The sequence below is a fragment of the Cetorhinus maximus genome, chromosome 18 (genome assembly GCF_964194155.1).
Source record: "Cetorhinus maximus chromosome 18, sCetMax3.hap1.1, whole genome shotgun sequence".
Lineage (NCBI taxonomy): Eukaryota > Metazoa > Chordata > Chondrichthyes > Lamniformes > Cetorhinidae > Cetorhinus > Cetorhinus maximus.
In genome coordinates this window covers 86,172,799-86,278,310 of record NC_135896.1, presented here as the reverse complement: position 1 = coordinate 86,278,310, position 105,512 = coordinate 86,172,799, and the positions used below count along the sequence as shown (strand labels likewise).

Here is a 105,512-nt window from a genome sequence, read left to right as displayed (position 1 = left end):
CCTTCCTTCCCTCATAAGGTCAAAAGTGGGGATGTTCGCTGATGATTGTACAATGTTCAGCACCATCCTCAGATACTGAAGCAGTCCATGTCCAAATGCAGCAAGACCTGGACAACATCCATGCTTGGGCTGACAAGTGGCAAGAAACATTTGCGTCACACAAGTACCAGGCAATGACCATCTCCAACAAGAGCGAATCTAACCATTGCCCCTTGATGTTCAATGGCATGAGGTTCGATTGAGGCATTCAAGAGGGCATTGGATGATTATTTAAATAAACAAGGTGCAGGGTTATGGGGAAAAGGCAGGAGGTTGGCACTAAGTTAAAATGCTCAGAGAGCCGGTGCAGACACGATGGGCTGAATGGCCTCCTTCTGCATTGTAACAATCCTAAGATACCATCGCTGGATCCCCCACTATCAACGTCCTGGGGGTTACCATTAACAAGAAATTGAACTGCACTAGCCTTATAAATACTGTGGCTACAGAGCAGGTCAGAGGCTAGGAATCCTGCAGCAAGTAACTCACCTCCTGACTCCCCAAAGCCTGTGCACCATCTATAGGCACAAGTCAGGAATGTGATGGAATACTCTCCGCTTGCCTGGATGAGTGCAGCTCCATCAACACTCAAGAAGCTTGACACCATCCAGGACAAAGCAGCCCAATTGATTGGCACCCCATCCGCAAATATTCACTCCCTCCAGCACCGACGCACAGTGGCAGCAGTGTGTACCATCTATAAGATGCACTGCAGGAGCTCACCGAGCCTCCTTAGACAGCACCGTCCAAAACCACCATTGCTATCACCTAGAAGGACAAGGGCAGCAGACACATGGGAACACCACCACCTGGAAGTTCCCCTCCAAAGTACTTACCATCCTGACTTGGAAATATATCACTGTTCCTTCACTGTCACTGGGTCAAGATCCTTGAATTCCCTCCCTACCATCACTATGGGTGTACCTACTCCACATGGACTGCAGCGCTTCAAGAAGGCAGCTCACCACCACCACCTTCTCAAGGGCAATTCGGGATGGGCAATAAATGCTGGCCCACATCCCATGAATGAATTAAAGAAAAATCTATTTCCAAGCAGAGTTAGGGGAGTTCTCATGGAAGCCCTGGCCAATATTTATCCCTCAACCAACATCACTAAAACAGATGATGCGGTCATTCTCTTTTTGCTGTTTTGTGGGACTGCTGTGTTTACTGTATGGTAACAGTGGCTACAAAAGTCCTTCACTGGTTGTACAGCACTTTGGGATACCCTGACATTGTGAAAAACTGTATAAAGGCAAGTTTTTCTTTTCAGCGACTGTCATTCAAGATGGCTTATGTATAGCAAGCTCTTAAAAACAGATAACCTCTGTTACAGTTCTGGAGAAGAGTCACATTGCGCTCCAAACGTTAACTCTTTCTCTCTCCACAGATGCTGCCAGACCTGCTGGGTTTTTCCAGCATTTTGTTTCTATTTCAGATTTCCAGCATCCACAATATTTTGTTTTTATTTTAATCTGTTTGGCACATTGGTTTGAAGGGTAATTATCAGCCAGAGCTCCCCTGCTCAAGTGGGGGTTGGAACATATAACCTTCTGAATCAGAGGCAAGAACCCTGCCCACTGAACCAGGAATGCCACCTACAGTATGCTGTCACAGATTAGATAGGTGGTATATAGCCCAACATAGGTTGCACCAAGCTTGTGAAAGGAGTGGGCTTGATGAGCCAATTGGCGTTATCTCCTTTCCTTTGTTTTCTTAGCATCAGATGCTCCTTTTAGGTTTCACTAAAAGTAAACTCTCTTGTACACTGCAGTTTTGGGTTGGTATGCACCTTTACTTTGGTCTGTGTATTTACAAATTACCACAATTCCCTGTTCTAAAATGTTCAGAGTGGAAATGGACCTCAGGAAAAATATGTTGCAGCCCTAACATTAGGATCCTTTCATGACTAACTTGCAATCTGCTGCGTAGCCAAAAAAAACAGGACATTTTCCCTCGAAAAACGCAGCCCAGTTTATTTCTTAGCAGCCTCCGGAGTCTTGAATTTAAAGGGGCAGTCCACTTTAGCTCTGTTTAAACTCAGTTTAAAGGTACAGCCCATTTTAGTTTCACACACGATGAATTTGCAAGCACGGTCCACTTTAGGTTGGTTTACATTAAATTTGAAGACAAAGTTCTCTTACGATTTGTGCATACAGAACTTAAAGGCAAGGTCAATTTTAGTTTTATGTAAACTGAAATTTAAGGACATGTCCCCTTTTGATTTGTGTAAAATGAATTTAAAAATGCTGGGTAAATTTTCTCACCAGTTGCAACTTACTGGCAATGCATCACAAGTGTAAAAAAAATACATTTTGCAAGGAAATCTTCTGTAGCTCAGGCTACTATATAAATTGATTTTTCTTGGACGATCCTGCTTACACACAACCAGACTTGCTTTCCCAGAGGATCACCAAATCTAGGTATTCCTAACCCTTTACCCAGAGGCATTCCCTGTGGGAATATTCTTGGCAGCCATTATCATGGAAGAGGAGGAACAGACAGGGTGGAGGAATGGAGACTTAGACAGCAATTATCAGCCTACGGGCAGGATTTTCCCATCGGCGAGCAGGGGGCGGGGCCCACTCGCTGACGCATAAAATGATGCGCGGTGACGTCGGGGGGAACTCCTGACGTCACCGCGCCCCATTTAAATTTTTAGGTAGGCGGGGGTGCAGCAGAATCAGCTGTGCGCTCGCCGACCGGTCAATGGCCAATTGAGGCCATTGACAGAGTCATTAAAGTAATCAATGGACCTGCCCATTCAACTTTAAGGTTGGCGGGCAGGCCAGGAGCCCTGGCGGGAATTAGAAAAAGCATGAAACCTCATCCACAGGCTAAGTGATGCCTCACGGAGATGAGTGCGCTCTTTTGTGTGCATGCGTGAAAGAGCGCACTCTCAAGCTTAGGGACTGCCCCCTGCCCACACAGGGAGCGTACAGCGCTTCCCAATTGGGGGCACTGATCGGAGATGCGCCTGTGCACGCCTGCACTTCAACTTCGCCCCCTGTGTCTCGGTGGTAGCACTCTTACTTCCGAGTCAAAAAATTGCAGATGCACATCCAACTCCAGAGACCTGAGCACGTAATCCAGGCTGGCACTCCCAATGCAGTGCTGAGAGAGTGTTGTGTTGTCCAAGGTTCTGATAAGACGTTACACTGATGCCCTTCTGACGACTCTCTCAAGAGTGTTTTAATTCGCTGTTCATTCACTAAACAAAGGAGGAATCTGGAGCCAGTCTTTCCTTAAAGTAGGTTTATTCACATAACACAGGTATGGACTCCCTTTTACTCCCCAGGTGTAAGCCGGTTCTTAATATACTTAAGGGTAATGCCCTAACCTTTCCCCAATTAGTAACAGTTGCTCTCAATGCTAGAGCATACACCTCATTGTGACAAGATTGCAGCATTAACAAGGAGGGTATAAAAGATCCCATGGACTTATTTAAAGAAGGGAAAGGAAATTCTCCCCAGTTTTCTGGCCAATATTTATCCCTCAACCCCACCATCATTATCAGGTCATTATCATATTGTTGTTGGTGGGATCTGGCTGTGCTCAGATTGGCTGCTGTGGTTCCCAAATTTACAACCATGACTGTGCTTTTGAATGTCCTGAGGTTGTGAAAAGTGCTATATAAATGCAAATTCATTCTTGCAGTATTCCCATAATGCTGCTTGGGGTAAAAGGTGGAAATAGAACTAGTGGAGCAAGTAGACATGGCAATTTCCTATTGTCACCTCACAAGAAGATATCCTGCAGTACATCTCCTTAACTAAAGGGATGTGAGGCTTTCTGTCATCTCCAATCCAGTCTAATCCCTGTGTTGTTCAACGTCCTCCTCTCCTGAGGTATTTATCTCCCAGCTATGGTCATACATTGTTATTTATTTCCATTCTTGGATCATTAAAATGGCATTTAGGGAAATCAGCCACTAGTAGGTTAGAGAGGGTTGACCAGCTTTTGCCACCCAGCAGGTCCACTAAAAATGCACATATGTGAATGTGAGCTGAGGACAGGATCGAACTCTCACCAGTGAGTCATAACCATGAATAATGACCATTTGGCTGAGGGATGAGTAGTGATTATTGTGGCAAAGAGTTGTCACCTTTAGGGAAGAGGGAGAAACCGACTCTCTCTCATCAGCCCCATCCAAGGACCTGAGTTTCTTTTAGTATCCTCGTGACTGCCTTTCAAGGCAATGTTCTCCCTGAGGCTTCACTCCAACGTATGGAATTGTCCTTTTTATCCTATAAGAGTTGTTCTGTTTTTGGGAGGTGGTGTGTAGCTGCCTGGTAGTTTCATGCCAGGACTCATAAGCTTTCTGGAGTTCAATGAATTTTCTGTGCTCTGACAGTGCCTAACCTCTCCAGTTGTTCCTGCTTCTCTCCAGTGTGGTCAACCTCTCTCCAATGAAAAAAATTGGCCTCCTTCTCTTTTAAAGTGTTGTGATCCTGTTTTCTACAAAGTCACATGCAGTGAACCTGAATTCCCAAGGGTTGCAATTAAAACAATTCTTGAAGCATTGGTTGATAGCAAAGCTTAATTTATTGGAGGTGATTGATTAAAATATAGTGTTACAATCCTGTTAGAGTTTAGAGCAGAACTCCAAACACCCAGTAGTCGACAGAACTATGCCACAAGATTTCACATTTTTAAGCAAAAACAAACGTTATTGTATATATATAAAAAATTAAACAAAGCAAGTGCTACTAACTTAGCATTATAGTTTATAAAGACTTGTGCTAAAAACTCAGTTTTACTTTTTACTTGCCCCCTCAACCCCCCAAAGAGTTTCCTTTTCTTATGATATTTTGAAGGTTCATTTACGAAATCTTGAAGGTTCATTCACTTTCCCTGAAACCAACCCAAAAGGTATGCCACAACCCTCTGTAATTTACTTTAATTCTCCTTAGTATTCCAGCTCTTTATCAAGATACAAATTATGGGGATCCTTCCATTAGTTTTTAGTCCCTTTTTTCTTTTCAGATGTCATGACTGTGGACACTTCAGCTCCTTGTCTAAATGCTTCCCAGGCTCACTGGCACCATTATAAAGCTAGGAGCAAGCTCCCTGCTGTATATTATCTTACATTTCAAGCTCTGACCTCTTAAGTCAACAAGACCCCAACCTTTTGCTTAATTACCTTAGGTTTGTTTATCATTAACTTCCATTGAAAAATTCTAATTCCCAAACCAAAAGTTAGATTCTTGAAACTAAAAGTTATATTTTAAAACACATGAATTATGACCTAGATAGTTGCAACAATAGAAGCACAGTAAACAGTAATTAGACAAGACATAGGCCTGAATCTTCTGGTCAGCCCGGCACTCCTACGCATAAGATGATGCACGGTGATGTTGGGCGTGTGTCCCGACGTCACCGCGTGTCATTCCGATCTTCAGTTCGGCGGGCGCACACTGGAGTCGGCTGCACGCCTGCCGAACTGTCAAAGGCCTGTTAAGGCCATTTATCAATTAATTGAGCTGATTATCTGGGCTGCCCATCTAGCCTTAAGGTTGGCGGGCAGGCGAAGATCCCAGGCGGCCTTTGCATTTTTCATGAAACCTCATCCACGGGCGGGATGAGGTTTCATGAAGGCTTTATAAATTTAATAAATTTTTTTATTGAAATACATAAATATATCCCAGCTCATGTTACACTATCACATGAGGGGACATGTCTGAATAATTATTTTTTTTCTTTTTCGCAATGCTTTATACTTAAATTAATCTCCCTGAGGCAGCTCCGTGTTTCAGGGAGATTTCAGGAGAAAGAGCGCAGGCCCCGACTCTCCCTCCTCCTCAACCCCCCGCACAGATAGCGCTGAGCGCTTCCGGGTGCATGTCACGCTCGCCAGGCCTTTATTGGCCTGCCCATGTAAAATGGCGATGCGAAGCCAATCGCGGGCAGTGATCGGCTGGGCGCCCGCGTGCGCCCACTCCTGCCCAGCTCTCCTGACGGGGAGAAAATTCTCCCCATAGGAACAGGAGGAGGCTACTCAACCTCTTGAGTTCGTTCCAGTAATCCATAGATCATGGCTGACCTGCACCTCAGCTCCATTTACCAACCTTTGCCCCATATCTCTTGATGCCTTACCCAAACTAAACGCTATTGAACCTGATGTTGAAAGCTCAAACTATCCCCCAGCCTCCACAGCTATTCGGGGGGAGAGAGTTGCATTTTCCCATTATCCATTGTATGAAAAGTTGCTTCCTGATTTAATTGTTGAATAGCCTGATATGTGCCCAAAACTGAACACAGGTTGATATTTATTTTATTACAGGAAGCCAAAAGTTTCAATGTCTGTACTGGTGAAGAAGTTCAGTACTGCACAAGGTTGATATAATATGATTAAAGGAACAGAAACAATATGATCATTATATTTACAAAGATGGATGCATTTCGATTCCCAAAGAAACCCCAGACATCTTTCGAGCATTTTATATATAAAGTTATATTATTGGCCCAGATCTTCTGGTCTCCGGATAGTTGGAGACCGAACATTCCCCCCAAGATATGCCATGGGACCCCTTGGAAATCCCAACGCAATGACTCCGTGGGAATTGTCCGGGAAGTTTGAACTTCCAATGGGCAATTCCCCAGCTCCCCGCAATGCTCCAAAAAAGTCTCCAGCACTGAGTTAGAGTTGGAGACTTTTGACAGTTCCCACTTAGATCTACCTGCAGAGTTACCAGGGAAATGTTAGTCAGATTAAAACCTAGACTAAAACTTGGGTAACTGCAGAACTGAACCCCACCCCCAATCACTCACACTGACCCACCCCCCTCCTCAATTCCCCCTTGACCTCCTGTCTCAACCCCAACCTGACCTGATTAGCCCATCACCCAACTTCCACACAACCCTGCAAATCTCCTGTGACCCAGTCTGACTAGCCCACCACCCACCACCCAACTCTGCCCCCCCAATCCTCTGACTCTCTCCACAACCTGATCTCACCACCCCACCCACTTACCACCCTGCCCCCTTACCCATTTGCCTTACCCACCCTACTCTCTTGCACACCCTACCCCTTTACCCACTGACCTTCTCTCCATAGCTTTACAAAAAAGCTTTGGAACATTTAACCTCTTTACTCACCAGTATACGGTAGTTGGTGCCGTAAAAGGGGAGTGTGGCTTCTGCGCGGATTCTCTCCGCTGCTCCCTCCGAGGTTTCCTGCGCTGAGTGAGTTTTGCAGGATCCTCCATTGGAAGATTGCTCTGAGAAATCTGAGGAAGGTAGGTCTGTATTTTTTTGTTTTTTCAGGGTCAGAAATAGGGGTTCTGATCCTGAATGAAAGATTGGGGCCTACTTCGCGTAAACACCATCACCTCCAAGCCCTTTGCAAGCCGCACAACATTCCGGCTTGAATGCTAATTGCCATCCCTTCAAAATCTTGGAGCTTCTGGGATCTGCTGGGCTACAGCAGTTCAAGAAGGCAACTCACCGTCCCCTTTCTCGAGGGTTGTTAGAGATGGGCAAAAAATGCTGGCCTTGCCAGTGAGGCCCACGCCACAAGAAGGAATTGCACAATCCAAAAAAAAAGACCTGTGCTCAGTTTTAAGAAGGTGAAGGACCACACACCAAACCAGATAATGTGTTTCACTGTTAGGTTACAGGGAATTTACTGGTCTGTTGGCTCCTTTCCCTGCCCCATGTACCAAGAGGTCCTGTTTGGTAATAAGTTGCAGCTAATTGGGGTTGAGGTTTGCAAAGTTACATGATCTATAATGATAAACGGGATCCGAATTAGAGATGGTTTGAGTTCACATTGTTGCTTTGAGTGCAATATTAAGCAAATGCCAATAATCAAGGGCTTAACAGAAGTTTGCAAGATCCCCTTAACATGCTTGGGAAGCTATAGCTGCAGATGTTAATGGGAGAGATTCTCTCTTCTCAGCAGTACCCAGGAGAAAAAAAAAAGTAAATACAGGGAAGTAAGAATACTGGTCCAAACTGATCTTATATACCTTAAAATGGAACACCAGTAAAGACGGAGAAATAAGAGTACTGGTCTGCACTGTTTTGTCCTTCTGGGTATAAAATATTAACCAGATTAGTGGAATAGAGGAAAAGCAGGGAGGCTATGTTAAACTTGTATAGAGCCTTGGTTAGATCACACTAGGAATACTGTACACAGGTCTCGTCTCTATATTATAAAATGGATATAGAGGCACTTGAGAATCTGCAAGAGATTTACATATATAGTTCCCTCTCAGTTCTGGTGGTATTATCAGGATAACTGAACAGGCTGGGGCTCTTTCTGCTAGAAAAGAGAACACAGACAGATGACCTGATAGATGTCTTTAAAATTATGAAGGGGTTTGATGGGGTAGACATTATAGAGAAAATGATTCAACTTGTGGGGAAATCCAAAATGAGGGGTGGTATTTAATGGAGGCAACAGGGATCTCGTCTGCCGGCTAGAGAGCTGGCGAGAGCCCTTGGTCACCTCATTTAGTTGAATTAAGTGCCACTCAAGCACTTAACTAGGTAGCAGCAGGCTTTCCCGCGATCAAGGACCCCAGGGGTAGAAATCCCGCCCGCCGAGAGCTGCCAGTCAATCAGAGGCCAGCAATTGTATTGAACAGCAGCGCCATTGGGAAGGTGGTGGCTGCTTCTGGTAGGACACACACCCCAGGCCTAAGATCATCACTGGTTCCAGGCCACAGGTGAGTGATGGCGGGGTGGTGGGGGTATCAGCAACCAGGGCAGAGTGGTTGCTCGCAGCAGGCCCCCCCTGGGTGCCTCGATCAGGCACTCAGTGCCTTAGAATGAGCCCTGCCACCCCCGGAGCCCGGAAACAGCCTTGAGAGGGCTTATCATGGTCCTTGCATGGCAAGTTCACTGCCTGACACAGCGGTGACGGGATGAGGCCCTTAAGTGGGGATTAATTGCCATACCATTGAGTCGCCATGGACTTAATTGGGGTGGAGGCAGGAAGGCAGCGAGGTGCCCATCTGCCATCCACCAATCCGATTAAATGCCTCCCACCACAAAACTTACCACAGGGGAGGACACAAGATTCAGTCCTAGAGGAATACATATAAGATACTCACAAAAAAAAAACAATAAAAAGTTCAGGAGAAACAACTATACTCATAGGATGGTGAGAATGTGGTACTTGGCACCACGTGGAGTGGTAGCAGTGAATAGCATAGATGCATTTAAGGAGAAGCTGGTTAAACATGTGACAGAGAAGGAAGAGAAGAATATGTAGATGGAATCAGATGATGATGGGTGGGAAGAAGTTTGTGTAGAACCTCAACACCGGCTCAGGGTGAAATGGGCCGAAAGGTCTCTTTTTGAGCTGTATGTTCTGAATAAAATGCCTCCTAGCTATTCATGGTGATGGGCAAAATAATGTATGTCCAGCTCACATTAGCAGCTTTGGACACCCAGTCAGTCTAGAATTAAATGGCAATCAGGGTTATTCGCTGATGCAAGGTTTTTTAATATTAGGGTTTTAGATGGAGGATCTTAGAGTTTATTCGTTTTCTGTCTATCATTGTCAGATTGCTGTGTTCCTTGATTTATATTTGTTGAATTGCCAATGTGTTATTCCCAAAGTGATGAAACTGTTTCTCTTTGGGTCACTGCTGTCTGCACTCTTTCATTGCCAAGAGGCCTAAGCTCTGGAATTCCCTTCCCAAACCTCTACAACTCTCTCATCATTGATGACTTTGACCAAGCTTTTGGTCACCCTTCCTAATACCTCTTTATATGGCTTGGTGTCAACTTTTGTCTGATAATTGCTCCTGTGATGTGACTTGGGATATTTTGCTATGTTGAGGGCTGTGTATAAATGTAAGTTGTTTTTGTACAGAGTTCCTGCCAGAATTGACTCATGTTAACTCATCAAAAATTAGCTTGAGAACTCGCTTGCCAGCTGATCTGTTTGCATAACCCGAGATGAACAGCTGGAATGGCCACCTATCTGTCTGCGTCTTCTGAGTGAGTGCGCCTGACATATTTTAAGCTTACGTGAGAATTCAAAAACTGTAAGAGATCGGAATTTCCTTGTGTGTCTTGACAGTAGCTCCGTGGCCCAGGCAAAAATGTGCCAGCTTTTTAATGTTCCGCTAATGGCAAATTCAGAGAAAGCACAACTCGAATTACTGAAGCACCAGCTTGTGCTGGTCATGGCTCAGTGGGTAACACTCTTGCCTCAGATTTGGAAGGTTGTGATTTCAAGTCCCACTCCAGAGACTTGAGTGTAAAATCCCAGTTGACCCTGCAATGCTTTTTGTGGAAGCTTGCTGTGCGCAAATTGACGGTCACATTTCCTAGATTATGACACTGGCTAACTTCAATAGTACCAAATTGGCTGTAAAGTACTTTGAGGTGCCCTGAGGTTGTGAAAGGTGCTATAGAAATGCAAGTTCTTTTCTTTTTTTTCTTCACACTACATGTTTAATCCAATGATCCATCATCCACCCTACTTTCTTTTCTTAATCCTTGAATGTGTCACTCAAACTTTGACAGAAAAATCCTGACCTATTGCAATAGAAACCTCCTGCTTTATTTGACCCACTTATTTATTTTGCCCACTGGTGAGATTTACAGGTACCATGTCCTGTGCTCTGGCTAAGGGTGGGAAGGGCAGGTAACTGGGCCCTGACACTTATCTTCTGGCTAATTATAGAAGGTGGTCAATAGAGGCCAGGGAACCAAAGAGATGTGTAAGAACCTACTATAAATTGCCTTGGCTGCTGTAGTCTGCCCCCTAAATATGATATAATATCTTATCTAACCTGGTGTCAGGAAGAGATATTAATGTAGATAATGTTATTGGAAATTATTTTTTTAAAATACAGGCTCAGTCTGTGTGTGTGTGTTAATTGGATTAAAGCCAGTAGTCTGGATGCTTTAGTTCATAGAAAGAAATAGGTTTGAATGGTAATTAGATAAACATGGGGGCAATTTGCATTTTTAAATAGAGCATTCAATGAGTGGGAGTGAAATCTTGCACCTAGCTAGGAGACACCAAGCAATGTTTATATTACTAATGAAATTGGTACTATGAAAGGGTTCAAAGGGCCTGGTGATACAATGAAAATTTATATTCAAAGAGAAAGGCTGGGTATAACAGAAAACAGTTTTGTGTGTGCAGGTCAGAGGCATAAGATCAAAGCCTGTAACCCTACAACTGTCTGCAAAGGAAGCAAATTGAAAGAAACCTTATTTTAAATTCATAAGGTGAAAATGCTTTGCCTGGTGTATGGTTAAGTCTATTGGTTATTGTTGGAGTGGAGATTAATTTGGGAATTTGTTTAAAAAGTTACAATAGTAGTAATTTGTAGCCATGTGCATGTATTTAATTTGTTATAACTTAATAAATGTTTCATTTAGTTTGTCATAAAAACCTCGCGAGAAATGGTGGTCTTATTCCTGAATTTAGAGCTGCATCTCAAAACATACCAATTGGAAATATAGGTTATGATAGTTGTTTAAAGTTTCCCTCTGGGATTTTAAATAACTCAGCCTTTACAAACTACTGTGTCATAACAACTGAGGCAAAATCTTCCGACTGTCGGGCGGGCAGAGCAGGAGCAGCCGTGGGTGGGTGCAGACCCGATTGGCGCCCATGATCGGGACCGCGCCACCATTTTGCGCGAGTGGGCCAATAAAGGCCTGCCCAGCACATTTCTGACTCCCGTGAATAGTGGGAGCATGCGGGCTGCGGTGGGCGTGCACAGACCGCCAGGTCCAATGGCGACCCAGCAGTCTGTTTAAAGGAAGGCCTGGCAGCCTCCTGTAGGCTGCTCACAATGGCCACTACCAGGTCACACCACAGGGGTTCGGCTGAACTGGGCAGGCTGGAGGGAAGGGCAGAGGAGCAGGGCAGGCTGCAGGGTCTGCCACAGGAGCAGGGCAGGCTGCGGGGTAGGCCAGCGGGGGGCCAATGTGCTCCTCGCTTTTCTGATGACTGTCTTGCTGCCCTCCTCGAGGAGGTGGCAGAATGGCGGGAGGTGTTGGTCCCTCAGGATGGGAAGAGGAGGCCCCCCCCACATGACCAAACGTGCCCTGGAGGAGGTGGCGGAGGTGGTGAGCTCCCGCGACATGGTGCGGTGCACCTGGATCCAGTACTGTAAGCACTTCAATGATTTGTTGCGTTCTGGAAGGTTGAGTACCATGTTGGCATTGGACATTTAACCCAGCAGGTACCTTAGCTTTTGAGGGCCCCCCCCGCCAAAGTCTTACCATCACGACAGCATTGAATCATGTTGGGCATTTGTCCTACGCTGGGTGGGCAAGCAGATAGTGACCATGCTTACATCAGCCTGAGTGGTTCATGAGGAGATGAGTTCTCCCCCGCACCATGTGTTGCTCTTAGTCACACATGACTTGTCTGGTGCCAACCTGCAGGAGATGCAGCTCAGCGCATACTCAGGACTCTAGCACATGTCCTATTCAGGGTGATGAGATTGTGGAAGGGGAGCCTCAAGGTCTCGTGGCCAAAAGCCATCTGCTGCCCTTGACGCTGCACCTAGTTGTGCCTCCATGCTATGGGAGCTAAGACCGTGTGTTTCCTAAAGTGATGGATGCAGAATGTGTCCAAGGGGCCATTGGGGGGCGGGGGTTGGGAGCAGGCGCACTATCTTTGTGTGGCTGATTAGCAGTAGCGGGGAGAGGAGGCACTGGAGGCCTGATGTGTGCCACTGTGGTTGAGGTGCGGCATGGGCGCGCAGAGTCCATGTGCGATTATCCACAATGAATGGTCTTCTCTGTCTTTCAGGAGAAGAATGCTCAGAATGCCTGTGAGCATGTGAGGACTGGAGGCAGCCAGGCCCAGCTCATGATGTTAAGCTGATACGAGCAGGAGGCCCTGGAGCTTGAGAGGTGCCATGCGCCCAGGTCAATTGGTGTTGGTGAGGTGTGGTGGAATGGCCAGGTATCTGAGGCCAACAGTGACATCTGCTATGTCCTCCCAACATCCATCTGATGATTGTTTAATTTGTTATTGTTGCAACATTGCTCGGTCACAGACTGATAGAGTCAGAGGTGTGGATCATAGACAAAGGTCCCTGGGCCCTTCGAAGATGCGCGTGTCAAGCACCTTCCAAAGTTGCCTTATCCCATTTCCCACCACTATCCCCATGGTCCTGTATGCCATGTCATGGCAACTGCACATCCAAATACTTATTACATGTTAGGAGGGTTCCTGTGTCCCCACCACCCTTTCGGGCAGTGCGCTCCACATTCCCAGCAAAGAGTGTGTGCAAAAACTGGTCATCACATCACCTGTCAACCTCATGCCCCTTACCTTAAATCAACGCCACCAGGTTACTCATCCCTCCGCCAACGGGAAATGTTCCTTTCTGTCGACCCTATCTATGCCCCTCATAATGTTATAAACTTCAATAATGTCACCCCTCAATCTCCTCTGCTCCAGGGGAAATAACCCCAGTCTATGCTATCTCTCCTCATGAGTCAAACTCTCCAGCCCAGCCAGCATCCTGGTCAGCGACCTCTGCACTCTCTCCACTCCAATCACATCCCTCCCATGAAGCGCATTTCACAACTGCACGCACAACTATAGCTGTGGCCTAGGCAGCATTTTCTGCACTTGGAACATGATCTCCCTGTTCCTATATTGTATTCCTCGGCTAATAAAGGCAAGTAAGGTATTTACCTTCTTCAACAACTTATGTACCTGTCCTGCTACCTTAACGGGCCTGTCGACATGCACAGCAAGGTCCCTCTGATCCTCCTTACATTCCACAGTCCTACCATTCCTCGTGTATTCCTGTGCCTTGTTTCTCCTGCCCAAGTGCATCACCTCACACTTATCCACATAACATTCCATTTGGCATTCCTTAGGCCACCTGACCAGCCCATCTGTGTCCGCTTGTAATGTAAGGGTATCCTCCTGACTATTTGCCACCCCACCAATATTTGTGTCCATAGGCTCTGAAAGGTTGAGCGCATAATGAGCCTGGGGGAAAGGGATGAAGTGTGTCACTGTATGGACGCTAACTGACCCACTGTCTTTGTTGTTAATTTCAGCATCATCAGAGGCTGTCCGCCAGGAGGAATTCCAGATGCCCCCTCTCACACCTGAGGGCCCTCAACTGTTACCTGCGTCACACCATTTCTGCCAGGCAGGCACCAGCGCAGAGACTAGCACCTCGGTGAGCATTGCAACATCGGCTAGTGTCCCAGGGCACAGTGGAGAGGGCACTTCACAACTGCTGGAGGAGCTGGCAGAGACAGAGAGTGCTGATGGCGCCAGCAGTCGGAGGACTGCAGGGGGCCAGGCACATGCTCAGCCGGTGCCTGATGATGTGTCTCTGGAGTGGTCCGTGATGCAGCAGCTGCAGGAAATGCGGCCGGGTGTGTGGGAGCATCTGGGGGAGATACATGAGACTATGCTTCACTTGGTGTCCGTGGAGGAGGAGTCCGCGTGGAGCATCAGTGATGCAATGAGCCTCATGGCAGAGCGTCATGCTTCCTCCATGGAGAGAGTGGCGATTCTCGTGGAGAGGGGTCTCCAGGAGAACAAGCAGGTTCTCCTGGGGTTATGCTCGGACCTGCAAGCTCTCACAGCGCCAGTGGCCACAGCTGGTCAGTGCCAGTGTGGGAGATGGTCTGGGCTTCAAGCTTCCCAGCTCATTGCCCATCCATCCACGGTGAGCAGGGAGGTCCGGGGCGACCTCACCTCGGCGCAGCAGCTGCCTGTCGTCTCTGCAGGCTCCTCTCACGGCGCTCCGGATGAGGGCACCAACTCCTCCGCCCTTCTCCCAGTGACCGCTTCATCGGGTGAGGCTGCGACAACTGGGGAGATGCCAGCTGTGGAACTGGCAGATCCCTCCCAGGCGGGGCCCGCACAGGCTCCACGGGCCAGAGGACGGCCGCCAAGGTCATCGAGGCCAACAGGACAGCAGAGTCAGCAGCCTGTCTCAGATACCACACCCAGCAATGGGGCGGCACCAAGACGTAGCACCCGCAAACAAAAGCATAAGGCACCTTAGGCACACCATGGGTTTCTCACTGGTGCTTTTGTGTTGGCCCTAGATTAGGGGTTTATTATTGTTTCTGCTTGATTAACGTTTTGTTTTGACTTTGTGAGAACTTCTGATGGAGAAAATTAAAACCAGATGTGTTACCATGGCTGAGGGTGGCTCCATTGTTCTGCATTTATATGTTTAACGTACATGTCATGAGTGAGTGGACATTCAAGTTTATGCCCAAGTGCAGCTGATGACCTGGCAGATTTAGCACTTAAATGGCAAGTATGGAAGCGCCAGGCAAGGCTGGTCTTCCTGATCCATTTGTGTGGAGCTAGCTGAAGGTTCATTGGATTAAAGTCTCCTGGGTGTCCCTGCCTCCTTGGTGTAGTCCCGGGTCAGTGTTTAGCCCCTCAGTATGCCCCTGTGCCTCCTCATCCTCAGAATCAGTGCTGGACTCATCGTGTGCAGCCGCATCCACTGCATCAATGCCTTCATCGTCCACTGCGTCCCCCCTTTCCAGCGCAAGATTGTGGAGAGCGCAGCATACAACCACTATCACAGAGACACGATCTGGGAGGTACCGGAGTGCGCCCCCCGAGCGGTCCAGGTATCGCAAATGCATCTTGAGAAGACCGATGCCTCTCTCCACCACAGCCCTTGTGGTGCCGTGGCTCCTATTGTACCTCTGCTCAGCTTCTGTTCTTGGATGGTGGAGAGGCGTCATGAGCCACCTTCTGAGGGGATAGACCTTGTCACTCAACAGCCATCCATCCAGCCGGGCTGGAGCACTGAAGAGCCCTGGCACCTGGGAGTGTCTGAGGATGTAGGCATCGTGGGAGCTGCCTGGGTACCTTGCACAGACTTGTAGAATCAGCATCCTGTGATCACACACCATCTGCACATTCATGGAGTGTAAGCCCTTCCTGTTGACGAAGGCACCGGGCTCACCTGCTGGCGCCTTGATGGCCACATGTGTACAGTCTATAGCACCCTGGACGCGGGGGAAGCCAGCAATCGCTGCAAAGCCTCTGGCTCACTGTGTCTGGCTCGCCTGGTCCCAGTGGAAGTGGATGAAGATCAATGCCCATCTGAACAGAGCGTCTGTAACCTGCTTGACACAACTGTGGACAGCTGATTGGGAGACACCGCAAAGATCACCCACCGAGCCCTGGAAGGAACCAGGGGCATAGAAGTTGAGGGCAATTGTGACCTTCAGAGTCACTGGCATGGGGTGTCCGCCCACACAGTTAGGAGAGATCTCAGGGCCAATCATCTGACAGATATAGTTGACTGTCTCCCTTGACAGTCGGAGCCTCATTCGGCACTGCACCTCAGACATATTGAGGTTAATGCTTCGCTGCCTGTAAACCCTGGCAGCAGGATAGTGGCATCTTTTGTGGCCCCTTCCACCTTGGACTACCTCTTGGTCCTGCGCCCCTTGTGCCTGTGCCTAGCCTCCCAAAGGTGGCTCCCCTGGAGGCTGATTGGGCACTCCTGGCCTCCTCCTTGTTCTAGCCCTACCTTCCTCCTCAGAGGAGCTGCCTCCAGTGGACATGTCAGAACCCATACCCAGGCTAAATGGAGGCCTCTGGAAAGCTGCAGGCCCGATAAAGATTCCTGACTGCAGACTGCTGAGCTGAAGCTTCAAAGTACAGAGAAAGCTGCTGGAATTCATTCTGAACTACTGCAGATCACACAGGCAAGTTTAAAAAACTTTCTGCAATAAATACTCACAGGGCAGATTGACAAACCCACTGAGCCCTCTTATCCCGCCCGTGGATGAGTTTGATTAAAAGGTCTCTTACCCGCCTGCCCGTTCTGCCCGTACGCTGACCCGAAGATTGCACAGGCGGCTGAAAATCGGTGTCGATTGATGATTTAAGGGCCTTAACGAGCCCGTTAATTAATGGTGGGTGTGCATCGTACTTCATCGCGCGCCCGCCCAGCGAAATATCATGATGGCGCCCGGTGACGTCTGGACGCTTGCCCAACATCACCATGCGTCATTTTATGCGTGGACATGCGGGGCCCGTCCCCTCCCCCCGCACATCAAGCAGATGGGTTGGGCCAATATGGTGGTCAACACCTAATCCAGAACTTCACACATGGTACATCACAGAGCCAGATTGCGAGCTGTTCCATAGACCTGTGTCAACAAGAATAGACTATAGGGCTAGGCTATTAAATGGTGCCATAAATCTGCATTATACGTCTGTGCCATGGAGCTGCAGAGAAAGGACTGGGATTAAATGACTATAACACAGGACTGTGCGCGGTCTCTCTAGTTAACTTAAATTTGCCAGTGACTACCAGCAGCTTCAAGAGAACAGAGGAACAAGAGCAGGTCATTCAGCCCCTGAAACTTGGTCTGCCATTCAATTAGATCATGGCTGGTTTGCATCTCAACTCCATTTACCTGGCTTGGTTCCATGATCCTTAACAGCTTTGCCGGACAGGAATTTCAACTTACCCAGCCTCAACATTTTTGATGGAGTGATTTTTGAAGTGGGGAGTTCCAGATTTCCACTACCCTTTGTGGGAAGAAATGCTTCCTGACATCACCCCTGAACAGCCTGGCTCTGATTTTAAGTCTATGGCCCCTTGATCTGGACTCTGACACCAGAGGAAATAGTTTCTCTCTATCTACTCTATCAAATCCTTTAATGATCTTCGCATTGTCCAATCGGCAACATTCATCCCCAGGTATCAAAGAGGGTCTCTCTTGTTTTGCTGCCCCAGCACACAGTGCATGGATCTTTAGGCCAATCTAGTTTTTTAATTCTTTCATGGGATGTGAACATCACTGGCAAGGCCAGTATTTGTTTCTCATCCTTAATTGCCCTCGAGAAGGTGCTGGTGAGACGGTGCAGCCCATGTGGTGTAGGTGCTGCTGGGAAGGGAGTTTCAGGGCTTTGACCCAGCGACAGTGAAGGAACAGTGATATAGTTCAAAGTCAGGGTGATGGGTGACTTGGAGGGGAACTTGCAGGTGGTGATGTTTCCAGGCACCTATCCCTCTAGGCGGTAAAGGTCGCAGGTTTGGAAAATGCTGTCGAAGGAGCTTTGGTGACTTACTGCAGTGCACCTTTGTAGATGGTACATACTGCTGCCACTGTGTGTCCGTGGTGGAGGGAGTGAATGTTTAAAGTGGTGGATGGGATGCCAATTAAGTGGGCTGCTTTGTCCTGAATGATGTTGAGCTTCTTGAGTGTTGTTGGAGCCACACTCATCCAGGCAATTGGAGAGTATTCCATCACACTTCTGATTTGTGCCTTGAAGATGGTGGACAGGCTTTGGGGAGTCAGGAGGTGAGTACTTCACTGAAGAATTCCTAGCCTCTGAACTGCTTCTGTAGCCACAGTATTTATATGGCTGGGTCCAGTTCGGTTTCTGGTCAAAGGTAACCCCCAGATGTTGATAGAGAGGGATTCAAAAATGGCAATGTCATTGAATGTCAAGGGGAGATAGTTAGATTCTCTCTTGTTGGAGATGGTCATTGCCTGGCACTTAGGTGGTGCAAATGTTATTTGCTACTAATCAACCCAAGCTTGAATGTTGTCTTGGTTTTGCTGCACATGGACACAACCTGCTTCAGTACCTGAGGAGTCATGAATGATCCTGAATACTCCAGTTGGGTTTATACAACAATTTTACATCTTCGTGATCACTGTTAATGATGCCAGCTTTTTATTTGTAGGTTTTTATTAAAACTGAACTTAAGTTACAGTGGTGGAATTTGAACTTACATTCGGCCTCTGAATGACTAGGCCAGTAACATAACCACAGGCCCCTAACATCGCCCTTCATTTCAGCTGTAAGAGTGTAACACAAATTTTTGTTGAGCACTGCTTGTTTTTACAATAATTTTTATGAATGAAACGCAATGTTTGTGAAGACACAAGAGGCTGGATTGAACAGATTGAGACGTGATAATCGTATGGGGTGGTGAGTCTGGAGGTCTCTTCAGTGAAGCTTACAGCAGCCTACAGATGGAGGGTGGAATTATCCCAGATTTGCACTAAGTGCAGTAGCGGACGGGTAAAATTACTTTAAAATGATGTGCGATGGTGGGTTTGAACGCCGTATTGTTCCAATCCCGCCACATGATTTATGCATTCCCAGGAATCACGCCGTTTCACGCGGGCTCCGATTCGCCTGCCACGCTGTCACCTCGTCGCTCTATCATGCCGGGCACCACATATAAAATACAGCCGCACTCAGTGCTTCCAGCCCAGGACTGCAGCAGAGAAGACATGGCCCTGAAAGGCAAGAAGACTGCAGCGCTTGAGCACCCTTTGGCCGCCATGGAGGCCACTGTGATGTCCTCTACCCCAGCTCTAGCCGCAGGAGGGGTAGCTACATTGCCACTCCGGCTTGGTAGGTGATGGCAGCGGTGATCAGTGCCAAGGTTGCACAGAAGAGGTTGGCCATCCAACGCAGAAAGAGGATGAATGATCTCATCTGTGCAGCCAGGGTAAGGCAACCATCTCATCACTCTAAACTCACACACTCAAACCCATCACACATTCACTGGCATCTCACTCACTGCCAGCTCAAGGGACATCAGCACCCATTCTCACAAATATACCCTCACATCTCCATCTGGCCTCATCTCCTCTGGCGGCTGCCTCCTCAGCCCTCACCATCTTGAGGCCACTTGCACAGATCAACATGTGCTTCCCACTCACACCCTGGGTTACCCTCCTTCCCCAGTACAGCTCTCATCCTGCAGCCTCTTCCCTTGCCTGAGGCCACTTCCCCCCCTTCGCAAGCAAGACCTTGCCCTGCAGCCATTGAAAAGCCACCCATGTATGTCCGATCTGGTAGGTAGAGACCTACCCGTAAGTCGCCCTAAAAGTGATGTGGTGCTGTCTGTGAAGCCCGGCACTGATGACTGTGAGTGCTGACTGAAGCAAGGTAGGCAAACAAACCTTGAAGTCCCGATCAGAGTGCAGCCCACCAAGTGAAACACGTCGGCATGTTTTCCCGCCAACATGGACGGACGATCCAGCGGATGGGGGGAATGATTCCGGAAGACTGGCCTTATAATGATATGCTGATGTATTACAATGAGGTTCCCAACACCCGATGGTGCGGATTGCGGCCCGCCACTGGTGGGTGGAGTGGACTATCACAAACTAATTTCATGCTGTCATGAAATGGATCGAGCCATATTGTCCGCTCACGCCACCAAATACGTCCAACGCCGGAGGGCATGGAAAATCCGGAGTCTATTAAATGACTGAGTTGCGCCTCATTATTTCTCATTTGCTAAAGGCTCACCCCCAATATTGGCAATTCTGATCCAGTGTTGCAAAGAATACTGAAAAGCGGCAATGACACATGAGGTTCATAGAGCGGGGATGTCCAAACTAACGTTCCCAAAACCTGGGAACTCAGTTGTATTGCTTGTTGGTTCTGCTTGAATTTTGTGAGACTGGAGTTATAGAAAGGGCCCCATATAGCCTCACTAGTGGATAAATCCTAAATCACAACACCCTAGAAGGTGTCAAAGATTCGAGATCGATACAATGGAATGGAGCTTGGATTGAACATTGTTTTTAAGGCGGCCTTTAAGGCTCCATGGCACGTCCTTGTGAAAGCCAGAGCAACCAAACACTTAGACAACAAAAGTGGCACGCCAACCTCTTACCAGTCGCGATACCAATTAAGTTGTGCATGTCAAGAGGTGCCCTCCCCTCTCAGTCCTCCAAGCAACTTTCTGCAGCCTGGGAGGAGTTTACATACAAACACCTGAATTAGGAGCAGGAGAATACATATATATATAGTATATATATTAATGACTTAGATGAGGGAAGTGAATGTACTATCACCAAGTTTGTGGATGACACAAAAACAGATGGGAAGGTAGGTGGTGAGGAAGACACAAAGAGTCCACAGATGGATATAGACAGATTGAGTGAGTGGGCAAAAATGTGGCAGATGGAATATAATGTGGGAAAATGTGAGGTTATGTATTTTGGCAGGAAGAATAGAGGAGCTGAATATTATTTAAATGGAGAAAGACTGCAGAAAGCTGCAGCACAGAGGGATTTGGGAGTCCTCGTGCATGAATCCCAAAAAGCTTGCATACAAGTTCAGCAGGTAATAGGGAAGGCAAATGGAATGTTGGCCTTTATTTCAAAGGGAATGGAATATAAAAATAGGGAAGTCTTGCTAAAACTATACAAGGCACTAGTTAGACCACACCTAGAATACTGTGAACAGTTTTGGTCCCCTTACCCAAGGAAAGATATACTGGCATTGAAGGCAGTCCAGAGAAGGTTCACTAGGTTGATCCTGGGTATGGAGGGGTTTTCTTATGAGGAGAGGTTGAGTAGTTTGGCCCTGTATTTATTGTTGTAATGTATGATTCGCAGCAGCCAATTTGCAAACAGCAATGTCCCACAAACAACAATGTGATAAATGACCAGATAATGACAGTGCAAAGCTGGGGCCATTCTACCCTAAGTGCGCTAGGGGGGGGAATAGACTATTTTTATTGTTGCGGCATCACCAAATGCAGTCTGCTCCAGATAGGGGTCGAACCAGAATGACGAGGTGCATGGCTGAAGCACCAAACTGGGCAGGAAGGGGTTAAAAGTGGCGCTACTGTTCTGCCCTCTTTCCTGAAAGGAGAGGACTTGGCTTCGTTCCTGCATCATGTGACCTTTTGGATTTTATCAAAAGCCTCATTAACTCAGCTGCTATTGTAGATTTTCAGACATAAACTCTAGGTTTGTTGAGCCACGAGGCGCTGAGGTTATACCCGTACCTGCTGGTTCCAGGCACAGTGTTGACGAACACCAGGGGAATGCAGTCAAACTAAGAACAAGCCTTTCACTGGGGTAAGGTAGGGGGAGAAATAGCTCTGACTGAACTTAATTCCAGTTCCCCCTCACCACGGCCCCACCCCCCCCACCCCACCCCCCACCCCACCCCCACCCCCATTGCACACATTCATGAAACACAGGGACCTTTCTGCTTCTTAGTTGTGTCTGAGTCATTCCTTTGATTCCTGTGCAGTGGAAAAGATGTAGTGATCCAACCAGTGAATATGTCACCGGCAATTCAATGGGATTAATGATCCAACAAGTGAACAAGTCATGTTTGGTCATGGTGACTTGAGATGCCCAGTAATAATCCTTTCAGTCAGGGCAGGGTGCTGGAGACACTCTTTGGTAAATAACAAAGGGTTTGCCTTTATATAGTGCTTTTCATGCCCTCAGGATATTCCTTTACAGCCAGTAAAGTAGTTTTTGAAGTGTATTCACTGTTGTAATGTATGAGACGCAGCAGCCAATTTGCAAACAGCAATGTCCCACAAACAACAATGTGATAAATGACCAGATAATGACAGTGCAAACCTGGGACCATTCTACCCAGAGTGCGCTAGGGGGGGAATAGACTACTTTTCCCACCGTCCGCAATGGTGGGTTTTCGTGCCTTATCATCCCGATCCCACCTCATTAATAATGCATTCCTGGGAAACAGACCATTTTGATGGTGGGCAGGCTGCCGTTTGCCCACCGCGCCATCACCTCGTTGCTTCATCACGCCGGGCACCATATTTAAAGCGCAGCCACGTGCACACCTCTTAGAGCTTCCAGCCCAGGACTGCTACACAGGAGATACCACCCCGAAAGGCAAGAAGGCTTCAGCCCCTCTGTTTAGTGACGCATCCTTCAAGCGCCTTTTGGATACTGTGAGGGGTCCGTTGTGATGTCCTCCATCCCCGATCTGGCCACAGGGTGGGCAGCAATGTCACCAAATCCGGCTTGGGAGATGGTAGCAGCGATGGTCAATGCCAACACCCTGCAAAAGAGGACAGAAAGAGGATGAATGATCTTCTCTGTTCCACCAGGGTAAATCACTCTTCTCATCACTCTCAACTCATACATTCACAAGCCCATCACACACCCACAGGGCCCTCACTCACTGCCAGCTCAAGCAACATCACCATTCACTCTCTCACACACACCTTCATTGTCCTCATCCCGTCCAAGGGACCACTCACCACCCACACATGCCAGGCATACTTATCATCTGGCCTGGCAGGCAACCCACTTACACTCTCCCCAACTGCATTCATACAGGACAAGCTTGCACCAAACAAGAGGGACAGATCACAGACTGGTGGAGGAATGCCTGACATCAAGGTCCTCACTGACTTTGAAAACAGAGCCATCCAGCTGGCCGATGAGGATCTGGACCATTCCTGTGCTGACGGTGAGGTCGGTGGTGCTCTACCAAGTGAGGATCCAGCAGTGCAACATCCATCAGACAACCATGCTGTGAGTCATTTCCTCTGTTTCGCAGTCCCCTGCCATGCACTAATTATCTCTCCTCGCTTTCACAGGCACATCTGGGAAACAGCTGGAGTCCACGACCCAGGGCCTCCAATCAAGCTCCGAAGAGGAATCTGAAAGCACCCTCCCTGAAGTCCTGTCACAGCGCTCACCCACACCCTCCACCTGCGCAGAGACACACACCATGGTGGGACCTAGCTTTAGATTAGCCTCAGGATCACAATCTGGTGAGCACATCACACTGTCTGATCCACAGCAGGAGGTGGCAGGGACTTCCCAGGTCTCCGGCACTCAGAGGACTGCTGGAGACCAGAACTTTGCTGAGTTTGAGTCAGATGATGAGCCTCTGGACCAGGTCATGTCTCAGCTTCCCCTTCTCCTCAAGGAGTCAGCCAGGGGCCGTTGGACGCCCATAGGGAGGAGGATCAGCAGCTCGACACCGCGGGGCCATCCACCCAGCTGACTCCGGAAGTGTCCGGCCCATCTGAGTCCCCTCTTCCTATGGCCATAGCAGCTCCAGCTCCACAGGCCAAGGAGGGTGCCACAACCACACAGCAGGACCCCGAAAGTAGGCCAGAGCCCTCCAGGTCTCGGTCCTCCAGAGGAATCCCGAGGTTATCACAGACCAGTCAGCAGGCTGTCTCCACCTCAGCTCGAGTGTTTATCACTTGTACATAATGTTCACTATTGTAAATAAACTCCGAGAATATCTCCCTGGCTCTGGCTCCTTGTTCTGATGAGCAACGTTCATGTCACTCAGATGTGAAACCTTGGTTCCTGCACAAGATAAGGGCAGGTGTGTTCGTCCAGGATCTCTTCCCTGTGTTTTGTGCAGCCTTCAGACCAAAGTGATGGTCCGGCCTCACACTCACTGGACATATTACTGATGCCTGCACCTCAGCGGTGCTGGTCATTGCTGCCAGAATGTCGTGGGCAGGCGTGACAGAGTTCCATCATTCTCTCCGTGTGCTCTCAGCAACTTTGAGGTGGGGCTGGCCCCCATCTCTTCAGCATCTGTGGCCAGTGACTCTGTGCTCCTGAAGGGCTCAGGTGCTGAAGGCTGACAAAGAATCAGGTGCTTTTAAAGTTTCATGGCTGCATGTCTATGATATGACCTGATCACAGAGCACAAGCGAGCTGCCCTCAGCCAGACAGGAGTCAGACATTCTCAGAGGCTATGTGAAGATCTATGGTGTGTTCCCCCTGCATGTCATCATCATCCTCCTGCAATTGAGCAACTATTAGGGCCTCCATTGCATCTCTATGACAGGAGCCTTACCACAGAGGGTATGTGCGCTGCCATAGCCAGACTGGACGCAAACATCCACAGATGCGATGTGAGGGTCTATGGCATCTTCTCGCTGCATGTCTGTATCATCCTCCACAAATCTAGCCACTATGAGGGCCTCCCAACATGCCTGCCTCGTCTGGCCAGTGCGAGGGCCTCATCGCTTTCATTGTTGCCTTCGAGAACCTCCTCACCCTCATCCTATCAACATCCTCCTCATTGGAGGAGACCTCCAGCTCCTCCATCTCCTCCTCAGCCAGCTCTTCTCCCCGTTGCAGAGCCAGGTTGTAAAGGGCGCAGCAGACAACAATGATGTGTGACACCCTCTGCGGACTGTATTGCTGGGCTCCACCAGACCGGTCCAGGCACTGGAACCTCATTTTCAGCATCCCGATGGTCTGCTCCACCAAGTTGCGAGCTGCAGCATAAGCCTCATTATAGCGTCGCTCTGCTGCAGTCTGAGGCCGCCGCACAGGTGTCATCAGCCACGGCCTCTGAGGAACCATCCCTGCAGCCTCTGTGGACCCTGGAAGAAGTCAGGGATCTTGTGGACACTCCCTGGAAATTGTGTGCACACCTGCAAGATGCATTCGTGGTGGTTGCACACCAGCTGAACACTCAGCAGGTGGAAGCTCTTGCGGTTGACATAGTTGACTGCTTGTTGCCACGGAGATCTGAGTGCTACGTGAATGCAGTCGATCGCACCCTGCACCTGTGGGAAACCCGAGATCTGGACAAATCCCAGTGCTCTTACATCCTGGCTTTCCTAGTCCCAGGCAAAATGCACAAAGTTGTGTGCCCTCGCAAATGTGGCATCCATGACCTCATGGATGCATTTGTGGGTGGAGGCTTGTGATATCCCACAGAGGCCACCTGTGGAGCCCTGAAAGGAGCCACTGGCATAGAAATTGAGCGCTGCGGTCACATGCACAGCCACTGGCAGTGGATGCCCTCCATGTCCCCGTGGCGCCAAATCCTGCAGTAGCTGGCAGACATGACTGACCAGTTCCCTAGACATGCACAGTCTTCGGTGACACTGGTTCTCGGTCACCTGCAGGAATGAAAGGCGGCGTCTATAGACCCTGGGTCTAGCTAGGCACCGACCAGCAACAGCTCACTGTGGCTCTTCAGCGGCGTGTGCGGGAACCCCATCCGTCCCTTCTTCCTGGGGGTGCTGCTCCTCCCTCTCCCGAGCCATGCGCCTGTGTCATTCTCTTCCCCTTCGTCTCCGCTCTCTGTACACCACGAGGCATACAGCTAGGTCACCAGGCTCCATGCTCCTGATGTACTCCAGCTGGATGAAAGAGAGATACGGGTGGGTTCGCAGAGTGCTGGCCACCATTTGGATGGTCAGAGTTTAGTGCGCTGCATGGCTGCCTGAAACCCTACCACCTCTGCCCCACTCCACCTGACTGATTAGCGGCAGCTTTGCCCATTGGACTGCATGCTGTGCTCCCAGCTCGAGTGCAGGCACTCTCCTAACCTGCACTGCAAGGCTGTGCTGTTAGCTTGAGCCATGGGGAAGACTGGTCCAAACCAGAATGATGACATTGCAAGGGACTGTGAGTGCCTCCACCAATGACTGCTCCTCGGCTAGCTTTAAGAAGGAGATTGTACAATGTGCCCAGTCATCCAACTGTTTTGCAGTCCATTAAAATATTTATTAGTTTGCAGTCTGTACCCGAGGGGTGAAAAGCTCTGGAGCATTTGGTGGCACTTTCATGCTTCTGCTTTGCTTGACTGGGCTGATAAGCTAGAGGCCCGACTCCACACATGTCAATATGGCTGCGCCTGAACTGTCTCAGCTGTGGAGGAATAGTCACTTTACACAAGGTTTCCCTAATGCGTGGCCGCTTCCCTCCCCGCCCCGCCAGCATGTGTTGTGCACTACCATCAACCGCAGTGCAGCCCCTGCCTCTCCCCCAAGTCACCTCGACTGCAGTGCAGCCTTTGTACCCAAAGTCGCCTCCACCTGGAAGTCCAATAGGCAACCCTGGTGAGCGTTGCACAACCTTACTATGTGCTCACCTCTGAGTTCCCCTCAAAGTGCAGCCCGCCAAGTGCATGCCTTATACATGCTGTTATGAATCACGGTGGCGTGATCGCCCGGACGATCCAGTGTGGGGATGATTCCGGTGGGCTGGGCTTATAATGATATGCAGATGTATTACAATGTCATTCCCGAAACCCAATGCGGGAAATGCGGCCCACCATTGACTATTGACAGGCCGAGCGGACAATTGTAAACTGGTTTCATGATGTTGTGAAACTGATGTTTGGCCTTCTCGCCATATTGTCCGCTCACACCACTAAACATGCCCGACTCCAGCGGGCACAGAAAATTCCTCCTTTAGTGATGTTGATTTCTTCAAACAGCGCCGTGGATATTTTACATCCAACTGAGAGAGCAGACAGGACTTCGGTTTTACATTTCATCCAAAAGGTGGCACCTCCAACAGTGCAGCTCTCCAACAGCATGACATTGGGTGTGTCAGCCAAAATTTCATGCTCAAGTCTCTGGAATCCGCTGAAGACCACAACCTTGTGGCTTAGAGGCAAGAGTGCTAGCACTGAGCCACAGCTGGTACATACAGTGTAGAGTCAAGTCTTTGGTACTTCAGGTATGTATTTCATATTGTGAACATTTTAAGTGTGTAGAAATCCAACACAAAAAGCAATGCCATTTGACAGTGAACATTGGCACCTCGAATCTTTGAGGGCTTTCTCTGATCTCAGAATCATAGAATTGTTACAGCACAGGAGGAGGCCATTCAGCTCACTGTGTCTGTATCTGCTCTCCAAATGAGCAATGCACCTAGTGCCTTTCTCTCACCTTCTCTCTGTAACCCTGCACATTCTTCCTTTTCAGATAATAAACCAATTCTGTCTTGAATGCCTCAATTGAACCTGCCTCCACCACACTCTTAGGCAGTGCATTCCAGATCCTAACCACTCGCTACATGACTTTTCTTCTCATGTCTCCATTGCTTCTTTTGTCAATTACCTTAAATCTGTGCCCCCTCCTTCTTGATCCTTCCACCAATGGGAACAGTTTTTCTCTATCTACTCTGTCCAGATCCCTCATGGTTTTGAATACCTCTATCAAATCTCCTCTCAGCCTTCTCTTCTGCAAGGAAAACAGTCCCAACTTCTCCAATCTATCTATGTAACTTGAAGTTCCTCATTCCTGGAACCATCCTCGTGAATCTTTTCTGCAACCTTTCTAATGCCTTCACATCTTCACTAAAGTGTGGTGACCAGAATTGGACTCAGTGCTCCAGTTGAGGCCAAGCCAGTGTTTTATACACATTTAACATAACCTTCTTGCTCTTGTACTCTATGCCCCTATTAATAAAGCCTGGAATACTATATGCTTCATTAGCTGCTCTCTCAACCTGCCACCTCCAATGGTTGATGCCTTAACCTTGGTGGATAACCCAGAGATATGGTGTTAAGAAGACCATTTATGCTGCTTACGTAGGGTTGCTGCCTTAACTACTATGAGGAGAATTCTGTGGATATTTTACATTCAGATGCACAAAAGTACTTAACTGAAAATTGCCTTCTCAACAGAAACGTATGTCATGGGTTTACTCACTAACCCCTCATTATTCCTCCTCTTCTGCTGAAATCTTGAAGGTACTACCTCTAAAGACACTGAAAGCCCAAGGAACGAAGCTTTACAAATCACTGGTGTATTGTGCCCCAATTGCGGGTGTCACTCTTTAGGTAGCATGTCAAGGACCTGAAGAGGGTTCAGAGGAGCTTTATGAGAATGGTACCAGGGACCTCAGCTTTGGAAGGGCCGGAGAAGATGGGGTTGTTCTCCTCAGAGCAGAGAAGACTAGGAGAGATTTAACAGAGGTACCCAAAATTTTGAGGGCTTTTGATATAGTAAACAAGAAGAAACTGCTTCCACTGGCAGGAGAGCTGATAACCAGAGCTCACAAATTTAAGATAATTGGCAAAAGAGCCAGGGGAAAAAATGAGGAGAAATTCTTTCATGTAGTGAGTTGTTCTTGTCTAGAATGCACTGCTTGAAAAGGTGGTGGAAGCAGATTCAATAATAACTTTCGAAAGGGAATTGGATAGATATTTGGAAAGGAGACATTTGCAGGGCCATAGGAAATGAGCAGAGGACTTGGGCATTCAGAAGGCACTTGCAAAGAGCCGGCAAATGCATGATGGGCCAAATGGCCACTTTCTGTTCTGTAACATTCTTTGATTCAAGCTTTCATTGCGATTTGGGAGAAGAATTTAATATGTGTGTATTAAGAGTTTTTACTGTAACGTCAACAACTGCAAACCCTGCCCCACAGTAAGATAGAGTTGCAGTGATGGACAGGTGCACCGTAGCCCTATGACAGCAATGACAAGAGGGATTACGTTCTCTAATAAGCAGCTTTCACTGGGAGAGAGGGACCTGCAGAAATCCCAGATGAAAGTGAATCAAGCAAAATGGGATTAGGTTTCAAACCATGCACTTTACTATTCAAGCACCAGGTGCTCCCTCAATCCTATCATGTAAAGCCAATGCATGAACCCACTTATTTTAAAATAAAATGGTGTAACAGAGAGAAGTTTGGTATGACTGTGTTAACTCCTTGTTCAATAATAGCGGCAAAAAGTGTTCCAAGCCTCTCTGTGTCGTTCTGTCTCTTTGTGCCTTTGGTATGCTTTCCTTGTGTTTTTTATCTCTCTGTGTTTGCTTGTGACACTCAAAATGGGTACACATGTGTGTCACTCTTTCTGCATGTCTGAGCACAAACCTCTTGTTGACCCCTGCACTGTCTTTGCTATGTCATGCTGCCTGTCCAACATCCAGTACTGGGTGAGCAGAAATTTCCTCAAACTAAATTTTGGGAAGACCAAAGCCATTGTTTTTGGTTCCTGCCCATCATGAAGAGGTATTAATGTCTATAATGTTACTGGAAATTATTTTTAAAATAGAGTTCTAGTGGGATCTATGTGTGTGTCTGTGTTTGTCTTCATTGGATTAAAACCAGCTAGTCTGGGTGCTTTGATGTATAGTAGTTTTGAGATGTTAATTAGATAAACATAAGGAGGATAGAAGGTAAAGTGTAAATTTGCATTTGTTGAATAAAGCATTCAGGAGTGGAAGCAAAATCTTGCACCTAGCTTGGAGATGCCAAGCAATGTGTTTATTTTTTTCAGCTTAATAAAATCGGTGGAATTAGAGGATATTATTGTTAGGAGCCGTAACGTTAAAAGCCTGGTGATACAAAGGAAAATTTACATTCAAAGGAAAAGATATATAAACAGAAAGCAGTTTGTGTGTGTAAGTCAGAGGCATGTAAGATCTAACCAGCCTGTAAGCCTACAACTGTGTCTGCAAAGGAACCAAATTGTAAGGAACCTCATTTTGAATTTGTAAAGTCAAATGTGCTTTGCCTGGTATCTGTTTAAAGTCTATGTGTTACTGTTGCCTTGGTGAAGATTTACCTGGGAGTGATTAATTTGGGGATTTGTTTTTAAGTTATTATGGTAGTAATTTGCAGACATGTGTATGTGTTTAATTTGTTGTTAAATTACTAAATGTTTAATTTAGTTTTATATAAAAAATATCTTGAGGCTTGGTGGTCTTATTCGTGAATTCAGAGCTGCATCTCAAACATACCAATTGAAAATATAGGTTATGACAGTTGTTCAAGTTTCCCTCTAGGATTTAAACAACTCAGCCCTTACCAAATGCTGTGTCATAACACCGCCCCAAACTCCATTCCCGAGCCACTGACTCCATCCACTCTCTGGCCGCTGTCTGGGGCTCAGCCAGATATTCACAACATTGATACTTCACTTGTCCCCAAGATGAGCTTCCCACAACATATCCTCTCCATCACCAAGACTGCCCATTTCCATCTCTGTAATATCATCTGTAACTTCCCCCTGCCCGACAATCCTCTGAGATCTCTGCAATCCTCTAATTCTAGCCTCTTATGCATTCTTGATTTCCTTCTCCATCCCCCATACCCCTGCACCCCAGCCCCCTAACCCCCCCAATGCCTTCAGCTGTCCTGGTCCTAAGCCCTGGAATTCCATCCCTTAACCTCTCCACCTCTCATATTCCATAAAACCTCTTTGTCTGAACTTCTGGTCAGCTATCCCAGTTTCTCTACCTGTGGCTTGAGGTTAAATTTTGTCTGATGATAATTTGAATACATTAAAGGTGCTATACAAATGCAAGTTGTGTGTATTGTGCCCTCTACATTTGTCACTCAATCTGCTGGATGTTTCACATCGCAAAAAGGTTTACTTCAAACCTTCAGTACCTAACCCCCAAGTGCCTGTATTTTTTTAACATTTAAAGGTAACATAATTGTGTTTGAATAGATGCCAGTAGCATTTTTGCCTGCAGTAGCCATAACTGAATTATTGCCACTGCAAAATCATCCTCTGAATTTTCATCTAGAAAATGTCGTTGTTAAATGATAAAACCACAAGAGCAGTGACAGAGAAAAGAAGAGGCCAATACCACTGCAGTGGCGTAGTGTTATTGGCGCTGGACTAGTATTCTAGAGACCCAGGGTAATTCTCTGGGTACTTGGGTTTGAATCTCACCACAGCAGATGGTGAAATTTGAATTCAATAAAAAATCTGGAATCTAATGATGACTATGGAGCCATTGTTGATATTCCTAAAAACCCATCTGGTTCACTTATGTCTCCTGGGAAGGAAATCTGTTGTCCTTATCTGGTCTGTCCCACATGTAACTCCAGACCCACAGCACAGCAATGTGGTTGACTCTTAACTGCCTTCTGAAATGACCCACTCAGTTCAGGGGCAATTATGAATGGGCAATAAATGCTGGTGCAGCCAGCCACGCCCACATCCCATGAATGAATTTTAAAAACTATTGGTATTACAAGGATGCATTTATTCCACACATGGACAGACAGGCATGCATGAACACAGTCTTACACCCATGCACACACACCCATATGTGAATGCACACTCAGACACACATACACATATGCACATGCAGATATACTCACCCACACCAACACCCGTGCATGCTCGCACACAAATGCACACACACAGAAGTGTACACATGCAACTACATTCTGTGGCATTTTGATTTTTACTGTCTTCCTATAATAGTTTAAACATACAGTGATCAACTATTCACTGACATCAGATGTCAGCGCTCCCAAGTGGCTGATTACAATTACTTCCATAAATATACAATTCCATTTCAGTGAAGCTCTTAAACATAAAAGCATAAAGTGTATGACCTTATCAACTGTATCCTATTTCTTGATGGGAGGTGCTGAACTATTTTCATTTACCTCTTATGAAAAACTCTAGAATATTTAGCAATCAATATCAGACATAACTAATAGTTGGCTACCCGAGCTTCTTTGCTCCACATTTAGTGCCTAAACTTATAGCCAGCTCAGCGCTAAGCTGTGGAATTACGTTTCTCAACTCCTCCACATGTGTTACATCGCTCCTAAAGTTACCTCTTTGACCAAACTTTTAGACACCTATCCTAATGTTCTCATGTGTGACTCAGCGCCAAGTTTGATTTGCTGACACTCCTGTGAAGCTGTGGGGCATTTTATTATGTTAAAGGCGCTGTTTTTTAAATTCATTCATGGGACTTGGGCTAGGCCAGCATTTATTGCCCATCTCTAAGGTGGACGGTGGAGGTGAGCTGCCTTCTGGAACCTCTGCAGTCTGTGTGGTGTAGGTACATCCACAGTGTTGCCCAGTGCCTAGGCCAATGCTGGGTTGTCCGTCCAGTTTCATTCCTTTTTGGCGATTTGATACGACTGAATGGCTTGCTAGGCCATTTCAGAGGGCATTTAAGAGTCAACCACATTGCTGTGGGTCTGGAATCACATGTAGACCAGACCAAGTAAGGAGATTTCCTTCCTTAAAGGACATTAGTGAACGGCAATCGACAATGGTCGTCAGTAGATTTTTAATTCCAGATTCCTTATTGAATTTAAATTCCACCATCTGCTGTGGTGGGATTCAAGCCCAGATCTCCAGAGCATTACCCTGGGTTTCTGGGTTACTTATTAAGTGACAATACCATTACTCCAGTGCCTCCCCCTTATAAATGAGAGTTCCTGTTGCTGATGTTACCATGTTGCATTATCTCACAGCCACCATGTTATATAATTAATTATCTTGATTGATCCGCATAACTCCGCAGTCCTATCGATTAAATACTTACAGCAGAAATCTATTCTATATATCGACTATCCTGTATTTCCTTACATTACAACACTGACTAAATTTTGAAAGTGGTGGTATTGGTTGTAAATTGCTATGAGGTGTCATAAGGATGTGAAAGGCAATATATAAATGCTTTTTTTCTTTGTTCTTTCTTTCTGTGGGGGAGCAATTTGTTCTAATCACAAGACTTTTTGAAGCTTATTAATTTTGTGTGTCTATCCCTTTGCTTTATGTTAACAGCCTGAATTAAGTCATGTACTTATATTTGAATTATCCATTTCTCTCAGTCATTTAAGATCTTGCACCATTTATTCTTTAAAGAATATTGATACAGTTCTGTGAGTCTCTCTGCATTATTTAGTGCCCCATACCCACATCTACTACAAATTGTCTTAATGCCCTCATTTTGCAAATAATAATTTCAATTTGTATTCTTAGCCTGTTCATCACCCTACCTTACATTTCCATTTACTGGTTAGATTGAATCCTATCTCAATTAGACAGTTTACCACATGGGATGATTGATAATCCCCAAGTCTACACTCTGAGCAGGTACTGAATGTGGAAAGATGCAGATTTCAGATTGCAACAGAAGCACTGTACAAAAAGACTGTCATCAGCCTATTGGCAAAAGAAATAGGGTGAGGGAGATGAGGAGAATTTCTTTTTTGCAGTGAATTGTTATGATCTTGAATGCACTGCCTGAAAGAGCAGGGGGAAGCAGATTCAACAATAGCTTTCCAACAAGACTTGGATATTTACTTGAAAGGGAACATTCACATGGTTGTGATTTATTGACTAGCTCTTTCAAAGAGCTGGCACATGCCCGATGGGCTGAATGACCACCTTCTATGTTGTAAGGGTTTATGATTCACTGATTCGTGACAGCTACCAAATCTCTTGCTCTTCCACCTTTGCTAATGGGCAACCTCTTCAATTCAATGCCTTTGGGACAGGACATACTCAGGGTGGTGAGGGAGTGTGGGTCATTAGAAGAAAGGCATGATTCTGTGAGTGTGACTATGTCAGGCTGTTGCTTGCCTAGACTGTGGGACAGGGCTCCCAATTTTGGCACAAGTCTCCAGATGTTACTGAGGGGAATGTGATAGATTGTAGTTTTCTACATTAGAATCAATCCCTCCTTCAGGTTTTCATTGAATGTATCAATTCCTTTTGACATTGGGCCTGAACTACCTCAGAATAGCAATCAGAGTCGGATTGCCACTCTGCTCCTAGTTTCTTACCCGAAATTCTTCTCAATCCTGCCTTGCCCAGCCTTCTGACTCAGGCGGGCCGAGATCCAAGTAGTGCAGTATGTCCCTGGACCATAGTGTTCAGTGCAGCTATGTTGGGTGCAAGAAGGCCATGTCCCCTTTTTAATCACACAAGCTGCCAGAAACCAGGTATGTTAAAGGTCCCGCCAAGTTTAAAGGTCCTTGACAAGCCAGGCAGAAGGTAAGTGGGTAGGATTTGGGGGTGTGGGGTGAGGGTGGGGTCGGGCCTCGGGGTTGGAGGGTGTCGGGTCAGGTCTCGGGGTGGTTTGTTGGGTTGGGTTAGGTCTCTGTGGGGGGGGGGCAATGGTTGTGGGGGTTGTCGGGCCTCGGGATGGTATTGGGGCGGGTTGGGGCGGGCCTTGGCAGTGGGGGAGGTGTCAAGTCGGGTCAGGTCAAGCCTCGGGGTGGGGGCTGTTTGTGTCGGGTCAAGTCAGGTTGGGCCTTGGGTGCGGGTGGGTACTGGGTCGGGCATCTGGGGGAGGTGTCAGGCCTTGGTGGGGGTGGTGAACTGCCAGACCTCGGGGGTAAAAGGTTGGCCCTCGGCAGGGGGCGGGTGGGATGGGGGGTGTTGGGTCGGGTTGGGTCTGGGGTTTGGGGGTGAGAGTTGGGCCTGGCTGGGGGGTGGGTGGTGGGTGGGGGTGAAGGGGTGAGGGTCAGGCGTGAGAGGGGGGAGGGGGTGAGAGTCAGGCCTGGCTGGGAGGAGGGGATGAGAATTGGGCCTGGAGAGGGGGGAGGGGGTGAGATTTGGGTCTGCCAGGGTTGTGGGGGGGATGAGTCCCTGTGTGAGTGGGGGAATTCTGTGGATTAGGGAGTCCCTTGGGGGTGGGGAGAGTCCCCTGCGGGGGTAGTTAAGCGGGGGAGGCGGGGGGGGGAATGTTGGTGGGAGGAGACCCCTGAAGGGTCAGAGGGTGGGGGTCGATGTGGGTCTGTATAATAGTTACCCAGAAGTTAGAAGATATTTTAATTCTTCTAACTTTTTCTGGGTAACTATTGATGTAACCCAATCAGAACCATTGAAGTTTGCGATTTAAATCACATTTTCGGATGGTTTTGAGTGCAGGGCAATTGTCCAGAGGAAATTTGCACTTTCAGGCAATTGCCGTCCAAACCCTTACCTGGGAACCTCCGAAGGGAATTCTCCAGGCGCATCTTTGGAGTACCCCCAATACAACACCCTGGAGCTCAGAGGTTATGAGTCATTGTCTCTTCGTCACATGGCGTGTAACATTAGAACAAGTGCTTTCTTCACCATGTGACAAAAGAAATAACCTGCATTTATATCATCTCTTACACAACCTCTGCACAACCTAAAGCGCTTTACAGCCAATAAATTGCTTTTGAAGTGTAGTTACTGTTGCTATGTGGGAAGCGCAGCAGCCAATTTGCCAACAGCACGGTTCCACAAACAACAGCGTGACAATCTTCTGTTTTAATGATGTTGGTTGAGGGATAATTATTGGCCAGGACAGTTGGAGAACTCTCCCAGATCTACATCCATTTGAGCAAAGAGATGGGTTTAGCATCTCATCCGAGAAAAAGCATCTTTGCAAGTACAACGCTGAAGTGTCAGTCCGGGTTGGGTGGTCAGTTTTGTGAAACTCGAGCCTACAACCTTCTGACTCAGAGGTAAGAGAGCTCCATGTAAGCCACCTGTCCAAATGATACCAGCAGCAGTGAACTCAGGACACATTATGAAGCGTCACTGGTCAGATAAAGTTTTATCTGTTTATTGTTGCCTCTTTTCTATTGTGAAACTAGATTTCAATCCAGTTAGCTAATTTGCTGTGCATTCGATGAGCCTCAATCTCCCCACTTTATGATTATTGAGGAAGCTCCTAGTTTAATTCCCAAATAAATTGGTTCCTGACTGTGGGCCTCAGGTGAGGTCAGCAGTTTTCTTAAGTTGAAGGCCTAACACCTCCCTGGACAGTACATTACCCCTTGCCCTCTAATGGGATCGCTGTTCAAGAGATTCTGTGATTTGTCATAAAGTACAGGGAGTAACAAGAAAACATAAGCTCCTCCACAAGCTTTGCCACACCTATACCTTGCCGAAATTTGGATTCACATATATGTAAAGGCATGAACTGTATACTGACTAAATACAGGAAAGGTTAAGGCTGGGTGTAATGTGAATCTTTAGCAGCATGATAAATCTTAATTACTGCCAGAGAACCTCTCTAGCACTGAGTATTGACTTTACCTGTGTGCATTCTCATTCCATCAGATCTTAATTATTGTTGAAGATTTTTTTAAAAAGTAAATAATTTTTAACTTTTTCTATCTGTCTCTTTTATCTCTCTCCTTTCCCATTTTTCTTCCTCTTGTTTTATTTCACTTTCTGTACATAAATTTACATTGAATTAAGTATTAGAATTTATCATTGTTTAGACTCCGTGGTCGGAATTTTCCAGCCCCTCCCTCCACACGGCGGGTTTCCCCGTGGTGGGGCCAATCTCTGTTCACACCGGCGGGACTGGAAGATTCTGCCAGCGTGAAGGGCCAGAAAATTCCGGCCTGCCTGTCTCAATGAAGATTCTTCAATCCGATCGGTTAAAGTGGATTGCTGTTGACTGCCCTGCTCACCCACAGTACAGATTTCCTGCAGAGAGTGCAGTACTGAAAAGGATCTGGAGTAATAGAAAGCTGCTGCTCAAAGGCCCGTGAAAAGCACACACAACGAGTGCCATTTCTTCACCGATGACCATAAGATCCAGGCCATCAATGTTACTGGGTCAAAATCTGAAAACTCCCTACTATATTTTTTAAAATTTGTTTGTGGGATGTGGGCGCCACTGGCTAGGCCAGCATTAATTGCCCATCCTTAATTCCTCTTGTTCAGAGGGCAATTTTAAGAGTCAACCATATGTGGGTCTGGAGTCACATGTGAGGACAGCAGATTTCCTTCCCTAAAGGGTGTTAGTGAACCAGATAGGTTTTTGCAACAATCGATAAGGGTTTCATGGTCATCATTAGACTTTTAATTCCAGATCTTTATTGAATTCAAATTCCACCAATTTGAACCCTAGACCCCAGAGCATTACCCTGGCTCTCTGGATTAACAGTCCCATGACAATACCACCACCTCCCCCTGGCTCTCCACTATATTCAATATACAATACTATATACAATACTCCCAAGCGTTGTGGGAGCACCTTCACTGCACAGACTCCACCGTCACCTTCTCAAGGCTCATTTAGAGATGGGCAATAAGTGTTGGTCTGAGGTACACACAGAGAGCAGGCAGATCTCCATCTCAACCTCCTCAGAATCTGAGATGGAGCCAAAATTGGCAGAGCAGTGACAGGAACAAGCAAGCTGAGTTCGGTGGAATGTAAAACCACACCCTGCGAGGCACGCATTAAGATCTGACCCAGTGTCCCGGGCATCTTACTGGGAATGAAGTATCAGCCGTGACACCTGCATGTTTACACGCAGCCAAGTGCGCGGTGCAGAGTGCATCACAGAGACTGTGCACACCAGCGCTGGATGTGGTGAACGGAGCAGCCGATGTGACTGTCCCTGGATGCAGTGTGCAGCAGTCCCTGACTGTGGCGGGGTTGCATTCTCTGCTCCCTTTGCCTGCTTGTGCCTCTCTCTCTCTCTCTCTCTCAGGCTCTCCAAACCCCTGCTGCAGCGCCTCAGTACAAGGAGTCACCGGTCTCAGACGGCAACAAGTGAAGAGAGTACCGGACTTTCTCCCCTGGTTAACCCTCCAGCCCAGATGAAAGGGGCGGCTGTGCTACCGGTCCTGCTAGCCAGCCTGGTGCTGGCAGCTGCCACCGGAGAAGCAGATGCCTCGACGGGGAAAGGGACCCTCAACTGGGATCTGAAAGGTAGGAGAGTAGGGGGGAGTGTAGAGCTTCTCTTTTAAGTCCCTGCCAATTGCACAAGTATGTGTATTTGTATCTGATTTAAAAATGGCCCCAATTATTCACGGCGTCTTCCTACTCTCAAGGGGGGCTTGTAGTAAATAGTAAGTCGAGTTTTCTTCTAATAAAAACTTTAGACAAAAGTTTGCAGGTGGCAAAAGCTTTCATCTGACCTCCTCCTCAGCAGAATGCCTTAAGCCTCTTCTGACCGCTTGTGCAAAGGGTGACTAAATTTACAAGCAGACCTTGCAAAGGGGGTCAAATTGCACCCAGGAGTGACCAAAGATTGTTTTCATTTTACAATGAATAAGTGAAATATTCCTGTTGGTGCCCAGTGTCAGAATTGGACCTTTGAGACACATTCAGTTGTTGCCATGGAGATCTTCAGCCCAGGCCCCAGCATTTGCATTTTAACACTTTTCTCACTTTCCCCTTGCAGAGTTGTCGCCCAAAGAACGCTTTGCCATCCTGGCCCATCACAACCGTCTCAGGAGCAAAGTTCAGCCCCCTGCGGCTAACATGCAGAAAATGGTGAGCCAACTTATTGTTCTCTGAGCTGCAAGTGCACTCGGTCTGCAGCTCCTTATACTCTCGGCTTAACCGTAAATTGTTGGCAGAACGTTATTTGCTGGGGGCAGTGCCACACCCGAGATCAACACAAGTCGGCATGGGGAGGAACGGTTACAGGTAATAGGGCATGGCACGGAGATACACAGAAAGTAATAGAGGGCAGTTAGTGAGGTGCACAGAGAGTAATAGAGGGCAGTTAGTGAGGTGCACAGAGAGTAATAGAGGGCAGTTAGTGAGGTGTACAAAGAGTAATAGAGGGCAGTCAAGGAGGTACACAGAGAGTAATAGAGGGCAGTTAGTGAGGTGCACAGAGAGTAATAGAGGGCAGTTAGGTGCACAGAGAGTAATAGAGGGCAATCAGTGAGGTGCACAGAGAGTAACAGAGGGCAGTTAGTGAGGTGCACAAAGAGTAATAGAAGGCCATCAGTGAGATACAGAGGGTAACAGAGGGCAGTTAGGTGCACAGAGATCAACAGAGGGCAGTTAGTGAGGTGCACAGAGAGTAATGCAGGGCAGTTAGTGAGGTGCACAGAGGGTAATAGAGGGTAGTTAGTGAGGTGCACAGAGAGTAATAGAGAGCAGTCAGTGAGGTGCACAGCGAGTAATAGAGGGCAGTTAGTGAGGTGCACAGAGAGTAATAGAGGGCAGTCAGCGAGGTGCACAGAGAGTAATAGAGGGCAGTTAGTGAGGTGCACAGCGAGTAATAGAGGGCAGTCAGTGAGGTGCACAGGGAGTAATAGAGGGCAGTCAGTGAGGTGCACAGAGAGTAATAGAGGGCAATCAGCGAGGTGCATGGAGAGTAATAGAGGGCAGCTAGTGAGGTGCACAGAGAGTAATAGAGGGCAGTCAGTGAGGTGCACAGAGAGTAATAGAGGGCAGTCAGTGAGGTGCACAGAGAGTAATAGAGAGCAGTCAGTGAGGTGCACAGCGAATAATAGAGGGCAGTCAGTGAGGTGCACAGAGAGTAATAGAGGGCAGCTAGCGAGGTACACAGAGAGTAATAGAGGGCAGTCAGCGAGGTGCACAAGGAGTAATAGAGGACAGTCAGGGAGGTGCGCAGAGAGTAATAGAGGGTAGTTAGTGGGGTAAACAGAGAATAACAAAGGGCAGTTAGTGAGGTGCACAGAGAGTAATAGAGGGCAGTCAACGAGGTGCACAGAGAGTACTAGAGGGCAGTCAGTGAGGTGCACAGTGAGTAATAGAGGGCCGTCAATGAGGTGCACAGAGTAATAGAGGGCAGTTAGTGAGGTGCACAGAGAGTAATAGAGGGCAATCAGTGAGGTGCACAGAGAGTAACAGAGGGCAGTTAGTGAGGTGCACAGAGAGTAATAGAGGGCTATCAGTGAGATTCAAAGGGTAACAGAGGGCAGTTAGGTGCACAGAGAGCAACAGAGGGCAGTTAGTGAGGTGCAGAGAGGGTAATAGAGGATGGTTAGTGAGGTGCACAGAGAGTAATAGAGGGCAGTTAGCAAGGTACACAGAGAGTAATAGAGGGCAGTCAGCAAGGTGCACAGAGAGTAATAGAGGGCAATCAGTGAGGTGCACAGAGAGCAACAGAGGGCAGTTAGTGAGGTGCACAGAGAGTAATGGAGGGCAGTTAGTGAGGTGCACAGAGGGTAATAGAGGGTAGTTAGTGAGGTGCACAGAGAGTAATGGAGGGCAGTTAGTGAGGTGCACAGAGAGTAATGGAGGGCAGTTAGTGAGGTGCACAGAGAGTAATGGAGGGCAGTTAGTGAGGTGCACAGAGGGTAATAGAGGGTAGTTAGTGAGGTGCACAGAGAGTAATGGAGGGCAGTTAGTGAGGTGCACAGAGAGTAATGGAGGGCAGTTAGTGAGGTGCACAGAGGGTAATAGAGGGTAGTTAGTAAGGCTCACAGAGAGTAATAGAGGGCAGTCAGTGAAGTGCACAGAGAGTAATAGAGGGCAGCCACTGATATAGGTATTAGCTGGCAGCCAATGAGATACAGAGTGTAACAGTGGGAAGTCAGTGAGATCTAGAGAGTAATAGAGGGCAGTCAGCGAGTGTGATCAAACAGTGTTCATTCCATTAAAGTAGAGGACCTGATGGATTAACTGGGATGTTGGTTGTAACACCCTCTGTTTATCTGAGAGTCACCTGATAATTAATTGGCAGTGAGTGACACAGGAAAAGTGGAGAAGAGGCAATTAAATAGAAAGTTTAACAGGGTACAATGTGAATATACAGTGTAAGATGGCCAAACAGTGAGATATGCTTTATATCAGATACAGACTGTGAGATATAGAGCCCAACAGGAACAGACAGTGAGATATACAGGCTAACAGGGACAGGCAGTGAGATATTCAGGATAACAGGGACAGGCAGTGAGATGGCCAGTATAACAGGAACTAGCTGGCAATGAGATATACAGCATAACAGGAACAGACAAAGAAATATATAGAGTCTAACAGGGACAGGTAGTGAGATAGTATACAGAGTATCAGGGACAGGCAGTGAGATAAACAATGTAACAGGAACAGGCAATGAGATAATATACAGGTTAATAGGGGCAGGCAGTGACATATACAGTGTTACCAGAACAACCATTGAGATAAACAGTGTAAGAGAGACTGACTGTAAATTTCATTGAGTGTAACAGGGTCTCAATTGAACAGGAGGCACAGTCATCCTTCAACCTCAGGAACTTTTGAAGCCTTGAATTGAATTGAATTAGTCGTGGTAAGGATGATGATGGGCAAGGCCGGTCGTGGGAGGAGTAATTTCCAATCATTGTTTGTACTGCATTCAGTGCAAGAGTGTGAACTTTACTCCTTTCAAACACCAGTTGTCTGTAATTTGGGTGGTGAAGGGGCTGGTGGAGTTCAGCTCTTGTGGGAGAAAAGGCCCATTTAAGTCAATCCCCAGAATAATGGGTCTGTCTGTAATTTATCTCTGAAGCTCTCAATCTGAATGTAATATTTGATATGATACAGTGTTATCAGATCACTCTGTGGTGTGCTATCTGTTCGGTTTACATTGCATTAGCTGTTCGAGGCTATGCTCATCACATAACCAGTTTCACCATACCGGGCAGTTAACATGAGCCAGAATTTACTGCCAAGGTACTGGTGAGGCCAGTGGCATGCATATTTAAGCACAAATTGCACAGCAACTTCAGGTAAGGGCACCTGTGCACCTCCACTTTTAACTCCCTGAGAACAGCATCACCCTGTCTTGCTCCCCAATCAAATGCATTGAATGGCATGAACACATACTGCGAGGGCTACAGGTTAAATTCACCACAGAAACTTGTACATTTCAGTTCAGGCACCCTTTTTAACGGTTTGATGATTACCAAAACACCTCTCTGGCACTGAAAATTATTCCATTCCTTCAGCCTTTAAATCTAATTTCTTTAACTTCTGCTTTCCGTCTCTTTCATCTCTCTCTCTCTATATCTCTCTCATAATCCAGTCTTTCTTTCCCTCTCTTTATTTTGCTTTCTGTGCCAGATCTGACATTAAATTCATTATTCCAAATAATGCTTCCTGGTTCTGACTGTGCTGGTTGAGGGGACCTCAGTTGCTTGCTCTGTCCACGTGTGTCCCATTAGCCAAATAAAGGATCCTGCGCTGACTCCCATTTACAGCAATTTAAGCCAAGAATTTGAAGGGGGTTAGTTACACCTCTGAAGCTAATTAAAGTCAGGATTTAGCGCAAGCGTGAATTAACATTGAAACCTTGAAGTTGTGGTCTATCATTTGGTGCTGCCCCGCAGGCTGCACTTTCAAACACTCCCCCAGAGCCACCAATCCGTGAAATCCGTTGATGGGGCGATCGTTCAATCAGGTGTAACTGGGTGTTCAGCAGTGACCTGAGTAATAACTACTGCTGACCAACAGCTCTGGCCTTGAAAAATTAATTTTATATTTTGTGGAGTGTTGTTGTGCCTCCATTACGATTAATTGCTGGATTTTTAAAAAACTATTTTTTTTTAAAAGGCCTTTTCCCCTACATTTCACCTTTTACCTTCACCCCCATGCCCCAATCTTTAATTCGTCCTATGTAAAATCTGTAAAAACTAATTTGCTTTTAGTGCTTTTCATTTCCTGGTTGGCTGTCTGTGGGAATTCTTTAAAGTGATTGGCTGCTTGGACAGCTTGATGATTTCGTTGCGGAATCCCCACTAAAGAAGGCTACAGTCAGTTGCAAGGCGGAAGAGTTAACGTTCTCGCCACAGAGACTGATGGATCTCTCAGCGAAGCTTTAATCGAAGTCAATGGTGAGTGGCCTTGTTTTACCGTTGGCCACAGAACCCAGGTCTTACAGTGCAATGTTTCGTGGAAATTAAATGGGCAAGGGCAGGTGTAAAAAAACAGCGAGTGTAATTTGTTCGTGAGCTGCAGTAAATTCTGGTTGATTTATTCCCTGTGATTCTTTGCCATCCTGAATTTAAGCTAAGTAAATGGATATCACAAGCAAAATATTGCAGATGCTGGAAATCTGAAATTAAAAAGTGGGTATCACCCTTGCTTCAACATGTTAGAAGGTACAAGTCCCTCAGAGCAGATGCCGTAGGAGGCGAAAGGCTCATCAATTTCACCTCAGCCCCAGGATAATCTCAAGAAATCTTGCTAGTCCTGTGATTATCCAATATCCAGTGATGGCCCAACAGGCAGCGTGGGGCCTAGCTAAATTTGTATAATTATTTTGTTGAAGTACACTCCAATTTGCATTATTCTTTGTTAGCAAACTGCCGTGTGAGTGAAAGGCTTTGATAGTAACACTTCCATTAACCTAACCACTAGAAAAAAATAACTTGCTCATGTACCGCTGACTGGCCTGCCTTATTATTTCCCCAGTTTTTGGTGTAAATAATAGCTCGCTTAAAAATTGCCAAGAGCTCAACCTGTTTGCCATCCTCTTCAGAACATGATTTGGCACCAAGAAATTGCCTTCACATTTTAGCCTTTTTTCCGTGATGTTAAGTTTTTTTGTCAGAAGAATCTTCATCACATAATGAGACAAATAACTTTAAATTCCTGAAGACTTGGGACCTTTATTTCTATCACTTTGGGTGTTCATAATTATCCAGTTGTCCCTAGATATCCACTGTCCTTTTTGAAATCTATTTAAAGTCGCATCAGAGCCATTTATTTTCTGTTGCTGTCTTCCTCCCTCATTCGTTCATGAGGAGAATTGGCATTCCTGGTCGCATTTCAGCCAGTTGTGTGTAGGCCAAGGCCTCCTTCCTTAGACTAGGTCCATCTGGACCTAGGTCCTGGCCTGTCTGAGTCAATCTTATTCATCCCCAAGAAAGGGCCTATTTAGGCTGAATCCTTCTTTAGCCAGATGGCTAAAGGGCAGAGCTTGCCACACGCTTGCTAATGTACCAGCTACTGCTAACTGGTATGGTTCAGTCAGCTGTGGCTCAGTGGTAGCACTCATACCAGTAAGTCAGAAAGTCATGGGTTCAAGTCGCATTCTAGAGACTTGAATATGTAGTCCAGCCTGGCACTGAGGGTGCACAGTGTGATCAGAGGTGTTGCCTTTCAGATGACAGATTAGACATGAGGCCTGACTATCCTCTCAGGATGTAAAAGATTCCATACTGCTATTTTAAAGGAGAGCAGGAAGTTCTCTCAATATTTTGGATACAATACACCCATCAACCAACAGATTATTATTGGTCATTATCACCTTGCTGTTTGTGGGGTCTTGCTGTGCGCACGTTGGCTACCGTTTTCTCTCCATTACTAAATGGCCACTTTACAAACCCAAGTCGCTAGCAGTAAAGTGCTTTAAGATGTCCTGAGCTCGTGAAAGGTGCTGTATAACTGGCAAGTCTTTATTCTAATAGCCTGGATTCTCCTTTAGTCCAGATTTTTTTTTCTCCTTCCCTCCTTACAACCTGTATACTCCACTTCTGGTGCCTTGGTCTGACTAACTCCAAAATGGCAAAAATTCCCTGGCAACAGGGCAATTAATAAATATTAATGTATTCATAAGGAAAGGGTTTTGACCTGGAATGATGGGAGGGAGATGGGGTGGGGGAGGGAGGGAATTCCTTCCAATAGATAAGGATGATTCGGTTGAGCATGTTGGCCTGTGTTTGGGGAGGATAAAAAATCACCATGGTAACCAGTGTTCTAAAACATGCAAATAACAAATGAACAAACCCCCAACCTAAGCTACGGTTCAGAAAAATTCTCTATCAAAGCAGAGAGCCGGAGAATTAATCGGCCTAATATTCAGTAATATGATCTCCAAGAAGTCCTGCCAATAAAGAGCTTTCAAATAATTGAAGACATTCACTTCAGATCCTTTGTTGGTTGCTGTTCTGACGACCTAGCAAAAAAAAAACACACCCCTTCTTACCCAAAAAATTCCTCTTCCTAAAAATATATTCAAAAATAAGTCTTCCTACGACATGAGGAAGCTCCTGACCATGGGGGAAGGCATTCAGTATTGGGTCAGAAGCGTTCGTGAAAAAAAATCAACCAGGCTAATGATATCTAGTCAAAGAGCACTATTCTCCCAAATCTGGCACTCCCTACTGATGCTAGGAGATTGTGCCCTAGTTCCCACAAAGATATATTTTCAACAATAAACTTAGTGAAATGTAAACGACAATAAACCGTTCTAAAGACAGATGAAAGTCGCAGGTCGGCACCCAGACTTTGGTAACAGATTTTCTTGTTGCTCGTGGAAAGTCTAGTAGAATGTGATTATATACTGCAGGGCCTTAGTACTGAAATTATTGGACTAAAGATCACCAACGGCAACAACAACTGCATTTAAATAGTGACATTAATGTAGTAAAATATGCCGGGGAGCTTCTCAGCAGTAGTGTATATATATTAACAAGTGTCACCGAGCCATTTAAGGAGATATTTGGGCAGGTGACCAGCACAATGGTCTGAGAACAAAGCAATGTCTTAAAGAAGGAGAGAAAGGTAGAGAGGCAGAGATGTTTAAGAAAGGAATTCCAGAGCATAGGGCAGCTGAGGGCCCAGCTGCCAATAGTGCAACAATTAAAATTGGGAAGACCAGAATTTGAGGAACATTGACATCTTGGAGGCTTATCGGGCTGGAGGCGGTTACAGATATAAGGAGAATACAATAGTGGCACCAGGAAATTATTGACTCCAATATTTACTCAGAGCTGTGAAGAGAGTGGGGTGGAAGTATTTGGGTTTGTGTAATGTCCTATCTATAATTAACAACCAAACCGGCTTTTAAATGTTTTGCACTGTTTAAACATTCAACAGCCAGACAGATCGACTGGAAGTCGAGTGGGATATCAGCAAGGGGGCAGATGTCAGGTGTTTTGGCATTATTGCTGTGGGGGGGCGGGGAGGAGAGGAGAGTTTGGGACACCATCTGTGGAACATTGCGGAGGGGAGTCAGAGATCACGGGGGGTGGGTGGGGGGTGGGGGGGTGCGGGGGGGATTCATACATGGGGATAGGATTATGCGAGGAGTGGGACAGTTTGTGGAATGGGGCATCGAGGGGTGGTCAAACATTGTGAGGGGGTGAGATTACGGGGTTTGGCACATCAGAGGGTGTTGGGATATCAATGGCGGGGGGAACATAGCAGGAGGTTTGGTATGCCACCAGAGTTTGCACATCTTGGGAGAGTGGGGCATCCTAGGATTGGAACCTTGTGACATGTGGGACAACATGGGGTTGGTATCAGGTATGGGGGGTGCAATTTTGTCATTGTGGGGTGGGCTTGTGGTTCATACATTGTAAGGGTGGTGATTGGCTGATCGCGGGGTCCAGCTGCCTGTATGTTAGCTTGTTCCTGGTCCACAAGCAGTGCTCTAAAGACACTTACCTCATTGATCAAGACCTTCTTGCCACCTTTTACCTGCCTGGATTCCCGAACCCCAGAAAACAGGACATCCATGGGTTAGCATTAAAAATTCTGTTAAAATGGAGGCATAATCTCCTTCTTAAAGATTTTAGTAACTGACTTGCTTTACTTCCTCTCCCCTCCACTTTCATGGCTCCGTTAAAAAAGGAGCATTTTACACTTTTATCTCCACACCCATGCTCATCCCATCTGTCTTTAGGGGTTAAAATTTTCTCCATAGTTTCAGCCATTGAACTGTTCTGGCATGGACGGGTTATGAAGCTGAGATGGGTGAAGTGATGAGAAAGCTATGAGATGCTGAATGAGAAAGTGGATCTTCCCACTGATGGAAGGATAAGTGTATACTGCTTGGAGGTGGAGAGTATAAATGAGTTGTTGTGACATGGGGATAGAGACAGGTAGGTATAGGGTTATAAGATATCAGGTTGGGGAGGTGCAGGGAGCTGGCAATGTGGTTTTCAGATTTCCATCTATTTCTCATTCTATCCAAATTTCCAGTTCGTACACATGCCAAAGTCTCCTATTATATTAAAATTAGGCTCTGATTACTTAGCTTAGAAGTCTATACAACTTGTTTGTGTATTGCCTCCAGTCATCTATCTGCCCATATACAATGGACACTCAGGACTACTGGGGTGTGCCTTTAAAGTACACTATAGTAGAATTTTAGTTTATTCATTCATGGGATGTGGGTGCCTGTGGCAAGGCCGTTGTTTATCTCCGATCCCTAATTGCCCTTGAGAAGGTGGTGGTGAGACTCCTTGAACCGCTGCAGTCCATCTGTTTTTGATACGCCCACAGTGCTGTTAGGAAGGGTGTCCCAGGACTTTGACCCAGAGACAGTGAAGGGACGGCGATATATTTCTGAGTCAGGACGATGTGTGACTTGAAGGGGAACTTTGCAGGTGGTGGTGTTCCCATGTGTCTGCTGCCCTTGTCCTTCTAGGTGGGAGAGTTTGCAGGTTTGAAAGGAGCCTTGGGGAATTGTTGCAGTGCATCTTGCAGATGGTATGCACTGCAGTCACTATGCACCAGTGGCGGAGGGAGTGAATGTTAAAGGTGGTGGATGGGGTCCCAATTAAGCATACTGCCTTCTCCTGAATGGTGTTGAACCTCTTGAGTGTTGTTGGAGCTGCACTCATCCAGGCAAGTGAAGAGTATTCCAACACACTCCTGACTTGTACCCAGTGGATGGTGGATAGGCTTTGGGGAGTCAGGAGGCAAGTTATTCACACCAGTATTACTAGCCTATGATTGATCTTGTGGCCATGCTATTTGTATGACTGGTCCAGTTAGTTTTATGGTCAATGGTGACTCCCAGGATTTTTATGCTGGAGGAGTCAGTGATGGCAATACCATTGAATGTCAAGGGAAGGTGGTTGATTCTCTCGTGTTGGAGATGGCCATTACTTAGCACTTGTGGGGCAGCTCAAGAAAATGGCTCACCACCACCTTCTCAAGGGCAGTTAGGAATGGGCAACAAGTGCTGGTCTTGCCAATGACACCTACATCCCATGAAAGAATAATGAAAAAGAGATCTGTACATGAGAAATAATATCAAAAGTATTGACAATCACACAAGTTAAAGGGGCTCTGTCCTTTCTGCTCTGCTTGGATTAGTCAACAGGTCAAAGCTACCCTTCGAATATGACCCCTCAACTTTTAGACAATTTTACCTCCAGCCTAAAGAAAAGATTATGGTATATTGGGGGGCAGGAGGTGGAGGAAGCATAGTTTCCAAGCAATATTTGGGGCTTCCACAGTTTCTCCGAACACCAATTCAGTCTGCGGCTGAAGTGTTCACTTTGACTTCTCGTGTTACCCTGATAGGAGACCCTTTCTCAGCAGTCACCAATAACAGCCAATGCTTTTGAGAAAACTGAGTTGAATGTTAACAGCAACTTGCGGAAGAGAGAGAGAGAGAGAGAGAGAGAAGGCCGGTGGAGGTGTTATACTTTCCTGCCTGAAAAATGGGAAAAAGTAAATGGCTTTTTTGAGACTTTGAATGTCAACACCAACAAAAGGGGCAATGGCTCCACTGAAGGTCTCAGCCCGTCATTCTGAGGGTTGCAGTTTCACCTTTGAAGGTTGTAGCTTCAAGTCCCACTCCAGAGTCTTAAGCACATAATCCAGGCCACATGCTTCGGTGCACCACTGAGGGAGTGCTGCACTGTCAGAGTTGCTACCTTTTGAATGAGACGTTAAACTGGTGCCCCATCTGTCCTCTCAGAAACCCATTATAGATCACACAGCACCACTCAAGGGAGAGCAGGGGAGTCCTGTGTCCAGTGTCCTGGCCTATATTTATTCGTCAGCCACCATCATTAAAATAAATTATCTGGTCGTTTATTGTTAAAATTAATTATCTGGCCATTTATCTCATTGCTATTTATTGAACATGCTGTGTGCAAAAAAAATTGCAGTAGTTTTAATGCCCCAATGATTTCTCTCCCTTTATTGTCAGGGGGTCTCCAGGAATTGCTAATGGATAAAAAAATCCTTAGTTCTGATGCAGGGCTTTGCTGTCTGGCTTTATATGCTGTTATTCGCTGTGGAGTATATACAAGCTGTAACTAGTAACATGCATTTTGCTCAGGGCATTGTTCCAGTTCTCTAGTGTTACTGTTTGAAGTGCCTCGCCTTCGCTGAGTTTACTAGGGCATCTGACCTTGAATCTTGTTTCATATTTACAGTGTTTTGTATTATTGCTGCTAAGCTGAGCACTGCCAGTCATTGCTTGTGAATAAGAGGGGGGAGGGCTAACCTTATCAGGTGGTGATTAGAAAGCAGCGGCTATTCCAACAAGGGCTATTTGGTGGATGTGATTATCCCATTCTCACTCACTCACTTTTCCAGAACTGCTTCACCTAATTCAGGGTCGCCGGAGTGGGAGCCTATCCCGACAGGCAGTGGGCACTAAGCGGGATACACCCCGGATGGGATGCCAGTCCATCACAGGGCACACGCTCACACACACGCACACTCGGAGACAATTTACCGTAGCTAATCCACCTAACCAGACTGTTTTTTAAAACTTGTTTTCGGGGAGTGGCAAAAGCTGGCAAGGCCAGGATTTATTGCCACCAGAGAATAAGAAAAGGAAGAGGTTATTCAGCCCCTTGGTCCCGCTCTACCATTCACTTAGATCATGGCTGATCTGTATTTCAGTTCCATAAACCCATATTGGCTCCATATCCCTTGATACACTTACCCAACATTAGTTTATTGATTTTAGTCCATTAAAAGTTAATCGTGTGGTGTGAGATCAGAATCACATGTAGCCAATGGTGAAGGGTGAGTAAATCACTTCTCTGAAAGATATTGGGGACCTGCTGGGTTTTTACAACAATTTGGAATTTTTTATGATTACCTTTTCTTCTTGTGCCAGCTCAGCAAGTACCAGATTTAACACAGTCTGTGCGCAAGCATGACCCACACCTCCCTGTCACTTGCCATTTCAACTCACCACCCTGCTCTCATGCCCACATGTCCGTCCTTGGTCTGCTGCATTGTTCCAGTGAAGCCCAACGCAAACTGGAGGAACAGCACCTCATCTTCCGATTAGGCACTTTACAGCCTTCCGGACTTAACATCGAGTTCAACAACTTCAGACCATGAGCTCTCCCCTCCGTCCCCACGCCCTTTTTTATCCCCTTTCTTCTACATTCATTTTTATTTTTTATCCACTAATTTTATTTTTATTTTTATTCATTCATCCGTAATTTTATCCCATAAAAATATCCTATTTTCTATCCTTTTTTTTCCCCACAACTGCTGCCTCCCCCCACCCCATTCCCTACAGGGCCATCTGTCACTTGTTCCATGTTGTTCTTTCACTCAATGCTACTTTGTTCTGCTATAATCACACTCTGCTTTCTTACTTTTATGCTACTATTAGCACCATTTTTTAGCACTAACCACTACCATTAACAATCTCTTTGTCCTTTAGTTCATGACACCTTTGTCAATCCCTCCTTTGTCCCCACCTATCGCTGGCCTTCTATCCAGCTCCACCTGCCCCACCCCCCTTAAACAGAATAAATTCCATCACATTTCCACTTCTCCTCAGCTCTGAAGAAGGGTCATACAGACTCGAAACGTTAACTTTATATTTTTCTCTCCGCAGATGCTGTCAAACCTGCTGAGTTTTTCCAGCATTTTCTGTTTTTGTACCAGATTTAACAAATTCAGTGTCACAATTCACCATGGTGGGACTGGAATTCATGACCTTAGGGTTGCTAGCACAGTATCATAACTATTACATTGCCATCGTATTTAGAGGTGGGGTTATAAACAGCTTCAGTTGTTTGGGGCTGTTTTTAAACACTTCCAAGCAGGATGTTGACTCCGCAGTCATTCAGCTTTGGCCTCTCGTCTGACATTCTCGCCTACACCCCCTTTGTCTCTGCTCCTCTCTCCTCCTTTACAAAGATTTTAAAACCTACCTCTTCGACCAAGCACTTGGTCATCTGTCCTAATGGCTCCACCTTTGTCTCAGTGTCAATTTTCTGTCTGAGCAACACCACTGTGAAGCACCTTGGGGATGGTTGGGCAGGTGGGGGGTGGGGGGGTGTGGTGGGGAGAGTGCATTTTACAATGCTAAAGGTGCTATATAAATGCAAATTGTTGTTGTGCTGGGATTGGGTATAAGCTCCTTGAGTGGGATAGTTTGATGGAGGTGGGAGGGGGTTTGTATGGGCTGAGCCGAAGGACAGCCAGTGAGAATGCATTTTGGGTGCTGTTACAAATGCTTCCATGGGCGATAGGTATTGGGATGAGTATAAACACAGCACTGGGTGATGGATATTGGGGATGAGTATAAACACAGCCCTGGGTGATGGATATTGGGGATGAGTATAAACACAGCCCTGGGTGATGGATATTGGGGATGAGTATAAACACAGCCCTGGGTGATGTATATTGGGGATGAGTATAAACACAGCCCTGGGCGGTGGGTATTGGGATGAGTATAAACACAGTCCTGGGTGATGTATATTGGGGATGAGTATAAACACAGCCCTGGGTGATGTATATTGGGGATGAGTATAAACACAGCCCTGGGTGATGTATATTGGGGATGAGTATAAACACAGCCCTGGGTGATGTATATTGGGGATGAGTATAAACACAGCACTGGGTGATGTATATTGGGGATGAGTATAAACACAGCCCTGGGTGATGGGTATTGGGGATGAGTATAAACACAGCCCTGGGTGATGGGTATTGGGGATGAGTATAAACACAGCCCTGGGTGATGGGTATTGGGGATGAGTATAAACACAGCCCTGGGTGATGGGTATTGGGGATGAGTATAAACACAGCCCTGGGTGATGGGTATTGGGGGTGAGTATAAACACAGCACTGGGTGATGTATATTGGGGCTGAGTATAAACACAGCCCTGGGTGATGTATATTGGGGATGAGTATAAACACAGCACTGGGTGATGTATATTGGGGATGAGTATAAACACAGCCCTGGGTGATGGGTATTGGGGATGAGTATAAACACAGCCCTGGGTGATGGGTATTGGGGATGAGTATAAACACAGCCCTGGGTGATGGGTATTGGGGATGAGTATAAACACAGCCCTGGGTGATGGGTATTGGGGATGAGTATAAACACAGCCCTGGGTGATGGGTATTGGGGGTGAGCATAAACACAGCACTGGGTGATGTATATTGGGGATGAGTATAAACACAGCCCTGGGCGGTGGGTATTGGGATGAGTATAAACACAGTCCTGGGTGATGTATATTGGGGATGAGTATAAACACAGCACTGGGTGATGTATATTGGGGATGAGTATAAACACAGCACTGGGTGATGTATATTGGGGATGAGTATAAACACAGCCCTGGGTGATGGGTATTGGGGATGAGTATAAACACAGCCCTGGGTGATGGGTATTGGGGATGAGTATAAACACAGCCCTGGGTGATGGGTATTGGGGATGAGTATAAACACAGCCCTGGGTGATGTATATTGGGGATGAGTATAAACACAGCCCTGGATGATGGGTATTGGGGGTGAGTATAAACACTGTCCTTGGTGATGTGTATTGGAAGGTGACAGCAACATTCTTTATGCATTTCTTTAACTATGATAAGGGCCTCAGGCATTTTGTCCTCTTATACTCTTTAAACTGAGCCTTAAATTGATTCAGCTTCTGAACTAGCAGCTTGAAACAGCCTGCAAATATTTTGTCAAAAATACCCCTCTCAGTATTCGTAACAGTAACTCGAGGTGCTGGAAGGGCAAGGGTAATGGCTGCACTTCTCCAATCTGGTGGTTCATGTTGTCACAGGCTGAGACTCTGATTTAAGAGGTACTTCAGGTTTCTCGGTTAGACTTCTCGACACCCACTGCTATAGTGATATAGTAACACCTCTGTTGTTTTTAGATTAGGAAATATAGGTGAAGGGACATAGCTCCTACAATGTTGATTGTCAGCAAGGTCAAATAATGAGAGAAGATAACACAGAAGATCAGTGACGCTGATCTTGCAGTGTAAGAGTCTGTACATATAGGAGGGAGGGAGAGCTGAGGGAGGGAGGGAGAGCCGAAGGAGGGAGAAGAGCCAAGGGGTGGGGTGGGGAGGAAAAGCTGAGAGAGGGAGGGCAGTCTGAGGGAGAGATGATGAAGGAGAAAGGAGAGCTGAAAGAGGGAAAGAGAGCTGACGGAGGGAGAGTTGAGAAAGGGAAGGAGAGCCGAGGAAGAGAAAGTGGCCCGAGAAAGGGATGCTGAGGAAGGGAAGGTGAACTGAGGGAGGGAAGGTAGCCTGAGGGAGAAAGGGTGAGGGAGGAAAGCAGAGCTGAGGGAGGGAGGCGGAGCAGAGGGAGGGAAGGAGAGCTGAGGGAGGGAGGAACATCCAGTAGGATTGAGGTCCTCAGTGACAGTGTGTTCAATTGTGAGAAGTTGTGTGGGTTTTGAGGGGGTGGGGGTGGAGGGGAGGCTTGATTTCAACACAAAGAGGATACAGGATGGAGGCCAATGCATTTGGACTTGGCAGGAGAATGAACCATAACGTTAACCTAGGGAGTCAGACCACCGGAAGTTGGATTTTCTCATGGAGCAGATTGAAATGGTGGTGGAATTGGAGGCTGCAGTGCATCAGGAGGCTTTGGACCAGAGACTGAGCTACACCTCTTACTGAATGTATATCAGAAAGAAGGATATGTATTTATATATTCTCTTTCACAAAGTCAGGAGATCCCAAAATGCTTTATGATCAATTAAGCGCTTTTGAAGTGTAGTCATTGTTATAATATTAGATACACAGCAGCCAGTTTGAACACAGCAAGATCCCACTAACAGTAATGTGATAATGACCAGGTGTAATGTTGATGGAGGGATAAATATTGGCCAGGAGGCCTGGGGAAAATCCCCAACTCCTCTTTGAACAGTTTCTGTGGGATCTTTTACCCGAGAGGATAGGTGGGGTCTGAGCTGACAGTGGAGTCCTTCCCTCAGCACTCCACTGGGAGTGTCAGCCTGGATTAAGTGTTCAAGGCTGCAGGGTAGGGCCTGAACCAGGTAGTGAATACAGCTGTACCTCCTCCTGACATCAAACCATCGCTTGCATCGGGAAACACCTCACATCAGAGTCTCGTCCCGACTCTCATGCTTGTGGGAGAGCAGGAGTTCTGTTTTTACTGTACATTTACATCAGCTGCCCCTGTCACTGTAACTCTGTGCTTATAATATCTGCATGATACTATATCTGTGCTCCTCACAGTCACAGGGAAGAACATTCCCTTGGAATGCCAGTGGGGTGGGCAATTGTTCTTCTTTTCCCCTCCTGCTCGGAATTTTTTTGCCCGCTGATTGACGTTTACTGGATCATTTGTAATGATTCTTTTTTTCTGCCACACAGTTTAATTGGTGAACAATGTGTGCAGCTCCCTTTCTGTTCATTTGCTTTGCACTGTCCTTTCGGTCATTATGTAACTTAAGCTACAGATTTCCCTGTGTATTTATAGCCTGGCTGTATTGCCTCTGCTTCAGCCTTGAGCCAGCTGTTGTCTCCTCTCATATCGAAAGATGTTGGCAGGAGGCGCCGTGAAATAGGGCCGCTGAAATATTCAGCCCTCTCCAACTCTGCATGTCCACGGTCCTCAAAGGGTTAAGAGGTGGGAACTGTGTTACGGTCCTCAGTGCCTTTCTTTGTTGGACCACGTCTCCCTTAAAACAGGTGGCTGCCTGGCCTGGAAAAAACAGCTCCATAGCTCAACACTCCCCAGATAAACAATGAACATCTGCCTCTCTCCCAGCTGTTATCTTCTCACACTCCAACCGTGGGAACTCCTCCCAACCGCCCAGCTCTTTGGCAGTCTGTTTTCTGGATCTGGGAGACTGAGCTCGCTCCACCATAACTCCAAAGGACTACCCTTGTTCTCTTTTCACCATGGCTCTGTCGCTAGTTCTCTCTCACCACTTTAGTCGGAAGCTCATGTGTCTGAGTCCCCACTCCACAGGATTGAGCACATACTCCAGGCAGACACTCCTAGTGCAGTACTGAGGGAGTGCTGCATGGTCAGAGTGTCATCCTTAGCTGAAACTTTAAACGAAGCCCCATCTGCCCTCTCAGGTGGATGTAAAAGATCCCGTGGCACTATACAAAGAACAGGGGAGTTCTCCCCTGTGTCCTGGCTGATTATTTATCCCTCAGCCAACCTCACAAAACAGACTAGCTGGTCATTATTACATTGCTTTTTGTGGGAGCTTGCTGTGCACAAATTGGCTGCCACTTTCCCCACATTCCAACAGTGTGAACAATTTAACATTGGCTGTAAAGCTTGTTGAAACGTCCCGAGGTCTTGAAAGGCTGTATTTAAATGCAATTAATTTTCCTCAGAAAGAGGCACTTCTGTCTCTCAAGATGACTCTAGAGACTCTCAGGTGACAGAGTGGGTCGCCGAGTGATGTAGTCAGGACAACAATGACCTCATCACATCAAGGAGCCCATCCCACCTGACCAATGCCTGCTATAAACAGAAAATGCTGCAAAACACTCAGTGTATCAAGCAGCATCTGCAGAGAGAGAAACAGGGCCAGGGAAAAATGGGATTACATACAAAGGGTTGCTTAAAATACGCGGCCCAGCCCATCTATTCCAGCGTTTATCTTCCACTCGAGCCTCTTCCCATCTTTTCTCTCTAAATCTAGCATCTTAACCCTTTATTCCCTTCATGCTCATATGCATGTATAATTTTCCCTTTAACACATCTAATACTATTCACTTCAACCACTCCCTGTGGTAGTGAGTTCCACATTCCCACCACTCTTTGGGTAAAAAGTTTCTTCTGAATTCCCTATTGGATTTCTTGGTGACTATCTTATATTGACGGCCTCTAGTTATTCTCTTCCCCACAAGAGGAAACATTCTGTATCAAAACTTTTCATAATTTTAAAGACCTCTTACCCCCTCTCAGCCTTTCAATCCTTTCCTGATGTGTACACCCATATCTCCCTGGTATCATCCTCATAAATCTTCTCTGCCCTCTCCAGTGTCTCCATATCCTTTGTCTCATATGATGAACTATACTGCACCCAGTGCTCTAAATGTGCAGGTTTAGTACAACTTCCCTATTTTTCAACTCTGCCCCTTTAGAAATGAAGCCTGGTGATTTTTTTTTATGACCTTGCTAACTGTGGTACAGCTTTTAGTGATTGGTGTATTTGTGCTCAGATCCCTTTGGTCCTCCACCTCACACAGGCTTGCACTCTCCAAGTAATAAGTGACCTCCCTATTCTTCCTACCTCACATTTATCTGTGTTGAGCTTCATTTGTCAATTATTTGGCCATTCTGCGGGTATGAAATGGGAGGGAGGAACACTAGGGAAGTTCTCTGATAGGGTGGAGGGCAGGAGTGATGAAATGACTGAGGAGGTGATGGTGCAAGATGAAAGGGGGTGGTAAAGAGGCATAGCCTGGTTCCAGAGGATGAGTAAAATGGTTAAACTGGAAAGCAGAGTGGGGAGGGGAGGGTGCTTGGAAAAACCCGGCAAAGTTGAGAAGGCTCCTGTGACCGGGATGAAAGGCAGGCAGACGCCAGGGGTGGAGACTTCTCCACGCTGGCCTTGTAGAAATACAGGAGCCACACTCCAGCTGTCTGCAATTCACAGACTGACCTAGCGCCATCAACATCAGTTTGAGAACTTAGAACTGGCTCGTCCCAATCCAACCCAGGAAGGCAGGGCTGGATTTTACCGTCCCCTTCACTGGAAGTATTTTTGGTGGGGGGGGTGTAGCATGTAAAATTTGACTGGTGGGTAACCCACCGCCTTCTCACCCACGCCCTACCCGGTCCCCATAATACTTGGAGTGGGTAAGGTGCTCATTTGCCCACCTGCCCTTAGGCCTGGTGAGGTCCTTAAGTGACCAATTAATAGCCAGTTTAGGACCTCAATCCACCTCCACTGCATAATATGCTGGGCAGTGAAAGGTGGGCAGGGGTGGGAAGGCTGTTTTTCACCAAAGTTGGTGAAAGAGCAGTAATGAAGGGAGAGCACATCCTTTGGAGGGGGGGGGGGGGTGCCCTATGCCCATCCTCCCTTCAGATTGTGCCTCTCTTTGTGCCGCCCCACCTCACCTCCAAATCTTGTCCCCAACCCCCCCACCACCCCCAGCAACCCCCTCCCACGAGTGTCCGATCGCTCGTTGCCCAAAAAGCCCAGGCCTTAACTGGGCCCAGCTGCCATCGACCTTCTTCGTGGGACATCTTGCAGTCCCAGCAATGACCACTATTGAGTCCTGGCGCTACTGCGACTGCTAGAGAGGCTCAGTCAGATTGGCCAGCTGGTCTTGAGGGTGGGACTTTCTCCCACTGAGGGGTGGAAGTCCCACTCTCAGTAGTCAAGGCCACCCGCAGTGTGCTATTGACTCACTTTTATAACCGGGGGAGGGGGGGAATGTGTGCGAGCAATATGCCACTCTCCCCCTGCTAAAATTCAGCCCATACAGGAGTCGGCCATTCAGCCCCTCAAACCAGTTCTGCCATTCAATGAGATCATGGCTGATCTGAACCCTGAATCCACTTACCCACCTTTGCGCCATACGCAGTCTAGCAGAGATAATTCAAATCTCAGATTTAAAATTATTAATTGAACTAGCGTGTACTTTTTTTTGTGGGAGAGAGTTCTACACTTGTACCATTCTTTGCATGAAAATTGCTTCCTAACTTCTCGCCTGAATGACTCTGGCTCCAATTATAAGGTTTTGTCCCCCTTGCCCACAAATGGAAAACATTTCTCTTTATCTATCCTTTTAAATCCTTTCAAAATCCTAAAAACCACAAATAAATGCCTCCTTAATCTTCTAATTACAGGGAATACAAGACTGGTTGATGTAATCTCACATCGTAATTTAACCCTTGGAGTCCCAGTAATAATTTGGTGAACCTGCACTGCACAAGGCTTATATATGCGTTCTAAGGAAAATTGTCTAGAACCGTGCACAATTACTCCTAGGCCTGAAATTTTAGATCAGTGGGCGGGCGGGCGGGCCTGGGATCAGCCGGGGAGTAGATCGCCTACCGCGATTTCATGCTGGCTGGTCAATTAACGGCCAGCCAGCGTGAAGCGCGTGTGCTGAAGTGTTCGGCGCTGCCGCGGTGGGGATCGGGAGGAGGGCGGGCGCTGACGTCAGCGTGGGCGCGGGCCAGCGCTAAGAGAAAGCTCCCGGAAGGCAGAAAGCTGCCTCAGGGAGCTGCAGACCCAAAAATCTTCAAATAAAGTTTTGAAAAGCAGAAAAAAAAAAGGTCCAAGCATCCCAATCGGGCACCTGAAAATATACATGATAAAAATGCTACCCACCGATTTTTATACTTTTACCTTATTTCATCATGGAAACCTCAGCCCGCCCTTGGATGAGGTTTCATGGGAAATGTAAAGTCTGCCTGGCCGATTTGCCTGTCCGCCGACTGTGAGGTTGGACAGGCAACGAAAAATTACAGACAAAAGCGCCATTCATGACCTTAATTGGCTCGCCCGACGTCATCTCGCACAATTTCACGCCCGATCGGGCCAGGCCTGCCCCCGCCCGATCAGCATAAAATTCTGCCCCTAACCCAGGAGCTTTGTATAACTGGAGCAAAACTTCGACCCCTTTATATTATAGCCGTGCGGTCATAAAGACTAATATTCCATTAACCATTTTGACAATTTTTGTACCTGATTATTACATTTGGGTGATCTGTGTACATGGATCTCTAAATCGCTTTGGACCTACACTGTCCCTTCTTTTCCCCATTTAAAAAATACTCGGATTTAATGTTTTCTGAGCTGAAATGGATGGCTTTGAGCTTACCTGCATTGAAATCCATCTGCCACAGTTTTTCCCACTCATTCGATCTATCCATGTCTCTTGGTGATGCTGTGCTTCCTTCTACATTACTCACAATGCCATTTATCTTGGTGTTATCAGCAAACATGGATATACGGCTAAGTTATTAATAAATACAGTGAATAGTTGAGGCCGCAGCACAGATCTACTAGTCGTATCCTTCCAATTCGAGTCCGTACTCATTATCCCTAGTCTCTGCCTTCTACTGCCTAACCAATCTCCTAACCAGGTCACTAATTTGCCTTCAAAATTCCATGAACTTTAATTTTAACGAACACTCTGTTGTGTGGAATCTTGTCAAATGCCTTTTTGAAGTCCATATAAAAGATTTCCATAGCTAATCCCCTGTCCACTCATATTGCTACTGTCTCAAAAAATAACTTGAACAACCGTTTACAAATTTACCTTTTTGAGGGGGAAGATGGTGATAATGTCACTGGGCTAGTAATCCAGACTGATGTTCTGGATACATGGTGATAATGTCACTGGGCTAGTAATCCAGACTGATGTTCTGGGTACATGGTGATAATGTCACTGGGCTAGTAATCCAGACTGATGTTCTGGGTACATGGTGATAATGTCACTGGGCTAGTAATCCAGACTGATGTTCTGGGTACATGGTGATAATGTCACTGGGCTAGTAATCCAGACTGATGTTCTGGGTACATGGTGATAATGTCACTGGGCTAGTAATCCAGACTGATGTTCTGGGTACATGGTGATAATGTCACTGAGCTAGTAATCCAGACTGATGTTCTGGGTACATGGTGATAATGTCACTGAGCTAGTAATCCAGACTGATGTTCTGGGTACATGGTGATAATGTTACTGGGCTAGTAATCCAGACTGATGTTCTGGGTACATGGTGATAATGTCACTGGGCTAGTAATCCAGACTGATGTTCTGGGTACATGGTGATAATGTCACTGGGCTAGTAATCCAGACTGATGTTCTGGGTACATGGTGATAATGTCACTGGGCTAGTAATCCAGACTGATGTTCTGGGTACATGGTGATAATGTCACTGGGCTAGTAATCCAGACTGATGTTCTGGGTACATGGTGATAATGTCACTGGGCTAGTAATCCAGACTGATGTTCTGGGTACATGGTGATAATGTCACTGGGCTAGTAATCCAGACTGAAGTTCTGGGTACATGGTGATAATGTCACTGGGCTAGTAATCCAGACTGATGTTCTGGGTACATGGTGATAATGTCACTGGGCTAGTAATCCAGACTGATGTTCTGGGTACATGGTGATAATGTCACTGGGCTAGTAATCCAGACTGATGTTCTGGGTACATGGTGATAATGTCACTGGGCTAGTAATCCAGACTGATGTTCTGGATACATGGTGATAATGTCACTGGGCTAGTAATCCAGACTGATGTTCTGGGTACATGGTGATAATGTCACTGGGCTAGTAATCCAGACTGATGTTCTGGGTACATGGGTTCAAATCCCACCAGGGCAGCTGGTGGAATTTAAGCTCAATTAACAAAAAATGAAATCTGGAATATATGAAGCTCGTCTCAGTAATGGTGACCGCGAATCTGTCGTTGATTGGTGTGAAAACCTATCTGGTTCACTAATGTCTTTTAGGGAAGGAAATCTGCTTCTTTAGGGAAGGAAACCAGTCCTTCCCTGGTCTGGCTTGCATGTGACTCCAGACCCACAACAATGTGGTTGACTCTTAACTTGCCTCTGAAATGGTCTAGCAAGCTACTCAGTTCTAGGGCAATTAGGGATAGGCAACAAATGCTGGCCTTGCCAGCGACACCCGTACCCCATGAAAGAATAAAGAAAAAAATGCATATGGGGTGTGCACTCCCCTTCACCCCTCATGTTAAAAAAAATGGAGAAAGGTATTTTGGTTTATATATTAGAAAAGAATAGAAAATATTTTTTTTAAAGTGGCAGTGAGTGGAATGATTATTTGGTAGCACTATGGCAGTGTTAGAAAGGTTTGATTCAAGCTGTAATGAACAATATACAGCAGCCCGTCTTTACACTGTAGTAGGATCATGTGTGTATAAAGTGAGGAGTGATGTGGAGAGTTACAGAGATTGAGCCAATATAAAGGCAGGGGTCCATACCACGCTAGAGTTATGAGAGTTTCAGTTTAAAATGGACGAACTGCAGAGTGTACAGCTTTGGTTTGCAGTGTTCAAGGTAGCAAAGTTCTATAAGTTGTGTTATCATGAGTAGGATGGCACAATTCTATTGGGTGAAGTGACCATGTGTAGGATGACAGAATTCTGTAGCATAGATCTACCATTTGCAGGGTGGCAGAATTCTATAGATTGGAGTTACCTTGCATTGGATAGCCGAGTTCCGTCAAATGATCTTAAGTGATGGCAGAATTCTATAACTAAGTTTATAGATTTCAGAACTAAAGGGAGCAATATTCCTTAACTAAAATTCCAGTGATGTAATGTGAAGTTACTACCATACAAGAAGAGACATGATGAGGTTTGGTTTTTAATGTCATTGTGTACTTTGGCAAGGTTCAATAGGTTGGTGCTTCAGTGTGTCAGATGCAAGAGTTCTATAACTTGGGGTTACAGTGAGCAAAATGACAGAGTTTTATAGGTTGGGTTACAATGTGTGAGGTGGCAAAAATTCTATTGAGTTACCTTGTATAATATGGCAGTGTTTCTGTGAAGTGGCAAGATTAAGTATGAGATGTAATGGAGTCAGGATTAACTGTCACTACAAGTTTGTGACAGTTAGTCACTTGCCATTTCAACACTCCACCTTGCTCTCATGCCCAGATGTCCGTCCTTGGCCTGCTGCAATGTTCCAGTGAAGCTCAATGCAAACTGGAGGAACAGCACCTCATCTTCCGATTACGCACTTTACAGCGTTCTGGACTTAATATTAAGTTCAACAACTTCAGACCATGAACTCTCTCCTCCATCCTCACCCCTTTTTTATCCACTTTTCTCAATATTTGTTTTTAATTTTTACTTTTTATTTTTATCCACTTATTTTTATTTTTTTTTTATTTTCATTTTTATTCATTATGTTATCCCCACTTTTTATCCTATTTTTGATCTTTTTTTCCCACCAGCATCCCCACCCCCATAAGGGCCATCTGTCACTTGTTCATGTTGCTCTTTCCAGAGTGCTTACCCTTGTCCTGCTATTATCACATTCTGCTTTCTGACCTTAATGCCACCATCAGCACCTCCTTTAGCCACTACCACTATCATTAACACCCCTTTGTCCTTTTGTTTATGACGTCTTTGTCAATTGCTCCTTTGCCTCCACCTATCGCTAGCCTTCTATCCAGCTTCACCTGCTCCACCACCCCACCCCCTTAAACAGTGTAAATTTCATCACATTTTTACTTCACTTTAGCTCTGAAGAAGAGTCATACAGACTCGAAACGTTAACTCTGTCTTTCTCTTCACAGATGCTGTTAGACCTGCTGAGTTTTTCCTGCATTTTCTGTTTTTGTTTCAGATTTCCAGCATCCAGTATTTTGCTTTTAACTACAAGTTAGTTGTTGTCTATATACCAGTACTGGATCTGCCCTGGCACCCACAGTGATCTGTGCAAGCCAATTAAGCATACTGGCAAGCAAACCAGCGACCAAATGGAGAACACAAGGTTTCAGTCATTGTATGTTGCATTGGTGCCAGTTTTGCTGTACTCATAGGGCCTGCGGAATGTAAATGAGCCCTTTGAGCCAAGTGACTCCTTCTTTGCAACAGGAGAGTTCCGCAGAGAGGCCTAATAGAAAGACGAGCATAGGGCTGACCCTTGTCCCAAAATATGGCTGTAATCGAGTAATCAGTGGACACTGATCAATTGGGGAAGGGATGAGAACAACACCAGTCAACGATGCAGGAACATGGGCAGTTGTATGTAAAGAGGAAAGGCTGCTGAGACTGTCTTCCCATCTTATTTAGATTCCTCAGGTGGTTAACAATCACAGACAAGCTTTGGAGAATCATCAGTGCCTGCCCCAAAAAACGATGGGAGGAAGAACTGAAGTGTGTCATCTCCTGCTTTATTTAGTAAAGATATGGGCCATGAACCTCTGTTGTAGCTGTCCCAGAAATGCAGCTGAAACCCTGGTTCAAGAGGGGTGACTGCAGAGCTGGAAACACCTGGCAGTGCTGTTTAAATATTTGGCTGGTGTCCCTTGCAACTGTCCTGGGATTGAGAAACACTGAGAAGTGAGTCACGGATATAATTGAAAAGGCTAACATCAAGAAAAGAGGGAAGAACTGAGGCAAATTGCAAGGGTTGTGCTTGGAAGCACTGGAGTGGAGGACATGAGGGACACCTTTGAAGGCATAATATTGAGCTTACAGCCTAAATATATACCTATGGTTAACAAGTATAAACTAAGTAAGTTTGACCTCAAATGGAACAACAAATTAGTCTCGCAATTCACGTACAGAGGAACGATTACCTGTACAAATCATGCACAAAAGAGATTGAGGTGATCCACTGCAATGAATATACATGCCAAATGGATGGTCAGAGGCAAAGAAAAGCAGAGTAGAGGCAAACTATAATCGGAAGAAATTCTTCCAGTATTATAGTGTGAGGATCCCATTTTTGGAAAATTTGAAGGACATTGAATTTTGGACATTCTTCCTCCTGAGTTTATTTTTTAAAGTTTGCAATATTAATTCGAGGGCTGTGAACATGCCAGTCTTCAAAAAAACGCAGGTCAAGATAGATGTCCGGCAGGAACACCTGGAGAGGGAAGAGATACTTTGTATACCTAAGTTAACAAAGAATTGCTGTTGCCAGGCTAATGACTCTTGCTGAGTGGTTGAAAACACCTAGCCTAAGAGAAGTATTCTTTGAACATTTTAGTCTTTAAAACTCTCAGTCAGATTGAGTGTGTGTGTGTGCATGTCTTGGAAGCAAGCTGAAAGGAGAAAACTCTCTCTTTCCCTCTTTCTGCCCCATCTTTCTGTTAAATCTTCCTCAGAAACATCTCATCAGGATAACTCATCTGTTTTATTTTGAAAGTTTGCAAAGTTGTGATAAGTAAGAGTCACCAAGGACAGTTTCATCAACAAATCTGTCTGAAAGAGCTTCCTGATCTACTATGACCAGAAATCTGTTAGATCAACAGCATTGAGATTTCTTCGAATTTTATCCTTTTAAAAGAACCTTCCCATATTCCAGCCCCTGTTTGGTCTTGTTTTGTGTTTGTGTGTGAGTGCAGGGGGGTTCGAACACCTTTTTTCTGAAAAGGGGAAAATCGTTACACTTCTAAACTGCAACTTGTATGTTAACCAGTTATTTACCTTGTTTTTAAAAAGTAGCTTGTTTTATAATAAACCAATTTTTTTGTGTTTACTGAAAGAAGCCTGGTTAGAGTATTTTAATGCTGGGAATAACAGGATTAAAGGTTACAACTGGCCATTTTGTGAGTGAATTGAACATTTAAATTATTGTTATGACCTCTGGAGACGTGGGGCTAAAATTAGCTGTGCACTCCTCCCATCTGGAACAATAGGCACACAAGAATTGCTAGATGAGAAAAAGGCCAAGGTCCATCTGATTTGCCCGCTAACACACTGATTGTTGTATGATACAATGATAATGGTGTTGTTGACTAGTTACTGCAATCAAGCTCAATTAATCTATAGGCGTTGACGCAGGCAGTGGAGAGCTTTAACCATGGGTGGAATTTCATGGTGCCCTGCTGGCGTGTTTGAAGGTGGGGTGGGCCCTCAAAATGCAGCACATGGCCTGCCCATTTGCCCCGACCTATCTCCCATTTTACAGGGGATGGTGGAGGCATTAGGTGGCCCTCTCGCCCTTGAGCCTATTGAGGCCCTTAAGTGGCCAATTAATGGCTACATAAGTGCCTTATCCCACCCCTGCTGCTATTTTACCCACTGCAGGGGGAGGCCCAAACAGGTGGGTTTCCCAGCAGCTTCTACTGGGCAAGCTAGTGTCAGGCAAGTATGGGGGTTCCCTTTGGGGTCTCCCTGTGCCCATTGGATGCAGCTGCCCCAAAAGGTCATGCCCCACCACCTGAACCCTCCCACCCTCAGCTTCTCTAAACCAGTCTCCCAACCCCCTCACCCATGCCAGCACACCCTTACCCCCACCTCGCTGTGACCTGCCAACCAGGACTTATCTGAAGTCCGCCTCCATTAGCTCCTCTTCTTCAGGGACTGGCTGTAGTCCAAGCAGTAGCCACCGCTCAAACCTGGCGCTGCTGGGACAACAGATTGGGTCTCTAAGGCGTGACATCCTCCCCAGATGGGGACAGAGGTCTCATCCATAACCAGTTACCGCCCCACAGAGCATTAAGTGGCTGGAGGACAGCTGGGATTGGTGGGGATGTGTTCCCCATTGACTTCTCAGGTAGCGGGGCAGGAAACTCTGCCATCTGAAAAACCCTGCCTCATAAGTCCAAAGTCACACGTTCCTCCCAAGCAATCTATACTCACCACATGTCACGTCACAAATCACTTATGTTCTGTATCCCAAAAAATGATTTGCGGAAATATGAATCTAATTTGCATTTAAATGAATGAACTGCTTCCACCATCTCCTGAGGGAATCTGTTCCATAGATTTATAAAATCTACTGAATCTCTGAATTTACTGAAATAGTGCTCTAGTGGATCTGTTTTGTATTTACCTTCACCCCTTCACGTGCAGACTGCATCATGGTCTACATTATCTAGTCTCTTTAGGATCCAATAACAAAGTCATGGAGAGAAGGTCAGAAGGGTAAACACTAACAGCTGAGAACAAGCAGAATATAGTTACACTAAATAATTACTTCCTCCAAGTTTTCACTCGGGAAGTCACAAACAACTTACTCCAATCCGACTGAACTACATTGACGTAAATGAGATGGAAGTCCAGAAGATGCTAAAAGTAAACCCAGGATTGATGATATCTATCCTCAAACACCGAGGGAAACAAGGAATGAGATTTAGGCATGTTTATCGTCAACATGAAGGAGTCGGTGAATATTGGCCAAGTCCAGGAAAGTACAAAATAGACTGACATACTGTTTTCAAGGTCTAGTTTGAAAAACGAGATAAAATAGGCAGAAGTGAAGACAGATCCATTTGTCATACAATGCATTAGGTAAAATAATGGAATCAATTAAACAGTACAGTAAGAACCTAATAAACAGGCAACGTGGATTTGAGAGGGGAAGATCGTGTCTGACTGAACTCCTTGACACCCAAATGGCCATCATGTTCGATTGAGTCCCAAACTGTGCAAACAGCATTTACAGAGGCAGATCCAACAGTACAGTGTGAGAGACATGTGGGGGTACTAGAACATGAGGGTCACACACCTTTCACCCCTGTTGTAATTTCAAGTCCCACTCCAGGCTAACACTCAGTATTGAGGGTGTGCTGCACTGCTTCAGGTGCTGTCTTTCAGATGAGACATTGAACCCAAGGCACTGTTGGGCCCCCTCTAACTGCTTTCTTATTGGATCCTAAAGAGACTAGACAATATAGACCATGATGCAGCCTGCACTTGAAGGGGCGGAGGTAAATAAAAAATAGATCTGTGGGAGCACTATTTCAGTAAATTCAGAGATTCCTCGACACCATTTGAAAAAAGAACAAGGGAGTTCTCCCTGGCGTCCTGGCCAATCTCTTCCCCCTTGACTGAAACAGACGACCTGCTCATTATCACATTGCCGTTTGTGGGATCGTGCTGTGTGCAAGTTAGCTGCCGCGTTTCCTACATTACAACAGTGACTACACTTAAAATGCAGCTGTAAAGCACTTTGCGATGTTCTAACTTTGTGAAACGCCTGATATAAACCCAATCTCGTCTCCTCCTAAAAACTGCCCTAAAACAGCTGAGTATTTGCGGGGGGTTCATGGTCTCTGCCACTTATTTTCAAGACAGCCAACGCAGCTTTTGAATACTGCCTCCATTTCCCCTCTCGGTTCCTCTGCCTTTGGCCTCCAGGTTCAGTCAACCAAATGTCACCTCTACCCACTGGACGCGATTGAGTCCCTTGCGAAACTTAACCTTATGCATCGAGAAAAGCAGGATGGAAGAGAGTTAGCAATTTACCCATTTATGTGACTGGGTAAAACTGAAAACAGTGCGCTGTTGTGGAGTGTTTTAAACCAACACTCAACACAGGGTCTTTTGTTCAAACGTCAAGCAGCCTTTATTTTTTACACCAGGGGAGAGACAATCTCTACTGGCAAACCAGGAGACTTCAACAGTACAGAGTTTCAAGCAGTTTATAAACTATTCTAATTGCGTTACGATCACAGTGCCGCCTACAACAGAACTGATATCATTAAGAAGGACTGGAGTTTAAGATATCACAACAGTGACGCAGGATAACCACCGTCATGTAATCTAATGAAGAAATGGAGGAGGACACTGTCACAACCAAATGGCCCCAGACAACGTCCATTCACCTCTGTCGCGGAAGGAGAAAAATCCTCGGCACAAAGATCAGCCTTGGAGCCAGGGACAGCTCACCGTGGTAGGCTCCATTGTTTTCAGTTGTAGAAATAGCATCAGTGCTAGTGTTTGCACCAGGACAGGCTTGCCGGGTCAAAGTGGCTGCTAAACCCCAATCATCCAGCAGGATGTCCTCAGGCTAAAGGCAAAACACTGCGGATGCTGGAAATCTGAAACAAAAACAAAAATAGCTGGAAACACTCAGCAGGGCTGACAGCATCTGCGGAGAGGAAGACAGGGTTAATGTTTTCAGCCCGTATCACTCTTCAAAAGAAGAAGAGTCATATGGACTCAAAATGTTAACTCTGGATGTCCTCAGGGGATGTGTTTGTGATATTGTTTACTGAAACAAACCGTGTGACTCACACGCCTGCAATGAAGTTGCTTTGTTGCTTTTGCACCTAATAAGCTTAGCGTTCAAGAATCATTTTAACCCCTTAATTGCTGTATGGCTTGACAGCCCCACTAAAACACCCTGCCCCACTGTGAAGGGGTGTGGGGGAGGTGCTGGCTGGAGCTGTGGTTGGCGCGTCCAGAGCTTGTCTCAGGCTTTGGGGCATCCTGAAGTTGTGCAAGACGCTGCAAGTCCTTTGAAAGAAATGACAACCAGCTGCTCCCTTCCCCATTTCTTCCCCTTTCTTCCTAGCTGCTTCCATTATCTCCCAACAGCATTCCTAGATTTGTAAAACTCATTCTGACCATGAACACAGCGCAGCTAAAGAGACCACCGAGGGAGAGAGCAACCAGCAATGTTACGCAATCGCACGCGGTGTGAGGGAGACGCACTTAAACCCTGCCTGCCTTCCCCACCCCCACCCCCTCCCCCTCCCCAACCACCAGCCAATCTCCCAACACATGAAGGAGGATCTTTGGCGCATCTTAGCCTTCCTAATAAAAAAATAAAATTGAAGTTGTTTCTTCTTGGAGTATACTCCTGTTCTTAAGAGATTAAGAGGCCTTGGCTATACAAACATGGGCCCTCAGATACCAATTAACTTGAAGTTATTGTGCTGGGGGAGTTGTGGGAGGGGTGGTGGGTGGGTGGTTGCCCTGGGACAGCTGGTTCCCAGCTGCTACCAGTCTTGCCACATTCCTCCAAGAAGTTCATCATCGCTTCAATAACTTCAGGAATCATTGGATTTGAAACAGCCCAGGGTTTTGGAATCTTATCTGATGTGAGGGTGTCCAATAATGCCAGGGTCAGCCTGGAAACAAAATATGGCATTGACATAGCCAGTGATCTGGTTGCCCCAGTAACCACAGCTGTGCAGGAGAATGACTTGCTGGTGACGCTGACTAATTTGATGATTTTGCTCGTTCAAAGGCAAACATTTACTTGGAATCAAAGGGGGAACGAATCAAACTAACAGTGAACAGTGGAAAACCTGGCACAGTCAAGTCCATGTTGCGTGTAGGCCAGCACACAGGCTGGAGTGTGTTGCACATGGGATGACACAGGTGCTGAGTGTGTTTCCTGTGAGGTAACACGGATGCTGTACATGGGATATCGCATGGACTGAAGTGTATTAGACGGTGCAGTACACAGGATGTACAATTTGGATGTCATGAGATATTAATGCCTATGATGTTACTGGAAATTATTTTAAAATGGAATTGTTGTAGGGTCTGTGTCTATGTGTGTGTCTGTGTGTGTCTTAACTGGATTAAAGCCAGCTAGTCTGGGTGCTTTGATGTATAGTAGTTTTGAGATGTTAATTAGATAAACAGTAAGGATAGAAGGTAAAGTGTACATTTGCAATAAAGCATTCGAAAGTGGGAGTAAAGCCTTGCGCTTAGCTTGGAGACGCCAAGCAATGTTACTAATTACAATATTACTAGCAAGATTAGTGGGATGAAAATGTTATTGTTAGAAGAGGTGATGTTAAAAGCCTAGAATACAATGGAAAATTTACATTCAAACGAAAAGCTAGGTATAAACAGAAAGGAGTTTGTCTGTGTGAGTCAGAGACATTTAAGATCTAACCAGCCTGTACACCTTCAACTGTGTCTGCCAAGAACCTCATTTTGAATTCGTAAGGTCAAATGCGCTTTGCCTGGTGTCTGCTTAAAGTCTATGGGTTATTGTTACCTTGGTGAAGATTTACCTGGGGGTGATTAATTTGGGGATTTCTTTAAAGGTTATTATGGTAGTAATTTATAGACATGTGTATGTGTTTAATTTGTTGCTAAATTAATAAATGATTTAGTTTTATATAAAAAATCCTCTTGAGGCTTGGAGGTCTTATTCCTGAATTCAGAGCTGCATCTCAAACATGCCAATTGAAAATATAGGTTATGTCAGTTGTTCAAGTTTCCCTCTGGAATTTAAACAACTCAGCCTTTACCAACTGCTGTGTCATAAAATGGAGCATGTAAGGCAGGCAGTGATACACAGGTAGAAATATATTATGGATGACAGGATGTACGTAGAAAACATATGGGCTAGAAAGTGTTGTACATTAAACAAAACACAGGCTTAGAGTGCAATGCATTTGAGGTAGAATAATCTCAGAATCTTTGAATAGCAGTGACCCTGTACTGTTAGTGAGTAAATCCTACCCTGAGTAAACAGTAGCTATACAGTTACACAGTGAGTAACCCTTACTCTGTTCGAGAAAGAGAAAATCTATACAATAGCATACTTGGCCCAGATTTTTGAATACCACTTCCAGGTAGACCAGAGGGTTGACAGGGGGACATGGAAGCTGAACATTAGTTTGCTGACCCGAGGAATCACCGAGAACTCACACGGGATTGCAAAGGGTGGAGAACCATGAAACTCCTCTTTGAGCCTCTCACTCACTGGTGGGGAAGCAATCAAGGTGAACATCAAGAGGCTCTTCATCCTCAAAGGTGTTCAAGAAGGTCAGTGAGGAACAGAAGGAAGTGTCCCGACTCCAGAAAAGCGTGCAGAATCTGCTCCGGCTGCAGTCGATGTCAAAGAGGTGAAGAGCCAGCAGGCCTCGCTCTTTGCTGCGGAGGCCTCCAAGATCATCTTCCGGTCCAGAATCCACTCCTTGGAGCAGGATGAGGCGTGTTTGCATCCCTGCTTCCAAAAGGTACACAGAGAGAGCTCTGTGATCAGCAGCCTGAAGGGAGAGGATGACTTGATAATGACATCACAGTCTGACGTATTCAGGATCAGCAAATCCTTTTATGCCGATTGTATTAGGTGAAACCCACAAACACCACAGCCTCTCAGTCCTTCCAATCCTCCATCACGGAGGTCTTAGATGACAGTATGCAGGAGAGTCTGGACAAACTGCGACCTCTGAACCGAGCTAAGGTCATCAAGACTTTCAAGAAGAATAAACCCTCCCGGAAGTGACAGCTTATTGCCTCTGTGGGACTGGATGGGCTCAGACCTGCTGGAAATGAATGAGATTATGCTTCTGGCTGATAGCATGTCAGAGTCCATGAGGAAAGGCATCATCACCCTCACCTATAAGCAGAAGAGGAGAGGGAGGAAATCAGAAATTGGGGACACATCTCACTGTTGAATGTGAACTATAAGATTCTGTCCAAGCTCATTGCCAATCGGATGAAGTCTGCTCTGGAGTTGGTGGTCCACCCTGACCAGACCTGTGCTGTACTCAGCAGGAAGATCTCTGACAGTCTCGTGCTACTCAGGGATACCATTGCCTATGTGCAGAAGAGGGGCTGGATAGCTTGCCTCATCAGACTGTATCAGGAGAAAGCCTTTGACAGAATATCACACATCTACATGTTAGATGTGCTGTCCAAAATGGGGCTTGTGAAGGGAACCTGCAATTGGACCCATCTGCTCTACACAAGCATCATCAGCTCAGTTTCAATCAATGGGTGGGAATCAGAAAGCTTTCTGATCAAATCTGGAGTCAGGCAGGGTTGTCCTCTCTCCCCTATCTTGTTTGTTGTGTTGAACCTATGGCCAGGCCTATCAGAAAGGATGCAAGTGTAAAAGGGGGTGTCTATCACAGGCAGTGGAGACATGTGGGTTAAAACCTCCTTGTACATGAACAACATCACCTTTGTTACAATCCCAGCTGAGGCTACCCCTGGACAAGCCTGATCCCAGTGTGGAACCCAACTTGATAGGTCCCAACATTTATTTATATGTTTAGATATGTGGAGAGTGGCTACTGAACAGTCACAGCAGTCAACTAATTAACTTTCAACAAAAGAATAAAACATTTATTAAACAAGAAAAGATGAACTATATTACAATACTCCTTCAGCCACAACGATACCTTTACAGATATATACAGGTTTGTAAGGATAATACAAGTTACAAAAGCTATCTTATACTTTAATGTCCATACTAAGTACACACTCCATGTAAACCTATGACAACCTGTGGTCAGACTCACCACACTCTGAAACCAAGTGACAGACGCCACCTCAGCCAGATGCTATGGATCTCTCCTCAAGTACCGCCAGATGCTTATCACACTGTGAGCCAACCAGTCTCACTGCACTCCGTGGTTTCCAATCTCCACTCTCCAAGGCCTCACCTTTGAATCTTCTCCCAAACCAACACTTTCTCTCAGACACCTTCCACAAGGGTTCACCTCCAGGGTTTTGAACTCTCCTTCCAATGTTCCCTTTCCCTGGGTCACCACATGCATTCAGGCTGTCTTTCACGCACTCTCTCTCACTGACTCAGCTGTCAACAGTACACCGCTGCTTTACTGCCCATAGCAAAGAGATACAGACCTTCAGTTGTCTCTTTGGACCTTCCGGCCTCTTGCAAGCTATTCTCGCTTTAAATCTGCTTTCTGCAGCTTTTGTCTCTTTAAATCTGAAACTTGGAGCCTTTCTCTCACTCTTAGCTTCACTTTAACAGGACCTTTTCTGGGTTCCTGTCCTTCCTTTGACTAGAAGATCTGCTTGGGACTTTCTCTTGTCCCACCCCGCTGGATTTTTGGGTCTTTTCCTTACATTGGGACTGGTTATCTGTTCCCTTCTAGGCTGCTTCTGCCTGGCAGCTATCTTCAAAACCAGCTGAACCCCAACAGCTTCTAAAACAAACTGCTGTTTCTGGCTTTTCTGTGTGTGTCTGTGGGAGGGACCTGCCTTTCTGCACCCCTGTTGCATGGAATGCGCATTATAAATATTGAGAGTATTGGAATTGTATTGAGGCATTTGAGAATGTAAGATGCTGTATGGAGAAAAGTTGAAGTTTATTGCACTTTCTGTAATAATCAATCGAAATGCTTTGTACAGTATGTCCTTGCTTAACATCGACTCACTTAACGCTGTTTCACTTTAACATTGTTAATAAAGTAGTGTCAGTATATTGTTTAACGTTCCGGTTTCACTTTAATGTTGTTCGCCACAGACTTCCTCACATTGACGTTCTCACAGTGCTTCTGCACTCACCCTCAGTCCCTCTTCCTCCTGCTTTAGGCCTTGCCTCTCCCCACTTGCCAACTCCTGACCCTGCTTCTCCTGGCCTTAATTGCCCCTGCACCCCCATCCCGCCGCATGCCTCTGTTCTTACCTGAGTCCTCGGGGTCTGTTTATCACTGGCTCCTGCTCCTGGCTTTGCTCCTGAAGTTGCACTATGTCCTGTCCTCCATCTAGTGGTCAGAGTTGGTCAGTGCAGGCAGATGCTCACCTTCTGATCACCTTCTGCCACTAGATGGAGCCTGGTCAATCTAAAAGTACCATGTACTGAGGTGAGTACTGTAATTTTTTAAAAATAATTTAATTCGTTTATTGTATTTCTTTTATATTTAGTGATGTATTTTATTTTGTAAGTTGTTTCAGCCAGGAATACACAGTGCTGCACACATATTGGCCAGTACTTCAACTTGTACATTGTTTTTATCCTCTGGGCGAGAAATGTCCGAAGGAACCTAACTCCAGCTTTAACACCGATTCCCAACGGTTCACTTAATGTCGTTGCACTTAAAGTCACGATTTTCAGGAACACAACATCAACTTTAAGTGAAGACTTATTCTAATGCACTTTTACAAATTTTATGAATAAAGTATATTTTTGGGGGAAAAAAATAGAAATATGAGAGATGCTATCAACATTCACCATTATTATGGAGTAAACTGGACAGCAACTTGCGTCCTCGTTTGTGCGCAGCTAAATGTGGAAATAATGATGTTGCTGTCCGATTGGCTCTGCTTCTCCACAATCTTCAGCACATTTGTGACTCCCCAATATGCATTCACATACATGAGGGGCATGCAATAATGGTGCTTATCCATTGTATACCATTGAACATGGCAGAAAAAATAAGGGCTGTGCGTCCAGGTTTAACTGAATTTTTAGCAGTGCGATAAGACTTAATTACTACCAAACAGTTGCTCTGGCCCTGAAAATTTAATTTTACAGGTGTGGAGTCTCATTCCTTCGGAATCAAATTACTATTGGAGATTTAAAAAAAATAAAGAGTAGAATCTTGCCCTCGTCGGGCGGCGGCGTCCGAGAAGCCGCCCGTGATCGGGGCCGGACTGTGATTTCACGCTGACAGGCCCATTAAGCCCACCCAGCGTGAAACGGGTTGGGGTGGGGTGGGGGGGGGGGGAGGGCAAGAGTGCAAGTTCGCGCATGCGTGCGGTTGCGCGCTGGAAAAGCTCCCTGAGGTACAGAGCGGCCTCAGGGAGATGAAGGTATGAAAAATTAAAAATAAAGATTTTTAAAATGTTATAAAACATGTCCCTGATCATGTGACACTGTCAGATGAGGTAGGGACATGTTATTAATGAAATGTTAACATTTTAATTTAATTTTATTTGCTGTTGGAAGCCTCGTCCCGCCCGTGGATGAGGTTTCCTAAATAACGTGTAGGCCGCTCGGCCTTTTCACCTGCCCGCTGACCGTACGGTTGGACGGACAGCGAAACATTTCTTTCAATTGTAACTTTAATGGCCTTCATAAGCCTTCTAATTGTCGGCCTATGACCGGGAGTGCCCGCCGACCGAAATATCGCCCAAATGCGCGATGACGTTGAGACGCTTGCCCGACATCATCACATGTCATTTTATGCTTGTTTGGGTCGGACGAGCATTGTGTTCCGGCCAAAATAAAAGTCAAAGTCATTACCATTTACTTTTTCTTTCCGTCACTGTTTTCTCTCTCTCATTTTTATTTCCCTTTGCCTCTCTGCTTTGCTTTATGTACGTGAATTTACATTAAATCAAAAATTCTGATTTATACTTCGTGGTCCAAACTCTATGGGGGGGTCATTTTAACCTCCAAAAATGGGTGAATTGGAGTCAGGGGAGTTGTAAAGTTTAAAAATTTATTTCAGTTAAAATTTTTTAAGTATTTTAAAAGGGACAGTGGCAGCATGGCTACAGATTTGAATGAGTGGCAGGAAACTGAGAATAGTGGTGACCGGTTGATTTTCAGACTGGAGGAAGGTATATAGTGGGGTTCCCCAGAAGTCGGTATTAGGACCCCTCCTTTTCCAGATTATATATAAACGACCTAGACTTGAGTGTGCAAGGCACAATTTCAAAATTTGTGGGTGACACAGAAATCGGAAGTATTGTGAACTGCGAGGAGGATAGATAGAGACTCCAAGAGCATAGACCGGCTGGTGGAATGGGCAGATAGGCGACAGATGAGTTATAATGGAGAGAAGTGTGAAACGATGCATTTGGTAGGAAGGACAAGGGGAGCCAATATAAGATAAAGGATACAGTTCTAAAGGGGGTGCAGGAGCAGCGTATATACCCCGGGGGGAATATAGGATTTTGGTTCGGAAGTCACAGATTACCAAAAAGAGGTGTGGGGGGGGTGGGGGGATCAAAGTCATAGGTGATTTTAAAGCAGCTTATTAAGAAGCAGCAGGTTAGATACGATACATCGGCTAAAGAGGCAGGAAAGGCATGCAGTCTGTAACAGATGAGAATGGCTTACTGGTCTTAGATTGGACAAACTGATGGATGAAGTTGGACCTAGAGTTACTAGATGCACCATAGCAACTGGCCAGAGTCTGTCACTAATTCACATGGCCTCTGTCGCTGTCTCCATCCTCTTCAGTCACTGCTTAACACGATCGGGCCTCAGGGGAAAGCACGGCTCGTGGTTACTGTCAGCCTCCGCAATACATCGATTGTGGCTGTCGCGGGCATTCTGGCCCATGAGGTTACAATTAAAACAGTTCACCAGGGCACTCCTTCTCGGCACCGAGTTCTCCAGATTCCTGGTTATGCAACGGGCCCTCAGTGGGCAGCTGCCATAGCCTTAGCCAAGCCGGCAATCCAGGGAAGTTACCATGGACCTGTTCTCATATCATATGGGAGTGGGGGAGCAACTCATTCCAGGGCATTGTCTCAGTTTTATAAACACCCCAAACGCTACAGCCTAATGGCTGGAGGCCTTTCAGAAAGAGGTTCCTGAAGCTCAGGGAGTCAAAATGGTGATCCTCACCCTCCCTCATGCACCAGTAACAACCGTTGAGCTTTTAAGCGAATCCACTTGTGCTTTCAGCAGGGGCCAGTTTGACGTTAACTAGAATTTGGTGAAAGTTAATAGTCTCTTCCCGTAGGGCACCTCCTTAGGTCAGCATCTCCCTCCCTGAGCCAGCCTTTAATCAATATGTCTTGATTGATTTTTCACCTTAACTCTCGGGAGCGTGCAGCTAGGAGAACCTGTTTAAGATCCTTTTGCTCTAACTCCAGGTGTGAACATACAAACATATGAATTAGGAGCAGGAGTAGGCTATTCAGCCCCTCGAACCTGCTCTGCCATTCAATAAGATCGTGGCTGATCTGATTGTGGCCTCAACTCCACACTCCTGCCTACCCCCGATATCCTTTGGCTCCCTTGTTAGTCCAGAATCTGTCTACCTCTGCCTTAAAAATATGAATTGACCCTGCCCCTCACTGCTGCCTCAGAAAGAGAGTTTCAAAGACTCACAATGCTCTGAGAGGAAGACATTCTCCTCGTCTCCATCTTAAATGGGAGACAGAGCACTCTCAACGATATTGTCCCACAAAGGGAAACACCCTCTTGGCATCCACCCTGTCAAGTCCCCTCAGGATCTGATATGTTTCAGTAAGGTCACCTCTCATTCTTTTAAACTCCAATGGATGCAGGCCCAGCCTGTCCAACCTTTCCTCATAAAAGGTAAACCATCCCCACCTCCATCCTAGGTAGCAGCCCAGTGAACCTTCTCTGAACTGCTTCTAACGCTATTATATCCTTTCTTAAATAAGGAGACCAAAACTGTACACAGATACTCTAGATGTGGTCTCACCAACTGTACAACTGTAGCAAGACATCCCTACTTTTATATTCCAATCCTTATTTTGGTGTGAGGAAGGGCGCTGTTCATATCCACTGTCACCCCCAGCTCCTCTTTCAGAGCTGTAACCTCACCTGGGGAAAGGGGTCTGTGCGAGGTCTTGGTGGTGGCCTCTTCTGTCCCTAGTGGACGAAGATGGTTTTTCACCTCTGCCTTCAGTCTCGGCCTTGGTCTGCCCTGTGGTCCTGCCGCGGGTGACCCCCACACACTGACATTCCCTCACCATGTAGGAGAGCCGAACATTCTCAACTGTGTAGCCCCAGCAAGGGCTGGAGTTACCTGCCCTGGTTTTTGAGACAGTCGCCACCGCTGCCCCCTGCTGGCTGATTTATGCCTGAAGATGTTAGATTTCAGCTAAACACAGGACGTGGTCCTTCCCCAGGGGAGGCGACAGTTTGTTGCTGAACTAACTCCCTCAAAGCACCCCCCCCCACCCCCACCTCACCCTTGCATCTTCTAACTTCTCAATGTTTTGTTTCATTGTTTGCTCCAGGTTTTTCCCTTTGTAACAGGTTCTGTCATGTGCCTCCTGGTCCCAACATAACTTATTGTCCAGGACAGAAATGGCCTCTTGCCAACCATTACTTTCCTTTTTCAATGTAGCTACCAGTCCCCTTAAGTCCTTGCTTTTTTATTCAGCTGTGAGGCATGCGCCATAGGCCAACTTATTCTGGACCTTCTTCAACTCAAGTTTGCCTTTCTGACCCTCCTTAGAAAGCCTATCAAGGAGACTCTTGTAATCCCTGTCACACTCATTGACAACCCCCAGAATATCTCTCACCCCCCCAGCGCGCCTGTTTTCTACATTAGGCTATCAGCCGTTCCCTGTAATAGGCTAATACCATTGTATATACTCCTGGCTTTGCTTAGGAACTTCTCCATTTGTGTCTAACTAAGAATGTTGCTTCTTAAGCCTATGGACTCAACCCCAGTGATCCCACTTCTGACAACAGTGTCAGATTTTCGTCTGGGGGATACCCAAAAAGAGGGTCATAGTCATTCAATGATTGGTGATTTTAAAGAAGTTTATTAAGAAGCAACAGTTTAGATAGGATACATAAGCTAAATAGGCAGAGAAGACATGCAACCGATAACAGGCGAGAGTGCTTTACTGGTCCCAGATTGGACGAACGTATAGGGGAAGCAGCCAGGGGATGCTGATTTTATGGCATAACAGTTTACTGGTCCCGCATCGGAAAAACAGATGGATGAACTGATCTCCGTAGCTGGACGTGGAATTCTCTTCTGTTCTCAGACTTCTTGAGCTAGACAAAATGTTAGGCAAAGCCAGCTTGGATCACTCTGAAAGCTTTCCTGTGTCCGGAGTCTTCTTGAGTTAAGGAAGATGTTAAGCCGGAGTCAGCACTGACCTACCTTGAGAAGCTCTTTCTTGTCCAGAGCGATTTTTTGCTCTTGAGGGCCAGTTAATATACCTTATTTTGAGGGGGTGAGTGTCCATTATCAAGGGACAGATATTCAAGGTAGTCCCTCTGGTTTCTCTCGGAAGCCTATGAAGTCAGCTTGTGGCTCAGTGATTGCTAGGACACCCTATTTAACTTTTACTCAGACAGTTGGGTTGCATATGGGTCACGCTTCCCCTCACCACCCCCCAACCACCTTATCGGGTTTAGGAAGATCTTGTTTCAGGTCCTCTGCTGCAGACATGTCCTTGTCTTTGGCAGAGATGACAAGCTGTGGTTTCCTGGGCTTGTCAATCCAGGAAGCTTTCTTCATAAGAGGGAGAGAGAGAGCTATTCCTATAATAATCAATAAATCTCTTAAGATTTTATAAGCTTATTCACCTATGATTTCTCACAGAGTGTGTGTGCACAAATTGTTATGGTGGCAGGGCAGATTAAGGAAGTGGTTAATAAGGATCCTGAGCTTTGTAAATAGAGGCGTTCCAACAAGACAGAATCTAATCATCTCTCTTTGACATTCAATGGCATTAGCATTGCTGAATCCCCCACTATCAGCATCCTGGGGATTACCATTGACCAGAAACTGAACTGGACCAGCCATATAAATACCATGGCTACAAGAGCAGGTCAGAGACTAGGAATTCTGAGGCGAATAGCTCACCTCCTGACTCCCTGAAGCCTGTCCACCATCTACAAGGCAAGAGTCAGGAGTGTGATTGAATACTCTCTACTTGCCTGGATGAATGCAGCCCCAACAACTCTCAAGAAGTTTGACATCATCCAGGACAAAACAGCCCACTTGATTGGCACCCCATCCACCACCTTAAATATTCACTCCCTCCACTAACAACGCACAGTGACAGCAGTGTGCACCACCTACAAGATGCACTGAAGCAACTCACCAAGGTTCCTTCAACAGTACCGTCCAAACCTGTGACCTCTACCACATAGAAGGACAAGGGCAGCAGATAGTTGGGAACACCACCACCTGGAAGTTCCTCTCCAAGCCATTCATCATCCTGACTTGGAACCATATTACCATTCCTTTACTATCAGGGTCAAAATCCTGGAACTTCCTCCCTAACAGCACTTCAGGTGTACCTGCACCACATACACTGCAGCAGTTCAGGAAGGCAGCCACCACCACCTTCTCAAGGGCAATTAGGGAAGGGCAATAAATGCTGGCTTAAAAGAATTTTTGAAAAAAACATAAGCAAGGAAGTTATGAACCTATAGAGAGCATTAGTTTGGCCTCAGCTTTATTTTTATTCATTCATGGGATGTAGGCATCACTGTCTAGTCCAGCCCTAATTGCTCTTGTTCAGAGGGCATTTAAGAATCAACCACATTGCTGTGGGCCTGGAGTCACATAGAGCAGGTAAGGACAGCAGATTTTAATGAACCAGATGGATTTTTATGACAATGGTTTTAATTCCAGATTTTTATTGGTGTGGTGGGGTTTGAACCTGGGTCCCCAGAGCATTGCCCTGGTCTCTGGAATACTAGCCCAGTGACATTATGACTATGCCACTGCCTCCCCTGGAGTTCTGTGTCCAATTCTGAACCCCACACATTAGGATGGATGTGAAGGCACTGGAGAGAGTGCAGAAAAGAATTATGAGACTGGCTCTGGGGATGAGAGACTTCAGTTACATGGTTAGATTGGCAAAGCTGGGGGGCGTTCTTCTTACAGGAGAGAAGGTTGAGAGGAGATTAGATATAGACATTCAAAATCATGAGGGATCTGGTCGAGTGGATAGGAGAAATTGGTCCCATTGGTGGAAGAATTGAGGACCAGAGGACACTGACATTGGGAGATTAGCAAAAAAGAAACACAGGCAACATGAGGAGAATCCTCTCTCCGCAGTGAGTGGTTAGGATCTGGAATGCACTGCCTGAGAGTGTGGTCGAGGTTGATTCAGTCATGGCTTTCAGAAGGGAATTGAATAATTATCTGGAAAGGAGGACATTACAGGACCTCAGGGAAAGATGGGGAGTGGGACTAGCTCAGTGGCTGTTACAGAGAGTCATGACAGGCTAAATAGGCTCCTCTGCGGTCACTATGCTCTGATTCTGGACCCTGCCTACTTCTTGGTTTATGAGAAGTGGACAAAGCGTGAGCAGCGAACCTGCTCCCAAGGGGCGGGTTGGGCATTGAAACATTTCAATGAGGCTGCAAACCAGTCTTACAGGTTTAATCCTAGATAGCTGGGCTTTTCAGGCCTCTGGAAACCTGGCCGCTGAAGGCAGATGAGGACAGTGTTGGGGAGAGGGTCGGTGCCTTTACAGCACTACTTGTAGGCTTGGAGGAGCAGCCATGCTTTCCCATGGCCTCCCAAGCTACCTTCTCCCTTCTTTGGGGCCTGCGTGTCTCAGTCAGGACTCTTCAGTCTGATGGGTTGAAGAACTGTGCTGTTGCTTGTCCTGCTCTGCAGATCCCAGTAGAGATCAATACTTCGAGAAAGATCCCTAAATACCTCAAGTTACCACTCAAATGCCTCTAAAAAGTTAGCGTAATAAAGGTGAGCACTGGTCCACTAAATCTAGGCCAATATTTCAGGAATAAACAGGATACTTTAGAATGATTTAAAAATGGCTCTTCCATGCAATATTGAAATTCGGAATTTAATTAAGGAGCATCTAAGCAGCCATGGGTCTGCTTCCCCTGAGGTGCTGCAGTCCTGATATTGACATAGTTTGGCCGGAAAGGAAAAGCTTGCACTTGTATAGCACCTTTCACAACCTCAGCATGTCCCGAAGTACTTTTGAAATGTAGTCACTGTTGCAATGTAGGAAATGCTGGAGGATAAAACAGTGGAAAACTAGTGGGAAGCACTAAAAAGTGAGATCCTAATTGTACAAAGTAGACATGTCCCCTTCAAAAATAAGAGTGGTACTGCCAAATCTAGACCCCCCTGGTCGCCGAGAAGAATACAGGGGAAGATCAAACAGAAAAAGAAAGCATACGATAGGCACAAAGAACTAAGCACTGCAGATAGCCTAGACAAATATAGGAAGTGCAGGGACGAAGTAAAAAAAGGAAATAAGGAAATCAAAGAGAGGGCATGAAAAAAGATTAGCAAGTAAAGTTAAAGATAACCCAAAGATGTTTTACCAATACATTAATGCTAAAAGGTTAGTTAAGGAAAAAGTGGGACCTATCAGAGATGACGATGGAAACTTGTGTGTAGATGCAGAAGCTGTGGGAAGGGTTTTGAATGAATATTTTGTCTCCATGTTTACAAAGGAAAGGGAGGATGTAGATATAGTAGTCCAGGAGGAACACTGCGAGATATTGGATGGGATAGTCATAAAGAGAGAGGAAGTACTCGAAGGGTTGAAATCCTTGAAAGTTGCTAAGTCATCAGGGCCAGATGGATTGTTTCCAAGGCTGCTGAAGGAAGCCAGGGAGGAGATAGCAGATGCTCTGAGGATGACTTTCCAATCTTCACTAGATACAGGGGAGGTACCGGAGGACTGGAGAAATGCAAACGTAGTTCCATTGTTTAAAAAGGGATCAAAGGAAATGCCAAACAATTATAGGCCAGTTAGTCTTACATCAGTGGTGAGCAAATTAGTAGATTCAATCCTGAGAGATAGGATTAACTGTTAGGTGGAAAGGCATGGACTAGTCAGGGATGATCAGCATGGATTTGTTAAAGGAAGGTCTTGGCTCACAAATTTGATTGAATTCTTTGAGGAAGTGACAAGAAGGGTTGATGAAGGTAGTGCAGTGGATGTTGTGTACATGAGTAAGGCATTTGACAAGGTCCCACATGGCAGATTGGTCAGGAAAGTAAAAGCCCATGGGATTCAGGGTAATGTGGCAAACTGGATAAAAGTTTGGCTTTGTAACAGGAAACAACTGGTAATGGACGATGGATGCCCTTGCGAATGGAAAGTTGTCTCAAGTGGTGTTCCACAGGGCTTGGTGTTGGGACACTTGCTGTTTGTGTTATATATTAACGATTTGGACGTGAATGTGGGGGGCACGATTGGGAAATTTACAGATGACACAAAGATTGGCTGAGTAGTGGATAGTGTAGAGGATAGCCATAATCTCCAAAACGATATAGATGGGTTGGTGGAGTGGGCGGTAAAGTGGCAGATGGATTTTAACATAGAGAAGTGTGATGTCACACATTTAGGGAAGTGAAACAGTTACAGGGATTACGCAATAAATGGGAATATACTAAGAGGGGTAGATGAAGTGAGAGATCTTGGTGTACAAGTACACAGGTCCCTGAAGGCAGCAGTTCAAGTAGACAAGGTTGTAAAGAAGGCATATGGAATGCTGTCCTTCACTGGCAGAGGTATAGAATATAAAAGTAAGGATATAATGTTGGAATTGTATAAAACACTGGTGAGGCCACAACTGGAGTGTTGTGTGCAGTTCTGGTCACCACATTACAGGAAGGACGTAATAGCTCTGGAGAGAATGCAGAGGAGGTTTACAAGAATGTTGCCAGGGTTAGAAAAGTGTAGCTACGAGGAGAGATTGGATAGGTTGGGGTTATTTTCCTTAGAACAAAGAAGGCTGAGAGGTGACTTGATTGAGGTGTACAAAATTATGAGGGGAATAGGTAGAGTGGACAGGATAAAATTGTTTCCCTTGGTGGAGAATTCTAGAACCAGGGGACATAGATTCAAGATAAGTGGCAGAAGGTGTAGGGGGATATGAGGAAGAACTATTTTATGCAGAGGGAAGTGGGTGTCTGGAATTCGCTGCCCAAGTTGGTGGTAGAGGCAACAACTCTAAACTCTTTTAAAAAGTACCTGGATCTGCACCTTAAGCGCTGTAAGCTGCAAGGCTATGGGCCAGGTGCAGGAAGGTGGGATTAGAAAGGGCACCTGGATGTCCTCGGGCTGACATGGACAAGAATGGCTTCCTTCTGTGCTGAAACTTTTCTATGGTTCTATGCGGCAGCCAATTTGCACACAGCAAGCTCCCTCAAACAGCAATGTGATTGTGAGCAGAGAACCTGTTTTCAGGTTGTTGGCTGAGGGATAAATATTGGTCCAGGAAAACAGGGTGAACCCCTCTGACCTTTGAAATAGTACAGTGGGATTATCTGACAGGACCGACAGGGCCCTGTTTTTAATACCTCATCTGAAAGATGGAAGCCGTGAACATGGGAAAGCACTATTTGTCTGGACAGTGTAAATGTTCTCTTATCCTCAGCTGTTTTCCCCCTGCAGGAATGGAGTGAGAAGCTCGCCCGACTGGCACAGCTGAGGGCAGGGAGCTGCCACCGGAAGCACCAGGACCAGAGGGCTCAGAGGGAAGAGGCGGAGGAGATCGGCTGGAATTATCACTCCTCGCTGGACGGGACGATGTCTGTCCCTGACGTCATTGACGTGTGGTTCCGGGAGGCTCAGAACTATCACTACCACACGGGTCAGTGCAAATACAACGCCTCCTGCCACCATTATACTCAGGTTGGTGTCCACAAACCGAGCAAACTGCCTCCATTTACAGCAGAACTCAAGACCGTCCATCTGTACTGCCCACCTTAAGTTAATTGGCGAATTTTTGAAATACCTATGTCTTTTCACACTGACTGGCACATGCAGCGTCACCTAACTTATTTTGTGCTGTTTGCGCTGTTATGTACCACTATGTCCTGTTGTGTGCCATTCACCATCCTGTGCTATGTCCTGTCTTGCCTTATGACTGACTCTGTGTCCTGCCCTGTGCTATATCCTGTCCTATGCTCTATTCTAGAGAGCCAGTTGGTGAAAAGTGGACCTGGAGCCAATGTTTATGCAATTTTATATTTATTTACGGAGATATGCATTGCAAGCATACACCTCCTAATACAACAGGCACAATTTTAATGTGTCTATGTATAGGGTTCAAGTGAATTCCCTTTCATGCCCATCACCTGCATACAATCAAACACAATTAATATACAACTAACAATTGTGTCATGTGCCCTTCATCTGCCTTGTGCTATTCTCTGCCCTATGTTTTGCCCTTTGCCCTGTGTCATGCCTTTTGGCCTGTGCTCTATGCTCTTTGCCCTGTGCACTGCCTCCAAGGGTTACTCAGTCCCAATTACAGCTGGCTTTCTAGTGTCCAGCCGGTGAAAGTAAAGTTAAAGGAGGAGATGAAGAGAGCCCTGATGTCCTTGTATTTATTTTACAGCTTGTCTGGGCTACCTCCAGCAAGGTCGGATGTGGGAAACACACTTGTTTTCAGAATGGAGAGTGGATGGAGGTTGTTATCTGTGCCTATTCCCCAGGGTAAGATGCTATTAATGGTACGGTTGCCAACTCTAGTTTGGATATATTCCTGGAGTGACCTCCCCCCTCCAATGGCCCTATCTGCCATTGGTCTCCTGAAATGTCCATCATGATGCCCCAACTCTCCATGCCTAATTGGAAAGTGGAATGGATTCTCCACTTCCTAATGAGATCATTCCTTTCTGTCAGTCAAACAGCCTTTTTCAGCCTCCAATACTCTTACAGCCAACAAACAAGAATTTTAAATAATTCTTTAAAAAAATACAGCCATTTGCAATGGCTCAGTGGTAGCACTCTAACCTCCGTGTTGGAAGGTCAAGTCCCCACTCCAAATACTTGAACACAAAACCTGGGAAGGAACAAATTGAAGCCTTAATGCAAGTTCTACTGCCCCCACTCCGTGGTGTGACTGAGTTTTTTTTATTTGTTCATGGGATGTGGGTATCGCTGGCTGGGCCAGCATTTATTGCCCATCGCTAATTGCCCCTTGAGAAGGTGGTGGTGAGCTGCCTTCTTGAACTGCTGCAGTCCATGTGGTGTAGGTACACCCACAGTGCTGTTAGGGAGGGAGTTCCAGGATTTAGACCCAGCAACAGTGAAGGAACAGCAATATATTTCCAAGTCAGGATGTTGTGTGGCTTGGAGGGGAACTTCCAGGTGGTGGTGTTCCCATGTGTCTGCATATGCAAAAATCTTTCCATTCTGTACCAGGTCACTACCCAATCGAATGAGCCTACTAGACGTGGTAGGCGGATGTACCAGACCATGCTTGGCATTGCTTCTTAGAGAGCACTGAACACAGTCATAACTCAGAGTGGATGGATTTGAAGTTCTGGGTACTAAGGAGAACTATGTTGGCACTGTGGGTCAGTACACTAACCTTTCACCTCTGGCGATAGGGGGGGATCAGATTGGTACCAGATTGATGGATGGTGTCCTCCCCTCACCGGCAGTATTAACCCTATTTGCTGTAGCAACAGGAGTAGGCCAAATGGAGCCTGAGTTGCCACTATGTAAAATGGTCCAATAGAATACAAGTGTGAGCTACTTTGCCAGTGCATTGAATGCAGCTCAACACATTGCCCTGGTTTCCAGTCTAAGATTTGCATTGTTCAGTTTGGTGCAATAGTCTGGATTCCGTCGGTCGCTTCTTACTTGTCATTGTTTGTGTTTCAGGGGAAACTGGGAAATCAATGGAAGAACAATCATTCCTTATAAAGAAGGGGCTTCATGCTCTCTCTGCACCTCCCGCATGTCAGGCTGTTTCAAATCCTGGGACCACCATGGCGGACTGTGTGGTGAGCAGCTGCAGTGACACAGTTTTCCTGTTATATTCCACACCACTGAGACTCTGCATAATAATCCTCTGTTATTACAAATCGCGCTGTCAGAGGCTCTGTTGTTACCAACCACAGATTGACATAAACTCTTATCATTGCAAACCTGTCACTATTACAGACTCTTTTTGTCTAAGTCAGGTTCAATGTATCCTCATGATTGACTGGGTGATACCTTCAGAGCTCAACATTTAAGCCAATGTGTTCCAAATATTTGGAGAAATTATGGAGATTGTTAAAAATGGCGATTGAGCTTATGTCAACCAGTGGCTTGTGATAAGGTTTTTTTGATAAGACATATTTCCTTAAAGAGGCACAGAAAGTGAATGTGCAACTAGACTAATACAGGCGTTAGCCCAGTTATTTTTGTTGGGTTAAAAGCCTGGACAGAAGATTGGCATGTAAACACACAAGAATGTTTTCCCTTTACTAATATCAGCAATGATTTCTAGGTTAGTCTTCAGTTAAAGGCCTTCACTCATCACACCTGAAACTTAAAGTCTTTACTTATCACTCGTTAAACATAAAGGGTGGATTTTCACAGAGATAGGAAGACCCTGTGAACCTTTGAAAATGGTGGGCAGGACCAGATGTGGAAGTCCCACCCCCATTTCCGGCAGATCACTTTATGGCAGTAGGAGAAAGGGGGCGGGGCATGATTCACACAGGAGGGAAACCCAAACTCAGAAGTGCCGTCAGTTCAGAGTTCAAACAGACTCCATTTTGGCTATTGTAAGGGCCTTAGCCTGCAGTGTTGGACTCTCAACTTGATTGAGTAGATGTAAATGCTGTTAAAGAGTGGATAAGATCTGTACAACTGTCATGATCTAAAGTTTTTTTTTAAATACCTCATTCTTTAAACTTTGAAAAAAACACACAGGCTGCAACTGTCAGTGAGAGTTTAAAAAAAACCCTTTGCTGGACTGCTTTGACTGACAGGCATAAAGCATCTAGTTGTGCAATTTCAATAAAGCTTTTTTTTTTGCCATTTCCCAAGAGCTGGCACTGCGTTATTATGATTGCTTGGCTGAGTTTCAGAAGCTACAATTTATCTCAGTAGGGAGTTCTGCGCTCATAGTTTGATTGACAGTTTAAAGAGTCTATTAAAGGATTAGCTGTCTTTGATGTGGGATCAGAATAGAAGTTTGTTTTTACAAGGGATTAGCCACTTGAGGAGGTGTAAAAGCTTTGAATGGATTCCATGAATGGGTGGGCTCAACTGTATCCTGCACCTGCCTCCCTGGAACGCAAATTGTGCGTTTTTTGCCGAGGTGGACCTGGCAAGTTGGCAAAATTCCAGACTTGAGCTACCCACCTTGGTAGCCAAAATCTGGCCCAATGTCTTCACCCTCAGACTTAAAGTCTTCATCTGTTACATTTAGTGTTTTTAAACTAAGAAACATCCCACATGGTGTCACTTGTGTATTTGATTGATTAGAGCACTCTGGATTTACAGTGATCCACAGGAAGCTATGAGTGTATGGAGCAATCTGGATTGACTGCTACAGCTGACAGGAGAAGCTCACTGCCTGATTTTCCATCTTGTCCCAGGAACTCCGGTCCACTGGAGTTTCCCAACCTAACACCAGAGAAACATCTATTTGAGAACCCTTACCTCATCTCTCCTCAAAACTCTGATATTCATCTAGTATCAATGTAGGATAGTGAAAATATTTCAGAATCTTTATTCACTTCAGTTTCTGTTTCAATTGTAAGTGAAACAGAAAAACAAAGAACAGCAGTCTCTTTTCTCAGTCTGCCTCGGTGATAGCACTTTCATTCCTTGATTCAGACGCTTGTGGTTCACACCTTACTCTGGAAACTTGAACAGGCTCCCATTCCCAGCGCAGCACTAAGGGAGTGCTGCATTGTCAGAGGTGCTGTCCTTCGAAATAGACATTAAACAAAAGCCCTGCCAGCCTTTTCAAGTGGATGTAAAAGATCCTGTGACACCATTTTGAAGAAGGGCAGGGGACCTCTCCCCAGTGCCCTGGCCAATATTTATCCCTCAGCCAGCATCAGTAAAACAGATGCTCTGGTCATTAGCACGTTTCTGCTTGTGGGATCCTGCTGTACGTTATGTAAATAGTCTTTCCTTCTTTTCTTCCAGAGGTCCCCAGGAACCCATGTCGGATGAGCTGCAGCAACAGAGGCCAGCTGAACATGAGCTTGTGTCGATGTGAGTGTTTACCAGGATTCACTGGGAGATATTGCCAAGGTACGTACAAAGAATGAGGAAGTGGGACCCGTTCACCCCTTTGTATTGTGAAGCTCCTGACTGCTTTTCCTCTTCCTTTGAAAAAGAAAGACTTGTGTTGATCATGATCTCAAAGCATTTGGCAGCCAATGAGGTACAAAGTATAGTCACGTCTACAATTTAGAGAACACAGCAGTTTGCAATGTTCCATAATCAGTAATGAGATATTGACCACTTTTTCTGGTGTTGGCTGAGAGATAAATATTGGCTGGGAGACCAGGGAGAACCCCCTTGCTCTTCCTCAAACACTGCTCTGGGAACTTTAACATTCACCTGACAAGACAGGTGTAGCCTCAGTTTAACAGCTCATTCGAAAAGGTAGCATCTCCATATTGCTGCACTTACTCAGTACTACATTGGGAATGCCAGCCTAGATCTTGTGTGTTTTTTTCTCTCTCTGGTGTAGGAATTGAACCCATAATCTTTTGACCGAGGGGGCGAGAGGACTACTCGCTGAACCATAATGGAGAAGAGTATGGCAGCTTAGCCTATTGATTAGAGTTCTGAATGATAAGATTCAATGGGAAAGGGTTTAGTCTATTGGAATCCTAGACAATAGCTCGTGTTCTGCAGCTTAATGGGGACAGATTGGACCATTGAGATGTTATGCATGGTCTCTCTTGACGAATCTTCTTTTCTCTTCCAGTCAGGTGCAGTATGCAGTGCATTCACGGAAAGTACAGACCAGAAGAATGCTCCTGCATGTGTGATGTGGGATTTGGTGGTGCCGTCTGTGGGGGTGAGTGGCAACAGATTCACATCGAGGCCCAGGATGATAGTTGCAGAATGGCTTAAGAGTAACAAACACCTGTCAGTTAACAAGCTATCACAGATGGGTTCACCATCAACACATCACAAATACCTCAAAACTAGGATTAGGATTTACAATTAGGCTTAAAGGTTAGAGTTAATATTTAAGGTTATGTCCCGGGTTTAGGCTCAGAGTTAAGATTAGGCTTCATGGTAAGGTTAGGAATTGAGGCTAGACTTAGGGGTTAGGGTTAGTATTAAGGTTAGGTACAGTGTCTCTTGGCAAGTCAAGGTTATCTACTCAGAGATCCTGGAGCATACCAATTCTGTCAGCATATTTTTATTACTAAGTCAATGGTGTTTGTGATGGCTTTACCACATTCATTAGGTGGTTGAGGGCCGTATACCCAAAGATTTTCTGTATGGTGAATTGGCCACTGGGTCACAACCTGCAGGGTATCCAGTTCTCCACTACAAGAACACCAGCAAGTGAGATATGAAGGTGGTGAACCTTGACACAAATAACTAGGAGACAGTCCCCGATAGCCCTGACTGCTGGAGACTGTCTGTTTGGAAGGTAACTGGAAGAGATAAGGAGAAGTAAAAAGCTCACCTGGTCAAGAAGAGGGCCCAGGTAAAACAGAGGCCACCGTATCCTGCACCTTCTCAGCCCATTGTCTTCCTCTGCAGCAGGGAAAAAAGAAGACATGATCCTACCTTCCAAAATGGCGCCTCTGACATGCCTTCCTTTTTCCTTAACTGAGGGTTCCCCTCAATTGTGGTTGACAGGGCCTTCAACCGTGTCCGACCCAGCTCCCATGCCTCTGCCCTCACCCCTTCTCCTCCCTCCCAGAACCATGATAGGGTCTCCCTTGTCCTCACTTTTCACCCCACCAGCCTCCATATTCAAAGGATCATCCTCTGCCATTTCCGCCAACTCCAGCATGATGCCACCACCAAACACATCTTCCCTTCACCCCCTGTCGGCATTCCATAGGGACTGTTCTCTCTGGGACACCCTGGCCCACTCCTCCATCACCCCCAACACCTCAACCCCCTCCCATGACACCTTCCCATGCAATCGCAGAAGGTGCAACACCTGCCCCTTTACCTCCTCTCTCATCACAGTCCAAGGTCCCAAGCACTCCTTTCAGGTGAAGCAGCATTTCACTTGCACTTCCCTCAATTTAGTCTACTGCATTTGCTGTTCCCAATGCGGTCTCCTCTACATTGGAGAGACCAAACGCAGACTGGGTGACCGCTTTGCAGAACACCTTCGATCTGTCCGCAAGCATGACCCAGACCTCCCTGTCGCTTGCCATTTCAACACACCACCCTGCTCTCATACCCACATGTCCGTTGTTGGCCTGCTTCAATGTTCCAGTGAAGCCCAACGTAAACTGGAGGAACAGCACCTCATCTTCCGACTAGGCATTTTACAGTCTTCCGGACTTAACACTGAGTTCAACAACTTCAGACCACGAGCTCCCTCCTACATCTTCAACCCTTTTTTAATCCATTTTAAATTTTGTTATTTATCTATTCATTTTTTAAATCTATGTTTTATCCTTTTCCCCAACCCTTCCCCCCGCCTCGCACACTCTCCCCTCCCCCCTCCCCCCGCCACCCACAGGGCTAGCTGTAACTTATTCTTATGTTTTGCTTTCACAGTGCTTGTTCTGCTATTAACACAATCTGCTATCTTACCTTTATGCCACTATCAGCACCTTCTCTAATCTTTAACATTAGCATTAGCATACCCTTTGTCCTATGTCCACGACATCTTTGTCAAATTTCTCCTTAGCTCCCTCCTAGCCCTGACCTTATATTCTGCTCCACCCCCTCTTAAACAGTATAAAATCCATTTCATTTCTGCTTCCCTTTAGCTCCGAATAAGCGTCATACGGACGTGAAACATTAATTCTGTTCCTCTCTCCACCGATGCTGCCAGGCCTGCTGAGTCTTTCCAGCATTTCCTGTTCTTATTACAGTGATAATGGAGTTGTTGACTGATCATAGCAATCAATCTCTATTAATTAATCCACAGGAGACCCAGGCAAGATGTGAGGGAAAGCGCAGTGGTGGAAAGCTTTGGAAAGCGTTGTTCCAATGTCATTTTGTTCCTGATGCAAGATTGTAGAACAAGTATCTGAGTCCCCGGTAGGGAACGGAGAATTAGAGATATTTGGAGCAAGGTTGAACTAGAGTCGATGGTCAGGTCTTCCCGATACAGCTCCCGTTCTTAATCTGAGTAAGTTCCAGGCATCAAGCCAAGCCCCCAACTCAGAGACATTCTCAGATGGGCCCACGCCTGGAAATTTAAATGCCCCGAGTAAGCATTGCGCTTGTGCGCAGTTTGGGACTTCCTCAGAGTCTCCATACTCGCTGCTGTTGCCATCGGAGGGCCCAAGCCAATATATTGACCACCTTCGAGAAGAAGCTGTACGTGCCTCTGATATGAAGATAAGTACAGACGCACTGGACCAAATACTCAATGAAATGAGGAGCGTCCTGTAACCTGGGGTCAAAAGATCTGCAATTTCCACTCAATCTTGTCAATCCCTATCCTATCCCGATTGTGCTGTTCTATTACAGTATCAGATAGTTGCCCATCGAGGCCCTCGGAGAACAATGGTGACACTGAGGCTTGAGTTGGTGGCAGGCAATGGAATAACCCACCCTGTAGAGAGCATGGGCGCAAAGACAACTTCCAATCACTGTCATGAGTTCTAGGGATATTAAATAGCTTTCTGTTCACTATAGGGGGGGTGTTTCTGGCCACGCCCACCATCGGGATTGTCCGGTCCCGCCGAAAGTCGACGGACACCTGGCTGGGCCGCTGCATTCCCCCACCCCCCCGCCCCCCCCAGCGCCAGGTCCCGCCAGGACAGGGCTGGAATATCTGTTTTCTACTCTGTTGACTGGGCCAGTGTCTCAGACAATGTTCAACTTGTGACCAGACGTCAAATGATTGAATGCTCGTTTCACACCTGGGGTATCATAGAACCATACAGCAAACAACAGCAACTTGCAGTTATATACCGTCTTTATGGTGGCACAGTATCCCAAAGGACTTCACAAGAGTGTTTTCAGACAACATTCGGCACAGCCACAAAAAGAGGCATCAGGACAGGTGACCAGAAGCTTGGCCAGAGAGGCAAGTTTTAAGGAGCGTCTTAAAGGAGCAGAGAGCGGAGGAGAAGCAGAGAGGTTTAGGGAGACAAATGCAGAATTTAGGGCTAAGGCAACTGAGAGCACAGATGCCATTGGTGGAGGATGGGCTAGAAGGAGGCTACTCAGTACATCTAGAATATAAGGAGGCCTTTTGGCTAATCATATCTGTACTGGCACTTCAAAACATTACAGATTAGACTGCTAATGAGCAACGTGAGATATTACCCCATTTGGGAAAGACAAAGTTTAACTGAACAGCAGCTAAAGTGAAGGTTATTTTGGAATTGGGAATTATACAGTGGAAGCTATTAAGAATTAGGTGTCAATTTATGATTTCTGTTGATGTAATATTTTCTGGTAGTGATTAAATTCCATTTCTACAAGTTTCTTGGTCCTGGTCCGTATGATAAAATTTTCACCCCAGGAAGTCCTGTTGGAATCCGAGATGCCTGGTCTTAACCATAGAATCGTACAGGAGAGAAGGTGACTCTTCAGCCCATCCTGCCTGTGCTGTTTGAAAGAACTTCCCACATTAGTCCTGTTCTTTCCCGGTCGCTCCGCAAAGTTTTTCTTTCAATTCCTAATTCCTGCATGGCTTTTCTCTCCCAGAAAAGATGGAGTTTCCGTTCCATACTTGTGATATCCGGGTCGATGGGGATTGCTTCATGGTCTCTCCAGAAGCAGACACCTATTATGGAGCCAAGAACAAATGTCAGGTAACAGTAAAAAAAAAGGGCATGCCTTGCCTCGAAGTTTGTCTGTCTCTACCCCCGTGATGTACCTGCCCAGGGAGTGTTTGATGAGATAGTGTGGAGGCAGCTTTACTCTGTATCTACCCCCGTGATGTACCTGCCCAGGGAGTGTTTGATGAGATAGTGTGGAGGGAACCTAACTCTGTATTTAACCCCATGCTGTATCTGCGCTGGAAGTGTTTGATGAGGACAGTGTCGAGGGAGCTTTACTCTGTATCTAACCCCGTGATGTAGCTGCCCTGGGAATGTTTGATGGGGCAGTTTTGTAGAGGAAGGCTTGCTCTGTATCTAACCTGTGCTGTGCCTCCCCTGGGAGTATATGTTGGGGCAGTGTAGACCTCCTGGGAGTTACCATTGACCAGGGACTGAACTGGACTAGCCATATAAATACTGTGGTTACTAGAGCAGGTCAGAAGCTAGGAATTCTACGGAGAGTAACTCACCTCCTGACTCCCCAAAGCCTGTGCACCATCTACATGGCATAAGTCAGGAGTGCAATGGAATACTCCCCACTTGCCTGGATGAGTGCAGCTCCAACAACACTCCAGAAGTTCAACAACATCCAGGACAAAGTAGCCCACTTGATTGGCACCCCATTTACCACTTTAAATATTCACTCCCTCAACCACCGATGCACAGTAGCAGCAGCGTGTACCATCTACAAGACTCACCAAGGCTCCTTCGACAGCACCTTCCAAACCTGCGGCCTGTACCATCTAGAAAGGCAAGGACAGCAGATACATGGGAACACCACCACCTGCAAGTTCCCCTCCTAGTCACACACCATCCTGTCTTGGAACTATATCCCCGCTCCTTCACTGTCACTGGGTCAAAATCCTGGAATTCCCTCCCTTACACCACTGTGGGTGTACCTACACCACAGGGACTCCAGCGGTTCAAGAAGGCAGCTCACCACCACCTTCTCAAGGACAGTTAGGGATGGGAAATAAATGTTGGTCTAGTCAGTGGCACCCACATCCCATGAATGAATAAATAAAATTCCTTACGCTGTTTATAATTTCTATATGCTTAAAAAAATGTAATGCCAACAGCAATGTTCCAGATCTGCCTTGTACCTGCTCCCTCTTTGCTGTGACATCTTTTCTGATCCATCCTTGTTCTCATTTTTCTCATTAGGACCGAGGTGGGATTTTAGCACAAATTAAAAACCAGAAGGTACAAGATATTCTGGCCTTTTACCTCAGTCAGTTAGAGAACACAAATGAGGTTACCGACCCAGACTTCGAAACACGCAACTTCTGGATTGGTGAGTTTATCCACATCACTTCCTTTCCCTATTGATTATCTCTGTGTCGGCTTCCTTCTATTCTCAGTGTGTTACAGTCATTCTGTTGCCCAGGGTGAAGGAGATTAACACAGGGTGCTGGGGGAGAGGGGTTACTGAGTGACAGCGTGAGGAAGCTGGATTAACATCGGTAGAGATACAGCCCGTAACACAGGGTACAGGGGGAGAGGGGTTACTGAGTGACAGTGTGACAGAGCTGGATTAACAATAGAGGTACAGTCAATAACAAAGAATGCGGGAATGAGGGGTTATTGAGCGACCATGTGAGGGAGCTGGATTAACATCAGTAGATACAGTCAGTAACACATGGTGAGGGGGAGGGGATACAGAGTGACAATGTGAGAGAGCTGAATTAACACTGGAGATACAGTCAGTAACACAGGGTGCTGGGGGAAAGGGGTCACTGAGTAACAGTGTGAGCGAGCTGGATTAAAATCAGTATAGTGTTAGGAAATAGAGAAAGTTTAAGTAAGCTATCTTGCATTTCTGGGTGTTAGGATTAAGTTTTAGCTTTAATGTTTAAGTTTGATTTGTATTTCTGTATCTGTGTGTTAAGAAAAGGCTAAATTGAGTTTTAGTTTCACTTTAAAAGGTGCCTGCATTTCTAATGAGAGTCTTACGAATGTTGCAGCTAAGTTAAACAAACAAGAGTAAAGAACCTGGGCTGTGGCCTAGCAACAGGGGTCCAGCGAGGCAGGTCCTTCCCATAGACACACAAGAAACTAGAAACAGCAGTTTGATCTGGAAGTGGTTTGAATTCAGTTGTTTTGAAGACAGCTACCAAGAGAGACTGGAAAAGGGGACAGATAGCAAGCCCCAAGTGAAATAAAAAGTTCCCAAATCCAGGTGAGTGGAACAGGAGAAAGTCACAAGCAGACCTTCTTGTCAACGGAAGGACAGGAACCTGGGTAAAGGTCCTGTTAAGTGAAGTTAAGAGTGAGGGGCAGAGAGAGGCTCCAAGCCTCCAGTTTAAAGTTTAAAGAGATAAAGACTTGAGAAGTCAGAAGGTCCAAGCAGACAACTGAAGGCCTATAACCCTTTTCTATGGGCATGTGAGGCAGTGGTGTACTGTTGACGACTGAGTCGGTGACAGAGAGCACATGGAAGGCAGCCTGAATGCATGTGGTGACCCAGGGGAGAGGAACGTTGGAAGAAGCGTTCAAAACCCTGGAGGAGGACTCTTGCGAAAGTCATTTGAGAGAAAGCATTTGATTTGAGAGAAGATTCCAAAGTGAGTTCTTGGAGAGTGGAGATTGGAAATCCTCCTGTGAGAGACAGAGTCCAGTGAGACCAGTTGGCTCAGGGTGTGACAAGCGTCTGGGGGAGTTGAGAGATCCATGGCATCTGCCTGGGGTGGCACATGTTGCTTGGTCTCAGAGTGTGGTGTGTCTGACCACAGGTCACTATTAGTTTACATGGACTGTGTATTTACTGTGAACATTAAAGTATAGATAACTTTTGTAACTTATGTTATCCTTACAAATCTGTATATATCTGCAACGGTATAGTTGTGGGTGAAGGAATATTATAATATAGTTCATCTTTTCTTGTGTAATAAATGTTTTATGCTTTTGTTCAAAGTTTGTTAGTTGACTCCGGTGACTCTATTCAGTAGCCCCTCTCCACAAAGCTAAACAAACAAATAAAAGTTAGAATCTATCAAGCTGGGTTCCACCCTGGGACCAGGCTTGACCAGGGGTAACCTAAGCTGGGGATCATAACCACGGAGAATGTTTACCGAGGCACCTGGATAAAGCCGCTTCTGATTTATTTGCTTGAAGGTAATTGGCTCTTTTTACTGCTTTCAGGCTTGACATATAAAACATTGAGGAATTCATTCCGTTGGGACTCTGGAGAACTTCCCACTTTTTACAGTTTCGCCTTTGGACAGCCAGATAATCAGGGGTAAGTCGGGGAGTCAGCCTCACCAGCTGGGCCAGATACCCTCTCTGTACACACCATTAACTCGGGAACCCTTCAGTGAGGAGGTGCGATGATGCAAGGGCATAGCGTTGTGACATTGATGGAGAATATTAACATGCAGCACAGCAATACAGACCTAGGGAAAGATTTCTTTTTCAGGTACCAGTGAGACTGCACTCTCTAGTATTCGTGGTAAAGTGAACATTGCAGAATTTGCGATAATTGGACGGGGCACATGCACAATGTGTTTCCCCACAGCTTATCATCGTTCCACTCACTGGGCTTCCTTTTGTTTTTAACAGTTTTGGAAATTGTGTTGAATTGCAACTCTCAAGTGCTTTTAATTGGAACGACCAGCGCTGCAAGTCCCGCAACAGATACATCTGTCAGTTCAGTGAGTACCATCTCTTACTACTGAAATGGGTCAGGTACTGGTTGGGTATGCAAGAGGGTAACTGGGAATTGGCTAGGGGCAATAAAGAGCTGCTGAGAGCCCATGGTACTGAAGGCAGCCCCCACCAAATTATCAGATCTGGGCACTCTGGGCTCTAGCCCCAACTAGTACCCAGTGCACCCTAACCCTCCCATCAAAGCCTGTTTTGCAAGTTTGGGGCCCTATGCCCTCTGGTTGCTAAGCAACAAGCCACTTCAGTGACACAATGACACATTATTGAGCTGCCATCAGCTCTTCTCTCTGTTGTAAGTTTTGGCTTACTGGCTAAATGAAGGGCACTTAAAATGTGGACATGGTCAGATGGCTAGTGGGCCTTCCGTTGCTGGTGGAACCTGACAGTCAACTATTGTGGATGCTCTTGTCTAATGAGCCTGTCACAGACCCTGCCAAAGGCATGCCCAGCATCCAATGAGCTGTGTCCCGAAATATTATTAGCTCTTAAGTGTCCCTAATGTTGGTGGTGGGTATTATGGAATACCACATTAATTTATTTACTGAGATGTGATACTACTAGCTCAGTTTCAGCCATGGTTGAATGGGTTACCTCTCAGTTAGGTCATGAGTTCAAGTCCCACTCCAGTAATTTGAGCCCATAATCCAGGCTGACTCAGAGTGTCAGTACTGAGGGAGTGCCATGCTGTTGGAGTAGCCTTTGAGACATGAAACCGAGATTGCAACTGCCCTCTCGGGTGTCGTGGCACCCACTCAACTTGAGACAGAAGGGGACGTGGCCTGTTTGTCATGTACACAGCCTGACCTAGGTGACTGTATGAGGTGGAAGAAGAGTAATCTAAACAGGCAGTGAATGTAACCAGGTAATCTCTTCTATTTCCAGGTGAGGAGCATGTCGCACGGTGGAGAAGTTAATTACGTTTCCATGGGGAGAGTTGAAACGAGCTTCGCTTTGTAACTGAACTGGACTAACCACAACAATAGTTTAGGATCTGGGATCGTAGACACTGAATCACAGTGAAAAGCAGGTTCAGTTTTGTGGCCAATCAGCATTGACCCGGCCATCCTGAGTGTAGAAAAGTAGTGTGCCCTGGAATTGAAACCCCTGTGTTGTAACAGGGGCCCCTCATTCAGTACAAGGGACTAGAGAAAGAAGAATTATTCTCAAGACCCTGGAGGTCTAATGATTGAAGTTTGGTTCAAAGGTTAACGGGTCTGTAGTCTTGGCCTTGGTGCATCCAAAATAGAGCAGTGTCAAAGGTCATAATTGTACTCACTCTCAGGAATACCTCACCACTGAATGCTGGGTTGGGGGTCAGTGCTTTGCGATTCCCTGCATGACTAGCTCCTAGTTCACACTGGGGCAGTTGTCCAGACCCTTCCCCCTGAGGAAGCAGCAATAAAAACAATAAACGCGCCACATTGGCAGATGGATATGCTGTAGTTAGGCCCCTTTCACTCGCTCTGGGATGAAAAGCCTGCCTCCTCGTTGCATTGTTTTGGTGAGATGGGCATAGCACTGAATCCCAAACTCAAGGGGCCATGTGTGTGTGTGGGTGGGTGTGCGTGTGGTGTGTCTGTGCGTGTGGTGTGTCTGTGCGTGTGGTGTGCCTGTGCGTGCGGTGTGTCTGTACGTGCGGTGTGTCTGTGCGTGCGGTGTGTCTGTGCGTGCGGTGTGTCTGTACGTGTGGTGTGTCTGTGCGTGCGGTGTGTCTGTACGTGCGGTGTGTCTGTGCGTGTGGTGTGTCTGTGCGTGTGGTGTGTCTGTGCGTGTGGTGTGTCTGTGCATGTGGTGTGTCTGTACGTGTGGTGTGTCTGTGCGTGTGGTGTGTCTGTGCATGTGGTGTGTCTGTACGTGTGGTGTGTCTGTACGTGTGGTGTGTCTGTGCGTGTGGTGTACCTGTGCGTGCGGTGTGTCTGTACGTGCGGTGTGTCTGTGCGTGTGGTGTGCCTGTGCGTGCGGTGTGTCTGTACGTGTGGTGTGTCTGTGCGTGTGGTGTGTCTGTACGTGTGGTGTGCCTGTGCGTGCGGTATGTCTGTACGTGTGGTGTGTACTGCGCATCACATTTAAAGGGGTGGTGCATCATACTTGCCCATCCCGCTCCCCTCCGCTGCAGCGTGAGTACTACTGGTTTGGAGTCACCAAATTACAGTCCTCACCGCTTACATTTGGTGCTAATACATGGGATGGTTTAAAGCGGCAGTGCTACTACCATAGAACAAGACTGCAGCAAACCACTGTGGAATAAGCTAAACAGGCCTGTATGTAGTGTAACTAGCTCTATTAAAAGGTCAAATAAACACATCAAAATGTTACCAAAATAATTAGTTCAGCATTAAAGATGAGATAACTGAAATTCTCACTGTAACTGTCCTAGAAGTATCTACCAAAGAACTCTAACACTGAAGTGTCTTTCCCTGTCAGCATGGATGCCCTTCTTTCTAAGGGTCTCCCAGTGTTAAGAACAGGAAAAGCCCACCCGGACCAACAAACTCATCACATTTTCCTAGGTCAATCCCAGTCTACTTGCCTTCACCCCCAAACCCTTTGTCCTCTCCTCAGAATTGTGCTTAATTGTCTCTGAAACTCATTTACAGAATCTGATTGACAGCTTCAAGATGAAGTTGCTAAAATTTGCATCTGGCTGCCTCCTTTCTCAATGAGGCTTGTTTTACCATTTTTCTTCCAAGGATCCAATTAGACCGCCTCAAAGTATTAGCAAGTCCACATCCCTAGACCCATCACCTCTGTGCTCGCTGACCCACGTTGGCTCCCAGTGTCTGAAATGGAGAGATCTGTTCCCTGGTGCTTCTATCCCTTGTTTATTGCCAACAGTGTGAGTGTAATCAGATATTTGCTGGTGACAGATTGTATGATTAACTGCATTGGAAAATTCCCACCCTCACCATATATTATTTTAGTTATTTTAAAATGAGAGTCCCCCTGCCTTGCCCTCAAACTCATGGTTCATTTCCTGGTTGCCAGTCTGAGTGGTGGCAGGTTGTTCGACTCTGGCATGTTAACATTAGATTGAATTACACAGAATGTTGTGCAGAAACAGGCCATTCAGCCCAGCTATTCCATGCTGGTGCTTATACTTCACTCAAGCCTCCACCCACCCTTCTTCATCTAACCCTATCCACATAACTCTCTGTTGCTCTATTTCTCATATACTTATCTAGTTTTCTCTTCAATGCAATTATGTCACTTGCTTCAATGACTCCTGATAGCATGTTCTACATTCTAACTCTGAATAAAATAGTTTCTCCTGAAATCTCCAGTGGATTTATTAGTGACTATCTTATATTGATAACCTTTAGTTTTAGTGAAGACATCTCCCTTTCATCCATCCTACCAAAGCCCTTCAAAGACCCCTATCAGGTCACCCATCAGCCATCTATGTTCTGGGGAAAAAAGCTCAGTCCTTCCATAGGTAAAACCCCTCAGTTCTGCTCTCATTCTTGCAGATCTGTTTTTACACCTTCTGCAGCGCTCCTCTGTCCATTTTGCAATATGGAGATCAGAACTGTGCACAGTACTCTATAAGTGTTATGTAAGCAAGGTTCCAAACAAATTGATAAAAGCATACAGGTTTTCCTACCACACAGAGTAAGGGAAGCCCAGAGTGTGACAAGGAGCGAGTACTAAGTGGGAATTTGGCACAGGTGGGAATTAGGTGCAGAGGGAGAAAGAGGTGCTGCTTTTTATACCCTTTTTCAGCCTCCAGTAGCTGGTGAGTTCTTCTTTGCCTCCAAGCTAAGAGACTTGCTATTACTTTAACTGTGTAAATTAATAACTAATTAACTGATTAAATAAATGAGGCTTGACAGATACAGCAGGGACAGTAGTGTGCTGCGACTGCAACTTGTGAGAATCTGTGGAATGCATTGTAGTCCCAGATAACCATATCTGCAGTAGATGTTTGCGGCTTGAACAACTTCGGTTCAGAGTTCATGAGGTGGAATCTGAGTTGCAGATGTTGTGGAGCATCAGGGAGGGGCAGAGTTATCTGAACACTTTGTTCCAGGAGGCAGCCACACCTCTTAGGTTAGAAAATCAGAGTTGGTCAATGGTCAGGGGCAGGATACTGTAATTGTGATTCAGGCAGGATTGGAGATCCACCAGGTTGTGGTGGAGGACCCTCAGCCCCTGACTTTGACCAACGGGTATGAGGTTCTTGCTACCTGTGTGGATCAGGAGAAGGATTGCAAGGTGGATGAGTAGACTGACCATGGCACCATGGTGAAGGATGCCATTTGTGAGGGGAAAAAGTAAAGGAACATGTTAGTGATAGGGGACAGTATAGTCAGCAGGTAGACACTGCCCCCTGTAACCATGACTGGGAGCTGTTGCCTGCACAGTGCCGGGGTTAAGGACCACTGTTTTTCTCGATATACATTAATGACCTAGACTTGGGTGTATAGGACACAATTTGTCAATTTACAGAATACACAAACTTGGACGTATAGCGAACTGTGAGGTAATAGTGATAAACTTCAAGAGGGCAGACAGGCTTGTGGAATGTGCAGACGCCTGGCATTTAAAATTTAATGCAGAGTACTGTGAATTGATACATTTTGGTAGAAGAATGAATAAAGCAACATAAAATAAAGGGTGAAATTCTAAAGCGGGTTCAAGAACAGAAAGACCGGGGGTATACATGCACAAATGGTAGGGCAGAGTGATTAAAAACGCAAATGGGACCCTGAGCTTTATAAACAGGGGCATGAGAGTGCAAAAGCAAGGAAGTTATGATGATTTTTAAATAAAACACTGGTTCGTCCTCAACTGAGGTATTGTGTCTAATTCTAGGTTTAAAAGTGATGTGAAGGCATTAGGGTGATTTTTGAGAATGGTTTCAAGGATGAGGCACTTCGGTTACATGGATAGGTTGGAGAAGCTGGGGTCGTTCTTCATAGAGAAGAGGAGGTTGAGAGGAGAGGTATTCAAAATCATGAGGCATCTAGACAGAGCAGATAGCATCTACCCTGTTAACCCTCTTCAGAAATGTTTATGTTTCAATGAAATCACCTCTCATTCTTCTAAACTCCAGAGAGGATAGGCCCAACTTGCTCATCCTCTCAACATAGGGCAACCCACCCACTCATCCCGGGAACCAATCTAGTGAACCTTTGCTGTACTAAGGCTAGAACTGCACACAGTACTCCAGGTCACCAAAGCCCGATATGATTGAAGCAAGACTTCCATATTCTTGTATTCCAATCCCATTGCAATAAAGGCCAACATGCCATTTGCTTTCCTAATTGGCTGCTGTGCCTACATGCTAACTCTCTGAGTTCCTTGCATGAGCACACCCAAATCTCCCTGAATATTTACAAGTTTCACACCTTATATAAAAAATATTCTGCTTTTCTGTTCTTAACGGTCAAAGTGAATAGCCTCACACTTATCCACATTATACTCCATCTGCCATCTTTTTGCCCACGACTTATAATCTGTCTGTATCTCTTTGCATCCTCTCTGTGTCCTCCTTGCAGCTTACATTTCCACATAGCTTTGTATTGTTCATAAACTTACATACATTACTCTCTGTTCATCTAAGTCAAGAGTTTCCAATCTGTAGGTTGCGACTCCCAGTGGGGTCGCGGGATGAGCAATTGGGGTCGCCAACTCTGAGGAGGCAACAGGGGCTGTGGAGCAGAGACTCCAATCTGACAGTCCTGACAGCAGCTGTAAGGCCCCTTTAAACAATCACGATTTTTTTTGCCAGTAGGCATGGCCTAATCCCATGAGCTCTTGGGCCCAATTGCTAAGACCAACAGCCTGCAAAATGGTAGGTGTCTTAGTTGTCTTTTGTGCCTGTATCCCTGCTTTTTGAACCCCTACCCAATAATTCTCCCCCTGCCCACTCCCCTCCGCCCTCAACCAATTTTCGCTCTGGGGTCATATGAAGTGTGAAGCATTAAAGTGGGGTCACAGTAGAAAAATTTTGGGAAGCATGGTTAAAGCCATTAATATAGATTGTATTAGCCGAGACCCCAGCAATCATCCTTGCTGCACTCCACTAGTCATAGCATGCTAACTTGAGAATGCCCCATTTATGCCTACTCTTTGTCTCCTGCCATCAACCAATCCTCTATCCATGCTAATATATTACTGTACTGTATACCTTTCTCCAGTCCGATAAGCAACCATTCATCACCACTTTCTATTTCCTGTCGCTCAGCCAACCTTGTACCTATGCCGCAAATGTCCCCTTTATTCCATGGGCCTCAACTTTGCTGACAAGCCTATTATGGGGCACTTTATCAGATGCCTTTTGGAAGTCCATTTATACCATATCAGCCACAATGCCATCATCAACCTTCCCTGTTACCTTATCGCAAACAAAATAGGACTTGCTTTTAAAAATCCATGTTGGCTTTCCTTAATTGATCTGCACTTGTCCAAGGAACTGTTAATTTTGTCTCGGATTGCCATTTCTAAAAGTTTTCCTACCACCAAGAGTAAATTCACTGGCCTGTACTTGCAGGGTTTATCCTTACTCCCTTTTTTGAACAAGCAAGTAACGTTTACAACAAAAACAAAACAAAAAGTAACATTTGCAATTCTCCAGCCTTCTGGCACCACCCTTGTATGTAAGAAGTATTGGAAAATTAGGACCATTGCCTCCGCAACTTCCTCCCTTACTTCCCTGAGTATTCTCAGATGCTTCTCATCTGGTCCTGGTGACTTGTACATTTTAAGTACAGTCAGCTTTTCTAGTACCACCTCTTTATCAGTTTTTAACCCATCCATTATCTCAACTACTTCATCTTTCACTATGACTTTGACAACATCTTCCTTGGTAAAAACAGATGCAAAGTACTCATTTATTACCTCAGTTCTGCCCTCTGACTCCACCTATAAATCCTCTTTTCAGTCCCTAATCAACTCCACCCTTCCTCTTACTACCCTTTTTCTATATATGTCAAGGAAGTCTTTTGGATTCCCTTTCATGTTAGCCATCAGCCTCTTCTCATACTCTCTCTTTGGCTCTCGTATTTCCTTTCACTTCCCCTCTGAACTTTCTATATTCAGCCTGGTTCTCACTTGTGCTATCAACTTGACATCTGTCTCTTTTTTCTGCTTCATCTTACTCTCTATCTCTTTTGTCATCCAGGGAGCTCTGGTTTTGCTGGCCTTGCCTTTCTCCCTCATGGGAGTGGACCTTGACTGTACCTGAACCATCTCCTCTTTAAAGGCAGCCCATCATTCCGTGACAGTTTTGCCTGCCAGTCGTTGTCTCCATTTTACCTGGAAGAGGTCTGTTCACACGCCACAGAAATTGACCGTAATTGTTTAATTTTACCCTGGATTGCTGCTTGTCCTTTTCCACAGCTAACACAAACATTATGATACTATGATCACTGTTCCTAAATGTTCCTTTACTGATTCTTGATCCACTTGACCCATCTCATTCCCCAGAACCAGTGCCAACTCACTGGGCTGCAAACATACTGGTCAAGAAAATTCTCCTGAACATACTTCTCCTTCTCTATCCTTTGCACTATTGCTATCCCAGTCACTATTGGGATAATTAATTCCCCCATTAATTAATTCCCTTATTACCACTACTGTGTAGATTTTGCACTTTTCTATATTTTCCCTGCAAATTTGGTCCTCTTTATCTTTCCAACTAGTTCAGGGTTCATAGAATATACTTAGTTGTATAATGGTGCCTGCATTGTTTCTTAACATTAATTAAATAGATTCTGTCCTTGACTCCTCCAGGACATTTTCCTTTCCAGCACTGTAATATTCCAAAGTAAGAGTTGGACAGCTTTTTGATTGACGACGGAGTCGGGGGTTATGGGGAGTGGACAGGAAAGTGGAGTTCAGACCACAATCAGATCACCTATGATCTTATTGAATGGCAGAGCAGGCTTAAGAGGCCAGGTGGCCTGTTCCTTATCGTATTTCTTATGTTCTTAATCAAAAGTGCTCCCCTCCTCCTTTCTTTTCTCCCTTAACTTTCCTGAACATCTTGTATTCTGGAAGATTTGTTACCCAATGCCTTTATTTAATGTCCATTTTGAGCCAGGTCTCTGTTCTTATCACAACATCATACTCCCACGTAACCTGCGACTGCAGCTCACCAGCCTTATGTACAACTCCCTGTGCATTTACATGTATGCACTGTGAACCTAATTTAAATCTTATTGCATTCCATCTTACTCTGACCCCACTTTATCCCTTACTATTTCTTACTCTAGTGCTATCTGTCTCTCCCAATCGTCTCTGCACCTTGCTTCTTTCTAATGCTATACCCCTTGTTCCCATACCCCCTGCAAATTTATTTTAAACCTTCCCCAAAGCACCAGCAAACTGCCCCACGAGGAAATTTGGACCGGCCTGTTGAGGTGCAACCTGTCCAGTCTGTACAGGTGCAGCCGCTGCCAGAAGTAGTCTCAATGGCCCAGGAAATCTAAAACCATCCCTCCTGTGCCATCTCTCCAGCCAAGCGTGCGTTTGCTCTATCTGCTGGCTGGCCTCTTTCCTAGCTCCCTAAAATCTGCTTGCAGGACCACATCGCTCTTTCTACCTTTGTCATTGGTACCGATATGGACCTTGACCACTGGATGTTTACCCTTGCCCCTCAGAATGCTCTGCAAAATTTCAGTGACCTCCTTGACCCCGGCACCAGGCTGGCAGCTGGTGAGACTGGGTATGGGGAGGTAGGGGACAGCAGTGGGCTGAGTCACTGGTTAATGATCAGGAGGGAAAACCTTGGCTTTTTTTTTATGTACTCACCTTGCCTCAAGGAATGCTGAGAGCCAGGCGCAGAGCTAACCATCCATCCCAAATCAGATCCGTTCCCACAGTTGCAGGGCAGGAATCCCCAACTCAGTCCTGTATCCAGTGGAATATTCAATTTATTGACTACCAGTGCCCATGGGAGGAGGAACAACCCTGTGGCAAAATACCATCGCGGGATTCATGTCTGTGGCTTCCCGCGGAAATGCCTGTCTCTTCCCTTAACCACAGGATCTCCTATCACTATTGCTTTTCCAGCCCCCCCCACCCCCAGCACAGCTGAACTAACCATGATGCCAAGGACTTGGCACTGGCTGCACACCCTAGAGCAACCATCATCCTCACCAGTATTCACTACAGATTACCCGTTGGCGAGCGAGATCCACTCTGGGGATACCTGCACTACCTGCCTGGCCCTCTATGACTGCCTGCTGGTCACCCATCCCCTCTGCAGCTTAAGGGTGTGCAGGTAGAGCGTGACCACGTTCAGAAGTACGCTATCCACTCAGTCCTCTGGCTGGCTGATGCACTGCAGTGGCGCCAAGCTCCTCCAGCTAATAACACGACACAAATATGTTTGCCCAGGGCTCAGGAAGTGTGTGAAGCCTGTGCTGGGTGAGCTGTTCTGTCCCCATGTGGTACTGAGTCCAACACACACAGCAGGAAGATCCCAGGGTCCACCTCCGACCTCTGCTGAGTTGGCTCCCTGTTGCATCCCCTGTTATTAGGGTGTGATCTTACCTTGCTGCGGAGTGTCTGGAAGACTCCCGTGTTCGATCTCCAGC

The 105,512-nt window shown here is 46.0% G+C and overlaps 1 protein-coding gene across 2 annotated transcripts; it reads left to right on the top strand.

Annotated features, from left to right (window-relative positions):
- Positions 1–21,779: 21,779 nt before the first annotated feature.
- Positions 21,780–97,526, top strand: LOC144693320 (C-type lectin domain family 18 member A-like). Of its 2 annotated transcripts, none has more exons than XM_078563114.1 (12): positions 21,780–21,845; positions 38,380–38,471; positions 83,018–83,257; positions 83,967–84,064; positions 85,241–85,362; positions 87,512–87,619; positions 88,305–88,397; positions 92,192–92,298; positions 93,472–93,601; positions 95,449–95,545; positions 95,866–95,957; positions 96,853–97,526. In XM_078563114.1, the coding sequence occupies exons 2-12, from the start codon at positions 38,460–38,462 to the stop codon at positions 96,882–96,884; spliced, it is 1,131 nt and encodes a 376-aa protein (XP_078419240.1). In that variant the 5' UTR covers positions 21,780–21,845; positions 38,380–38,459; the 3' UTR covers positions 96,885–97,526. The 2 variants fall into 2 exon arrangements, with proteins under 2 accessions (XP_078419240.1, XP_078419239.1); XM_078563113.1 differs by lacking the exon at positions 21,780–21,845 and adding an exon at positions 37,698–37,904.
- The last annotated feature ends 7,986 nt before the right edge of the window (positions 97,527–105,512 follow it).

Coding starts and splice junctions, on each gene's coding strand:
- LOC144693320 (XM_078563113.1), top strand. CDS start 37,793: ATGAAAGGGGCGGCTGTGCTACCGGTCCTGCTAGCCAGCCTGGTGCTG. Junction 38,472..83,017: donor CGGCTAACATGCAGAAAATG/GTGAGCCAACTT, acceptor TTCCCCCTGCAG/GAATGGAGTGAGAAGCTCGC. Junction 92,299..93,471: donor GAGCCAAGAACAAATGTCAG/GTAACAGTAAAA, acceptor TTTTCTCATTAG/GACCGAGGTGGGATTTTAGC.